The sequence below is a fragment of the Rana temporaria genome, chromosome 12 (assembly GCF_905171775.1).
Source record: "Rana temporaria chromosome 12, aRanTem1.1, whole genome shotgun sequence".
Taxonomy (NCBI): domain Eukaryota; kingdom Metazoa; phylum Chordata; class Amphibia; order Anura; family Ranidae; genus Rana; species Rana temporaria.
In genome coordinates, this window is record NC_053500.1 from 118326639 (window position 1) to 118470817 (window position 144179).

The window sequence follows — 144179 nt, forward strand, 5'->3', positions numbered from 1 at the left end:
TATTCTGAGATAGAATGCTGATTGCTGACACACAAATTCCTTTGGGCAGAGAAGATACAAAAGCGGCATTACCAGGGGCGGACTGACAACTCATGGGGCCCCCGGGCAATAGAAGACTATAGGGCCCCTGAGCTTACAGATGGCCACCACGCCAGGAGGCAGTGCAGAGGCGGGGCAGCTAAAATCTCGGGATTTTCACATCAGAAGCATGTTGGTTTCAGACATAATGGGGACAGATGTAAAAAAAAATAGATTTTTACATACTGTCCCTGGTTTTACTGAGCCTGGCAACACTGATGGGGCCCCCTAGTGACATGGGGCCCTCGGGCAGTGCCCGAGTGACTCAATGGTCAGTCCGCCCCTGGGCATTACTGAGCATTAATGAGATCATTACTGTACCCATTGAGCATAAGTTCAGGGGTCATGTTCACAATGATAGCGCACATCCATGAACTCAAGTGACCCCACAATACAAGGACACCATTGCGTCACCCATAGTTTTGGTTATTTCTCTTTAGTAAAGCAGGTCCGTGCATACAAGACCTAAAATTAAAGTCAACTATGATAGCGCCAATATTACTATCCTCATAAGTAGGGATGAGCCGGAAAAAAACCCCGGTTCGGTTTGCAGCAGAACACGCGAACAGGAAAAAAAAATGTGTTTGAACATATAGTCCCATATAGTCTATGGGACACGAACATGAAAAATCAGTGCACATTTTAAAGGTTAGTATGCAAGTTATTGTCAGAAAAAGTGTTTGGGGAACCGAATCCTGCCCCAGGAGACATGTATCAATGCAAAAAAAAAGTTTTAAAAATGTATGTTTTTTCAAGAGCAGTGATTTTAATAATGCTTAAAGTGAAACAATAAACGTGAAATATTCCTTTAAATTTCGTACCTGGGGGGTGTCTATAGTTTGCCTGTAAAGTAGCGCATGTTTCCCGTGTTTATAACAGTCTCTGGCAGGCTGCAGGAAAAGAGGGGGTGGGGCCACCCGTGACATGTGACCCTCTCCCCTCTGACGCATCACAGGAAACCCCCGTCAGAGGGATGGGGTCACCCGTCCACGTCACGGGTGGCCCCACCCTCGGTTATAAAAGAGCTGTCAAACAGCTGGCGTGTCATTTGGCCGGGTGGCTCCAGTCGGGGCAGGATTGTGCGTCGTTCCTGGCTGGGGAGTACGGTTCAGGAGGGGGGCCGCTCTCTCAACCCACCCTCTTTTCCTGCGGCCTGCCAGGTTGCGTGCTCGGATAAGGGTATGGTATGGATTTTTGGGGGGAACCATTTTAATTATGGCTCTGGTAATGGACGTGAAGGGCCTGGTAATGGACTTTAGGGGGACCCCCACGCATTTTTTTACAGACTTTGATCTGTATTGCCGGGACCTGACAATTTTTTTTGGAGGCTTCGGTAGGAGTGGGACTTCCTGTCCCACTTCCTACTTCCACCCAGGGACCACCTAGGCGACTCCTCCTCTCGCCTTAGGCGGCCCCTCCTCTCACCTTAGGCGGCCCCTCCTTTTAGGCGATCTCTTGGGACACGTGACAGGTCCCAGGAGATCGCCTGTCCACTCATAGAGTGCAGCGTGTTTCGCGCTGTGAGTGCCTGGCCGCGAAGCCAAAAGCTGTCACGGCCGGGTGCCCACACTATGATTGGAGGCGTCGCATCACTGGACCGTGGAGCAGGTAAGTGTCTGTTTATTAAAAGTCAGCAGCTACACTTTTTGTAGCTGCTGACTTTTAATAAACAGTAAAAGGCTGGAACTCCGCTATAAGGATTTTATAATTTTTAGGATTAATTTCCCAAATCTCAAATCAATTTCATACCTCAGATATCTTTTTTTGAATGTTTTATATATATTTTTTTATTGAATCTGAAAACACCTGTATTTAAATCCTAAAGGTCCTTTTTTGGAAAGGGATGAGTTAAAGCGGTCATCATTTCAGACGGTGCCCTGGCTATTGATGATAATGTGATACTAATTACCGGTCAGACGAGGTCAAACTCAGCACAATCAGACTTTAAAGTGATTGATTAGGGCTCATTCTGCCAACGCCAGGATTTTGTGTCTATAGGGAGTGGAAAGCCTTGAACCAGCAGATCCCTGATTTACTTCATCATCTCATTGTGAGAGATGGTCAATTAGGTAAGCAGGATTCGGCTTTATCACTGCCTAAACCAAGGGCACTTTCTGGGGTGCTATTTGGGGGGGATACCCACTGATAATCTGTCTACACAAAACAAAGCATACCCGATACCTGTTTATAGAAATAACAATATCCCTTAGCAGCAGGGCCGCCATCAGGAATTATGGGGCCCCTTACACAGCTTCAGGCATGGGCCCTCTAGAGAATTAAAAAATTAAAACATTTTTAACATTACATTCAGCCGAGTTATCAGAATGACATTGGGCTGTTTTTTTTTTATTTCATTGCTGTACATACCGTATTTTCACAGCCGCTTCCAGGTATGTAATTTGCGGGACTGGGCGTTCCTAATTGATTGACATCATTCCGACCGGCGCATACAGCGCGTCACGAGTTGCCGAAAGAAGCCGAACGTCGGTGCGCAGGCGCCGTATAGAGCCGACTCGCAGTCGGAAGGATGTCAATCAATTAGGAACGCCCAGTCCCGCAGAAGACATACCCGGAAGCGGTGGTGAAAATACGGTATGTACGGCAATGAAATTAAAAAAAAAACAGCCTAATGTCATTCTGACAACTCGGCTGAATGTAAGGTTAAAAAAAATGTTTTGGGTGAACCCCTCGCTTTAAGTGGTTAATCTGTTGATTCAGCCAGTCAGTCTGTTGTTTTTTAAAAGAACAAGCCCTCCAGCAAACTGTATCAGTCCACTAGGTGAAAACAGAGGAAAAAAACTCAAAAATAAAATGAATGCAGCCACCACATCTAATGATTGGTAAGTTGCAATATATTCCATTTTAGGTTCCATTTTAGGTTTTGGGTTTAAAACCATTTTAATGAATCATTAATTTATTAGGCTAGAGGAGGGGGTACTCCAAGTTCTGTTTGTGAACCTCAAAAAGTTGCTCATGGCAAATGTAGACACTGGGGCAGATTCAGGTAGCTTTTACGGCGGCGTATCTCCAGATACGCCGCCGTAATTTGAAATCTGCGCCGGCGTATCGTTACGCCGATTCTCAAAGGCAGATACGCTTAAAAAATAGGCTTCCTCCGCCGACGTAACTTGAATGCGGCGGCGTATAATTGTGTGCAATATTACGTTGACCGCTAGGGGCGCTTCCGCTGTTTTCGGCATAGAATATGCAAATTACCTAGTTACGTCGATTCACGAACGTACGTGCGCCCGGCGGTAGTTTTTTACATCGTTTGCGTAAGGCTTTTTCGGCGTAACGTTGCTCCTGCTATTAGGAGGCGCAACCAATGTTAAGTATGGACGTCGTTCCCGCTTCGAAATTTGAATTTTTTACGTCGTTTGCGTAAGTCGTTCGCGAATAGGGCTGGACGTAATTTACGTTCACGTCAAAACCAATACATTGTTGCGGCGTACTTGAGAGCAATGCACACTGGAATATGTACACGGACGGCGCATGCGCCGTTCGTAAAACACGTCAATCACGTCAGGTCATCACACATTAGCATAAAACACGCCCCCCCCATCCACATTTATTTAAATTACGCGGGCTTACGCCGGCCCCATTTACGCTACGCTGCCGCAACTTACGGAGCAAGTGCTTTGTGAATACTGCACTTGCTCCTGTAAGTTGCGTCGGCGTAGCGTAAATACAATACGCTGCGCCGCCGTAACTAGGCGCGCAGGTACCTGAATCTGCCCCACTATTGAAATGGTGAAAAAAAAACAACATATGTTGTTCCACTTATGCTGAAATTCTCTTTCTTATGTGAAGACACAAAAACTTGCACATTTTAGACATGTCTGTGTGAAAAAAATTGGCAGTGATTTATGAATTTCCCGGAATCGCATGGCCTAGTTTGTCTAGCGGCCATCTTAGGATACACATGTCTTCCTAATTGCAGAATGAACTGTGAGGGAGCACCACAAGGCAAGGCCCAGAGAAAGCACAGAGAGATAATTATATATTAGTCTAGGACTGGAGACCTACAGGCCTCATTTATCATCCACACCTCTCAGGTGCAGTCTTGCATTTCCCAATACCGCAGAGAGAAAGCGGCCATATGGACTCCTAAAAGCCAAGACAAACAGAGGATTCGGTGTGCTCTTGTGATTTTGTTTTTTCATAGACATCACTGGAGAAATAAGAGAACTTTTACATCCTATGGATCAATTTTCCATGCTGAGGTCTCAGTACTGTCAGGCCATGTTCGTACAGCCTTCAGCTTGTTAATGCTAGTCTAAAGAACAAGATCTTCCAAAGCAGTGCTGGGACAAGGCCATTTAGTGCCCAGGGCGAAGATGGGAAACCCCCCCCCCCCCCCGTTTTTAAGAACGAATCTGGCGGCAATTGATGGGGCAAACTGGCAACAATTGATGGTTACAGTGGCTGTGTGTGTTGGCACAGTGGCTGCGTTTGATAGGCACAGTGGCTGCGTGTGATGGGCACAGTGGTGACAATTGATTGCACAGTGGCTGCGTTTTATGGGCACAGTGGCGACAATTGATGGCACAGTGGCTGTGTGTGTTGGCACAGTGGCTGTGTTTGATAGGCACAGTGGCTGCGTGTGATGGGCACAGTGGTGACAATTGATTGCACAGTGGCTGCGTTTTATGGGCACAGTGGCGACAATTGATGGCACAGTGGCTGCGTTTTATGGGCACAGTGGCGACAATTGATGGCACAGTGGCTGTGTTTGATGGCACAGTGGCTGTGTGTGATGGGCACAGTGGCTGCGCGTGATGGGCACAGTGGCGACAATTGATGGCACAGTGGCTGCGTGTGTTGGCACAGTGGCTGCATGTGATGGCACAGTGGCTGCGTTTGATGTGTACAGTGGCTGCGTGTGATGGGCACAGTGGCTGTATTTGATGGGCACAGTGGCTGCATTTGATGGGCACAGTGGCGACAATTGATGGCAGTGGCTGCGTGTGTTGGCACAGTGGCTGCATGTGATGGCACACAATTTGTACAGTGCCACTGCCGCTGCCTGTTCTGACTAGTCTATGATGACACACAGACACAAGTGTACTGCGGCTGCCTGTGTGTCAGAACTGCGCCCCCTCCTATACAAAATGGTAGCGCCCAGGGCACTCGCCCTCTCCGCCCCTGACTTGTACCGGCCCTGTTCCAAAGCATTAGGCCAGCTTCGAGCTCCAGTTTAGCACACACATAAAATAAATCTAAGCCTTAGTCCAAATTCCAAGTGGCAAGTGCTTGGGGGTATTCCTATGAATTATAGTACTTAGTCTAAAAGCTCCAGACTATATCACTGTGACACCAATGGTCTTGTAAAAAATACGTTTATTGTAAAAAAAAAAAACCTGAACAATCTCCATGTCATAGGTCATATAACATAGCTCCCAACTGTCCCTGATTTTGAGGGACTGTCCCTGATTTGCAACAAAGTCCCTCTTTCCTCTTCATTTGTCCCTTATTTTAGTCGTCTATAGTTGTATATAAAATGCACTATCAATCTTTTAAAAAGTGTTTGCCAGTGCTAAACATTTCATCAATTTCTAAATTGCTGCTGTAGCACCCTCTAGCTACTAGTGTACTAGATCTAAATAGGATTTTTAGTGTAGATAAATTGGTCTGGCTGAGAGCCAGGCCTGGGCTGAATCTGGGTCAAGGTTGATTGACTCAGGGAGGCTGGATGGCTCAGCAAGAGGCATCTCTGGTGCCTGCCGCTGTTTCTGGGACCTTGGAGAAGCTTCAAGGTGTCGTAGGCGGAGGCTAGGAGGAGCTGCTTGGCATATTTATGAGGGCCTCAGCCAATCCCCAGGAAATGGGCTGGCAGGGGACAGGCACCTCATAAATAGGCGTGAGTCATGCCAGCAGGGGCAGTCGGGTGAAAGATGGAGATGGAGTGCTGAGGAGGCTGTCGTGGCCCTTTAGGGTGCCCCTAGTCTGGCATGGGGGAACCTCTGGTCTGGGGCTCAGGTGCTGGAAGGATCCCCCACAACACACAGAGGAACCCCTTTCTGGAGGCATGGGAGCAAGGAGAGGACAGCAGAAGCAGAACCGCACGTCTGGGAGATCCCCTGAGAAGTCAGCCGGGTGGGCTGGTGAGTGTTCAGTCTGGGAGGACTGTGGAGAAAGTGAGCTAGAGGAAGGGGCATCTGCGGCCAGGCAGGTTGGCAGTGCCTGAAGAAGTGTGGCTGGGATCAGTAGCCAAAGGGATGAAGACTCGACACTGACTTTTTCTACTTACCTAAAGGGTTCTTTGGTTCCTGTTTATAACAGGTCGTCAATTTTGTTTGGGTGCAATGTTGCACGACCGCGCAATTGTCAGTTAAAGCGACACAGTGCCAAATCGCAAAAAAATGGCCCGGTCATTGGGCAGCCAAATCCTCCGAGAGTGAAGTGGTTAGACAGTTGTCCCCATTGGAATATATCCCCTCAATTCTGTTCTGATAACAACTTTAAATTTTGGACTTCTGCTCCCTTTCAGTCCCAGTGATAGAGGTCAACAGGCAACAAATAGGGAGGGTGGATCCCCTCAGCGAGGACAGAGACAGCAACAAAAATAGAGGAAAGAGATACTAATACATAATTTGTATATAAAAAAAACATAAAGTAACCAATTCATGATACTTTATTTCATCACCATATTTAGGAACAATCCACACATATACAGTGGGGTATGAAAAAAAAAACACCCCCTTAAAAATAATCACATTTTGTTGTTTTGCAGCCTGAAATTGAGACAGACACAAATTTTGTTTTATCCAGCTGTATTTATAAGTGCAACTTATAATATCCAAGTGAAAGATATAACACCAACATGTCAGAAAAACAAATGTAAAAACAGAATCACTGAGTTGAAAAAGGATCACCCCCTTGTGCCAGTATTTTGTTGGACCACCTTTTGCTTTAATTACAACCTTTAGTCTGTTGGGATATGTCTCTACTAACTTTGCACATCTAGACTTTTCAATATCTGCCCACACTTCTTTGCAGAACTGTTCAAGTTCAGTTAAATTTTATGGTGACCATTTGTGGACTGCAGTTTTCAAGTATTTCCACAGATTTTCAATGGGGTTTAAGTCTGGGCTCTGACTAGGCCATGGAAGGACATTCACCTTTTTCTCCTTCAACCATTGTATGATAATTTTTTCTGTGTGCTTTGGGTCATTGTCATGTTGGAAAGTAAACCTTCTTCCAATTGACAACTTTCTGGCAAAGGGTAGCAGATTTTCTTCAAGAATTTGATGGTATTTTGCCCCATCCATGTTTCCTTCTATCCTGAAAAGTGCTCCAGTCCTTGTGGAAGAGAAACACCCCATAACAGGATATTACCACCTCCATGCTTTACTGTAGGAATTGTGTTATTTGGAGGTTGAGCTGTATTGGATTTCCGACACACATATCATTTGATGTTGAGGCCAAATAATTGAATTTTAATCTCATCTGACCATAACACCTTTTTCCATGTGACCTCAGAACCAGAAGGTGTGTTTTACGTGGTCAGATGAGAGAGAGAGAGAGAGACTTGTAAAGCGCAACACATGCGAACTGAATCGCCTCTGGGCGCTGTATCCATTTCATGGGTAAAGAACCCCTTGACCTCAGAAGAGATGGGTTTTAATCTTTCTCCTGAAGGCCAAGTGGTCCGACTCCAGTCGGATGGTGGTTGGTAGTGCATTCCACAGGCGAGGTCCCTGGACTGCAAATCTTCGATCTCCTTTGGACTTGTATCTGGCTTTGGGTATCTGGAGGAGGTTTTGATTGGTGGATCGCAGAATGCGATTGGGGTTATGGGCTTTTATTTTTTCGCATAGATATTGGGGGCGTTGCCTTGAATACACTTATGTATTAGGCAGAGTGCCTTGAAAATGATTCTGTCTTTTACTGGCAACCAATGAAGGGATCTCAGTGAAGGTGAGATTGATTCCCATGGTTTTTTCCCAGTCACTAGTCGAGCGGCCGTATTTTGAACTACTTGCAGACGAGTGATTTGGTATTTGGGGAGTCCTAGATAGAGGGCATTTGCGTAGTCGAGTCTGGAATTGATGATTGTTCCCACCACGACTGCAATGTCCTCTTTCGGGATAAAGAGTCTACGTAGTAGGCGCAGCAGATGGTGCGATCCGCTGACTACAGACCCTATTTGTGCATCCATTGTCATGTAGGTATCGAAAATGACTCCGAGACTTTTGACTTTGGTGCTAGGGGTGATAGTTTTACCCAGAATGGGCGGGGGAGTCCATGTTGACGCAGGGTGATTTTTCCGGTTAGCATGAAACAGGAGAAGTTCTGTTTTCGAACCATTGAGTTTAAGATAACTGTTTGTCATCCAGTTATCTATTAGAGTGAGGCATTTCTCTAGTCCAAGAGAATTTTTGTTGCAGATGCGGAAATACAGTTGTGTGTCGTCTGCATAGGAGTGGTAAAGTAACTTCTGGTTACTGATGAGACTATAATTGAATTATTTGGCCTCAACACCAAACGATATGTCTGGTGGAAATCCAATATAGCTCAACCTCCAGAAACATCATTCCTAAAGTAAAGCATGGGGGTGGTAATATCCTGTTATGGGGTGTTTCTTTGCAGCAGAGACTGGCGCACTTGTCAGGATAGAAGCAACCACGTATAGAAAATATTCTGTTTTATTGATCACAAAAAATTCTAATTAACATATTAAAAACAACAGCCATAATGCTCAAGTATACTGTATATATTGTACTTGTTGTCATACAAAGTGGATTAATCATGGTAGATATACTATTTCACCAACTGCAGATTGTGTTCAATGTGTAGATAAATTCACTTCATCAGAACCATTTTTCAATGAGTGGAGAAGGGCAGATGATTAAAAGGTCCATCTCCTCTATTCATAGAGCACTTTTCAAATGAATAGAGGAGGGGGGCAGAAAGGGTGGGCATGGTTGGCATTTTTGAAGAGTGCCTGTGACAGGTTCAACAGCTCATATTACCCCCCCCCCCCCCCAGCAAGAGAAGATCACAGCTATGGGAATTTCCGCCCCAAGGCCGAGTCCTTCAATGCCTCCCCAAGGCTGGGTCCTTCAATGCCGCCCCCCCGCCAAAAAAATCCTGAAAATCCACCAACCCATGCCCATCATTGCCGCCTCACCGTGCCCATCATTGCCGCCTCACCATCATTGCAGCCTTACCGTGCCCTCATTGCAGCCTCACCATCACTGCCGCCTTACTGTTCCCTCATTGCAGCCTCCCTCACCATCATTTCTGCCTTACTGTGTCCTCATTACAGCCCCCCTCGCCATCATTACAGCCCCCCTCACCATCATTGAAGCCTTACTGTGCCAAACAATGTAGCCTCACCAGTCAGTGTGTGCATTACGCACATCGGGCATCTTCTGCTCCTGCTGTGTCACGGAGTTCACTGTAAAAAGTTTGAGCGTGCTGTGATAAAAGTCCCGCCCTCCTCCTAGACTAGCTTGTGTGATAGACAGAACGCTGCCTCTATCACACAAGCTGGTCTAGGAGGAGGGCGGGACTTTTATCACAGCAAACCCAAACTTTTCACAGTGAGCTCTGTGACACAGCAGTCTCCCGCTGTGTGTTACAACCGGCGCCGCCCCTGCACCCACTGCCGCCCCGAGGCCTGGCCTTGGTGGCCTTGTCAGGAATCCGGCACTGGGTGGGAGGACAGGAAATCTCACAGAACAAAGCAGCCACCAGCACTTCTCATTCAATGTAAGTACTGTTCCTTGTTGTAAGTTTTAATAGCCAGTCTGTACTCCCCACTGCAGGTGGCACTTGACCGAGGTGGCTATGCAGAAGTAGAATGAATTTGTGAGGAGTTTGGTTCCTCATGACTTCCTGTGGTCACAAAGGGACAGCAGTCCAATTGGATGGTGGTGCCCCATGTGACGTCAGGTGCCATCTTGGATCAGGCAGAGTCTATTTAAGTCTCTTTGGCACACTTTATTCAAGTGGCTAGTGTAGAGACAGGTTGGCACTGGCACTGGCAGGGGCAGTGCTTAGAGGCAGGGAAAGATTCAAGAAGATTATGGACAGTGCAAGGACTATGTCCACCTCTCTTGGGTATCGACTGGCCAGGCTTGCATTCAGCTCCTTGTTGCAGACGCTGTTGGCATTCTCAAGTCTTGACACCGCTATCACTATTCACAAGTGGCTACGGATGGGTGAGCCTACCCCCCTGGACCTGAATAAGTTGTGTTGAACGTTTCTATGATATAACTTTATTTCCTAACTCAAACTGTTTGTTCACTGCCCGGCACACCACGCTACACCTTGCTCACAATTCTTCAAGAAAGATGTAAGGCTAAAATGAGAATATACAAACATTTACCTGATTTGGGCAACCAATGCCCTATCAATGTCACATGAACCATGACAACGACATGCTATTGGTTGTGTGGTCTTTGAAGGAGTGACTAAAACCCTTTTACGCTGGCGCCTGTATACCAGTGATTATAGAAGTCAGTTTATTCTTTCAACACTTTCAACCACATAGACCTATTAATGCAAAAATGTATTGTCTTTATGGTATATATCCACTGTAATAGCTCACTAACTGAAGCTAATAAGCGTTTTATCCATACTTCAATCTTATACTTTCACAAACAACAATGAAAAAATCAATCACAGCAATGTGATACTTGAAAAGTCTCAGTTTATATCACCAGTGGTGAAGGCCACCATTTGTAGGCCACCACGAGAAGAGTAATGGAAAACCCTCAAGTACCAATTTCTCTCTGAAGATCCAAGGCTAGCAACAATCTATACTTTAAGGGCCAAATCCTCAGCCAGGCGGCGTAACTTAACTTGCAGCAGTTAAGTTACACTGACTTAAAGTTTTTACCTAAGTGCCTGATCCACAAAGCACTTACGTAAAAATTTCAAGCCGTGTAAGTTAAGTGCCGCCGTCGTAAGGCGTTCCTCCTCTCCGGGGGGCGTTTACAATTAAAATGAGGCGCGCTCCCGCGCCGGCCGTACTGCGCATGCGTGTGACGTCATTTTCCCGACGTGCATCGCGCGAACGTAATTGGCGGCTTTGTGGATTGCGACGGGACACTAAAGTTGCGACGGGTGAAAAAAAGACGCGCCGGGAAAACAAATAATTAAAAAAAAAAATGACAGCGTCGCTCAGCATGCATTCCTGAGAGGGAGAACTCCATGCCAATTTTCAAAGAAAAAAACGGCATGGGTTCCCCCCCCAGGAGCATACCAGGCCCTTAGGTCTGTTATGGGTTGTAAGGAGACCCCCCCTCCGCCGAAAAATCGACGTAGGGGGTCCCCCTACAATCCATACCAGACCCGTATCCAAAGCACGCTACCCGGCCGGACAGGAATGGGAGTGGGGACGAGCGAGCGTCCCCCCCCCTCCTGAGCCGTGCCAGGCCGCATGCCCTCAACATGGGGGGGTTGGGTGCTCTGGGGCAGGGGGGCGCACTGCGGGCCCCCCCACCCCAGAGCACCCTGTCCCCATGTTGATGAGGACAGGACCTCTTCCCGACAACCCTTGCCGTTGGTTGTCGGGGTATGCGGGCGGGGGCTTATCGGAATCTGGGAGTCCCCTTTAATAAGGGGGCCCCCAGATACCGGCCCCCCACCCTAAGTGAATGGATATGGGGTACATCGTACCCCTATCCATTCACCTGTAGGCAAAAAGTAAAAGTTAATAAACACACCACACAAGGCTTTTTAAAATAATTTATTATTCTGCTCCGGAGGCCCCCCCTGTCTTCGTTATTAGCTCAATTACCAGGGGGGGCTTCTTCTTCCGCTCTCCGGGGGGGGTTTCTTCTTCCGCTCTCCGGGGGGGGGCTTCTCCGGACTCCGGGGGTCTTCTTCCATCTTCTCCCCTCTTCCGCTGTTGACTCGGCGAACCCCGGTTCTTGTGCAGCTCTCCGGTGCCTTCTTCTTCAGCGCTGGCTGCCTGCTATGTTTGTGTGTTAGCTCGATTAGTAACAGGCAGCCGGCGCGGTCTTCTGTGACGTCATCTTCTCTTCTGTTCTTCTCCCCTCTTCCGATGTTGCCTCGTCGCCTGTTGTCGCTGTAATGATGGAAGCGCGCCTTGCATCACATTTATATAGGCATCACCGTCCCATCATGCTCCGGTAGGTACCCACGTGGTGGGTGCACGTGGGTAGGCACCCACCACGTGGGTACCTGCCGGAGCATGATGGGACGGTGATGCCTATATAAATGTGATGCAAGGCGCGCTTCCATCATTACAGCGACAACAGGCGACGAGGCAACATCGGAAGAGGGGAGAAGAACAGAAGAGAAGATGACGTCACAGAAGACCGCGCCGGCTGCCTGTTACTAATCGAGCTAACACACAAACATAGCAGGCAGCCAGCGCTGAAGAAGAAGGCACCGGAGAGCTGCACAAGAACCGGGGTTCGCCGAGTCAACAGCGGAAGAGGGGAGAAGATGGAAGAAGACCCCCGGAGTCCGGAGAAGCCCCCCCCCCCCGGAGAGCGGAAGAAGAAACCCCCCCCGGAGAGCGGAGAAGACCCCCGGAGAGCGGAAGAAGAAGCCCCCCCTGGTAATTGAGCTAATAACGAAGACAGGGGGGGCCTCCGGAGCAGAATAATAAATTATTTTAAAAAGCCTTGTGTGGTGTGTTTATTAACTTTTACTTTTTGCCTACAGGTGAATGGATAGGGGTACGATGTACCCCATATCCATTCACTTAGGGTGGGGGGCCGGTATCTGGGGGCCCCCTTATTAAAGGGGACTCCCAGATTCCGATAAGCCCCCGCCCGCATACCCCGACAACCAACGGCAAGGGTTGTCGGGAAGAGGTCCTGTCCTCATCAACATGGGGACAGGGTGCTCTGGGGTGGGGGGGCCCGCAGTGCGCCCCCCTGCCCCAGAGCACCCAACCCCCCCATGTTGAGGGCATGCGGCCTGGCACGGCTCAGGAGGGGGGGGGACGCTCGCTCGTCCCCACTCCCATTCCTGTCCGGCCGGGTAGCGTGCTTTGGATACGGGTCTGGTATGGATTGTAGGGGGACCCCCTACGTCGATTTTTCGGCGGAGGGGGGGTCTCCTTACAACCCATAACAGACCTAAGGGCCTGGTATGCTCCTGGGGGGGAACCCATGCCGGTTTGGAATTTACAAATTGCCGTGGAGTTCTCCCTCGGGAATGCATACCAAATGCCGTCGCTTGAATGGGCCTTTACAAGGTGTGACTAACTTTACACTTTGTAAAAGCAGCCCTAGTTTTACACCAGGCAAACTAACACTTACGGCGAAAAAACTAGGCACAAAAGCTTTGAGGATCGCCCTAAGTGCTAATTTGCATACTAGAAGAGGCATTTCGACTCGAAATGCCCCCAGTGGCGGATGCGGTACTGCATCTTAAGATCCGGCAGTGTAAGTCCCTTACAGATGCCGGATCTTCTGCCTAACTTAGGAAAACTGCTTCTGAGGATCAGTTCCAAAGTTAGAACCAGAGATACGACGGCTTACGCCGGAGTATCTCTTTTGTGGATTTGCCCCTAAGAGTTTATATGAAGATCCTTGACAATAGAGAATTCTAAATGCGGCCATTGTCTTTTCCTAGATGGGAAAGAGACGAATGCAAAGAAGTCACAGGCAAGGAAAACTCATCATAACAAGTGGATCCTGAGGATAATGGAATTGTTTCAGGTACACACTAAAGTCTTGGAACATGTTTCCTTTCCAATATTCTCTGTCTTATCTGCGGAATTGTAATAAACTTTGCCCAGGAGCTCACCAATCCCCACGAGACCTTGTAGCATCACGGTGTAATGGCATTTGTGTTCTGCTATATGATTTCCAATGGTTCTGCTCATTTGTCTTGTGTATGGAGAGCTTTCTATTGACTCTTTCTCAGCATGGGTCAGCATATAGGTCTGCAACACTACGCAACACCTAATTAAACAAGCATCTGAAAGAATAACTCCAATAACAGTGGTAAAGTTGGTGCAAAGTGCACTTTCAAACAAAGTATACATCCCTACGATGTCCAGAAATAAGGAAAAAAAAACATACTTTTGAGACTAGTGATTGAAGTGAAACACGTCAATGCCTTCTCTTTTACCCACTTACTGACTGACCCATAGCAGATTTACAGGGCGGCTCTCCTGTGCAGAATCGCTGGATTGACTCCATTTGGAAAGAGTGTGTAGTGGAACTGATAACATGTCTATATTATGTCTCCCTCTTATTGTGATATATATATATATATATATATATATATATATATATATATATATATATATATATATATATATATATATATATATATATATGTAGCGCCTGTGTACTTTCAATCCAGGTGCTATCTTAAATTCATGTAAATTAGACCTCTACTCTAGCTGGGCTGTACTGCCAGTTCATTCTGTGTTCCAGAGATACCTTTCCATCTCTGGGCGACAGGTGGCAGCAGTGGAGTTCAGTCTGAAGCGCCTCTTGCCAGCAGCTAATCAGAGGGGTTTCTCCCTCGCGGGGGATGCTGGGGGAGGCTAGTTCTAGAGCGGACGCCATTTTGTGGGGTTCGTCTTCTGCTGGTTCCGGGTGCGGCACCCACCTTCAGGGCAGTGCCGGCCCAAGACATTGTGCTGCCTGGGACCAAGAATGAAATGCTGCCCCCCCCCCCCCCCAGAAAAAAAATCACGCCAACCAAAAGGCCCCCACATTCATTATTTTATATCATGATAACTAAAGGGGACCTGCCATTGCTCTATAAATGTATCCAGGAGTATAAAGGGACCTGTAAATTGCCGGCGGCCACAATGTCTTTTGCGCAAACTAATCAATGTACGCTAATTGTGTGTTTTTTTTGGTACCAAAAATATGTAGAAGAATACATATTGGCCTAAACTGAAGAAAATAGTTTATTTTTCTAAATTTTGGGGATATTTATTATAGCAACAAGTTAAAATATATATATATTTATAGCACAAAAGATAAAAACGGCAGAGGTGATCAAATATCACCAAAAGAAAGCTCTATTTGTGGGAAAAAAAGGACATCAATTTTATTTGGGTGGTGGAACCGGCTGGCGGACATCAGTATGCTGCCCCCCTAAAATTGCTGCCTGGTACCCATGGTACCACCCGGTCCCATCATAGGGCCGGCCCTGCTTCAGGGTGTGCGCACATCACGGGCCCCGGCGATATGGCCTACCAGGCCGGGGCGCACGTGCTACGCGGTGTCCTTGGTTCCGGGACCATGATGGCCCGAAGCAACTGAAGCTGTGGCGGGGCCCCAGTCATATACTGGGTCCCCAAAATTCTAAAGAAGATCCCAAGCGAGTTGTGCTGTTCGATGGGGAGTCAGTCTGAGGTGAGCCCGGAGGCAGGCGATCCAACAGGGCCTAGACAATCCATCGGGGATCGAGGTGACCAGACATTGACAGTTTTTTTTTATGGCAACCTGTCAGTCGGTGACCATTTGAGAGACTACCTGAGGGAGATTCAGGCACTAATCTACCAAAGAGGATTTACCTCACTACCTATGTTCTGGAGAAAGGACCTGTGGCAGAGGTCCCGTTCTGACTCGTCAGTTCTATTGAGTTTGTGCAGCGTTGCTCCCAAACAAAATTAGCGTCTTTTTTCCCCCACAAATAGAGCTTTCTTTTGGTGGTATTTCATCACCTCTGCGGTTTTTATTTTTTGCGCTATAAACAAAAATAGAGCGACAATTTTGAAAAAAATTCAATACTTTTTTACTTTTTGCTATAATAAATATCCCCCAAAAATATATAAAAAAAAAAGGTTTTCTTCAGTTTAGGCCGATACGTATTCTTCTACATATTTTTGGTAAAAAAAATCGCAATAAACGTTTATCGATTGGTTTGCGCAAAATAGGGGATAGTTTTATGGCATTTTTATTAATATTTTTTTTTTTTTACTACTAATGGCGGCGATCAGCGATTTTTTTCATGACTGCGACATTATGGCGGACACATCGGACAATTTTTACACATTTTTGGGACCATTGTCATTTTCACAGCAAAAAATGCTATAAAAATGCATTGTTTACTGTGAAAATGATAATTGCAGTTTGGGAGTTAACCACTAGGGGGCGCTAAAGGGGTTAAGTGTGACCTCATATGTGTTTTTAACTGTAGGGGGGCGGGGTTGGACGTGTGACGTCATTGATCGCCTTTCCTTATATCAGGGAACAGACGATCAATGACAGCGCCACTGTGAAGAACGGGGAAGGTGTGTTTACACCTCTCCCTGTTCTTCAGCTCCAGGGACCGATCGCGGGACTCCGGCAGCGATCAGGTCCCGCGGCCACGGTCACGGAGCTTCGGAGCCGGTACAGCAGCACTGTGGGCTGGATCTGAAGTGCCCACAGCGCTGATCTGTGCCCATCCCTGACTCATCCATCCCTGGCTCATTCATGCTTTATGCCTGGCTCATCCATCCTCATTCATGCTCCATCCATGGCTCCTCTATCCGTCCATCCCTGACTCATCCATCCACATTCATGCTCATCCATGCTCCACCCCCGGCTCATCCATCCTCATTCATGCTCCATCCCTAGCTCAATCATGCTCCATCCCTGGCTCATCCATTCTCATTCATGCTCCATCCTTGGCTCATCCATTCACATTCATGCTCACCCAGGCTTCATCTCTGGCTCACCCATCCACATTAATGCTCATACATGCTCCATCCCTGGATCATCCATCATCATCATCCATGGCTCATCCATGCTCATACATGGATCATCTGTGCCACATCAGTGATCATCCGTGCCACATCAATGCTCATCCCTGCCACATCAGTGCTCATCCCTGCCAAATCAGTGATCATCCGTGCCACATCAAAGCCAAATCAGTGTTCATCCGTGCCACATCCATGCCACATCAGTACTCATCCGTACCACATCAGTGATCATCTGTTCCACATCCATGCCACATCAGAGCTCATCCATGCCACATCAGTGCTCATCCATGCCACATCAGTGCTCATCCATGCCACATCAGTACTCATCCATGCCACATTAGTTCTCATCCGTACCACATCCATGCCACATCAGTGCTCATCCACGCCACATCAGTCCTCATTAGTGCCACATCCATGTCACATCAGTTCTCATCCATGCCATATCAGTGCTCATCCATGCCACATCAGTTATCATTCATGACATATCCATGCCACATCAGTACTCATCTGTGCCACATCCATGGCACATCAGTGCTCATCCATGCCACATCCATGTCACATCACTTCTCATTCATGCCATATCAATGCTCATCCATGCCACCTCAATTCTTATCAGTGCCACATACATGACACATCCGTCTTCATGCATGCCACATCAGTTCTCATCAGTGCCACTACAGTGCCCATCAGTGCCTCACAAAAGTGTAATAGGTAGTCACATTAGATTTGAAATTATATGTCCCTAGAATACCTGATGGTGCTCCCTGCATGTTGGGCCTCTGTGTGTGGCCAGGCGGTGTAAAAGTCTCACACATGTGGTATCGCCATACTCAGGAGGAGTAGTAGAACGTATTTTGGGGTGTAATTTGTGGCATGCATATGCTGTGTGTGAGAAATAACTTGTAATTATGAAAATTTTGTGAAAAAAAGAAAAGAAAAAAAATCTTAATTTTGCAAAGAATTGTGGGGAAAAATTTGACTTGCCTCTTACTAAATACCTTGGACTGTCTACTCTCCAAAAAGGGGTCATTTGGGGGGTATTTGTACTGCCCTGGCTTAGGGTCTCAAGAAATTAGAAAGGTACATCAGGTGGGATCAATTTTCAGTGATTGGCACCATAGCTTGTAGACTCTATGGCCCGGATTCACGTAGCACTTACGCCAACGTATCTCGAGATACGCTGCATAAGTGCACAGATGCGTCGTCGTATCTATGCGCCTGACTTTGAAAGCAATATACGCCTGTAAATAGGCTTCATCCGACCGACGTAAGTTTCCTATGCCGTCGTATCGTGGGCGCATATTTACGCTGGCCGCAAGGGGCGCTCCCATTGATTTACGATTCGAATATGCAAATGAGTGAGATACGCCGATTCACGAACGTAGTTACGCCCGACGCATAATATACGCGGTTTGCGTAAGACTTACGTCCGGCGTATAGTTATTCCCCATCTATGAGGCGCATCTCAAGCAAAGGTATAGACCAGGGAACAGCCGTCGTATTTTACGTAGTTTACGTAGTAGTACGTGAATAGGGCTGGACGCAGGTTACGTTCACGTAATTCGACGTATCTTAGGCAGTTGTTTCGAACTGATTCTGAGCATGCGCACTGGGATGCGGCCAAGGGACGGCGCATGCGCCATTCGTTCGTCCCATCATTTGCATGGGGTCACGGTTCATTTAAATGGATCACGCCCACTTCCACCTACTTTGAATTAGGCCGGCTTACGCCTACGAATTTACGTTACGCCGGCGCAACGTTGGGAGCAAGTGCTTTGTGAATACTGTGCTCGCCGCTCTGCGCTACGTCGGCGTAGCATATATTCAATACGCTACGCCGGCATAACTATGTGAATCCGGGCCTATAACTTTTACAAAGACCAAATAATATGCACTCATTTGGGTTCTTTTTTACCAAAGATATGTAGCAGTATACATTTTGGACAAAGTTTATGAAGAAAAATTAGTAATTTGCAAAACAGAAATGAAGAAAAATGCATCTTTTTTTTTTATACCAAATTTTCTGTCCTTTTTCATTCATAGCGCCAAAAAAACAAAAACCCAGCAGTGATTAAATACTACAAAAAGAAAGTTCTATTTGTGTGAAAAAAAGGACAAACATTTCATATGGGTAAAGTGTTGCATGACTGAGTAATTGCCATTCAAAATGTGAAAGCAGAAAATTGAAAAGCTGAAAGCTGAATATTGGTCTGGTTAGGAGGGGGGTTTAAGTGCTCAGTGAGCAAGTGGTTAAAACAAGTGTGAAGTGGTAAATTACCACATTATGGCCACTAGATGGCGCTAAGTATCAGAGTAGAAATATGTATACTCCTCAGCTCCACCTAGTGGCCATGATGAAGTATTTTTTATCTGTCACACTTTTTTTCAATGAAAAACATTCATTCTGCATTGAATATAGCCTGAGAACATTCATATTTGCCGGTTTGCACTGAATGAAGTTACATGCAGTTTCAAAAGACGAACAGCTATGCGATACACATATATATGCTAGAGCGTCCTGTCTCCTCTATCCCTTTCTGCATCACCGCATGTGAAATCCATTTCACACAAACCTACTCACAAAAACGACTGAACGACTTACCAGAACAAAATGACCTTTAATGTAACAAAAGTCTCAAGAGCTTTTGTATGTTGACAACGCACTCTATGTCCACCACTTATGCACACTTGCCTTCTCTGACAATGCAAACAAAAGCTCCAAATAGTCCAAGTGGTTCATTAGGGTTTTAAAACTTTATTTTTTTCTCTCCAAAAAAAAAAAATGCACCCACATTTGCTAATGGTACTAATGCTTTAGTGGATCTGGAGTGCATTGTCAACATACAAAAGCCGTTAAGACCTTTGGTACATTTAAAGGTCATTTTGATCTGGTGAGTTGTCCAGACCACGATTGTAGGGCTACATGTTTTTTTTTTTTTGTATACTGTTTTGTATTCTATTATTTCATTTTTATGTAATTATAGTACCACATATAGAACACACTTTGGGCCAGATTCATGTACAATTTCGGCGGCGTAATGTATCCTATTTACGTTACACCGCCGCAAGTTTTCAGCGCAAGTGCTTGATTCACAAAGCACTTGCCTGTAAACTTGTGGTGGCGTAGCGTAAATCCGTCCGGCGCAAGCCCGCCTAATTCAAATGGGGCGTGTATCATTTAAATTACGTACTGCGCATGCTCCATTTTGTAAATTCCCGCCGTGCTTTGCGCAAAATGACGTCGCACCGATGTAATTTTTTGAACGGCGATGTGCGTTACGTCTTTTCCTATTCCCGGACGACTTACGCAAAAAAAATAAAAATTCAAAATTCGACGCGGTAACGACGGCCATACTTTAACATGGCTAGTCTAAATATAAGCCATTGAAATAGCATCCGTAACTTTACGACGGGAAAAGCCGACGTAAGAGAATGCGACGAGCGCGCGTAGCTTTGTGGATCGCCGTAAACAGCTAATTAGCATACCCGGCTCGGAAAACGACGCGAACTCCACCCAGCGGGCGCCGAAGTATTGCATACTAAGATCCGAAGGCGTACGAAGCCGTATGCCTGTCGGATCTTACCCAAATGCCGTCTTATCTTGGTTTGAGGATTCAAACTAAAGATACGATGCGGGAAATTTGAAAATACGCTGGCAAATCAGTAGATACGCCGGCGTATTTCATCTGTGAATCTGGCCCTTTGTACTTAAAGTGTATGTAAACTCTAACAATAAATTTCTCTTGTTTGCTCAACAACCATAGTAGACCAAATGTAGACTGTATTGGTACCAGTTCACAATTTTTTTTATATAAAATTCACAAGTTAATTTGTTTTCCATAAAATAGTATCATGCTTTCAAATACACAGGCTGGTATAAGTGTGTTGATTATATAGTAGAAATACACCCATGGTTACTTTATTAGGTACACCTTGCTACCGTGTTTTCCCGATAATAAGACCTACCTACCCCAAAAATAAGACCTAGCGTTATTTTCCAGGAGGGCTGCAATAAAAGTCCTACCCCGAAAATAAGCCCTAGTTTAAAATGCTTGGAAAATCCTATAATCCACTCTATTACAGAAGAATATAATGTACAATGTGTGTGTTTCTGTAATTTAAATGCGGGGGAAGAGAGTTTTGGCAGGTCACAGAAGTTCAGAGCAGCGCTATAGCGAAGGCATCGTCACCGCGTATCGTGTCCGCGCGGATTTCTGTCTGATGGTGTGTACAACCATCAGACAGAAATCCGTCAGCGGACGCAGCGGACATGTCCGCTGAAAACGGTCCGGTGGACCGTTTTCAGCAGACAGTCCGTCCGTGTGTACGAGGCCTTAGGCCCCGTACTCACGACCAAACATGTCTGCTGAAACTGGTCCGCGGACCAGTTTCAGCTGACATGTTTGGCCGTGTGTAGGCCCGAGCGGACCATTTTCGGGCGGATCGGACAGGTTTCCAGCGGACAACTGTTTCCTGGACTTGCTTTAAAACAGTCCGCTGGAAACCTGTCCGCCCGGACATGTACGGTCGTCTGTACAGACCTACCGTACATGTCCTGCCACCCGCCATCCCTCGCATGCGTCGAATGACTTCGACGCATGCGTGGAAGCATTTTAAAGGCAGGCCGCCCACGTCGCCGCGTCATTGTCGCGGCGACACCGCGTCATCGACGCGGCGACACCGCGGACACGCCCCGCGTATTGTTTACGCGCGGACCTCTGTTCGATGGTGTGTACAGCCATCGAACAGAAGTCCCCGGGCAGTCCCCGGGCAGACATGTCCGATGAAAACGGTCCGCGGACCGGTTTCATCGGACATGTCTGCTCGTGAGTACTCGGCCTAACAGTTAGTCCCGGTTCACACTAGTCAGCGATTTCATGTACGGCTTGCTGAACTCTGTGCAACTTAATGCGCAGATGCCTATGCAAGTTACATATGGAATCGCCATAAATAGTGCCGGAAGCTTCTCAAAATTGGTGCAAGGCGGAGTCGCACCGTTTTGAACGGTTTCATAGGCAAAATAGGGCGCAACTTGTCAAGTGACAAGTGGAATTGGTGTGAACCAGGGCTAAGGGTCAAAGTTAGGGTATCGCTACGATCATCAAGAGCAGGATAATTAATTTTAGATTGTTTGGTGGTAGCAGTAGCGTACACACAGGGTGTGCCCAGGCACACCCTAATCTGGGGGTCAGCAACCCATGGATCATGATCTACCCAAGGATTGCAGGCAGGTGATGGGTAGACTGTTAAATCTGTCCTTGCTGACCCCAGGGACCTGGACAGGAGGGGCAGCAGGGGCATATTTTCCTGCTGCAGCAACTGAAAGTGGGCTTCTCCTCCCCTCCCTCCCGCTAGCATTCAGCTACCACAGGATGAAAATACAGGAGATCAGTTCCAGTATATACAGCCCCCACCACCCTTCCTGTCCCTGTCTCTCTACTTTCTGCTGCCTGGCCCCCCCTGTATGCTTCCCTGCCCCCCCCCCCCCCCACTGAAGAGATGCCAACCTCCCCTCCCCTCCTGTCCTTTCGGCTGCTGCGGGGGATCGTTTCATGATGGAGAGAGGGGAAGGGAATGGTAACTATGTCATTTACGGGCCACTTTCTTTTCTAAATGAACACAGTAAGTAATTGGTACCGTTCACTCATTGTGATTAGCAGGGATTCTTGTGACATCATTGGCCTAATATTTGTACATGGCCATGTAACAAATATCCCCGACCCGCAGGGCCCAGCCACAGCTTATTGGGCAAACACCGGCTTGTTCAGACCGACCCCAAGCTCACCCCTACTGGTGCTGCAATATATGATTTTTTTTTTTTTTTTTTTTTTTTTTTTTAGGTTAGGTACGCTTTAATTGTCTCCATTTTTACCAAACACACGTCTTTGAAATCACAAGATGTGACTCAAACAAGTGCTCATTAATTCCTTAAGTATATTAAAAATAATTCAGGTAACCTGGTAACATAGAAAGTATTTTTTCCTTCCAGCGGCATACTGTGCAGTCATTACCCGATCAGTTTTGTGGTACCTATAAACAATAAAAAAAAAAGGGGGAGAGAATGAATAATTGGCCAATCATTAGCTAATGTACCTCTTTCCACTTTAGCACAAAACAAAAATTGTCAAAAATCTTCCCATTTACCATTAGTAATTGCACTTCATTTGCTCTTTCTCCTTGGGGTAAGCTGAATAGAATGTGTGAGTTGTATAACTAATTTGAACTGTCTTTTACTTTTTCTTTTAAATTAAACCATTTTCTGCATAAAAGATATAAATGGGTCCAATAGAATAAATTAAAGGAGACCTGTGTGGAATATAAGAGTTGCCATTGCTGATTTGATTCTTAACCCCTTCCCACCCAGCCACAGGCAACCCCTCTAAGTGGGTCTATATCCCCTTGGGGGTGGGATGGACTTCCTGATCACGTGATCACTGTGACTGGCTGTCCCAGTGGCCACATGATCGGGAGACGGCCCCACCAACTTAAGCGGGGGTTCACCCTAAAAAAAAAATGTTTTCTACCATGCCATCCAGCATACTAGCGCGAGCTACAGTATGCCTTTATTTTATTTTTTGCGCCGTACTCACAGTTTAATCCCGTAGTTAAGTTTCAGACTCCCCGCGGGGAGTAGGCGTTCCTATGCAGAGGGGAACATGATTGACGGCCAGCTATGGCGCGTCACGCTTCCCGAAAATAGCCGAAATAGGACTTGGCTCTTCACGGCGCCTGCACAGTCAGCTCCTAGTCTGTGTGCAGGCGCTGTATAGCGCCGTGAAGAGCCGAGTCCTACTCCGGCTATTTTCGGGAAGCGTGACGCGCCATAGCCGGCCATCAATCATGTTCCCCTCTGCATAGGAACGCCTACTCCCCGCGGGGAGTCTGAAACTTAACTACGGGATTAAACTGTGAGTACGGCGCAAAAAAATAAAATAAAGGCATACTGTAGCTCACGCTAGTATGCTGGATTTCATGGTAGAAACTTGTTTTTTAGGGTGAACCACCGCTTTAAGACCATATTTGAGAGACTAAAAGCTCACTACGACAGCTCGATCACTGTGCCATGTGTCTACATGTGACCCTCCAAAAGTAATGCTAAAACTCTACCATTGAAAATGCCCTTGTGTGTTCCTTCAACAATAGGACTACAACAAAATGGCACTAAGGCCCCATACTCACGAGCAAACATGTCTGCTGAAACTGGCCCGCAGGCCAGTTTCAGCAGACATGTTTGGTCGTGTGTGGGCGCGAGCGGGCCGAATTCCAGCAAACATTTGCCCGCCGGGCCTTTTCCCAGCAGACAAATATTCCTGGACTTGTTTTAAAACAGCCCGCTGGAATTCTGCCCGCTCGGACATGTACGGTCGTCAGTACAGACCTACCGTACATGTCCAGGCGCCCGCCGTCCCTCGCATGCGTCGAATGACTTCGACGCATGCGTGGAAGCATTTTAAAGGCGGGCCGCCCACGTCGCCGCGTCATTGTCGCGGCGACACCGCGTCATCGACGCGGCGACACCGCGGACACGCCCCGCGTATTGTTTACGCGCGGACTTCTGTACGATGGTGTGTACAACCATCGTACAGAAGCCCTCTGGCAGACATGTATGGTGAAAACGGTCCGACGGACCGCTTTCACCATACATGTTTGGTCGTGAGTACCCGGCCTAAGGCACACTGAATATCTGCCTAGTCTCCAGCCATGGGAGAACCTCCCCGTAATGTGTTTCACCTAATTTAGGGCTTAATCGTAGAAGCTTGGCCATCCATAGACGCATAGTTGCGGCGTGTGGGCGTTAAAGCCCACCCCCTTGCCAGCTGCATATATGTATTACTTGTGTGGCAAGAAATTAAAGAAGGACTGGAAGAAAAGGTGACAATCCTACTCCCAGCAGCTGATCTTTTCCCCATTAGTGACTTACCATACCTTGTCGTGTACTGTGTCTCTGTACCGCGGCTGCCATTTTGGTAGAGGGCAAGGCTTTTCTTCTTTATGTCAAAACCTCCTGTATGAAAATCAGTGAGAGTGGCTCCTTAGACACAAAGGCCCAGATTCACAGAGTGTGGGCGCACATTACGCCACCGTAGCGCAAACGCCGTACGCCACGCCAACATAGCGCAGAGAGGCAAGCATTGCATTCAGCAAGCTATTGCTCCCAACACTGTGCCAGCGTGGCGTGGGATTCGAAGGCGTACGCTGGCGTAGGTGGAAGTGGGCATGACCCCATGCAAATGATGGGCCGAGCGCCAGACAGATACGTATCACGAACTGCGCATGCGCCGTGACGTGGACGCATCACCCTGCGCCTGCTCACAACCACGTCGGAACAACTGCCTAAACTACGCCGGATCGCTGCGTACGACGTGAACGTAACCTACGCCCAGCCAGACACACGTCCAACGTAAAATACTCCGGCTTGTGTTCCCTGGTGCAGACCTTTGCATGTCTGCTGCTGGGTTGCACCTCCTTTATGGGGAATAACTTTACGCCGTACGTACAACTTACGCACACCTCGCGTAGCCTGTGTCGGGCTCAGGTTCGTGAATTGCCGTATTTCCCTCATTTGCATGTTTGAATGGCTAATCAATGGGAGCGGCACCATGCACCCAGCCTAAATGTGCGCCCACCCTACGCCGGCGTAAGCAAGCTACGTCGGGGGGGTGTAGCCTGGTTTTAGGCGCATATCTGTTTGTGGGTCTGGCGCACAGATACGACGGCGCACATTTGCACTTACGTCGGCGTAACTTGTTATACGTCGGCGTAAGTGCTTTGTGAATCTGGGCCATTTAGCTTGGGAGCGAGCTTGCATGTGTGCCCCCATAGCAAGCTGCACATGGAGAAGAGCAGGAACGCGTGGGACCCCGGACTAGGGGGGATCGGGCCACTCTGTTCAACACCTTTACACAGAGCAAGTGAGTATAACATGTTTATTATTTTAATAATAAAAAAAAGCCTTTTAATTATGTATCAGTGAATACAGAGTGACATGGATTTGTACAGCTTTAAGAAGCCAGTTTGACCCTGCCTCAAAGAAAAGCGTCACTGTAAGGGTTAACAAGCGTTAAATGATGGGGTTATACACTTGTAAAGCTTTCACCAGTGTAAAGTGAGCAGTTTAATCTAGGAAGCATCTTGGGAGAGCTGGGAAGCTTTTAGCTTTTCACTTCGGTGGATGAGTCCCTGGCCGACCTCCGATGTTTGTATTTAGTGTCTCATCTGGTCGCATTCCTCCTGTAATGTGAATTGATTTGTGTAGCAGCTAATGCAGTAACAGGGCCTGGCGCGGCTCCTCGCTCGCTCTCAGACAACCCCTGTGAGCGCTGTATAAATTGGCTCCAACGCTGAGGTAGACAGCTGTGCGCAGGATTTACTAACGCAGCCAGCTGGCACTTCCTGTCCTGAGAAGTCCATGGGTGCTTCGCCCCGCGGCTCAGCGACATATTTTATATTCCAGGAGGCGACACACAGCCTGCGGATGAAGAGCAAATCTTTTCCATGGTTTTTGAAGCTTATATAAACGAAAGGGAAGCCCAGCTTTATGTCTTAGCAGCCATACTTAAAGATGCACCTAGGGAAATGTCAGGTCGCCCGTGGCCAGATGACAAGTGCACCCCGTTGGGGTCAGGGATGCACCACAGGGAAGTGAACCCTATAGCCGACTACTGCTAGCAGAGAGGAAGCGTAACCCAAGATCACCCAGGGCGCGGAGTCTAAGACCCAGTTTTGTATTCACCAGAGCCTCTGATGGTGAGGATGGACTTGGCCGCAACTGGATCCAGGTCGCAACCCCCGAGATTCCCAAGGTCACACTCCGCAGGGAGAGAGGGGAAGCAGCCAGCAGGACAAACAGTGGTGATGGGTAGGCCGAGGTCAGGGCAACAGACAGACAAGGATAACCGTGGGACAGGCAAATGGTCAGGGGCACAGGCAAACAGCAGAAGTCAGGAACAAGCCAAAAACGGTACACGGAAAGATGATCGTAGCACACTGCAAACAGGAACTTAGCAAACTACACTGTTGAACAGCACTGCAGACCTGTAGAGCAACGGTTAATATAGACTTCCTGGGATGGCCTCGATGGTGTCATACAGGAAGAGGAAGTGATAAAAAGGGAACCAGAACAGGGTCAGGCCTCTAATGAGCAGATGGAAACACAGGTAAGCTGCCAGGCTGTTGCATATCCATGACAGGAAACTATTACAATTTACATCTATGCATTGTGAGAACGCATATAAGAACGCTCTAGGAAAGCAGATGACATCACATTACATCCAACTTTATTTGACCCGGACATGGCACAATGCAGCCCAGCCTAAAGGCCCGTACACACGATCAGATATTCCGACAACAATTGTGTGATGGACGTGTTTTGTCGGATAATCTGACCATCTGTATGCTCCATCGGACAAATGTTGGATGGTCATGCTCTCAAATTGTTTGCTTCTGACGCGTTTCGCACTGGAATTAATGCTTAGTCACAGCTATGACTAAGCACTAATTCCAGTGCGAAACGCGGCCATTTTTTGCTGTGACTTGTAGTGCTGTCCTTCTTTTAATAAAGGCTACAATTTGTTCAGAGTGCGGCTGTCCAGAGACATTTTTTGTTCCTGCCTTGCCGAGTGCATTGCCTGCACCTGAGTTATCTGCTATGGTGGATCTTCATTTGGGTTCCCACCTGGAGCGGCTACTCCCTCTATCAAATGTGTTCCGTCGGATTATTTGATCGTGTGTACACAAAGTACAAACACGCATGCTCCAAACCAATGCTAACCACAAGACATTAGCAGAAGTTGCCCAAAGGGTGGCGCTAAAGAGCAGAAAATTCACGTAGTTTTGCGAATGTTGGCTGAAAAAGTTCTGTCGTCTGTATGCAGAACAAGTTCAAGGCCAACGCCCTTCGGACAAAAATCCAGATGGAAATCCGATCGTGTGTATGAGGCTTAAGATTGCCCTTCTCTTGAGTACGGCCTTGATCACATTACATACGTTGACGCATTGTGGTGCCTTTTTATTTTGCAACCCAATGTACTATGGCAATGTGCACATGCTTTGTTTTGTTTTTTGACACGTACAATTTTTGGGATGTTTTGGTGCTTCAGAAGCTCTATGATTTCAATAGGATGCCTTAACCACGTGACCTCTGGAAGTTTTACCCCCCTTCATGACCAGGCCATTTTTTGAAAAACGGCACTGCATTATTTTAAAGGGATAGTTCGCCTTTACCACAAAACTGCCTACGCAGCTAAGGGGCATTTATAGATATAAACAAACTGTGCAGCGCTGACTAAAGTTGAATAAAGCCCTTGCTATTGTTGTAGGCCATTTACATACCTTGAAACCTGACTGGAATACTCCCGGAACGTTACTTAGTAAGGCCTAATCATAGAAATTGTGGCAAAATCACGGTAAAAGCGCGCAACTTTAAAACACTCAGGTGTGAATGCAGCCTTACCTATCTAATATATTTAGAAAGTGCTGAAATGCATATGTGCAAAAAAAAAAAAAAAACCCTGTACCAAAAAACAATATAAGTCCAAACTATCCATGTCATTTTATGGTTACTAATAAAAACAAAATTGTCCCTTTAAGGCCGTTAGGGGGAAGTGACATCAGACGTCGCTCCGATCCTTCAAGGGCATAGTGGGGTCCATCTTACCTTCACTCGACTTCCTGCCCTTCGCTCCACAAGCTTCCAAGCAGAAGCGAACGCATACGTAAGCCACACATGTGGCGTGAGCCAAACGTGAGGTATTGCCGCGATCGTTAGAGCAATAATTCTAGCACTAGACCTCAGTTACTAGGGATGAGCCGAACACCCCCCAGTTTGGTTTGCACCAGAAAATGCGAACAGACAAAAAATTGGTGCGAACGTGCGAACACCGCATGGGGACACAAACGTGAAAAAATCTAAAGTGTTAATTTTAAAGGCTTATATGCATATTATCGCCATAAAAAGTGTTTGGGGTTGCGGGTACTGCCCCGGGGTACATGTATCAATGCACATTTTTTTTTTTAAAGGGCCTGTTTTTTTAGGAGCAGTGATTTTAATAATGCTTAAAGTGAAACAATAAAAATATTCCTTTAAATATCGTACCTGTGGGGGTCCCCTTAGTCTGCCTATAAAGTAGCGCATCTTTTCAATGTTTATTACAGTACTGCAGCAAAATTACATTTCTAAAGGAAAAAATATACTTTAAAATTGCAATTATATAGTGTGGGGTGTGGACTTGGTCCCCCTGAGCCATGTTTGGCCAAAGGCATTTTACCTTTGGCCAATTATGGCTCTCTCAGCACAGCACGCTGTAATTGGCCAAAGCATGCAGGTCAGGTGCATGCTTTGGCCAATCGTCATACAGCAATGCACTGCGATCTCGCAGTGCATTGCAGTGCTCAAATTTCCCGGCACAGAGTCCCTTCGTTGTGGTCATAGCTGAATTGGCTGCTAAATATAAAATAAGGAAGATCCGTGCACATTTTTACACCCCTTAGCGGTCCTGCCTAGGTTAATTCATTCAGAAAGCCTCATAAACGTCCACAATCCCAAGACATTTATCATCATCCTTCTGGTACAAAACAGGCGCAGATAAATCAGACTCTCTGCTTATTAACGCTGACTTCCTCTAAGGCACGTGGCATGGCGATAGGTGGGTTCGATGGTTTGATGGAATGAGGAGGACACCCTATTCATCTTTGGGCACAACTGCTTCAGTGGATAAAAAGGACCCTGGGGGGCAATCCATTACCTTATCAGAGAACAATTAGGATCACGCTCTCCCTGAAAAATCAATCTCTTTGCAGACAGCAGTGGATCATTGCTCAGCTGTGCAATATAAAGCAGTGGTACCGTGCAATGGCAGGATATTGAAGTGTGTGCAGTTTGAAAAACGCAGAACACATTTAATTATTGAAGTTCTTGACCACTTAAATTTGCAGCTACCATAAAAGTCAGCAGTGATGAGTTTAAAGCCTGACTCCAGCCAAAATGTCTCTCTCTCTCACTTTTGGAGGGGGAAGGGGAAAATGAAATCTAAACTTTGAGCAGATATAAAAGGGACAAATCTGTGCAGCTCTGATTTCCTTGGTCCCCACCCCACTCGCCCCCACGTGCAATTTCGCTCTTCACCTGCTCTGAGACAAATAGCAGCTAGACTTAAAATCCGTTTGCTGCAGTAGATCAGGCAGCGATTGCAATTGGTTGCCAGAGGTTACAGCATATCATTAACGCCCACTGACTGGTTGCTATAGGTTACAGTACATCATTACTACTCACTGATTGGTTGTTAGAGGTTAATGAACAACTTTATCACTCACCGATTGTTTGCTAGAGGTTACTGGCAGGTCCCCCCCTTTCCTGACCTGCCAGCTAGGCTGCATGCTCGGGAAAGGGTATGGTATGGATCTTAGGGGGGGACCCCCACCCGTTTTTTTTTCCTAATTTTTTTTTTTTTTTTTTTGCATTTTTCTATTGCCGGGCAATTGCCGGAATTCTTGTCTTTACATTCATTCATTCATTCATTCGTGATGACTCATGGTTGTTAGGGTCGCAGGTGGCTGGCTTCCCGGTCTGCTGCCTAAAAACAGCTATTTCTTCACACAGAATTTGAATCGGTCGATCGTTTTTTGACCAATCCGAATTCTGACCTTTCTGAAAAATTGGAATTCGTTAAAAAACGAAATTTTAAAGGGTTTCAATGAAATTTGTTACTATTCATTACTATTTCATTTGGAGATTCAGATAGATTCGAATCTCTAAATAACCAAAGATTTGTATAACCAAAAATTTGTATTCGGACCAAAACTAATTGCACATGTCTAATCTTTAGCACTCACTAATTGGTTACTAGAAGTTACTGCACATCCTTACCGCTAACTGATCGGAGGTCCTGTGTGTCACTCCGATCGTAGTATGAAGCCTCTGACAGAGGCTTCTTACCACATGATCAGCTGTGGCCAATCACAGCTGACCATCGCATGAACCAGAAAGTTCCAGTAAATGTCTCTCCTCGGTTCACGCTGACAGGGAGAGCTGATCGGTGACTCTCTCTGTCAGAGGGGAGGGGCTGTGCTGATAATTAAAACATTGATTATCAGCACAGCCCTCATCAAAAGCTGCCCATCGGCTGCCAATCAGTGCCCCACACCTGCCAGCCTAAATGGATGCCAGTACTGATCAGTGCCCACAACCATGCCCACAACAGTGCCAATCAGTGCCATCAGTGCCGCCTACCAGTGTCGCCAGTGCTGCCTATCAGTGCCGCCTATCAGTGCCCATCAGTTTTTTTTTAAATCGTCTGTCGTTTATAGCACATCAATACCACTAAAAGAAAGCTCTATTTGTGGGAAGAAAATTATAAAAATTTAGTTTGGGTACAGTGTAGCATGACCGCGCAATTGTCATTCAAAGTGTGACAGCGCTGAAAGCTAAAAATTGTCCTGGGCAGGAAGGGGGGAAAGTGCCCGGTATTGAAGTAGTTAAATGCCACAAAGAAAAATAATAATTTAAAACAAATGTGACATTGACTAGCCTGTAAATTCTATGAAGGATCACGGATGTAGTAATACAGTGTGTAGCTTAGAATTTGCTTCCTCTCTGGTGTAGATCGCCATTTGGTCATTCGCTTGTGACACAGATAATTACTGTAAGCTAACAGTGGAACAACTTGTCGGTAGTGGAGTAATAATAAATCACCCTATGTGGTGTTCACAGGTGATCTACCAACTCGAGATGTCAGAACCCCCGGATGCAATGGTATTCACAGCCAGCCATTGCAATTTGTAATCCCCATAGTAATATGATGCAATGTTCATTACGATCTCAGCAGTGGAGAAAGTATAATGAGCGTACCAGGTAACAGATAGAATTCAAGGTAATGAGAAGTAACAACTCAAAAATTGCTTATAGAAATACAGATACAGCAGTTGTTGTTTCAGATTAGCTGGAATTGTATCTATTACCGGTTACACTCATTATATTGTCTCCACCGCTGATAACGTAATGAACACACTATATATATATTATATTACTATATGAATTGCAAATTGCAATGACTGGCTGTGATTACCATTGTATAGATTAGGGGTCTCCAAGATTTTCAGTACTGGGGTCACATCTTATAGTTTTTCAAATATTTGCATTACAAAGAAAAATCCATTTTATAAATGAACAAATCAAATTAAAATTAATGAATATGTTTTACTTGGATTTTTTGGTAATTAGCATGATATGATTGAGAACAACAGGAAAAACCTTCAGTAAAACAACACAAAAAAATTCCAAATAAGCGTGAGCCCATCAGAATCCCTTCTTACATCAGAGTTCCCATCAAAGCCCCCTTACATCAGAGTTTCCATCAAAGCCCCCTTACATCAGAGTTCCTATCAAAGCCCCCTTACATCAGAGTTCCCACCAAAGCCCCCTTACATCAGAGTCCCCATCAAAGCTGCATTACATCAGAGTCCCCATCAAAGCTGCATTACATCAGAGTCCCCATCAGAGCCCCCTTACATCAGAGTCCCCGTCAAAGCACCCCTACATGAAAGCCCCCTTACATCAGAGTTCCCATCAATGCCCCCTTACATCAGAGTCCCCATCAGAGCCACTTACATACGATTTCCCATCAAAGCCCCCTTACATCAGAGTCCCCATCAGAGCCCCCTTACATCAGAGTTCCCATCAAAGCCTGTTTACTTTAGAGTTCCCATCAGAGTCCCCTTACATCAGAGTCCCCATCAAAGCCCCCTTACATCAGAGTCTGATCTGTATTTTTTAGATCAGAGAAAAAATACAAACACTTACCTTTCCCGGAAACACCCTTTCCAAGAATGTGATGGAATCTGAAGCCATCCAATGTCATTGGGGCGATCTCTAAATAGTCAGATTCTGATGGAGCCTCAGTGTGACTGTAGAGCCTTGATACATTCCATAGGCTAATGTGAAATTTCTTAATGTGAAGAGTCTTTGTCCCTTCATCATCGTCACTTTCAGGAGGAAGCGCAAAGAGAACATGATGTTTTGGTGGAGTCTGACTGTGAACGTCACATTTTGGCAGAGTATCAATGTGGAGGTCACATTCTGGTGGAGTCTTCATGTGAAAGTCCCTCTCTGGTGGGGTCTCAATGTGAATGTCACACTCTGGTGGAGTCTCCATGTGAAGGTCACACTCTGGTGTAGTTATTTTTTTTTATAAATTCTTTATTTTCTTAACTGCATTAGTGTTATACAGCAACACACATGTGTACATTAACAATTCCCATCTACCTATACAATAGAATCTCCTTTCAGCATTTATCAGACAATGCCTTCTTACCTCGGCTCCATTACATTATTCTAACATAGCATATTTTCTGTTCATCCTACTCTTTTATTTTCCTCATATTCTAGTACACTTATGTTAATATTTCTTAACACCAATGCAATATATTTTCCTTACCTAGGGTAATACCCCAGTACCCTCCGCACCAAGTCTACATAAATAAATTAACCAACCAAAATATAACAAACTCGAAAAGAAAGAAAAAAAAAACACATTTTGAACACTGGGCTCCCCCCTACCCACCCAGTCCCCAACATATCCGCCTACGCGCTTTGTTCCCTATATTTAATACATGGTGCCCATACTTCGCAATATTTTTCTTCTTGCTCTCTCAATATCATCGTTAAACTTTCCATTTGCTGGATCTCCGCTATTCTCCCAATCCATTGTATTTTAGTTGGCGCTATCGTACTTTTCCAAAGGGCCGGGATACATGCTTTTGCTGCCGTAATCAAGTGCCTTACCAAGGAATTTTTATATTTTTCAGAAAGAGGGATATCGTGAAGCAAAAAAGCTGATGGATTTTCTCCCAGAGATACATCTGTGATTTCTAGAACCGTTTCTGACACCATTGTCCAAAATTCTTTTAATCTGGGACATTCCCAAAAAATATGAAATAAAGTGCCCTCTGCGTTCTGACAGCGCCAGCATTGATTGGATACTTGCGGATATATCCTATTCAATACTACCGGAGTTCTGTACCACCTAGTCAAAATTTTATACCCTCCTTCCTGATACTTAGTTGCCATAGATGCTTTATGTGCAAATAGCAATATCTTCTTTTTCTGTGTCTCTGTGAAGATAATACCCAGATCTCTTTCCCAAGCTTGCAAAAAGGCCAATTCTGGAGGGGCTTCTAAGTCTATCAGCAAAGCATACTGTATATAACTGAAAGTGAGTGTCTAAGTGGCTCTCTTTTTAAGCATATCTGCTCAAACCCAGAAGGTATACATATTCCTTCAATGCGTTGCCTAAGTGACTGTAAAAAAGCATTGAGCTGTATTCTCCTAAACGGATCTAGGGCCTCCGAAAATGCTCTTTCTATCTCTTCCCTAGTCATTACCCGGTTTTCTCTAGAAAAATGCGTTAGCCTACTAATTCCCTGCCGCCTTAATTCTCTAAAGTTCTGATCTATCAACCCCGGCTCAAAACTTGGATTCCCCAGGATTGGGATCATGGGACTTGAATGTGTCGATATCTTTGTTTTCTTAAATATTTTTTTTGTCGTCTGGATAGTAGCCCCAATCGTGGGGTGTCTCTTCACCTCCTGTGGTATCTCAGCTGGTGTAGTCTTAATGTCAATGTCACACTCTGGTGATGCCGCCATGTGAAATTCACACTCTGACAGTGTCTCAATGTCAATGTCACACTCTAGTCGAGTCTCCATGTGAAGGTCACACTCTGGTGGAGTCTCAATATGAAGGTAACACTCTGCTTGAGCATCACACTCTGGTGGAGCCTGCTTGTGAAATTTACACTCTGGTAGCATCTCCATGTACAGGTCACATTTTGATGGAGTCTTAATATGAATGTCATATTCTAGTGGACTCTCAATGTGAATGTCACATTCTGACGGTGTCTCCATGTGAACATCATATTCTGGTGGAGTCTCAATGCGAGCATCACATTCTGGTAGAGTCTCAATGTGAACATCACATTCTGGTGAAGTCTCAGGCCCCGTACACACGAGAGGATCCATCCGCTGAAAAATCTCAGCGGATCGGTTTCAGCGGATAGATCCCCTGGTGTGTACGTTCCAGCGGATATTTATCGGCGGATATTTCCGATTTCCAGCAGATAAAAATTTGTTAGCATGCTAACAAATCTATCCGCTGGAATCGGCTCCAGCGGATCGATCCGGTGGTCTGTACAGACTCACCGGATCGATCCGTCCGAACCCGTCCCTCGCATGCGTCGTAATGATTCGACGCATGCATGGATTTCCTTATATGACAGCGTCGCGCACCTCGCCGCGTCATCATCGCGGCGACGGCGCGACACGTCACCGCGGTTGAATTCAGCGCAGATTTGGATCCGATGGTGAGTACATGCCAACGGATCCAAATCCGCCAGAGGATTTATCCGCGGATACGGTCCGGCGGACCGTATCCGCGGATCAATCCTATCGTGTGTACCAAGCCTAGGGGTGTAACGGATCGTCACCGATACGTGATCCGAACGGGCCACCCCGTTCGGATCGGCACACCCCACGATCCGCGGAGCGCTCCGGAGCCTAGGCCTAGGAAAGTCCCCGGCTTCGGCCTAGCTCCGGAGCGGCGGCCAGTCTGCTTGCCAGAGCCCAGCGTGACACGCCTCCCCGCCTCCCCGGGGAGGCGTGTCACGCTGTGCACTGGGCTCTAGCAAGCTGAATGGGAATGTTAGCAGTGAAGCACTGGTGTGAGAGGAGGGGGGGGAAAGGGGGGAAAAAAGAGCACAATAGCAATTCACAGGGGTGGATTAAAGAGGAAGCAGGTGAGGCTGTTTGGGACTTAAAGTACAATCTTGATGTTTTTACAGCAAAAAATATATATATATATATATATATATATATATATATATATATATATTTTGCTGTAAAAACATCAAGATTGTACTTTAAGTCCCAAACAGCCTCACCTGCTTCCTCTTTAATCCACCCCCCTGTGAATTGCTATTGTGCTCTTTTTTCGGATCAGCAAAAAAAAAAAAAAAAAAAAGTTCCTTTTTTTAATTGGTCCAAAAAAAAAATATATTTTATATATATATTTTTTTTTTTGGACCAATGAAAAAACGGACCCTTTTTTTTTTTTGCTGATCCGAAAATGATCCGATCCGTGACTCCTGATCCGAGGATCGATCCGATCCGTGAGTTTTTTGATCCGTTGCACCCCTAACCAAGCCTCAAAGTTATTGTCACATTCTGGTGAAGTCTCAATGTGAACGTCACATTCCGACTTGCTCACTGGAGAAGGCCTGCCGTGTGAGCTGTGTCTGTGGTAAGGACTTCGTAAATCTGCAATAAAAAAAGAGAAATTGGATTTAGCACCTTCACCTACATTTCAGACAGAAAAGTTAAAAACTCCATTGCCAAGGACAATAAATAAACCCAACATGACAGGGACGTTGTGTTGTTTTTGCATAAAAATACTGGTTGCCTGGCACTCATTCCGAAACACTGGGCATGACACTTTCTACTCTTTGGTTTCAACCAGAACTTGCGAACACCCGAACACTGTTAAAGTCTATGGGACACGAACAAGAAAAATCAAAAGTGCTAATTTTAAAGACAAGTTATTCCCATAAAAAGTGTTTGGGGACCTGGGTCCTGCCCCAGTGGACATGTATCAATGGAAAAAACTGACGTTTTTTTCAGGTGCAGTGATTTTAATAATGCTTAAAGTGAAACAATAAAAATGTAATGAAACAAGTAAAAGGTGTCTGCGCTGTGAAACACAATATAAAATTTAAATATAGGTATGTGGAGAATAAAAATGTAATATTCCTTTAACCACCTTAGGACCGGACCTATTTTTCAAACAAGTTTAAATAATTTTTTTTGCTAGAAAATTACTTAGAAAAATATATATAATGTTTGGGGGTTCTAACACCCTAGAGAATAAAATGGCAGCCGTAGCAATACTTTTCGTCACACCGTATTTGCGCAGCTGTCTTAAAAGTACACTTTTTTTGTATTTGTGAAAGATGATGTTTCGCTGAGTAAATTGATACCTAACATGTCACACTTAAAACATCCCTTGTAAGAGAAAAAAGACCTCAGATCTCATATTTACACTAAAATGCAATAACAAAAAAAATTAAATGTCATTTGAAAAAAAAAAAGTCTCTTTAACCGCTCAAAGACCGTGCACGCAGATATACGTCTGCAGAATGGAACGGCTGGGCACAAGGGCGTACATGTACATCCCCTTTAAGAGCCCAGTCATGGGTCGCGCAGCGCAGCGGCGTGCTCGCGATCTGGTCCTAAGCTCTGTTACCGTCCCCGCGGGAACCGCTGACCCGATCCCCGTCATAGGGAACAACGATCAGTGACGTCACACGCTGCTGAACCGTTGGCATGGTTATATCTTCTTAGTTCTCTCCATAAAATTATCGGAAATTTGTGCTTAAAGTAGAACAGAAAGAGAGAGAAAATCTATGCAAAGTAAGGGATTCCATTGATCCCCTGGGATCCCCAGAATTTCTGATGGCTGCCTTGCCACCAAAAGAAAGCTTTATTTGTGTGAAAAAAATTATATTCATTTAATTTACGTACAGTGTTGCATGACCGAGCAATTGGCAGTTAAAGTGGCGCAGTGTTGTGTAGCAAAACATGTCCTGGTCATGAAGGGGGTAAAACCTTCCAGAGGTCAAGTAGTTAAACATTATTTGTTAACATTTTTATTGTAGATGTCTATGAATGGCTAATGAACTCCCCATTCCCCTTTCCTTATTGACTCCAATGTATTTAGTCAAATATGGCAAAATCTGGGTAAAATCTTAAAATTTTCCCCATTATCTTAGGGAAATAAGGTGCAATACATTGGAGTAGAATATCCAAACATGTACAGAGAAAATGCTGTTATGAGCAGAGATGAGCAGACTCCTTTCAATGTATACCCATGACCTAGTCCTAGAAGAAATATTTTATCAGCAATTTAATGTTTTACAAAATACAAGAAAATAAAATCTAGCACAATGAGGTTGTGTAATAGGAATAGATCTCTTAAAGCTCTGTGCAGTTATGTTTGCACAATAGGTGGCTTTATTATAGGTAGTAAAACCCTGACATGTGAATGCTTTATATCTGATCGTTTGCTTGGAAATCAATTGCCTTGATAAAGGCTGAAACCCCATTTAATTCAGCATTGCAGAAGGGAGACCTCGGCCTCAGTGATATACATTGCTGCTACTAATTACAAAGAATTAACGGCATCCCAACACCAAACAGAAGGGCAAATCCCAAATCTAACATAAAAAAAACAGGAGGCCTTACATATTAAGCAGCTTCTTCACATGTGAGTGTTTACTGTTAGCCGTTATTTTCTTTAATGGGTTGTCACAACATGGCAGTTTGTTTCTTTAGAAACATTAAAGCCCAACTCCAAATTTTCCTCAACAGGGTTTAAAATAGTAAAGCAGCTATGACAACAATACTCACTTAGACTATTGCCCTGTATGCTAAAGAAATTCCTTTCTGCCTCTTTATGTACTCAATCACCCTGGTTGATGTCCAGCATCATATAACTCAGAAGATTGAGGACATACTGTGAGTGCGGGGTATCACTGGCCTGCCACAGCGGGAGTCGCCTTGGTGCCTTGTATTGACAGTGCATTGACAGTGCTGGCATCAGCATCACTCTGCATCACTCAGCAGCCTTTCTCAACAGGGGTGCTAAGGCATCCTGGCATGCTGCCTGAGGTCTTCACGGCATCCTGGTTGAAAAAGGTTGTTAGATCATCCGAAATCCCTGCTCTGCTGAACATCAGCACAGCAGGAGCTTGGTCGGCACTGTGCAGTGAAGAGCTGTGGCAGGGGGAGCCGCTTTCTGAATCCTGAGGTCTCCGTCTACCCCTACAGGACAATACCCAGCCAGCACCTCCTACAGCTACGGTATGTGGATTGTAATGCAAGAACAATCCTGCCCTGAAGCTCTGGTGAGAGCAAAGCAGGGCACAGCGGGGATCAAAAGGGAGGGTGGGAGTTGGCATGCAGAGGTTATTAGAAAGAGTGGGGTACATAGGTGTGTCAACAGGTAGTTTTGGGGTACAGGGGTTAGCTGAAAGGGGGGTTGGGATACAGAAGTAAGCAGAGGGGGGTTTGGGGTACTGAAGTGAGCAGAGAGGGGGGCTTAGGATACACAAGGGAGCAGAGATGGAGTGCGGAGGTGAGCAGAAGGGTTCTGGGGTGCAGGGATTAGCAGGGAGATTGGAGTCCAAAGGTGAAGCAGAGTGTAATTGGGGTTCAGAAGTTAGCAGAGAGGGGAACTTGCAATTTGATTTTGCTTCCTATTCATTTGAAGGCATGCCCTTCCTGCACCACATTCTGGTGTTCGTTTGTATGGGTGTCAGGAACGCATGCCATTTTGTGGGCATTCAGCAAACCCAAAGTAAGGTGAACCACATATTAACTGGGGTGCCTCGAAACTGAAAATAATTTTCCTTGACTTAAATAAGATTGAGAAACACTGCACTAAGGACAGTCCACCACTAGGAGAAGATCCCAAAAGGAGGAGAACCCTGTAAGTCACAAGACCAGCCTAAAGAGAACTAAGTAAGTGTAAAAAGAAAACAGTAAAATATTGTACCTACTGGGCATAAACCCCTTTCCTCTGATTAGATAACATGTTGCCTTAAGTTTCTGTCAGACTGTCCAAATCTTCTGCACCTGCTTAGGGTCCTTTCACACAGGCGGATCCTGTGATGATTGATCCGTTCCTTTAACTTGCTCAGCGGGGATCGCTCTGTTGATCCCCGCTGAGCTGGCAGATGACAGGGCGGTCCCTGCACACTGTGCAGGGCCCGCCCTGTCAGATCTCCGCTCTCCTCTATGGGGGGATCGGATGAACACGGACTGTCTGTCCGCGTTCATCCGATCCGCAGACGGATGGAAAAATAGGATTTTCCTCCGTCTGCAGAAACAGAGCATAGCGGACACTGATGAGATTGGGTGTTAGCTGACACCCGCTATCCCATAGGAATACATGTACAGTATGTCCGAAAACCGATGGATGAAAAACGGACATACGGTTCGCATGTGTGAAAGGGCCCTAAAGCCCCATACACACGATCGGAATTTCCGATGGAAAAAGTCGGACGGACTTTTTCCATCGGAAATTCCGACCGTGTGTATGCCCCATCATTGTATTTCCATTGGAAATTCCGATGAATTACATTGGAGTTTAGATAGAGAACATGTTCTATTTTACTCCAATGGAATTCCTTTTTGGAGACACCTAAGCTATAGGAGTAGGATGTCTGGATCATTATTTCCCTGTCATCTGCCTGACCCTAAGGAGAAGGTAAACTCCAAAGCCTAATCTAAATGGGAGATTATATGCCTATTAGGTATCAAAAAGACCATATTGATGTGGTGGTTTTTGCCATGTCCCGGAAATTACTGATGACATGAAGACAATTTTATCCAAATTAATGCTTATAGACAAACAAAACACTACAAATCAGACAGACATACTAAATAGTACATAACATAAAACAACATACAACCGTAATTTTTTGCAAAGTGGTCCAAATATTTAGTGCCAGAACCAAAGAGAAGCCAATAGAAATCATAAATCGACCACCTTTAATCACGTTTGTGGTACAATACAGAATAATTGCCAGCAGTCTTCGTAAATTAGATGTACGTCAGGTTTACATGCTTTAATTTTGACCCATATTCATTTTCATGGGATTAGAACAGACTACCTAATTTAAAGGGTTGTGATGCTGGTTGTTGATTGGTAGTGATAGATTACAACATCTGGTTTAAGTGTAGCACTCACCGCTAACAAAGGGTCTGCTGATTTGTCCCAGGTTCTTTTCCTTAATTTAGTGCAATTGCAGCCAGGCACACAGCAACAGTCACTCCTCTGGCTCAATAAACAATCTAGGAATTGCCCTTTTGAAATTTATTGCTAAATATCCAGACCGGATGTGGTGTCGGTTGTTGATTGAGGGAGATAGATTACAACGTCTGTTTAGGTATAGCACTCAACCCCAACAGGGCCCACTGATTTGTCCCAGGTTCCTTTCCCAATCTAGTGCAATTGAAGCCGGTCGCACAGCAACAGGCACACTTATGGCCCAATAAACAGTCTGGTGATTGCCTTCTTAAAGCGGGAGTTAGCCCGAAAAACAATTTTTAATATTAGATTGAGGCTCATTTTGTGAAGGGGAATCGGGTGTTTTTTTTTTTAAATCGAAGCAGTACTTACCGTTTAAGAGATAGATCTTCTCCACCGCTTCCGGGTATGGTCTTCGGGACTGGGCGTTCCTATTTGATTGACAGGCTTCCGACGGTCGCATACATCGCGTCATGAGTAGCCGAAAGAAGCCGAACGTCAGTGCGGCTCCATACGGCGCCTGCGTACCGACGTTCGGCTACTTTCGGAAAATCGTGACACGCTGTATGCGACCGTCGGAAGCCTGTCGGAAGCCTGTCAATCAAATAGGAATGCCCAGTCCCACAGCCCATACCCGGAAGCGGCGGAGAAGAAAACGGTAAGTACTGCTTCGATTTAAAAAAAAAACCACCCAATTCCCCTTCACAAAATGAGCATCAATCTAATGAACCTCCACTTTAAAAATGTATTTCTGAATGTCTGGATCCTCTGTAAAATCCCTCACTTAGCTTCAGAGAATTTAGCCCCCAACTATTTATGCACTCTCCAGCCACCTAGTGCGCACCCTCCCCCGGGATTGGCTGAGACAACATTCATATTCACACTGCTAAATTGCCTCCTCCCACCCACTATATTATGGAATCTTCTAGAAGCCAGGGGAAAGCAATCAAACCTGCAGCCCAAAGCAATCAGAAACTGCTCTAATGGTTACAATAAAGCCAACTAGGAGGTGCTACATCATGTTAACCAGGGGTCAAGTCCTGGGGAAAAAAGTGTGGGAACTCCCACCCAAGATCCACTCCCCCACCAAGAAAAAAATAAATGATACGCTCATATGCATAATTACTAAATTACATGTTTTTTTTTTTGATCCACTGTACCTTAGTAATCCTTTATGTTACTGGCCACTTCCTGTATATGGATTCATCGGGTAGTGTGTGGGTATTCCGTCACTTCCTCGATGCCGCAATGTCTCCTGGGAGCTTTTGTCATTGTTCCCAGGAGACATTGCGGAGATCTGCCACGAGTTATCACGGGAAGCGAGTTCTTTCTAAAGCCTGCAATAACTCGCGGCAGACCTCCGCAATGTCTCCTGGGAACAATGACAAAAGCTCCCAGGAGACATTGCGGCATCGAGGAAGTGACGGAATACCCACACACTACCCGATGAATCCATATACAGGAAGTGGCCTGTAACATAAAGGATTACTAAGGTTCGCCTGCCCCTGACAGTGACTCGAGCTGGGCATCGCCGCTTAGTGAAGGATTGGTTCGGGCGGCTCAGTGCAGGAACTCCGTTCCCACGCGTTCCCGCAGGACTTGAGCCCTGATGTTACCTTGATACTGTTATATCTTTCTGCTGTGATGCACTATGACAGCTGGCTGCATAAATGCAAAGGGAAACATATGATCAGATGCACCTATCCACCAGCTGTCAAGGCTCAGCACATATATGTTAGCGTTGTATAGTAATCCTTAAAGCGGAGCTCCACCCTAAAGTGGAACTCCCGCTGATCGGAACCCTCCCCCCCTCCGGTGACACATTTGACACCTTTCAGGGGGAGGGGAGTGCAGATACCTGTCTAAAGACAGGTATTTGCACCCACTTCCGGCCACACAGTCTCGGGCAGACTGCGGGCATGACTTCACCTCCCGTCCGCCCCCCGTTGTGTTCTGGGAACACTCAGCTCCCAGTACACAGCGGGAGCCAGTCAGACGGCGTACCGCGACTCACGCATGCGCTGTAGGGAACCGGGCAGTGAAGCCAGAGCGCTTCACTTCCTGGTTCCCTCACCGAGGATGGCGGGGGGGCAGCAGAGTGATGAGCGATCGCTCGTCCTCTGCCGTGGATGGCGCTGGACTCCAGGACAGGTAAGTGTCCTAATATTAAAAGTCAGCAGCTGCAGTATTTGTAGCTGCTGGCTTTTAATATTTTTTTTTCAGTGGAGCTCCGCTTTAAAGAGATTGTAAAGTCTTGTGTTTTTTTTTTTAAATAACAAACATGTTATACTTACCTGCTCTGTGCAGTGGTTTTGCATAGAGCAGCCTGGATCCTCCTCTTCTCGGGTCCCTCTTTGGCGTTCCTGACCCATCTCTCCTGTCAAGTGCCCCCACAGAAAGCAGCTTGCTATGGGGGCACACAAGCCATGCTGCAGCTCTGTGTGTCCATTCGGACATGGGGCTGCCGTTCGACCTCGCCCCTCTCTCTCTCCTGATTGGCTAACTTACTGGCCAATGGTGCCGCTGCTGTGTCTCAGCCAATCAGGAGGAAGAATCCCTGGATGGCCCAGGGACTTGTGGACATCTCTGAATAGAGTTAAGGCTCAGGTAAGTATAAGGGGGGCTGAGGGGGCTGCTACACACTTTTTATCTGAATGCATAGAATGCATTAAAGTGGAGTTCCACTCAATTTTGTGTTTATTAAAGGTTAGCAGTTACAAAAAGTGTAGCTCTTGACTTTTAATAAACAGACACTCACCTGTCCCACAGCCCAGTGATGTGGCCATCCGAACCCTTGCTTCTCTGCCTCGGTTCTCTTAGATTCCGGCATCACAAGTGTGGGCACCCGGCTGTGACAGCTTGCGGCTTTACAGCCGGGTGCGCACTGCGCACGCGCCAGTCGCGCTGCGCTTCTTTAAAGGCCTGCAATCTTCTGGGACCTGTGACATGTCCCAGAAAATTTTAGGGAGGTAGGGGGAGAGGAGAACTTCCGCTCAAGTCGCCTAAGCAGCCGGTGAGGGAGTGGAAGCTGGGTACCCACTCCCCGCCAAAAATCGATCAGTGATTTGTATCGTGACTGCGACATTATGGCGGACACATCGGACACTTTTGACACCATTTTGGGACCATTGTAATTTTTACAGCGATCAGTGCTATAAAAATGCAATGATAACTGTGAAAATGACACTGGCAGTGAAGAATTTAACCAGGAGGGGGTGCAGGAGGGGTTAAGTGTGACCTAAGGGAGTGATTCTTATCATCTTACATCCTATGACAGGGAACAGACGATCAGTGACACTCTCACTAGGAAGAATGGGGGAAGGTTTGTTTACACTTACCTCTCCCTGTTCTTCAGCTCTGTGACCCGATCACGGGTCCCGCAAGCACTGTCACAGAGCTCACGACCGGGTCGCAAGCTCGCTGACGCCGGCGGCGCACACGACCCACGGCTGGTCTCTTAAAGGCGACGTGCATGTACGTGCTTATGCCCAACCGTGCCGCTCTGCCGATATATATATCGGCATTAGGCGGCCCTTAAGTGGTCAAAGCATAAGTTCCACTTTTGGGTGGAACTATGTTTTAAGATAAAAAAAAACTTCTGCCTTTACAACTCTTTTAACCACTTGGAGCCACGGCCATTGTACAATGATGGCCACAAGGTGGCTCTACAATGCCAGGACGACATCTATTGACGTCCTCGGCTCCTCTGGCCACTGGGGGGCGCGTGCCTGCCGCATCACTAATGTGCCGATGCGCGTGCCTGGCGGCCGCGATGTCCACCATGTAAGCGCGATCGCCCGTTACACAGACAAGGACGTAGATCTGTGTGTGTAAACACACAGATCTATGTCCTGTCAGGGAGAGGGGACCGATGCTGTGTCCCTTGTACATAGGGACACAGATCGGTCACCTCCCCCAGTCAGTCCCCTCCCCCCCCAGTTAGAATCGCTAGTAGGGAACACATTTAACCCCTTCCTCGCCCCCTAGTGTAAACCCCTTCCCTGCCAGTCACATTTATACAGTAATCAGTGCATATTTATAGCACTGATCGCTGTATATATGTGAATGGTCCCAAAAATGTGTCAAAAGTGTCCGATGTGTCCACCATAATGTCTCAGTCTCATTAAAAATCGCAGATCGCCACCATTACTAGTAAAAAAATAAATAAAAAATCGGAATTCTGTCCCCTATTTTGTAGGCGCTATAACTTTTGCGCAAACCAATCACTATACGCTTATTGCATTTTTTTAACCAAAAATATGTAGAAGAATATGTATTGGCCTAAACTGAGAAAAAAATATATATATTTTTTAAAAAAAAATTGGAATATTTATTATAGCAAAAAGTAAAAAATATTGGGGCAGATCCACAAAAGAATTACGCCAGCGTATCTCTTGATATGCCGCGTAATTTCAAATTTTGCGCGTCATATCTTTGTTTTGTATCTACAAAACAAGATATGACGGCATCTCGGATCTATCCGACAGGCGTGCGTCTTAGTATGCCGTCGGATCTTAGATGCAATTTTTCGGCAGCCGCTAGGTTGCGTTTCCATCGAATTCCGCGTCGAGTATGCAGATTAGCTAGTTACGGCGATCCACGAACGTATGTCCAGCCAGCGCATTTTTTTACGTCGTTTGCGTTTGGCTTTTTCCGACGTATAGTTAAACCTGCTATTATGAGGCGTACTCAATGTTAAGTATGGCCGTCTTTCCCGCCTCGCATTTTTTATTTTTTACGTCGTTTGCGTAAGTCGTTTGCGAATAGGGATTTGCGTAGAATGACGTCACCGTCTTAAACATTGGCTTGTTCTGGTTTCATTTCAAGCATGCGCACTGGGATACCCCCACGGACGGCGCATGCGCAGTTAAAAAAAAACGTTGTTTACGTCGGGTCACGACGTATTTACATAAAACACGCCCCCATCACAGAGATTTGAATGCCACGCTATTACGCCGCCAAAGATACACTACGCCGCCGTAACTTACGTCGCAAATTCTATGTGGATTTGAAAAAAAATTAAAAAGTTACGACGGCGTAGTGTATCTTAGATACGCTGCGCCCGGCGGAGAGAAGCGCCGAGGTACGTGGATCTGCCCCATTGTGTATTTTTCTAAATTTACCGCTCTTTTTTTGTTTATAGCGCAAAAAATAAAAACTACAGAGGTGATCAAATACCACTAAAAGAAAGCTCTATTTGTGGGGAAAAAAGGACGTCAATTTTGTTTGGGAGCCACGTCGCACGGCCGTGCAATTGTCAGTTAAAATGAAGCAGTGCCGAAAGCTGAAATTTCGCCTGGGCAGGAAGGGGGTATATGTGCCCAGTAAGCAAGTGGTTAAGAAAGTTAAGAAAAAACATAGCAGCATTGAACTATGTATGACATTATGCATAAGAATGTACTCATGGACACTGCAGGTTTTTCTCATATGCTTTATTTATTGCTGAAAATTCCATTTATGTGAGCTATAATAGAATGGGGAATATAACTTCAAAGCTGGATAAAAGAAATAAATAAATACACTTAAAAGGAAGTGTCAATGGGTACAAAGATCTGAGTCACCACTGAGATCAATTGTCTGAATTGTAGACTTTCACACATTGTTGGGAGCATTAAATGTTGAAGAGTTCAGATGACCCCAGGCACAGTGTCATAGAATTGTGACTACGTACCTTTACTTATGTTGTTTGCTATGATGGAAAAAAAAAAATCAATAAAACGCAGTGCATTTTCAGAAATATGAAAGGAAACATATAATTTGTTTTCAGCACACACATATTTGAGTTATAATTGTAGAATTTATTTCTTTATTTTTATTTATTCATGTATTTTATATTATCTTAACTACTTAAGACCCGGACCATTATGCAGGTAAAGGACCTTGCCCCTTTTTGCGATTCGGCACTGCGACGCTTTAACTGACAATTGCGCGGTCGTGGGACGTGGCTCCCAAACAAAATTGACGTCCTTTTTTCCCCACAAATAGAGCTTTATTTTGGTGGTATTTGATCACCTTTGCGGTTTTAATTTTTTGCGCTATAAATAAAAATAGAGCGCCAATTTTGAAAAAAATTCAATATTTTTAACTTTTTGCTATATTAAATATACCCCCAAAATATATAAAAAAAGTTTTTTTCCCTCAGTTTAGGCCGATACGTATTCTTCTACCTATTTTTGGTAAATAAAATTGCAACAAGCGTTAATCGATTGGTTTGCGATTTTTTTTAGCGTTTACAAAATAGGGGATAGTTTTATTGCATTTTTATTAATATATATTTTTTTACTACTAATGGCGGCGATCAGCGTTTTTTTTCGTGACTGCGACATTATGGCGGACACATCGGACAATTTTGACACATTTATGGGACCATTGTCATTTTCACAGCAAAAAGTGCTATAAAAATGCATTGTTTTCTGTGAAAATGACAATGGCAGTTTAGGAGTTAACCACTAGGGGGCACTGTAGGGGTTAAGTGTGACCTCATATGTGTTTCCAACTGTAGGGGGCGGGGCTGGACGTGTGACGTCATTGATCATCTTTCCCTATTTTAGGGAACAGACGATCAATGACACTGCCACAACGAAGAACAGGGAAGCTGTGTTTGCACACACCACTCCCGTTCTTCAGCTCCGGTGACCGATCGCGGGACACCGGCGGCGATCCGGGCCGCGGGTCCTGCATGCGCGGTCACGGAGCTTCGGAGCAGGTCGCGATCGTGCCGCCGGCCGCACGCTCGCGACCCCACGGCTGGGCTCAAGGAATCACGTAAGGGTACGTGATTGTGCCCAGCCGTGCCATTCTGCCGACGTATATCGGCGTGAAGGGGTCCTTAAGTGGTTAAAGCAGTATTAACCACTTCAGCTCCTGAAGATTTATCACCCGCCCCCCCCCCTCCTGACCAGGCCATTTTTTGCAATAGGACACTGCAATGCATTAACTGATGGTCGTGAAACGCTGTACCCTAATAAAATTGATGTCCTTTTTTTCCCCACAAATAGAGCTTTCTTTTGGTGGTATTTGATCTCTGCGGTTTTTATTTTTTGTGCTAGAAACAAAGAACGACCGTCAATTCTGAAAACGATAAAAGATTTAGGCCCAGATTCTGAAAGGACTTACGACGGCGCAACGCAATGTACGCCGTCGTAAGTCCTAATCTGGGCCGTCGTATCTATGCGACTGATTCTTAGAATCAGTTACGCATAGATATCCATTAGATCCGACAGGCGTAAGGCTCTTACGCTGTCGGATCTTAAATGCATTTTTTTTTCGCCGCTAGGTGTCGCCTCCGTCGTTTTCCCCGTCGAGTATGCAAATTAGCAAAATATGCGAATTCCCGAACGTACGCGTGGTCGACGCAGTGAAGTTACGACGTTTACGTTAGATTTGCGACGCGTAAAGTTGCCCCTGCTATATGAGGGGCAACCAATGTTAAGTATGGCCGTCGTTCCCGCGTTGAAATTTAAAAATTTACGTTGTTTGCGTAAGTCGTCCGTGAATGGGGCTGGACGCCATTTACGTTCACGTCGAAACCAATGACGTCCTTGCGACGTCATTTAGCGCAATGCACGTCGGGAAATTTTAGGGACGGCGCATGCGCAGTATGCCCCCTACCCGGCTCATTTGAATTAGGCGGGCTTGCGCCGGGGAATTTACTCTACAATGTAGAGTATAAGATTTCCTATCATCTGTGCCCAGTCTTGCCACACAGAGTTAATCCAGCTCTGAGCAATCCTCTTTTATTGTTCAGTGAAAATTAACAGACTTCCAGATAAAAACATGTCTAAATAAAAAGTCCTATCCATCCCCTTGCTTTGAGTGACATACATTACCTCTCACAATGAACTATGGATCACCCCCCATATTATGATAAACATCCAGGAATGTGCATGTGTCCAAGCTAGTGCACAAGATATGTAAAAACCCTGTCACTCGAAGCAAGGGGACGGAAAGGACTTTTTATTTAGACAGGTTTTTATCTGGAAGTCTGTTAATTTTCATTGAACAAGAAAAGTGGATTGCTCAGAGTTGGATTAACTCTGTGTGGCAAGACTGGGCACAGATGATAGGAAATCTTATTCTCTACATTGTGACATCAAAAAAAGAAAAAGAAAATTGGGTTTACATCCACTTTAAGTCAGTAAAGATGTCCTTTGAATAAAAAAAAACAGGCTGGCACCAATCATTGAGAAGTACCACTTCCTAAGGCTGCAACTGCCAGACATCATCAATCCACAGAGCGAGGAGGAGAGGAGGTCTGTCCTGCAGCCAGGGGCTCTGATGGCAGTCTGTCCCTTACGATTGCTCAGTGATGACAGGTCACATCTGCACGCATCAGATCAGGCTAGAGACTCGTGGGTGGAGGGGCTGGTCTGAGATTTAATGCAAAGTGACCAAGGACGAGAGAGAGATGCAGAGAGAATGTGGCAGGGCAGGAACTGGCCTTTTCTTCTAGACACAGGGAAAGAGAAGAAGAGCGGAATACACAACATAGGCTATTCATGTGAACAACAGCATGTGACAAGCCTGACTCGAATATATACTACTATGAATCACAAGACCTTACTTGTCATTGTATTCTGGAGATCTCGGCTTTTTGTTCATGTTCATTTCCTATTTTTAAAATAAAATATATTCATCGTCTATCATTTCCTATATTCAGAGATCTGATTCCAGGGAGCACACAACCAAATTGCAGAGGAAGGTTTAAAGGAAACAATTGGGAGGCTACCATTGCAGAATTTTCTATCTCAAGTACTGCCATGTGGATCCAATGGTTTTAATACTTTATGCCTCACAGACCCAAATATGTAGTTTAGAAGTTCTGACTTTACTCTGACTCTCTGGAGGTAATTATTAAAACACACTTTAAAGCGGTGGTTCCCCCTTAAAACAAATGTCTAACAATACATTTGGAAGACTGCTTACACTGCGGGTAGGCTGGCTTTTTTTTTTTTTTTCGTACATACCTCGATATCGCCGTTTCATCCCTCGACTTCCGGGTATGAGTCTTGTGGCGGTGGGCATTCCTAGTTGATTGACGTTCCTCCGACCGACGCATACTTGACGTCACGACTTTCCGAAAGAAGCCGAACGTCGCTGCGCAGGCGCCGCATAGAGCCGACTCTATACGGCGCCTGCGCAATGACGTTCGGCTTCTGTCGGAAAGTCGTGACGCGCAGTATGCGCCGGTCGGAGGAACGTCAATCAACTAGGTCCAGCAAGACTCATACCCGGAAGCCGAGGGATGAAACGGCGATATGCGATATGATCGAGGTATGTACGAAAAAAAAAGCCAGCCTATACCCCGCAGTATAAGCAGTCTTCCGAATGTATTGTTAGAATTTTTTTTAGGGGGAACCACCCCTTTAAAGGATAAGTGTCACGGTTGGGTTCAGGCTCAGAGACCAGTAGCTATAGCAGTAGGGGGACTCCTGCTGACCAGCAGGATAGATATACAAGCAGGTCACCCTGGCAAATAACGCAGGCTATTCTGAGGTACAGAGTCCAAGTACTAACCTGTGTTCACCAGAGCTCCTGATGGTGGAGATGGGTTTAGCTGTGTGTTACTACCAGGTCGTGGTCCTCAGGATTGCCCCACCAGAAGGTGAGCAAGCTGGGGTGCAGTAGTGGATATAGCAGATTAGGGTCAAACAGAAGCGTAGTCAGTAAACAAGCAAAAGGTCAGTAACAAGTAGTTGCAGGTTGGGATCAAGCGGAAGCGTAGTCAAGGAAAAAGCCAATAGGTCAGTAACGAGTGGTAGCAAAGATATGGAAATCAGCATGAAAGACAAAAGTGAAATACTGGCTGGAGTGGAGAGAGCACAATAATCTGGCAAACAGGAAGTGCGAAGGCATGGCTTAAATCAGGAAGTTCATATGAAGAGCAAAGTGTTCAAGGTTCAAGACAAATGAGGTTCAAGGAATTGAAGGAATTGTCCAGTGAGATGTCCAGCATTCCAGGTGGCTCAGCAAGAAGAAGAGACATTGCTTCACACAGTGGAGGGTCTGGGTTCAAATCCAGGCCCTGACAGTAGGATTACTTTTGTATTAAGTGCCCACCCTGCCTAGCCCTCTCAAAGATGGCACTACAATAATCTAAGAGGGCTCATTAAACAGGTGTGACCAGTGGTAAGGAAGTTTCAGCTGGATGATGTAAGTATTACAGTAGGCTCAGGTAAGTAAGCAACTTGGGGCCCAGGAAGGTTAGATCCAAAGGGCTAGGAGAGGTGGGTAAGTTTCCTTTAAAGTACACTTGCCCTTTAAGGTATAAATGTTATGCCTTGTACACACGGTCGGAATTTCCGATGGAAACAGTCTGATTGACTTTTTCTATCGGAAATTCCGAACGCGTGTATCTGACTTTTTTCATCGGAAATTTAGAGGAATTCCGTCGGAGTTTACTCTGATGGAATTCCGTCAGAAGGTCAAAGGTCCGACCGTGTGTACGGGGCATTACAGTTATAAAAGCAGGAGCGGGGAAAGTATAGCAACCTGGTGGACAAGCACATATTTGCAACAGCGGTGGCATCCTGCTAATATGCTTATAATGCCCGATCAGGGTTCCAGAGCAGGGGAGGCAGCAGATATGAGGCTCTATAAGCCCATAAATAGGAATGGGGAAGCAGTGCAACATTTTGACATTTTGGAAGCTGGGCATCTTCTGCCTTCTAGGGCTTCTTAGGCCATGACCTATGTGGCCCAGGAAGAAAACCAGCCCTGGCTATTAGTCAAAGCTGTGAACCTGACTTTCGCTTGACATCGTTGGCGTCTGATGGGGCCATGCCAGTACAGAAAATGCAAATGGGGCAGCTTTCCTGTGCCTGCTACAATCCTTGTCAATGTCAATTGAACTGATAGAATGCTAAAGCTGCTACCTAGCCCTGGGCCCTATCTGCCCTTCACTCAATCTGTCTTTGGGTCATGCACATATGGGGATATTTGAAATCCCAGGAAAGTTAGTTGCATTTTTAGGAAAGCAGTTGTTTTGCTTACTGTACTATTTTAGGTTAAAAAAAAATGGCAATGGCACAAGAAATTTTGAAATAAGCAAATTTTTCAAACTTTAATTCAACAATCACCTAGATTATAAGGCTTAGTGAATTAACCCATTGATGCTTTATAAGTGCATTTCTCATTTATTTCAGATCTTGTACAAGATGCTCTGCTATAAATATATTATGTATAGTGCACCTTGTAGCTTTTCTTTCTGATGTCCATGCTTGGCCTTTCTTATAACCACCTCATATGCTTCACTAAATATTAGATGGGTTTTCACCGACATATCAGTATAATCTACCCAACATTATATACAAAGAAAACACTTCTTTATTAACCTCCCTGGCGGTATGATTCTTTCAGAAAAAACATGCTGAAAGCGGTACCATTATTTGCAAGGAAATTTGGCGTTTTATATTGTAGGTCTGTAATTTTTAGAAATAACTCACTTAAATCTGACCAAACAAGATTCTAATAGGCATCCCGGGTATGACATTTTTTTAAAAACAAAATTATAAATTATAATATAATAAATAATTATAAATAATTATAACAAATAATAATATAATTATAATAAAAATTATTCAATAATGTAATCAAATTAAAATCACTGAAATTTGCTCAGTTGCAGAATTGTTGCTGTCATTATTTTTTTTTTTATGACGAATTTCCCCACAAATCGCTATCGCACATTTCTGCAAGTGATTATAATTTATTATCGCTGTTTTTTAGCTGATCTAAAACTATTTTTGACATAAAGGGACACTTTTGGTTGCTATGGACAATCTACAGTTTGCAGGCAGAAAGAAACGTTTTTATTATATAAAATGATATGCAGGACACTGGACAGACCACTAGGGACAAGGGGGGTGTGTTTTTTTTACATACAGTACTGTAATCTATAAGATTACAGTATACTGTATGTATAGTGTTTGTTTACTTTTTTTAATTTGGCGCCGTTCTCCGTCCCCGTGCGTCGTAACGTCGCAGGGAACGGAGATCGGCGGCACACGGAGGCACTGTGTGAATCGAGCGAGGTCCCGCTCGCTCACACAGCGCGGTGGCATCGCTGGATCCAGGGACAAGGTAAGTAAAAAGTGCCTGTGGATCTAGCGAGGCAAGCCCGAGTCTGACTCGGGGTTACCGATCGCAGCAGGAAAATCTAACCCCGAGTCAGACTCGGGAACACCGCCAGGCAGGTTAACACCTTTCCACCTGGTTTATAGCAGAATGATGGCCAGGTGCTGGCTTTCCAATCCTGGCTGGACTTCATATGACGTCCTCTCAGAAAGCGACGATGACCCCCCCTCTAGTTTGCATGCGGGGACTCATAGCTTGCTTTTTTTTTTTTTAAGCCACATGATTGGAGCCTGAGGCTCTAATTGGCTTGAAGCCGAGCCCAACCCACTTAATATTGCTCTGGTCACTGTGTTACAAAAAATATTTTTTCAAACAATTTTTTTTTTTTATAAAAAAATAAAATAATAATAATAATAATAAAAAAAAGATACTGCTCTGGTAAAAAGAAATTGTGAATTTTTAATTTTCCAAAAAATTATGACAAAAAATTACAACTTCAAAAAACCCTCAATGCCTCTTACTATGGCCCAGATTCACTAAAGAGATACGACGGCGTATATCCTGATACGCCGTCGTATCTCTGTTTTAGGGTCTTCTTAACTATGCGACTGATTCATAGAATCAGTTACGCATAGTTAGCCCTAAGATCCGACAGGTGTAATTGAATTACACTGTCGGATCTTAGGATGCAGTACCGTGGCCGCCGCTGGGGGGAGTTTGCGTTGTAAACCAGCATCGGGTATGCAAATTAGGAGTTACGGCGATCCACGGCGGTTTTTCGCGTTCGCTACGTCGCTGCTAGTCTAGTTTTCCGTCAGCAAAGTTAGTCGTTGTTTTAGGTGCCCTAACTTTACACAGCACACGTATGTGCTGTATAAAGTATGGCCGTCGTTCCCACGTCGAAATTTAAAAATGTTTCCTTCTTGCGTAAGACGTCCGGGAATACGGAAGTACGCTATGCACGTCGCCGTTCGAAAAAATGACGTCACTTTGCGCAAAGCACGGCGGGAAATTCAAAAGGGAGCATGCGCAGTAGGTCCGGCGCGGGAGCGCGCCCAATTTAAATGGCACACGCCCCTTTGAATTACGCGGGCTAACGCCGGAGGCCGCCGGCGGAAGTTTTCACGCAAGTGCTTGGTGAATCAGGCACTTGCGCTGAAAACTTGCGGTGGTGTAACGTATCTACGATACGTTACGCCGCCGTGATTCTACGTGAATCTGGCACTATATACCTTGGACTGTCTACTTTAAAAAAAGGGGTCATTTGGGGAATGTTTGTACTGTCCTGGCATTTTAGGGTCTCAGGAAATAAGATAGGCCGTCAGTACATCAGGATTGATACATTTTCAGAAATATACCATAGTTTGTGGTATAACTTTCCTACAGTGCTCAAAATATAAAAGATATGCGCTGCCTCATCTAAATCAATAGAGAGGAGTATTATGAACAAACACAAAAATTACCACCATGTGATTAAACAAACATAATAACATAATATGAAATCAAATTCATCAGAAAATTATTCATCAAAGAAATATTCATTAAAAAAAAAAATAGCTTTTCATTCCTGCACACTCCAGCCTGGACTCACTTGATGCTCTCCACTCAGTGTATGTGTGGGGTTTAAACATAGGGAAGACTCATCGCATAATGCATTTACAAAAAGGTTTATTAAATCTAAAATAATGTACAGAGAGGGTAATCCAACCAAGAGATCATCAACAAGTATGGATCATCACATCACAGCTCCCATCTCCTTCCAACATGTTTCCCCTTAATAGACTACTTCTGGGAATTAACCTTTCTGTAAACGCATTATGCGATGAGTTTTCCCTATGTTTAAACCCCACACATACACCGAGTGGAGAGCATCAAGTGAGTCCAGGCTGGAGTGTGCAGGGCTGGGAAGATAATTAGAAGGCTGCTGGATTGATCTATCGAGGAGGTAAGATTACATACAGGAGGAATCCACATATCTGTTCACCTCATGCGATATATGATCTCTTATAACTTGGAGATCATTGGGAACTGGTAAGCGGTACATTGAGCCCTGGTTCACACTGGGTACGATTTGGAACGATTTGAGATGCGATTTGACATGTCAAATCGCATCTCAAATCGGCGGCAATTGTCAGCAATGGCACTGTCCTAATCAGTGCGACGCCGCATCTGCGATTTCAAAAAGTAGTTCCTGTACTACTTTTTGCGATTTCGGGCTGCGATTTACATTAAATTGCGGCCGAAATCACGGCAAAATCGCAGCCGCGAAATCGCAGCCGCGAAATCGCGGTAAAATCGCGCATTTTACCGCGATTTTGAATTCGCAGCAGTGTGAACCTAGGCTAAGCCCTGGTTCACACTGGGTACGATTTGGAACGATTTGAGATGCGATTTGACATGTCAAATCGCATCTCAAATCGGCGGCATTTGCCGGCAATTGTCGGCAATGGCACTGTCCTAATCAGTGCGACGCCGCATCTGCGATTTCAAAAAGTAGTTCCTGTACTACTTTTTGCGATTTCGGGCCGCGATTTACATTAAATTGCGGCCGAAATCGCGGCAAAATCGCGGCAAAATCGCGCATTTTACCGCGATTTTGAATTCGCAGCAGTGTGAACCTAGGCTGAATCATATTTGGAAAACGGATTAAAAATATTTTTTCACTGGTTCACTTGATTTTATAGAAAACAAATGAAAATGGATTGAAATGAAAACACCAGGACACTTTGGGCCAGATCCACAAAGCGTTTACGCTGGCGTATCTATTGATACGCCGCGTAACTTCTAGTTTGCTCCGGCGTATCTTTGTTTTGTATCCAAAAAAAAAAGATACTGTACGCCTGAAGCTAGGCTAGATCCGACTGGCGTACGTCTTAGTACGCCGTCGGATCTAAGGTGCATTTTTCCGCTGGCCGCTAGGTGGCGTTTTCGTCGAAATCCGCGTCGAGTATGCAAATTAGCTAGATACGGCGATCCACGAATGTACGTCCGGCCGGCGCATTTTTTTACGTCGTTTGCGTTCGGCTTTTTCCGGCGTATAGTTACCCCTGCTATATGAGGTGCAGCCAATGTTAAGTATGGCCGTCGTTCCCGCGTAAAATTTTAAAAATGTTACGTCGTTTGCGTAAGTCGCTCGCGAATAGGGCTTTGCGTAGAATGACGTCACCGTCGTAAACATTGGCTTGTTCCGGTTTAATTTGGAGCATGCGCACTGGGATACCCCCACGGACGGCGCATGCACAGTTGAAAAAAAACGTAATTTACGTCGGGTCAAGACGTATTTACATAAAACACGACCCCATCACATCCATTTGAATGGCGTGTCCTTACACCGCCAAAGATACACTACGCCGCCGTAACTTACGGCACGCATTCTTTGAGGATTCAAAAAAAAAAAGTAAGTTACGGCGGCGTAGTGTATCTTAGATACGCTATGCCCGACGCAATTATGCGCTAATGTACGTGGATCTGCCCCTTTATATGTATATTGTTTTCATGAAAAAATTATAATTTTACAAAAATAAATTTTTATGATTTTTTTTATTTATTTTTTTATAAATAGTTCCTTGATGAATAATTATATGATGAATTTGGTTTCATATTATGTTATTATGTTTGTTTAATCACATGGTGGTAATTTTTGTGTTGGTTCACAATATTATTATTATTATACTCGATTTATATAGCGCCAACAGTTTGTGCAGCGCTTTACAACATGGGAGCAGACAGTACACTTACAATACAAATCAATACAGGAGGGATCAGAGGACCCTGCTCATTAGAGCTTACAATCTAGAAGGGAGGGTCAAGTGCAACAAAAGGTAATAACTGTGGGGGATGAGCTGGTGGAGAGAATGAAAATACAGTTGTTAGGTGTGCTTCTCTGAAGAGGAGGGTTTTCTGGGAACGTCTATAAGTTAATAGAGTAGGAGATAATCGGACAGATTAGGGTAAGGCATTCCATAGATTGGAGAGGCTCTGGAGGTGAGCATGGGAGGAGGTGATGAGGGAGCTAGAGAGCAGGAGGTCTTGAGAGGAACAAAGTGAACGAGTAGGTTGGTTTTTAGAGGCTAGGCTAGTGATGTAGCTGGGGATGGCTTTGTAAGTAGTTGTTAGTATTTTGAATTTAATTTGTTGGGTGAGCGGAAGCCAGTGGAGGGATTGACAGAGAGGAGTAGCAGACACAGAGGGCTAGATTCCGGTAGCTGTTACGGCGGTGTATCTCCAGATAAGCCGCCGTATTTTCAAATCTGCTCCGGCGTATTGTTACGCCGATTCTCAAAGGCAGATATGCTAAAAAAATAGGCTTCCTCCGCCGACGTAACTTGAATGCGGCGGCGTATAATTGTGTGCAATATTACGCTGGCCGCTAGGGGCGCTTCCGTTGTTTTCGGCGTAGATGCAAATTACCTAGATGCGCCGATTCACAAACGTACGTACGGCCGGCGCAATTTATTTACGTTGTTTACGTTAGGCTTTTTCGGCGTAAGGTTGCTCCTGCTATTAGGTGGCGCAGCCAATGTTAAGTATGGACGTCGTTCCCGCTTCGAAATTTGAATTTATTACGTCGTTTGCGTAAGTCGTTCGCGAATAGGGCTGGACGTAATTTAGGTTCACGTCGAAAGCAATGACGATTTGCGTCGGAATTTCGAGCATGCGCACTGGGATTCTTTCACGAAAGGCGCATGCGCCGTTCGTAAAAAAATTAAAATACCCGGGGTCAACCAAATTTGAATAAAACACGCCACCTCAACATCATTTGAATGACGCGCGCTTACGCCGGCCCCATTTACGCTACGCCGCCGTAAGTTAGGAGGCAAGTGCTTTGTGAATACAGCACTTGCCTCTAAAACTTACGGCGGCGCAGGTACCTGATCTAGCCCAGAGTGATTGGTAAGGTGGATGAGTGTGGCAGCAGCATTTGTGATGGATTGAAGGGGGGATAGACTATGTAAAGGCAATCCAGTGAGAAGGAAGTTGCAGTAGTCAAGGCGAGAGATGACCAGGGAGTGAAGCTTTGTTGTGTCATTGGTTTGAAAGGGGTGTATTTTGAAGATGTTGTGGAGGTTAAGGTGGCAAGATTTGGACAGTGATTGGACGTGGGGCTTAGAGGAGAGTTCAGAGTCCAGGACTACACCTAGAACCTTGACATGCGGGGATGGGTTTATAGTTGTGCCATCAATTTTGCCAAAGAGATCAGGGGAAGGGGCACATGGGGGAGGAAGTATTATATGTTCGGTTTTGGATAGATTAAGTTTGAGGAAGTGGTGTGACATCCAGACTGATATATCTGATAGTAAATTAGTGATACGTGAGGAGACGGAGGGAGTGAGCTAAGGGGTAGAGAAATAGATGTGGGTGTCATCAGCGTAAAGGTGGTATTGGAAGCCACGGGAGGCTATCTGCTGACCCAGGGAGGAGGTGTAGATTGAAAATAGGAGAGGTCCAAGAACCGAACCTTGGGGGACCCCAACAGAGAATGGAAGAGGAGAGGAGGAAGTAGAGTTGTAAGAAACACTAAAGGTGCGGTTTGATAAGTAGGAAGAGAACCAGAGAAGAGTACAGTCACAGAGACCAAAGGTATGGAGCTTTTTGATGAGGAGGGGGTGGCCAACTGTATCAAAGGCAGCAGAAAGGTCCAGGAGTAGAAGTACAGAATAGTGTCCATTGGTTTTGACCGTTAGTAGATCGTTTGTTAGTTTCTGTGGGGACACTCATTGTTTAGTGTTAGGACTCCAGGTTGCCTTGACGTGGCTCTGTGGCTCACGCATGTGTTTGCAAATGCGTGTGGAAAAAAAACCTGTTTTTAACGCATACTGTTAGACAGGTTAGACAGGTTATTTGGTCGGTAAGTAGGCTTGGTTCTTTCCTGGGCATTCCCCATGCCTTTGTTGATATCAGTTTCTGTGGAGTGTTGAGGATGAAATCCAGACTGAAGGGGATCAAGAAGGCCATGATCAGCAAGGTGGACACTTAGTTGGTTGTAGACCAGGCGGTCAAGGAGTTTGGATAAAAAGGGGAGCAAAGAGATGGGACATAGGTTGTTAATATTGGATGGGTCCAGTGAGGGCTTTTTTTATTAAGTATAGGGCTGACAAGTGCATGTTTTAGAGAGTTGGGGAAGATGCCAGATGAGAGGGAGAGATTGAAGATGTGGGTTAAAGAGTGTAGAATAGAGCCAGAGGGTGAACGTAGCATTTGTTTCACTCTATTCACATGAGACAGCGCATAGCTTTTATATTTTGAGCACCATCTCTTCACCTCCTCATATTCAAGGAGTAGTAAAAGTGCAGTAGTCTTACCTAAATTTAGCGCAAGGTTTTTCTATACTACTATAACTTTCCTACAGACTAAATAATATACACTGATTTGGGTTTTTTCACCAAAGAAATGTGGTAGAATATATTTTGGGCTAACGATATGAAGAACAATTATTTAATTGCAAAACATTTTTACAAAAACTAAAGGCCCGTACACACGGTCTGACTTTTTGCCAACAAACTTCAAAATTAGCAAGTTTTCAAAATAGCCCGACCGTGTTTACGCTCCATCGGACAAACTTTTTCGGGTTTCATCGGACAAAAAGTTTGGTCTGCAAACGGAAAAACTTTACGTCAACAAGAGTCCGATGGTGCCTAGTCCAACCGTGTGTACAGCAAGCAATCGGACTTTAGTACAAAGTACAAACGAGCATGCTCAGAAGCAAAGACCAGCCGGAAGCGTTCTGTCTGGTAGAACTAGCGTTCGTATTTGAAAGAGCACATTCGTGACGCGGCAAGTTCTGAAATCAAGAAAAGCAGCGAACATTCTCTTCTTCTTTATAATGTCATAATACTAAAAGCTGCTTTGCTAGTGATACTGACGGAGTAAAAACAATGGCCGGGATTCAGATACATCGCCGCATCTTTCTGCCGGCGTAGCGCATCTCATATGCGCTACGCCGACGTAACATTGAGAGGCAAGCTGAGTATTCACAAAGCACTCGCTCCCATATTTCTGGCAGCGTAACGTAAATTGGCCGGCGTAAGCCCGCCTAATTCAAAGTAGGAATGTAGTGGGCGTGCTACATGTAAATTACCCGTGACCCCATGCAAATGAAGGGCCTAACGAACGGCGCATGCGCGCGCATGCTCAGAATCACGTCGCATATACTCCCTAAGATACACCGGCTCAATGCCTACGACGTGAACGTAACCTACGCCCAGCCCCATTCACGTACGACTTACATAAACAACGTCAAATACGACGGCTGTTCCGACTGTTCCGACGTCCATACCTTAACATGACTTACCCCAGCTTTATGAGGGGTAAACTTACGCCTGACGTACGCCTTACGTAAACGGCGTAGATTACTGCGACGGGCGTAAGTACGTTCGTAAATCGGCGTATCTTGCTCATTTACATATTCGATGCGGAAAAAATTAATGGAAGCGCCCCTTGCGGCCAGCGTAAATATGCGCTCAAGATACGACGGTGTAGGAGACTTACGTTGGTCGTATCAAGCCAAAATTCAGGCGTATCTTGTTTCCTGAATCAGGCGCATAGATACGACGGCGCATCCTAGAACTTACGCCGCGTATCAGAAGATACGTTGACGTAAGTCGTACGTGAATCTGGGCCATAGTCTTTACTTTGGATTAGTGTATTTTGGTTATATGAATCAAACATATTTGTATATTTTTTTGTGGGTCACGTTAGCACAACCCCATTGCGCAACATGTCTGCTTGACGGACGGACGTTCAGAAACGAACAAAATTGCACGAAACTGAAAATCGCGAATGCACACAGATGAAACCTCTACTAACTCTCGATTAGCAGAAGGAGCCCAAAGGGTGACGCCGGAGAATTGAACTTCCTCTTTTAAACTCTCGTCAGTACGTTGAAACGTCACTACGTTCGTGTTTGTTGCCGAAAAAGTCAGAGCGTGTGCATGCTATGGGTGTGACCGGACAACTCCCTTCGGACAAAAATCCAAGGGAAAGTTTGTTTGATGTCCTATCGTGTGTACGAGGCTTTAGAAAAACAGTATTTTTTGTTCTTTATGTAGCGAAAAATAAAAAAAACCCAATGGTGATTAAATGCCACCAAAAGAAAACTCTAGTTGTGTGAACAAAATGATAAAAAATTCATATGGTACAGTGTTGCATGACCGCGCAATTGTTATTCAAAGTGCGACAGCGCTGAAAGTTGAAAACTGTCATGGGCAGGAAAGGGTTAAAAGTGCCCGGTATTAAAGTGGTTAAACATCTTTCTTGGCATTTAACAGTCACCTTTCCCTTTGTCTTAATTTTCTTCTATTCACCTCATGCACATTCTCAGCCGGTGTTATTGTCTGTGAGATGTTTTATTGTACAAATCCGACAGCTTTCACAAAACCAACCAACTAGGTCTGCCAACATCCTGGGGCATCACTAAATTATTTTGGATTCAAACACATCCAGTCCTTGGCATGGTAACTCTTCTCCTGCCTAAGACAGTGAAACCTCTGGAGTGTCTCGGCCATACACAGTTGGAGAGCAAACTGAATGGATTACAAATAGCTTGGCAGCCAGTTAAAGCCAGATGACTAAAACTTTTTTTTATTTTTATTTGCCTTGCTTAGATAGGGGAAGGAAGATCATCTGTCAGGTTTTAAATGCTGTCTATGTCTCATGGAGGGGTTTCCCCCCTACTTCCTGTCCAGGTGACACCAAGAGAGCAGGTTGTTCCGGGCCCAGACAGCAATAGAACCTTATAAAAAGTTCTAAAGCCCTGCACACACGATCGGATATCCGATGGAATCTAATCCGATGGATTTTTTCGTCGGATATCCGAGGAAGCTGACTTTCATCAGTCTTGCTTACACACCATCGGTTAAAAATCCGATTGTGTCCAACGTCGTGACGTAAAACACAACGAAGTGCTGAGAAAATTGAAGTTCAGTGCTTCCGAGCATGCGTCGACTTGATTCTGAGCATGCTTGGATTTTTGACCGATAGATTTCCCCACAGACAAAAATTTAAAACAGGTTCTATTTTTTTTCACTGATGGAAAAAAAAAAATGATGGGGCCCACACACGATCGGTTCGTCCGCTGAAAACGGTCCATCGGTCTGTTTTCATCAGACAAACCGATCGCGTGTACAGGGCTTAACTCTTGCACACTTTGCTGCTTTCTTTATTCCAATTGGAAAGATTATCCTTTACAATATTATATCTCTAACCCCAGCCCAATAATAGAGAATCAGAAGAAATCTCCCAGAGGGGGACACAGGCAGCAATAAAAAATATGGCAGAGGCCTGAACGGCTTGCAGTCGATGAGTGGGTCACTTGATACTCTTTATTTTTTTTTACTCCTGATATAACAAACTTAGTTGGTATCATAGGAATATAAAGACCATTTGCACCTGACCTAGGCAAGAATGCACCAGAATTGTGTCTCATGGTGGCTGTTCTTTATTTTTATTTTATTTGTACGTTGGATCTACTGTTTCATTTTGTATTTCAATTTATTTTTATTCAATAAAAAAGAACATAACAACAATACACGACAAACAAAGACCCAGGTAATATTCCTAAAATCATCAAAGAATGCACCACAATATTTTTTGAATTTTTATATATACATATATACAGTGCCTTGCAAAAGTATTCGCCCCCCTTGAACTTTTCCACCTTTTGCCACATTTCAGGCTTTAAACATAAAGATATAAAACTGTAATTTTGTTTGAAGAATCAACAACAAGTGGGACACAATCATGAAGTGGAACGAAATTTATTGTATATTTTAAACGTTTTTAACAAATAAAAAAATGACAAATTGGGCGTGCAAAATTATTCAGCCCCTTTACTTTCAGTGCAGCAAACTCTCTCCAGATGTTCAGTGAGGATCTCTGAGTGATCCAATGTTGACCTAAATGACTAATGATGACAAATAGAATCCACCTGTGTGTAATCAAGTCTCCGTATAAATGCACCTGCACTGTGATAGTCTCAGAGGTCCGTTTAAGAGAGATACTGTTGTGGAGAAGTTTAAAGCTGGATTTGGATATAAAAAGATTTCCCAAGCTTTAAACATCCCAAGGAGCACTGTGCAAACGATACTATTGAATTGGAAGGAGTATCAGACCACTGCAAATCTACGAAGACCTGGCCGTCCCTCTAAACTTTCAGCTCATACAAGGAGAAGACTGATCAGAGATGCAGCCAAGAGGCCCATGATCACTCTGGATGAACTGCAGAGATCTACAGCTGAGGTGGGAGATTCTGTCCATAGCACAGGTGCTGCCCCCCATCCATGTTATGCTATACATGGGGGTGTTTTTTCTTAAGCACGTGATTAGAGCCAGAGGCTCTAATAGGTTTAAAAAAAGGGTGGTCTCGGGGGACAGAGGACTGCGCTCTGAGCCCACCAAGTTGTGTGATAATAGCGAGTATTCATAGAAAATACTCGCTATTTTCACACTAAATCTCCTCCACGCCAATCAGGAAGCGGGTTGTGAGACCCGTTTCCCAGTTGTCAAAAACATCAGGTGATCCTATTGGATGCCTAGGAGGAGGAGGAGAGAGGAGAGCACGGCCGGAGGAGAAGACCAACCAACCAGTCGCCAGTGTGACATGGATGCCATCCAGCACTCCCAAGCTCGGACAGGGGAGGGAGGAGAAGGGGAGATCGGAGTGATCCCAGGCAGGTAAGAAGGCAGTCCATCTCGCGAGGGGAGGAGGTGTTCACTGCATCCATTTTCCTGCATTAATTTCCCCCTCGGGGAGTGTGGAACGGCCTTGTCTCCCATCAAGGGGGGGTGGCTTGGTTTGCCGCACCAGCTGCCACTGGTCCCTGTGACAAACCCAACTGGGACATGGGTTTCTGGAGGGGACTAGGGATTTCCCTCTACCCAATGAATATGGCCCAGGGAGGAGACTGGGGATTTTGTCTGCTCCTCCTCATCAGAGCATGGAAAAAAACTAAATTCAGCCTCTGATCCAATGGTGAGAGCAGATCATTCTCTAGAGCGAGGCTTGGATTAATTATCTGAAAAAAGACAATAAAGCTTCCCCTCTGGAGTGGATGGAAATGTGTAATATAAATCTTATACGGGTTAATGGTCAGAGGAATTATGGTGGCCCTCCTGCAGACTGGGTTGGAAAAGCTCCTCCACTTGGAACATAAATATTTATCAACAATCTCTCTTAAGAAATCTATGAAGATAAATTAATTCCACTTTTTCAGGCCACTGGAGCATTGTATGAGTTTTGTCTTATGTTGACTTGTCTAGTGGACAGATTACACAGCTGGTAAATGAGGTTTGGAAAGCCCTGGGTCTTCTTTCTGGGGAACTGGTGCCAAACTGTCTGGGTGGACACTGACCTGAGTCCCCTAGGCTTGTCTAGGTGACTAGTTGTTAATTCGATTACTGTACATTAGATGTACTGATGATATTACTGTTTAAAATTTGCATTGTTTAGGATAATGTGATCAAGCTCTTATCAGATTTTGTGTGGTGTACATTTTGGGGGAATTTACAATAAAGTTAGCTTCAGTTTGTACCTAAACTAGTGTTGTCTAGTTTTTGGGTGCAATTCTCAGATATACTACCTGGTTCCTAGTTCCAGCGTGGAGAAAGCTGTATCTGAGGCCTTATACACATGAGGAGACATGTCCAATGAAAACGGTCCGCGGACAGAGAACAGAGAAAAATCCCCGCGGACAGAGAACGCGGTGACGTAGAAGACACCGACGTTATCTAACACGGAAGTTCAATGCTTCCACACATGCGTCGAATCAATTTGACACATGCGCGGGATTTCAGGCCGCTGGTTATACGTCATAACCAGCGGACATGTCCGATGAGTCGTACTAACCATCGGACATGTCCGACGGACAGGTTTCCAGCAGACAAGTTTCTTAGCATGCTAAGAAACTTTTGTCCACTGGAAACCTGTCCGCTAGGCCAGGAAACCTGTCCGCTAGGCCGTACACACGACCGAACATGTCCGATGAAACTGGTCCACGGACCAGTTTCAGCGGACATGTTCGGTCGTGTGTACGGGGCCTTAGAGAAAGCACCCAGGCATGGTGCCAGGCAGTCCGTCACAGTCCCTATGTGTGTATTTCAACTGTGTATTTATCTTCTTCCTTGGGGTTCAGCTTTGAAAATGACTTCAAAACATTAAAGTGGTTGTAAACCCTTTACAACCACTGTAACCTACAGGTAAGCCTAGATTAAGGCTTACCTGTAGGTGCAAGAAATATCTCCCAAACCTAAAAGGTTTAGGAGATATTTGCAAAAAATAGCGGCACCAATGTCTACGGCGCATGCGCCGTAGACATCGGGCGCAGGCGCACTGAGCGTGCCGCTACTAACGACATCATACCGTTAGTGCCGGCTCCCATGCGCATGCGCAGGAGTGACGTCATCGCTGCTGTGGCCAGTCACAGTGCTGGAGTAGCGATACCCGGAAGTCAATCCGGTTATCATGGAAGCGTCGGAGGAGTCGAACGAGGGCCGCTGCAGGGGCTTCGATCTCGGGTAAGTAATTTATAATGAGCTAGTATGCTATACATACTATCTCATTATGCCTTTGTTTTGCAGGTTGTCTTTTTTATTTATTTTTGGACGAGAGGGTTTACTTCCTCTTTAAATGTATACTCATTTATTATACATAATACTTTCCTTTTAATGGGCGGAAATGTGACAAAATTCACCATATTTATTGTACACTCTAAAGAATAAGGTGTTGATGTGAACATTTAATTCATCTACCTTGAAAACAAAGCACACACTGTGACTAATAACTACAACAAAAAAAGGTCACCTATACTCTGGATAAAAGAAGCTTAACAAAATACATAAACATGGCACAAATGTTCATAAAATATTGTATTTGCTTACTATTATTGCTATTTTTTTTTATTTTTTTTAATCTACGCTTCCTTTCATACCCATCTTTCCCACACTAAAAGGGATCTACAAAGAACATGGTCAGTAGCAGAAAACAAGTTATTATTAGGATGCAATCGCCATGGCAACCTTTTATGATGCTACGACCTTCAGAATTTTGCCGATTAATCCTAACCTACGCTTTCTACATAAATTCAGACAAAATACTTTTGCTACATTCTGATGATTGTCCAGCGTTTTAATTGAACCTTCACTTTCGATCGAAGAAAAGCAATCCCTTCCAAGTCACTCACATTTGTGTTGTATAATTTTTAAAGGGTTGTTCCACTCACATGTAATATTTTAGTTTTAGGTGATACATGGTGGTGCATGGGTGGAGTAAGCCCCTGGCTTTTACTACAGCCTAGTACACACTATCAAAAAATCGTACCGCTTTCGAAGCGATCGTGCAATAATCTGATCGTTAGTACGCAGCTTTCGAGGGATGATTACCACAGTTCATCTGAAATTATCCAACGAGACAAACACAAAAATACTAGATCGTACAATTCTCAACAACATAAATGCAATACAATACATTACATCACTTCCGAAGTTGTATTCCGTCATACAAGAATTTTTATAAATTGAGTAACCGCTTCATTTTCGATATGGATTAGCATGCAAAAAAAAAAAAGGGATGATCATTCATCCGATACTCTCATTGTGTGTGTGCGACCATTAAGGCCCCATGCACACGAGACGCTAGTAAACTCGAGTTCAGAGGCTTTTAGGCATTTTTTTCAACTGCCCCTGAACACATTTAATGTTATCCTATGTGTCCATGCACACATTCACGTTTTTTTGCGTTTTAAAGCAGTTGGGTTTAGGCTCGTTTTTTCAGACGCAACATTTTGGGTTCAGACGCAAACGTTTTTGTGTTTCAAAGCTTTGGGAGGGTCTACAATGTCTTTGTTATGAACGCTGATAGCCGCAAACGCGGTTAAACGCGGCAAAACGTCGTGAAATTCGCTGCAAAAACGGGTGTTTTAAACGCCGGTTTTTGCCTTTGAAAACTTGAGTTTACATGTGTTTGCATTTGCTTCTCGTGTGCATGGGGCCTTAGTCTTGGGTATTCTGAAGCTGGCTATAGAAAGTTAACTGAAAAATGTTTGCACTAATGGAAGGAGTGCCAGACCAAAGAGTCCAAATTTATTTATTAGTTTATACCAGTGATTCTCAACCTTTTTTCTAGGAACCTCTGGCAAAAAGTCTGAGATCTCAGGGAACCCCTTAAATAATTGTCATATCTACAGCTCACAGGACATTGATATGGAAGGGGATTACCGCTCCAGATAGGTATATAGAAATACAACTCTCCTCATGGTTGAAGCAACAGGAGCAGGCTATGCATATAGAAATTTGGGGCCAGATTCACAAAGGGGATACGACGGCGTATCTCCTGATACGCCGTTGTATCTCTGTTTCTATCTATGCGGATGATTCATAGAATCAGTTACGCATAGATATCCCTAAGATCCGACAGGTGTAATTGTTTTACACTGTCGGATCTTAGGATGCAGTACCGCGTCCGCCGCTGGGGGGGAGTTTGCGTCGTAAACCAGCGTCGGGTATGCAAATTAGGAGTTACGGCAGATACACGACGTATACCGCGCACCCCTAAAGTTGCCCCCAAAAATCCTGTAAAAAAAATGATTTTATTACTTACAGTTTTGGTGTCTTCCCAGCGTCCATTGTCCGGTCCGGCGTCCGTCTGCGTCCTCGATGGTGTCCTCCCGGCTTCTCCAGCGCGCGCCTCAAGTCGAGTCCCTGCTTCCCGCGCTCAGTTCGAACACCTTTGCCGACATATACAGAGTGCAGTACACTCGGGTACATTCGGCAAGGCTCGGCGTCGCTCACGCTCACGCTCTGTGACGTTTATGCGTGAGCACGAGCGAAGCAGAGCCTGGCCGAATGTACCCGAGTGTACTGCACTCGGTATATGTCGGCGCAGGATTTCAAACTGAGCGCGGGAAGCGGCTATCGGCGTATATCGCGCACCCACGATTTTCCCCTTATTTTAAGGGGAAAATAGTGCGCGATATATGCCGATAAATATGGTATGCATTGTCATTCTTTGACTAGCTGACCCAGTTTGAGTTGGTCTGCTTTTAGTTTGGTGGTATTTTGGTTTGGTAGGCAAGTTTTATGTTCCACTCCTACTTTTCTTTTCATTTCCAGTGCTCTCTTTTGCTAGACCAACTTTAGGTAGGGGCGGGTTTAGGTTACCACCTGCCCCCGATCTATTGATTAGCACACCTGTGCTCCTTTTCAGGAGACCTTAAAATTCATTGGTAGGACCTGCAGCTTTACAGAGTGCCTTGTCGCTGGCCTGCTGCTTCCCAGGTATCTGCAGATACGTGCAACTAAACCTCTGTTTTTATTTACATACATTTAGACAGATTAATTTGGTTTAGTGCTTTTTTGGTTTACAACTTTGAGCCTGGCTAATATGGAAACATTTTTTATATTCCATATATATATCTAATTGCATACTGCTAAAAACGCATCTCATATAAAGTCCCAACCCTTTTTTGTATCCATTCATCACGCTGTAACAGACAGAAAAGCGCAAATCGTCTTTTACTAACACAAAATCAGCTAAAGCAGCCCAAAGGGTGGCGTCATCCAAATGGAACTTCCCATTTATAGTGCCGTTGTACGTGTTGTATGTCACCGCGTTTTGCTAGAGCATTTTTTTCACGATCCTGTGTAGGCAAGGCCGTTTTAATGACCGGGTTGAAAAAAAAATATTTTTTTCTAGACCCTTAAAAACTTCATTTTTTAGAACCCGAAAAACGGTTGTGTGTATGCAGCATAACAGTCCTGCAGACAGCAATTATAAGCACATGTGGCTCTAGTGTTCCCCATTATTATTAAGGGTTCTTTTTATTGCAATCACTTCCCATCTTGGAGATTTCCCCTTACTTATGCCAGGTTCACATTTGTGCGGCCGCGGGTTCGTACCTGGGGTACGGCGCGTGTACGTTCACCAATTTAGGTACAAACGTTTGCCTGAATTCGCACCTGAACTGGACCCAAACACGCACAGGACCCTTTTGCAATCTGCTCCAGCCCCGGATATGTGTGAACTGCCTCCTTTGAGAGTTGGTCACACTCGCCTGTCATGTGAATTGATTGAGGGGAAACCCACATCCAATTCGCACATATGTGAACCCGAAATTACTGTTCTAGTGACAGAGTAAATAATAGTTTAATAACAAGACATTTCCTCATCATTCTTTCCAAACAAACAGTAATACATAAGAGTAAGACATTCACATTGGCATACAATCACAAAACAGTTACAGCTGTTGGAGAAATAAATTGTTCATGAGTACACTCAATGAGCCGTTCTGTAGGCTCCAAAGATTGTGGTTCTATGCAGTCAGGGTGGCTAATTGTTAGAACGGGGAACTCTGTAGAAAGGATAAATAAAAAGACAGGCCCAGATTCTCATAGATGGGCGTAAAACTGCGGCGGCGTAACGTATGTCATTTATGTTACGCCGCCGCAAGTTTTACAGGCAAGTGCTTTATTCACAAAGAACTTGCCTGTAAAGTTGCGGCGGCGTAGCGTAAATCCCCCGGCGTGGAGAATTTAAATTAGGCGCGTTCCCGCGCCGAACGTACTGCGCATGCGCCGTCCCTAAAATTTCCCGACGTGCATTGCGCTAAATGACGTCGCAAGGACGTCATTGGTTTCGACGTGAACGTAAATGGCGTCAACCTGAAGGTATAAAATCAATTCAGTTACACATTTCTAATGTCTATTGTAAAGGACAGTAAGTTCCTCCGTCCTCATTATTTTATATAATTCTGCAAACCATTCACTGAGTAACGGTGAAATCTTAGACCTCCAGTATCAGGGGATTAGTGCCTGAGCACCTAATAAGTAGAAACATAAAATGGGCAATGATCAAAGAGCCCAATATTCTAGTTAGGAGAACTCTCTCTGGGGTCACCAATAAGGACAAACCTGTTGCTTGATTGTAAATTTAGAAGACAAAAGAAACAACAATAGAAATACAATTCTAGTGCCTTTACAAAGTTAAATTTGTACTCAACTCTAATAAATTTTTTTACCCTAAAATCTGTAAACCCTAGGTTAACCTTCACCTAGCTGTTTTTTTTTTTTTTTTGTATATAAATGTTTTAAATTTGTGTTATTTTTGTGCATTTTTTATCTCAACACATTAATCACAATAACATAAATATCCCCTAGTAAACTGTTTGTTAAACTTCTAGCCCCAGCACTTGCAGTTTACAACTTTTGGCCCTAGTTCACACTGATGCAATGCCGGAAACTAACAAGATTTGCTGCGTTTTCCAGCATCGTACTGCAAAGCAATCGCATGGTATCCATGCAGTCTGCTGCGGGTGTCACTGTTAGATTATTGACACCCCAAAACAAATCACAAAATGCAGTGCGATTGTGAGAATTCTCCTCCGGACTGTGAGCACCGTGATGTCAGTATGCCCCTCCCCTACGTGTTATGCCACTGGGTCAGAAAATCTTTATTATTATTTGTATTTTTTATTAACTTTTTGCATAAATAGCTAGGATGCTAGAGGTCAAAGTTTATATTGTCATTAAATTTATAAAAAGAAAATGTTTTTTTTTTTTTTTACTTGAAATGATTTGTATATTTATTTATAATATAATTGATCTGTGATATGTTATATATGTGATGCACATGTAATTGAAGTATGTTTCTTTGTATAAAAATGTTTAAAATAAAATATAGAATAAAAAATAAATAAAAAATCTCCCGGAAGAAGCCATGTGACCCTGTGGCGTAACGCGCAGAGAAGGGGCATATCGACATCACAACGCTCGCAGTTCGGAGGACAGTAATAAACTTATATCGCTGAGCTGGTACAGTATCTAGGATATCAGCGTTTTTATGCATATGCTGGTGAAAGTGTGGTGCGCTGTAAGCACCTATTATATATGAGTAGGTTTTAATGAGTGCAAATACAAGTTTTGTGTACTAAACATTATGCCCAGATTCACGTAGATCGGCGCATCTCTGCGGCGGCGTAACGTATCCGATTTACGTTACGTCGCCGCAAGTGTTTTACTCACAAAGCACTTGCCTGTAAAGTTGCGGCGGCGTAGCGTAAATCACCTGGCGGAATTCAAATTTGGCGGGTAGGGGTCGTGTATCATTTAAATGAAGCGTGTCCCCGCGCCGAACGAACTGCACATGCGCCGTCCGTAAAATATCCCAGTGTGCATTGCTCCAAATGACGTCGCAAGGACGTCATTGGTTTCGACGTGAACGTAAATGACGTCCAGCCCCATTCACGGACGAGTTACGCAAACTACATAAAATTTTCAAATTTCGACGCAGGAACGACGGCCATACTTAACATTGGCTACACCACCTAGGGGGCATGTTTATCTTTACGCGGCGTATCTCTTACGGAAACGGCATATCTTTACTGCGACGGGCCAGCGTACGTTCGTGAATCGGCGTATCTACTCATTTGCATATTCTACGCCGAACTCAATTGAAGCGCCACCTAGCGGCCAGTGGAAATATTGCACCCTAAGATACGACAACGCAGGCCGTTGTATCTTAGGTAGGTTTAAGTGTATCTCAGTTTGAGCATACGCTTAAACATACGACGGGCTTAGATTCCGAGTTACGTCGGTGTATCTACTGATACGCCGGCGTAACTCTTTGTGAATCTGGCCCTATAAGCACTATTGTTGGTGATTTTTTTTCCCTATGGCCATGGCTATTACTGACATGTAATGAGGGAACTGCATTTTTGCCTGAATTCGCACCTGACCAAGACCCAAAAACGCACAGGACCCTTTTGGAAACCGCACCGAGGCCGCCTCGACATGCGTGAACTGGCTCCATTGAGAGCCTGTCACATTCATGTCATGCTAATTGGATGCAGTGAAAACCGCATCCAGTTCACACATATGTGAACCTGGCCTGAGAGGTTTAGTATTATAGTCCTTGAAGGACTAAAAGGATTTTTTGACCTTACTTGTAAGGTCACATGCTATCAGGTGAGAGCACATCTGATGGTGGGGGCATGTTAATTTGAATGGGGAATCTATATAATGCTATGCATTTCCCAGCACAGGAAATCACGCTGCGATTTTTAGCGTGTAGAGGTGCCATTAAGTATTTATGGCACCCACACAAGTGTGCTAACAGCAGTGCGTTTTTTTTGCTGAGGCTTGGGGAACGCGTGTGATTTACACACAGTCACACACGTGCATAGATGTGAAGATTAGAATAGAGACTTTGCTACATTGTATTTGGTATTTGTATCCCATATTTAACTACTTCCCACCCGGCAACTGCACATATACGGCCGGGTGGGCGATTCCTCCTTCTGATTGGACGTTCATGAATGTCCCTCAGAAGGAGGGGGATCGCGTGCCAGCGCAGCGGCGCGATCCAGATGTGCTTGTGTCCCCCAGACACGGCGCATCTCCGATCGGCAGGAGGGCTCTGTGATTGGCCAATCACAGCCATCATGTGATTTAAATAGAGAGCCAATTGCTAGGAGAGCAGATCGCTGCAGACGGCCGGTGATCAGTGAGTATGAGCTGTTTTTTACAGTTTTTTACACACTGATCACCAGCCCAGTGTCCCCACACATGTCCCCACACAATGTTAACACACAAGTCCCCAAAATAGTGTCCACAAAACACATGTCCCCACACAGTAAAAACACCTGTCCCCCACATATGTAACAGTAAAATCACACGTCCCAATGATCATCTGAACACATATGTCCGTGATCACCTGCACACATCTGTTCATGATCATCTGCGTACATCTGTCCGTGATCACACAAACCAATTATTATACACTTAACAGGATTTTTTTTACCAAAAACATGTAGCAGAATAATTGTGGCTTAATTTGATGACACAATTTGATTTTGTTGGATTTCTTTTAAAAATAGAAAGAAGAACATAATTTTTTTTCCCAAATTTCCTCTTTTTTCGCTTACCGTATTTATCGGCGTATAACACGCGCCGGCATATAGCACGCACCCCAAGTTTAGGAGGAAAGTTTTAGGGCCCTTTCACACGGAGCGGATCAGTAATGATCCGCTCCGTGTGTCCGCAAAGCTCAGCGGGGATCCTCTGTAAAATCCCCGCTGAGCTGGCAGCTGACAGGACGGTCCCCGCACACTGTGCAGGGACCGCCCTGTGTTTCCTCTGCTCTCCCCTATGGGGGATCGGACGAACATGGACCCTATGTCCGTCTTCATCCGATCCGGCAGACGGAAGAAAAATAGGATTTCTTCCGTCCGCAAGTGCTGATCTTTGCGGAGGCGGACAAATTACGGGTGTCAGCGGATGTTCATCCGCTGACACCCGTAAGCACATAGGGACCCATGTAGGTCCCGTTTTCATCCGCAAACGGACGGATGAAAATGCGGACATACCTGTCCGTACGTGTGAAAGGGCCCTAAGGAAAAAATGTTTAGGAGGGAAGTTTAAGGAAACAAAAACGTACATTTTAAAAGCCCCTTATCAGTGTCCATCTGCAGCCTTGCATAGCGTCCATCTGCAGCCTTATAAGTGTCCATCTGTACCTTGCCCAAAATTGTAGCACGATGTCTTTTTAAATTTAGCGCCGCCGAGATACACAGAGCCGGATGTACTGTGTATTCGGCTCCTCTCGGCTCGTCTCGCAGTCCTGCCCAGTCCCGCCCCTTGGCCCAGCTCCTATGATGGACACAACAACGGTCCAATGGCGGGACGTAAAGGCTAGAAGGCGGGACTGGGCGTGACTGCGAGTGGAGCCGAGCACACAGTGCACTCGGCTCAGCTCGATCTATGTCCTCTTCCCCTTAGAGACAGCAGGGATCAGCGTATAACACGCACAGTATAACTTTGGGCACTCTGACTCCTTTTGTTACCCTCTCCATGACATTCATAAATGTAAAAATCCAATGGGCAGAGCATTAGCCCCTCATAATAGCCATAGCAAGCGTGCAGCACTAGGAGTTTAGTCCAGATATCTTTCTGAAAGAGTCTAAGGCCTCGTACACACGACCGAGGAACTCGTCGTAAATGAAACATTTTCCTCGACAAGTTCCTTGTTAGGCTTGTGGAGAAACTTGACAAGCTTTCTTTGCGTACACACTGTCAAGACCAAATCTCCTCGTTCTCAAACGCGGTGACGTACAACACATACAACGGCAGGGGAATTTCGATTCCACTGGCACAACCCTGGGGGCTGCTTTTGCTAATCTCATGTTACTGCGTGTTAAGTAAAAGTTTGGTAAGAGACAATTTGCACTTTTCAGACTGTTACAGAGTGACAAATGTGCTATCTCCATTACAAACGCTACTTTTACCGAAGGTGCCCTCCCGTCTCATACTTTATTCTGAGCATGTGCGGGTCTCTTAGCATACACATGAACGTGTTTCTCGACGTAAACCAGCCCGACGAGGAACACGACGAGGAAATTGAGACTCCCGTTGAGGAAAAAGAGAACTTGTTCTCTTTTTTTCTCGTCGAGTTCCTCGACAGTTTCCTCGATGAAAAACATACACACAACCGTTTTCCTCTGCAAAAAAGCTCTGCCACCAAGTTTCTTGATGGATTCTGTCAAGGAAAACGGTCGTGTGTACGAGGCCTAAGAGATATAAGAGACTGTCAGGTGGTTTAAAGCTCCAGCATTTATTACACAATGGAAAAGGTTTTGGGTGGAATGACTCTTTAAAGGGAGGTTCCCAAAACCTACTAGATTTTCCAACTTCTGCTTAAACTTTGATAAGAAATTTACTTTAATTTATAACTCAATAGATTTTCTTGGGTATCTAACTAGCACCCAGTAAATTTATATTATATTCCAGAATAAGTGCTGTTGTTAGAGGTGGCCAGCTGCACAAGCAATATGTGAGCCTATGAATCTGATATGCCAGAGATGCAGAAATTAGTGTTCGGAATAATCCATGTAAATCATGCACATCCTCTGAAATAAAGTCCTTACTTTGTGCTTCGCTTGATTCATTGAAGGCAACGGGTCTTCTGGAAGAGTCCTAGGCCTCCGTTTATTCCTCTAATGGAGGAATACATCACGATTAACCGACTAAGAGAAGGCAGGCTAATGCTGAAATGGGGAAATTCCTTACATAATGCAAGAGTAATGCGGAAACGTTTATAATCTGCAGCAGATATATTTTACTCTGAATATATAGCACACATAATATTCTGGATGGAATGTAAAACAGTTCAGTCCACTGCAAGGATGTTATAACTTAAAGCCATACTCTTTTATTTTGGATAGATTGGGAAAGCCAGGTACTGGGAAGATTTCCCTTACAACCTGTCTTGTTGACCATGCTGTCACCGGAAGAGGGAGTTGAAGAGGAGTGGGGTGTCTTTTGGTTGGGGGCGCTAGTTTAATAAATTGCATTCAATTATATAGGTTGCATACATCAACAAATAAAGTGCATTAGTGCTGAGTAATGCTGCATACACACGATCGGAATTTCCAATGAAAAAATTCTGATGGACTTTTTTCATCGGAAATTCTGATCATGTGTGGGCCCCATCGGACTTTTTTTCGTCTGTGTTTAGAAAAAACTATAGAAAATTCCTATCGTCTGTGTGCATTGAACTTCATTTTTCTCGGCTCGTCGTAGTGTTTTACGCCACCGCGTTTTGGACGGTCGGAATTTGGTCTGACAGTGTGTATACAAGACAGCTTGAACGGAATTCCTACAACAAATTACATCAGATTTTAGGCCATCGAAAATTCTGATTGCGTGTACGGGGCATAAGTGTTAATAATGCTACAAGAACATCGCAGTGTTTAAAGATAATTAATCAATAAACAAAGTGCAAAATAACAATCGACAACTTATACACATTTAGAAACAAAATGTGATCGGTTTGAGAGAGTCCATAAAGTCTTGTGATGAAACTACTCAGGACTTACACCAGGGGTGCCCAACCAGTGGCCCGGGGGCCACATGTGGCCCGCGACCTCCTGCTCTGGGATGGAATAGAATGAAATACTGTTATTAAAAGTCAGTTTATTACTAAAATCACAGTGTATATATGGGCATATCTTTTCTGCAAAGGTTACTTGGCTGCTTTCAAACTAATCCACAGATGCAAAGCAGTGCACCTGCTGGTTACCTGCACTGAGCCATAGACTTCTGTTATTACCTGCGAGTTTGGTGAGCTTTCTGAAAGTGCACCAAACCTGCAGAATAAAATAGAAGTCTATTACAAAGTGCAGAGAAACCAAAGGTACACGGCGTTGCACCCGCAGTGCAGGTAAACCTCAGCGCATCAGTGTGAAAACGCGCTTCAAAAGGTTGGACACCCCTGGCTTACACCATCACCATTGCCAACAGCCAACAAGAAGTCACCCGGTGAATAAGGTATAAATTCCTACTCATCAGACCACCATGACCCCTTTAGCTAAAAAGGAAGGTCAGGTGGAGCTTTAAAGGTTATGGATCTGCTTCTGTTTTCTAGTGCACACCAAAAAAAATCATGGGATCTGGTTGTTATTCCACCACAATGTAGTTCATAAATCAAATAAAAAAAGCAGGGCCATAGCATAATACCGTTTATTAAAACAAGTGCTTAAAACATAAGAAAAATGGCTGCTTACTTTAAAATGTGTCTAGCCTCGGCACTAGAGGAATACTGCGTCTGTTACCAACTCGAGATAAGAAGCAGCTGTCCCGCTCGTGCTGTATTGGACTAGCGTTCTTTCCACCGCTGTGGTATCCAGAAACCGGAAGTGGCCGGAAGAGGAAACGTGACGCCTCAACGTACGTTTCGTCGTAATGACGTCATCAGGAAGTGTGAAGAGGAAGCTTCCCCAAAATAGACACCTCAGCAATAATAAAATGTTCTCATTAGAATGGGGGAAGGCTATTATCTGTATCTAAAAATAAAATGAGACAAATTCAAAGAATCAAATAAATATAATGTCCAGTTCACCATCCATAAAAACTAAAAAGTCCCACTGATGTGCTTGAATAATGAAATAACCCATGTGATGCTCTACTCCAAATAAGCGATTCAATGGTGCTCCAGACAGAGAAAGTGAGAGAGATCCTCAGCAAACCCCTTTGGAAAGCACAAACCCACCAGAGCATAGATGTATTGCTCTTAATCACCTAAATAGAATTCCTCCACTCCTCTCTCTGGACCCAAGCTCCACAGAACATGGTTGTAATATACTCAGTTGCAGGTATTCATCCTCCAATACACTGAACACACCAGTCCACACTTATAGGATGAAGGAGAAACATAGAAAGAAAGTGACGCCGCCACGCCGCTCTTAGAGGAAGGGCTTCTGTTTTTTCCAGCCGGCTAATTTATATGCTTTTAAAACTTTGTGTTATTGTAAGTACAATACTTTTACTTTTATTAAACTAGTCTTGACCTTATTACCCTATGGTCCCTCTCCTTCCTTTTACGTTGGTCCAAATGCATTACGCAGCCAAGGAGTTTATGATACGCTAGGGAAGTGTCCTGGGGGTCTTGTCAGTGTTCTGTTATCCCTATCCTGCAAGCAAGTTAAAGGCCGCGGCTGGGTTATAGCCAAATGCGTGTGTTTGCTTGCTTCTGGTAAGCAGCCATTTGATTTACGGTGGTGGTCACTCCTGCATCAAGCACATTGGTGTCACTATGTAAGGCATATGGACTATTCTGGAACCCATGGTCGTTTTGACACATTGATTTTTACTAGTGTATGAGACACAACACATGTGTATGTCATACAAAGACTGTTATGTACCAATATTTGATATCATCCTAAGGACTGATGTGACTTTTTTAATGTATTGGCGCAGCTTTTTCGCTTTTATAGAAAGGAATTAATTGCTTACAATTGCCCAAAAAATTATTAAAAATTAAAACATAAGAAACACACTCACATGATTTGGTGCCTTGATTCTGTCGGTACTAACATACCGGGCTTAATAATGTAGAGGAATCACGGCCGCTCTGTTTGTCATCTGAGACTGCCTGCATTCCAAAGTGCACTCACAAGATCCAAAACACCCGAAAATTAAAGGGGTTGTAAAGGTTTGTTTTTTATTTTCTAAATAGGTTCCTTTAAGCTAGTGCATTGTTGGCTCACTTACCTTTTCCTTCAATTTCCCTTCTAAATGTTTTTTTTTTCTTTGTTTTCTTTGTCTGAATTTCTCACTTCCTGTTCCTCCTCAGTAAGCTGTTCTGGCTGACTAACCCCCAGCCAGAACGTCTCGGATGATGGGGGCAAGCTTACTGAGGATAAATGGGAAGTGAGAAATTCAGACAAAGAAAAAAAACATTTAGAAGGGAAATCGAAGGAAAAGGTAAGTGAACCAACAATGCTCTAGCTTAAAGGAACCTATTTAGAAAATAAAAAACAAACCTTTACAACCCCTGTAACTCACAGCCGGTTGGATTCACCCCAATGCATTTCGCCCAGTTGGCTTCCTCAGGAGGGCTCATATGTTATTTTTAGATTCACTTAATTGATGTTAGTGATACTTACTTTTTTATTGGTGATTTTACCGTTGCCTTGGTATGTATTTTCCTAATTTTACACATACGTTTTGTGGTTAAGCTAGCAGATGAAAATGTGTTTACCTAACAACTTTACCTCACAATTTTTGTTGGGGTTTAGCACTGCCTGTTTTATAAAAACTACAATTTCTGTCTGACTTTTATTATTGTAATGTCCCTGAAAAGGACGTGGTAAGAAATCTCACCAATGAGGGCACAAACAGCAAACAAGGTTTGTCTAGAGGTACACTTTTGGGGTGCAAATTCTGTTTTTTGATTGGGCTAAGGAATTAGAGGGCTGTACGCAGGGAAGGGAAGAGAAGGGCTGAGGGGCTATAGATGACACCCCCAGCCTTTCCATGTTTAGTGATAGTTTTGGTTTCACTCTCGCTGCGTAAGGGGTGCTGTTAGAAAGTCAGGAGGAGGGAGCTCCCTCTTTGTATCCTGAGGCTATCTGAAAAAGAGGGGGAAGGGGGCCTTATAGTGAGTGAGTGAGTGAGTGAGTGAGGGAAAAACTTATTTAGCGCTGCATGAACTGAATTGCCTCTGGGCGCACGTTTGTCCATTTCTCCTTTGAACTCAAAAGAGATGGGTTTTGATATTTCTCCTAAAGGCCAAGTGATTCTCCTCCAACCGAATGCTGGTTGGTAGAGCGTTCCATAGTCTAGGGCCTTGGACCGCAAATCTTCTTTCTCCTTTGGACTTGTAACTGGCTTTGGGTATCTGGAGGAGATTTTGGTTGGTGGATCGCAGAACGCGATTGGGGTTGTAGGCTTTTATTTTTTCGCATAGATATTGGGGGGCATTTCCCAGAATGCCTCAACCTCCCTCTGCCGATGATAACGTTTGCCCTGGAATGTATACCCTAATTTTTCTTTCTTTTCCTTACCCTCTAACCCCCACCCCTTTTTTTCCTCTCTCTCTTCTTTTTTTTTTTGGTTAAGTTTGAGGTTACTTTTAAAAAGAAAAAAAAAAGAAAGTCAGGAGGCTTTGAGATCGGAATTTCTTTTCATCTTCAAGAAATACCAAGAACATACTTCCCTAGTAAAGCCTGAAAGAAACTACTACTACATTGGGGTCCACTTCTGAGTACAAGCGAAGTTGGAGAGTTTTCACTGCTTGTGGTTTTTGTTAAAGAAAAACTCCATCTTTCCATACCCTTTACATCAGGGGTGCCCAACCAGTGGCCCGGGGGCCACATGTGGCCCGCAGAGCCCTCTGATGTGGCCCACGACCTCCTGCTCTGGGATGGCTGGTTGGCAAGCCCAGATTGCAGGTTGCTGACCTGCCATCCAAGAGCATCAGTGTTGTAAATGAAGCCAAAGATAGAGGAAGCAAACGGCTTTTCAGAAAGTGCACCACACCTGCAGGATATAATAGACGTCTATGGCAAAGTGCAGCTAACTGGTGGGAAAACCACAGGTACACTGTGCCGCAATAGAATGCAGACCATCAGTGTAAAAGCAGCCTTTGGCCTTTTTCACATGATCGGTCTGACCCAATCGCACCCTGCATTTACCTCTATGGAGCAGCAGATGTAAACAGACTTTTGTCCATTTACAATTGCCTACCACCAATCCGATCTGCTAAAAAAAAACAGAAGTGGATCTGCCCCCTTCTATATGATTGGATCGGAGGGCCCATAGAGTAGATTGGGCTGTGTCTGTTTCTGCTTTGCATATGCAGACTTAACACAGACCTGTCATCTGCCCACTCCGCTCATTGTGGCCCGTGACTGGTTACTAAGTCGCTTAAGTGGCCCTCGGCCTTCAAAAGGTTGGACACCCCTGCTTTACATAGTTTGTTTGTTCACTATGTCCCTCACTAACCATTCTATCAATGAATACAAAGCTTCATCTGATTGGCTGAGTCAGAGGTTGTGACATAATCAGCACACCTCTCTGACTCAGCCAGAAGAAGTTTTGTATTCATTGAGAGAGTACATGGCCTGCACTGAGTGGCTGAGCCACACTGCGGTGGACACTTCTGTGCCCAGGGTATGAGACAGGAAGTCTTGGCTCGCACCCAGAACACAGTGTGGTATGCCGCATGTAGCCCCAGCTACATACAGTTTATACCGCACATCCAACGGCCTCACAGGTTACTGCGGGACACAGTTCGTCTGGGCCAGTTTGATAAAGTGTGTCGAAAGATCAAGGTTTTCTTTTAAGCAGCAAGTTGCTATGCTACTCATGCAAACTGGGTCTCAGGAAATATGTCTTTTGCACTTTTGGATAGAATGAAAGACAGATTGGCATATGCTGGATTCTGGACATTGTATCACAGCCTCTTGCAGGACCAACTTCCTTTGTGGCTCTTAGATATCACGTGACTGAAATCCAAGAGCCAGAAAACATGAAGGATGCATCCCAATAAATCTTGTCCTTTAGGAACACCCATCTTTCATCATGCACAGTATAATTTTCATGGTACACTTCTTCTTTTCCCACAAAAATCCCATGAAATGGCTAGTTCGTTCGGCTTCTTTCGGCTACTCGTGACGCGATAGATGCAACCATCGGAAGCCTGTCGGAAGACTGTCAATCAAATAGGAACGCCCAATCCCGAAGACCATACCCGGAAGCGGCGGAGAAGAACGCTCTCTAAAACGGTAAGTACTGCTTCGATTTTAAAAAAAATACCCGATTCCCCTTGACAAAATGAGCATCAATCTAATCTTAATTTTTTTTTCGGGTGAACTCCCGCTTTAATGTTGATTGGACCCTGGGCAAACAATTTCTTGGGGCCATCCAGGCAATTTTGCTCTCAACCTACTTGGAGACATACAATAAAAATCAGCTAGACTTAAAATCAGTTTACTGTATCAGATCAGGTAGTGTTTGCGATTGGTTGCCAGAGGTTTCAGCATATCATTACCACTTACTGACTGGTTGCTAGAGGTTACAGCACACATTATTTAAATAGAGAGAAAGAAATGTATCATCACGCAGAGTGGTATTGCGGATACATTGAGATAATAATTGTGCCGCATCCTAATATAAATGTTAAAGAGGAAGAATGCATACTTAATGAAGGCTGTTGAAGAAGCGTGATGACGCGCGAAACATGTCAAGTCTACCAAGTTTTTCGCACCAACGTTCCATTAAGTATAGTGGTTAACTAACCCTTCAAAATTACCTGTACACATAAACAGACTTTATGTTCGTTCTGAAAGGGTTTTGTTATATAATTTATTCCACTACCTTCATGTTTTCTGTTTGGTGTTGAAATGCTGTTTTAAGTATGACGATATAATTAGTTCGTGGGGAACTGTTTTTCTATGCTAATTGTATCAAATAAAACTTTTTATATTTTTTGACAATATTTTGTCTTATTACTGTGCCCATAAAGTCCATGAATAGCCCTTTGCATTCTTCCTCTTTAACACAGCACACATTATGGCTCACTGATTAGGTGCTAGAGGTTACAGCACATGATTTCTTCTTGTTGATTGGTTGCTAGAGATTACAGTACAGTAATACTGCTCACTAATTGTTTGCACATCATCTCTTCACTGCAGAGGGGCATGATATACATATGAATGGCACCTCTATTTACATATGAATGCCACCGTTATTTACATATCAATTCCGCCGGCCTCAGCTATTTACATATAAATGCAGTTGCTATTTACATATAAATGCTCCCATTATTTAAATATGAATGACGGTTATGTACATGTAAACACAGGGTCTGCAGGTGAGTCATCTGTACACGACAATAGGGCAGAGCTGGGCAGCGTTAGTAGCAGCACTTCACACTGAGATATCAGGACACAGCACAGGATTAAAACTTCAAGGCACAAGGCAATTTAAACTGGGATAGTTGGCAAGTATGAGGCAGCTGCAACAATGACAGGGCCCAGGGCAGCTGCCCTTTTTGCCCTGCCTTAAAGATGGCTCTGAACATCTAGCTAACATGCAATGAACGGATGGGAGCTGATTTGCAAGTCACAGGAGTGATGGTCCACTAGAGGATCAAAATGTATCCCACTCTCCAACAAATAAATAAAAGTTGCTCTTTGAGGATGGCGATCACGCTGGACTGACTCCATCAGTCAGGCTGGGTTCACACCTATGCAAATTGGATGTGGGTTTTCTCTGCATCCAATTTGCATGCCAGGAGATTTTGACCGACTCGTTATGGAGCTGGTTCACATATCTCCATAGCGGCTGTAGAGCGGCTTGCACAGGAATGCTGTGTGTCTTTGGCTCAATTTCAGAGCCGAATTCAGGCAAAAAATTTCGGCCCTGATTCGTCCCTCAAACAGAGAACAGGGGCGCACCAAACCCCTGCTGTGAATCGCATCCATCGGAGGTATAAACCCAGCCTTACTGTGTGTAAGTAGGTGAAAATGTTGTTGGGTAGGGAGGACTACTTTCTCAAGACTTGAAAGGAGGTGGTGGTGGGCCGTATTGGTGCCCGGGTTGCTGCCTCAGGATACGGCCTTATTGCTGACTCTGCATGCAATCTAGGAGATTGGATGTAAAAGAGCGCCCAGTATCCAGTAAATGTGGGTTTGAAAAGACACTGGGGTAGATCCACGTACAACGGCGCATTATTGTGCCGGGCGTAGCATATCTAAGATACACTACGCCGCTGTAACTTACTTTTTGTTGCTTCGAATCCTCAACAAATTTGCGCCGTAAGTTACGGCGGCGTAGTGTATCTCTTGCGGAGTAAGGGCGCGGAATTCAAATGGATGTAATGGGGGCGTGTTTTATGTAAATACGTTGTGACCCGACGTAAACAACGTTTTTTTAACTGCGCATGCGCCGTCCCTGGGGGTATCCCAGTGCGCATGCTCGAAATTTGACCGGAAGAAGCCAATGCTTACGACGGTGACGTCATTCTACGCAAATTCCTATTCGCGAACGACTTACGCAAACGATGTAAAAAATTCAAAATTGTACGCGGGAACGACGTCCATACTTAACATTGAGTACGCCTCAGAACAGCAGCTTTAACTATATGCCGGATAAAGCCGAACGAAAACTACGTAAAAAATGCACGGGCCGACGTACGTTCATGGATCGCCGTAACTAGCTAATTTGCATACTCAACACGTATTTCTACGGGAACGCCACCTAGCGGCCGCCGAAAAATTGCAGCTTAGATCCGACGGCGTACTAAGACGTACGCCTGTCGGATCGATCCCAGATGCCATCGTATCTTGTTTTGTGGATACAAAACAAAGATACGACACGGGAAATTTCAAATTACGCCGGCGTATCAGTAGATACGCCGGCGTAATCCTTTTGTGGATCTGCCCCACTATATTTAGGGTAGCAATAAATTAAATCAAGCTGTGTTTCGGGGGAACAGAGACTCCTATTTCTTCAGGGCTGTTCAAAAAATACAAATAAATAAAAATCTGCTTTGGAATTAATCGATTTTTGCTATATGCTAGTATAGTAAAATAAAATATGTAGAGAGTCTGATATTTCAGTTGCAAGAGCTTGGAATCTTGATTTTCAAGCACATGTCAACCACAATTACATATTAACAACAACAAAAAAGGGAACAAAAAAAGTACTAGGCGTTCTGCCAAGAGGTCCAGTGCTGCAAAATCTTCATTTTAACAATATATAATCAAGGCTTTAAAATGGCCATTTATGTTTCTTTTTTTTGCAACCACCTTCACTGCAGTGAAAACAGCCGGGGAGAGCTGCTTTAAATGCCATAATTATAGTCAGCCAAGTGGTACATGTACTAAAGTATATTACTTTTCATTTTGTTGTGCACAAAGAACCCAATAAGGGTCCTTTCACATGGGCTGTGTCTGGTTTGTTCGGCAGGGGAAAACAGGTCCCCGGCTGAATTGGAGCATACCGAAGGAATGTCACTTTTGTGACATTCATGCTTTTCGTTTCCATTTCACATTTGGCAGTGGGTCTTTCTGGATCTTTGTGCAATCGATGGGTGGCTGGACGAAAAAGGACTTTATATCAGAGCTCTCATGCTTAGGTCCATAAAAATGGAAAAGGAGGCAGCCTTATGGGAACCCGCATGTAAATGATCTACTGCCAATTCATCTTGATTAAGTCTGAAAAAATTAAAAAAGAATGCAGTCAACTTCAGTTTTTTTTTCAGGACCTGAACAAACTTGGAGGTAAGTGGATGTAAATGGATGCATGGCAGCTAAGATCTGCCTGCTCATATACTTACATGGAGCTTATTATCAGGTCTGATAGAGTAACCAGTATCCATCATATTGCAGCTGTAACTACGATTGGAAAGTTCTCCAAGTTCACTCTAGGGCCTATTTGCACTGTGCATTGCATTAATGTACGCATGCTATCACCATATTTGCATAGGCTGACGATTTGTGGGAGGGGGGATTCGGGGAGAAAAGAGAATTTTTACTAGAAGTAAGATTTGTGGGGAAGATTTGTGCTGGGGGGAGGATATGGGGGGGGGTCAAGGATTTGTCCTAGAAATAGGGAGATGATTTGTGCTGGCTAGTGTTGAGCGGAATACGCCATATTCGATTTCGCGATATATCACGAATATATAGCCGAATATTCGTGAAATATTCGCTAAAATCGAATATTCGTGATATTTTATCAAAAAAAAATTTTGAGAAATTTCGCTAATGCGAATGCGAAACTGATTGCGAAATTTCGCTAATGCAAATGCGAAATTGATTGCGAAATTTTGAAACATTAAATTTCACCTGCCCTTTGGAAAAAGTGTGGTTTTACGTAATGGACCCTGCAACTAACAAGGTATTAATAAAATAAATACATTATTATATAGATTTGAGGGTTTACTTTGACCAATTTGTATATTGATTAGTTTAATAAATATTGAATAACCATAGATTTGGAAAATACAAGTAAACCGTTTACGTTGACATCTCTTAAATGTCTTTATGTTAAACAGTTATTATTCTCATTAAAGAGGTGAAATGCAAATGATGACACGGGACAAAAGATGGAAAATTCTTTGAAGATGTGATACACTGGAAAAACGCACAGAAACACTCCACTCTCTCCTATGACAACTGTGGTAGGAGAACTCTGATTGGCTCTGATGCAAAAGAAGGGCGGAGAAAGTATTCGCGAATATTCGGAAATCTAATATTCGCGATTGCGAATATTCGGCAACATAAAAGGATCGCCTCAGCTTAGCTACTCGGCCCAGGGTCTCTAATCATACCAGCAATGCTTTTAGACGTCGATGGAGATCACTAGGATGTGATCTGTTTTAAAAATAAAATTGAAAAAATACGAATATTCGGAATAGCGAATATTGGCCACGAAATTCGAGTTATTCGCGAATATTCGAATATGCCATATTCGTAACGAATATTCGCAATGCGAATATTCGTGAGCAACACTAGTGCTGGCAGGGGGCATATGGGCCAGGAATTGTACTAGAAGGTGGATTTGGGAGGGGGGATTTATGATAAAAGGGGAAAATAATTTTTGCTGGGAGAAGGAATCTGAAAGGGAAGATTTGTGCTAAGGGAGAAAGGAGTATTGGTTTTGGAGGATTTGTAGGGGGAAATTCAAGGGAGAAGATGTGTACTGGGATAGCAAAGGGGAGGGGTGTGGTCCTGGGAAGGGGAATTAGAGGGGGGTGGAGGGGGATTTGTACTGGGAGGAGGAAAGTATTTGTGCTGTGAGGTGGTTTTGGGGGAAGGATTGTATTAGAAGGGATGGATTTGTGCCAAGAGAGAGGAGGTAATTTGTGTCGGCAGGAGGAATTTGGGAAGGTAGAGGATTTGTGCTGAGAAGGAGGACTTAGGGGGAATAAGGTTTGTTCTGGGAGTGGGGATGAGGAAAAGGAGGATTTGTGCTGGTGGGGGAGGGGTGGAGGATTTGTGCTGGGAGGGGTGCAGCATATTAGTGCTGGATTTTTTTGGGGGGGTGGGGGCTGAGGGGATTTTTTCTATAAGGATGGGGGAGAACATTGCTTGCAGACGGAAATGTTGCACTCTCCTGAGCCCTACACATTACGCTAACCCCCCCCCCCTTCTGACTTCTATACTCTTTTTGTTTTATACTGCTGACCCCCTCTATGCATTACACACTCCGGCCTCCTTCATTCTGTGCATTACATACTCCAGATGACGACTTGTTAGTCTAAACATGTCGGGTGGACCTTTCTACTAGCATCGCTCATGTACTTGCATTTATATCTGATAAGCCTACTTACGATCATCCAAATGTGAGTGTATATTTTAATCTTTTATTAAATATTACTCTAAAACAGTATCATGCTATGCAAGTTTTTTTATTACATTTTGCATGTTACATGAATAACGAGCCTCTGTTCTCTACATGAAATTGTGTTATATACCTTCTGCATTCCACTGATGTCCAAGTCTAATGATGTTTATTAACCAGTTTGGATCCAGGACCAGCTGTACCCATTGGGTCTACTGACCAATAAGCCTTTTATGACTTGGGTGGTATACGCCTCTCTAAGTCAGCGGCATTTGGTAAGCCTCTCCCTATCATCGGTGGTGGTGTCTTCAGCTGTCTTTCCATCTTGAGGGTCACGTACACCTGTGGTTGGATACTTTTGTTCAGATTTGTACAGATACACTTTTACACTTATACACTTTCCATATCCACATATTGCTGTTTTTTACATTCTCCTGACCCTTAAGCTCTGTGCATTGCACACCCCTGACCCACTGTTTACCACTACGTGGTGCGCATGCTGCAACACTACTCTCCCTGGGGTACCAAAAAGGTGCCTACATTTTCTTACAATCCAAGCAACACCCCTGGCGCTGAGAAAAATTATAATTTAACCACACCCACTTTTCACTGGTGACTCCCTAAAGCAGGGATATGCAATTAGCGGACCTCCAGCTGTTGCCAAACTACAAGTCCCATGAGGCATAGCCAGACTCTGACAGCATCAAGCATGACACCCAGAGGCAGAGGCATGATGGGACTTGTAGTTTGGCAACAGCTGGAGGTCCGCTAATTGCTTATCCCTGCCCTAAAGTATCCCTTTTTCTCAAGTTGGGAGTGATTGTTAAACATATATAAAATACATGAGGTGATTTTAACATCTGCAATGGGTGTTTAGTAATCGTATGTGACCCAGGTCTGATAAATTGTATTAATAGTCAGCTTCTCAGTAACAAATCCTCCCCCACCCACTGCGCTGAAGGCCCTCTTTGACATGACACATTGCAGGCTGGTACCTTGAATGCCTATTGAGTAACCAGAATGTTGATCCAGTGTTTGGTGGGTCCTTGGACCACGTATCTGTGGTCATGTGTACCCTGCCACTGAAAAATGGTCCAACAACACAGACACTTTACATTTTACATGCTGGGGGAGAGGAGGAATGGCCACCTGGGTAAAATAATGACAACAAGGTACCTGTCACTGTGGTATAGCACCAGTCATAGGCTTTTGGAATGGGTGGATTCCATGAGCTAGATTGGAAGCAGTTTTGCCAAGCTACCATTAAGGTGTTAAAGTGGAGGTTCACCCAAAATATAAATTTTTAACATTAGATTTAGGCTAATTAAGGGGAGCAGAAATGGGTATTTTTTTTTAAATCAATGCCGTACTTACCGTTGTAGAGATAGATGTTCTCCCGCCGCTTCCGGGTATGGGCTGCGGGACTGGGTGTTCCTATTTGATTGACAGCCTTCCAAACCGTCGCATACAGCGCGTCACCAGTTTCCGAAAGTAGCCGAACTTCAGTGCGCAGGCGCCGTATAGAGCCACACCGACGTTCGGCTTCTTTCGGCAACTGGTGACGCGCTGTATGCGACCGTCGGAAGGCTGTCAATCAAATAGGAATGCCCAGTCCCGAAGATCATACCCGGAAGCGGCGGGAGAACATCTATCTCTAAAATGGTAAGTACGGCATTGATTTTAAAAAAAATACCCGTTTCTGCTCTCCTTAATTAGCCTCAATCTAATGTTAGAACATTTTTTTCGGGTGAACTCCCGCTTTAAAGCGGAGGTTCACCCTATTAGGTCACTTTGTTTGATATAACAGTCCCCCCGGTGTGCCTGACGATTTGGCGGTTCCAAAAAAATATAAAAATCTACATACCCCCTTTTCAGCATCTCGAGCAGGCACATCCGGGTTGTAGGGGTTCGGGAATGGGCGTGTCGGCTAGCTCCGCAAAGGATTTTGGGAGCTAACACGTGTGTCTCTGGACGGTGACGAGACACAGCAGCTAGAGAAGCAATCTCGCGATCTTTCGAACGTCACCTGACTGCACGCGGTCAGGTGACGGTCATGTGACCGGGGGCGGATACAATTCTCCCATAGTAAACATAAATTTATATGCTAGGCACAGCGGGGAGTGTCCTTTTCAGGACGCTGCCGGCCGTTGTCCTAGCAACTCAGCAGTGTTGACGGCGCGCCTCGCCGTCACACTGCGCATGCGCGGGATAGAGCGGTGAATGCTGGGACAGCATTCACCGCATCCCGGAAGATCCTGCAGGACGGCTTCAGAGTGCCAGTAGTAAAGATGGCAATGTCCATCAGAAAATTTTATAAAATATCTTTCTGGGCGATATCGTAGTGCTAGCGGCAGCGAGGATGAGACTGGTGAGTACTATTTTCTATGTACCACCAGCGTGACAAAAAGCTCTTTAAAAAAAACTGTTTTCCCGCGGAACTCCCGCTTTGAGCAGTGAGATTTAATGGGAACATAAATCCTAATGCAGCTGCAGAAGAGGCATCTGCATTGGATAGGGTACTGATGGAGATGGTTGGGTGGGTGTAGGAGAATGCCTTTGCTTGATTCCCTAAACATGGCCCTATGACGCTCTTTCCCACTTAACATGGCATATCCTAAACTTCTCAAATCCCTTGTGAGCCTTTTCTCCCTCCCTTATTGGAGGCCGCTGGTGCAACAGGAGAATGGTGTGTGTGTGGGTCGGGTGGGTGATTATGCAAAGTGAGGATTGGGGTGGAGGGATGCAAGTCTTTTTGCTGTCGACTTGTCTCAGAGGTGCTCCTCTGTAGTGCAGAGTTGTCTTTCCTCGTGCCTTTAGTACCCAACTCCTTGACGCCAGTTTGTGGTGCTATTCCGAAATTATCAGAAGAGGAGGAGGAGGAAGACGAGGATGCTTTAGTATCAATTGCAGACAACTGTCTGGTCAGTGGCTGGGAGAAGGAAGAAGGAAAGGGCTTTGTCAGCCACTCAGCTACAGTACCTCGTTCCTGTACTGCGGCTGTATAGCATGACTGCTCAGAGACAGAAAAGGCAGCCCTTGCTCTGCCTCATGATCAGCCTTTCTCAGGCTTTCATTAGAGGTTGCTTAGGGATTCCTCGAGCAATGAGCAATTTCTGCCCTTCAGATAATTAACCACTGTGGAAAATGTACTTTTTATCTATTGGTAATGAGGAAATGTTTCCAGTAACCACAAATTTAGGGACTATTCTTCCAAGTGACCATCACACTAATGTCCGATGAGCTGTAGATAAAGTATTTATTAGCAGGGGTTCCTTGAGACCAGCTATTTCAAGGGTTCCTCCACCTTAAAGTGGTTATAAAGTCTTGAGCCTCGTACACACGATCAGTCAATCCGATGAGAACGGTCTGATGGACCGTTGTCGTCGGTTAACCGATGAAGCTGACTGATGGTCCGTCGTGCCCACACACCATAGGTTAAATAACCGATCGTGTCAGAACGCGGTGACGTAAAACACAACGACGTGCTGAAAAAAACGAAGTTCAATGCTTCGACTTGATTCTGAGCATGCGTGGATTTTTGACCGATGGTCGTGCCTACTAACGATCGTTTTTTTTTCCTATCGGTTAGGTATTCATTGGTTAAATTTAAAACAAGATTGCTTTTTTTTAACCTATGGATAAATAACCGATGGGGCCCACACACGATCGGTTTGGTCCGATGAAAACGGTCCATCAGACCATTGTCCTCTGGTTAACCTATCGTGTGTACGAGGCCTAAAGGTGTTTTTTTTTTTTTGTTACCTTAATGCATTTTCTGCATTAAAGTGGATGTAAACCAGATTTTTTTTTTGATGTCACAATGTACAGAATAAGATTTCCTATCATCTGTGCCCAGTATTGCCACACAGAGTTAATCCAGCTCTGAGCCATCCTATTTTATTGTTCAGTGAAATAAAACGGGCTTACAGAGAAAAACCTTAATCAGTTCTGCCCCCTAGCTATGAGTGACAAGTTATTTACATATCTCATGCACTAGCCTGGAGACAGGCATTATTTTTTAATTCCCACCCTCACTCCTTTTCTGAAGTCATGTGGTTACTTTTCTGGATTTTGACTGGATGTTAGTGATCATAGCAGCGTTTAGTGCAAGGAATACATAGGAGGTGGACGGGGAGTCTATTGACATCACGACTCCACCCACAGAGCTCCAGACAACAGACCCACCCACAGAATCTGCAGTTTTTCAGTTCTTATAACAGACAGAGGGGAAGCATTTGACAGGTAAGGATACATGCAGGAGGCATCTATATCCTTATAGATCAGCACTATGGCAGTAGTTTAGAAAGAATGAGAGTGGGTTTACATCCACTTTAAGATAAAAAAAACTTCCACTGTGTGTTCCACCCTCCCTAAATTCCTAACTCCTGTATTGATTCAGCTCTATTTCCGGATTCAGGTCTTCTCTCCCTCTTCTTGGTCTCATAGGCTTTTCAGAGAACAGCGGGAGCCATTGACTCCTTCTGCTTTCAGTAAAAGCCAATGAGAAGGGAGTGGAGGTGTGTTGCCATGCAGCACTTTGTGTCTATGGTCCAGCTCGGGAAGGACGCAGGCTGGAGGGTAAGTAGAGCTTGGAATTTTTCCTTGGCCTTTTTTTAACATACATTGCCCTCCAATGCTTCTTACTGCAAAGGTCAGTTATAAGTGGCTAACTTTTTGTATGGTAGATATATTGGTCAGGAAACACACTGATACCTTTGCAGCCATAGTGCTATGTGCTGGGTGTTCAGTATGCCCCTTTACCTTTAAGGAGGGGTGGGCTCCCTCCAGTCCATCTGCCCTCTATCTATCCATCAGAATGCATGTGCTTCCACTGTGGAGCCTCTTAATAGTTAGAGGTAGGAACTACAGGTAACAGGATGCCTTGCCAGGGGCTTGTAGCTTACGCATGTACCATATTTATCGGCGTATACCGCGCACTATTTTGCTCAAAATCGTGGGTGCGCGGTATACGCTGATACCCGCTTTCCCGCGCTGAATTTGAATACTGCGCCGGCATATACCGAGCGCAGTACACTCATGTATCTTTTGGCAGTTTCGGCGCCTCTCGCTCTGACGTCCTGGACGTACAGGACGTCAGCGCGAGAGTAGCCGAGCCTGCCCGACGATACACGAGTGTACTGCGCTCGGGGAGGACGCCGCAGAAGGACGCCGGACCCGACGAAAAGGGCACCCGAAGCCGCAGACGGACGCCGGACCCGACGAGGCCGCCGATGGCCCTCGCGGAAGACACCAAAACTGTAAGCACAAAAAATCTTTTTTTCACAGGAATTCGGGGCAAGTTTAGGGGTGCGCGCTATACCCCGATAAATACGGTATTTGAAAATGTGTGCAGACTAAAACCCTGTTTTTAATGCATATTGTTACATAGGGTTTATAATTTGGTATGTCGCAGGCTGATCGACAAGTAGAGCTTGGAATTTTCTTTGGATTTTTCCTTGGCCTTTTTTGACATATGTTGCGCTCCAATGCTCCTTGCTGCAAATGCCAGTTATAGGTAGGGGCAGTGGCATTTTTTTGTACCATCTGCCGCAATAATAAGTTGATTGCTATGAGGACAGACACAGGAGAGGCATAGCGGAGAGTGCCAGTGGGTTGCCCCAGAAGAAGAGGTAAGAAGCAGCTCTGTGCGATACCATTGCATAGAGAAGATAAGTATAAACATGTTTATTATTTCTGATTCCGGGAGGTGGGGGTGGGGTTTCTGATCAGGTGACAACTGTGATTGGCTATCACAGTGGCCACATGATCAGAAAGCTCCGATCGTAAGTAGAGATCAGGAGCTTTCCGTTAGCTGCTGGTAACTGTTGGAAGCCGCAGGGCACACTTTCTCGGCACAGCTGTGTTTGGATTCTGGCATCGTGAAGGGATTACAGTATTCTCCCCAGAACATAATTTCAAAGATTGGTGTTTTACTGTTGTGACGAGACCCTTTGCTCGCTCGGTTCTGCTCTCCCGACACTCCTCTGCTACTATTGAGTCAGCTTGCAGATGCAACGTCTGATGGTTCGGTCATCCAAGGCTCCGGGATCCGAACTACAGCTATGTGCCTTTCGGGATCCATAAGAACAAAACACCAGGCAGGCTGTATGTAAGTTTAAACAGGACTCTTTTTATTTTCAAGTACACAGCACACTTTTATACAGAATTTGGAACATCCCACCCCCAACAACCGCTTTCCTATTGGTCAATTGTAAAGTATATGCAGTCCTCACTCAGGTCCTCCTTAACCATGCAAATGAGGACTTGGAATAGTCAACAGGGATTGGTCCAATAGCTTGGATAGAAAGACTGTTATGTGTATTGAGACAGAAGCCCCAGGGGGTAATCAATGTACACAATAGCCCCGTCTATTTAACATGACTTAATTACTACCTCTGAGAGGTTACATTCCTTTAGATAATAACATGCAAATTCAATACTCCTGACAGGAGACTTCTGACCTTTAGAACAATACAAAGTATTTTAGCGTAAACACATACATCTTCAAACACACATAATAGATTCAATTAGCCTTCAATCCACAATTTTAGACAGACGGACTGTCTCTGACAGAAGATATTTACACCTGATAATCAAAAGGCTTTAAAACAGGGTTATCACATAATGGACAATGAAATGTCTCAGTATATCCTGTAATACATGAATTAGGATTTCAAGTAGAAACACTCCAGTACTCCAACGTCCATGACAACTGTCTCCCTCAAAATTGCATTCAAAGGACCCTCTCCCTGCTGTACTGCACATTGTTTTTTTTTAATACTGCCACAAGAGTATAGTGTAATACTGCCACAATTTCATTTTGTTTGTCAAATGTCCTCAATGGCAATACCCACCTCCTCACCTTTTCTTTTTTTTTTTTTCGCAGTGGCTTGCTAACTTTGGATTTGCCAAATTTCAAGTAGGATTCAACCACAGACGAATCAAGCCTGGGCAGATTCAATCATCCCTATTCAATAATCAATATAAAAAAAAACATCCCGAGCAACGCTTGTAGACTGCATAGAGACTTCAGAAGATCAGCAGCACTGAGATGCAAAAAAAATTGCAATAAGGATACACAATGCTTTAGCAAACTAAATGTAATTCTAGTTTACATCACTTTAAAATCTATTTCACAATGTTGATTCAAAATATAGTATATACTTGTCCTTTAATAAATCAGAAAATGCATTGTATTTTTATTGACTTTTTCCATCACTTGGAAACGTGCAATCAACTTAATCGAAGGTGCATAGTCACAATCTTCTGACACTCTGCCTGGGGTCATCTAAACTCTTCAGTATTTAATGCTCCCTATAACAATGTATGAGAGTCTACAATCCAGACAACTGATCTCTGTGGGGACTCAGATTTCTGTACTCATTGATACTTTTTGTTTTGCTTTGATTGTTTCCCTTTAGTCTATTGCATAGGCTTGCTTGTCAGTACACTTGAAAATTACATGTGATCAGCATGATAGATTTTCTTTGTAAAGATGTTTTCATGCTTTTACAAGTCCTGGTTTCTTTATGACAGCTTCTCCGTAAAGTCACTTCCTCACATCCAGTCACATGTGCTTCTGGTGAAAACTATAAGCCAGTGCCCAATTTATAAGGGGGCAAAAGAAGCAATTGCCCCAGGCCCATTGGGACTTATTGAAGGGCTATCTGCAAGGTCTTCTTATCTCCCAGATCTCTAAAATTAAACAACGTTCAAAAAAATGGGAAAGGTTACTAGCTGATAAGGTGTTACAGGCTGAACGCCACTATGGGCCAGATTCAGTAAGAGTTATCAATAGATACGCCGACCTAACTCGGAATTTGCGCTGTCCTAAGTTTAAGTGTATTCTCAAACAGAGATACACTTAAACCTATTTAAGATACGATGGCTTGCGCCGTCCTATCTTAGGGTGCAATATTTAGGCTGACCGCTAGGTGGCGCTTCCATTGCGGTCGGCGTAGAATATGTAAATCACTAGATACGCCTATTCACGAACGTACGTCTGCCCGTCGTAGTAAAGATACGCCGTTTCCGTAAGAGATAGGCCGCCTAAAGATAAACATGCCCCCTAGGTGGCGTAGCCAATGTTAAGTATGGCCGTCGTTCCCACGTCGAAATTTGAAAATTTTACGTCGTTTGCGTAAGTCGTCCGTGAATAGGGATTTACGTCCACATCGAAACCAATAGGCCTGTGCGGCTAACTTTGCCGCAATGCACACTGGGATATGTAGGCGGACGGCACATGCGCTGTTTCCAAAAAAACGTCAATCACGTCAGGTCAACACAAATTAACATAGAACATGCCCCCTCAGCCTATTTTGAATAAGGCGCCCTTACGCCCGCTCGCTTTAGGCTACGCCGCCGTAACTTAGCAGGCAAGTACTTTGTGAATCATGTACTTGCTTCGCTAACTTACGGCGGCGTAGTGTAAACACGATACACTACGCCACCGCAAAGTTAGGGCGGGCTATGTGAATCTAGCCCTATGTTACTAATACTGAAATTCAATTAAATTCAAAGCCAACAAAGGTATGCCTCTGTGGACTTGCTAAAAAGCAGAGCAAAAATGATTTTTTCTTCAACAATCATATTTTGAGGAAGGGGAAGGTACAGGGCACCTTCTAGCTACTATAGCGAAGGCTCAGAGACCATCAACTTTTGTATTAGAGATGCCACTCTCCTCGAATGAAAAAGCAACCATTACTCCAGATTAGGGATGAGCCGAACACCCCCCGGTTTGGTTCGCAGCAGAACATACAAACAGGCAAAAAATTTGTTCTAACACGCGCACACCGTTAAAGTCTATGAGACACAAACATAAAAAATCAAAAGTGCTCATTTTAAAGATTAATATGCAAGTTATTGTCATAAAAAGTGTTTGGGCACTGTATTAATGCAAAACAAGTTTTAAAAAAGTTTTTTTCGAGAGCAGGAATTTTAATAATGCTTAAAGCGGAGCTCCACCCTAAAGTGGAACTCACGCTGATCGAAACCCTCCCCCCCTCCGGTGTCACATTTGACACCTTTCAGGGGGAGGGGGGTGCAGATACCTGTCTAGAGACAGGTATTTGCACCCACTTTCGGACACACAGTTTCAGGTTTTTTTGCGGGCAGAACGTCACCTCCCGTTGTGCTCTGGGAACACTTGGCTCCCGGAGCACAGCGGGAGCCAATCGGCGGCGCAGCACAACTCGCGCATGCGCCGTAGGGAACCGGGTAGTGAAGCCAGGGCGCTTCACTTCCTGGTTCCCTCACTGAGGATGGCGGGGGGAGCAGCAGAGTGACGAGCGATCGCTCGTCCTCTGCTGCAGACGGCGCTGGACTCCAGGACAGGTAAGTGTCCTAATATTAAAAGTCAGCAGCTGCAGTATTTGTAGCTGCTGGCTTTTAATTTAGTGACACATCCGCTTTAAAGTGAAACAAAAAAAGTGAAGTATTCCTCAAAATTTCGTACCTGTTTTTTTTATAGTATGCCTGTAAAGTAGCGCATGTTTCCCGTGTTTATAACAGTCTCTGCACAAAATTACATTTCTAAACTACTCTATAATGAATTGTCTGTCCCGCAATACAGATAAAAGTCATTGAAAAAAAAAAAAAACGACATGGGTTCCCCCCAGTCCATTTACCAGGCCCTTTGGGTCTGGTATGAATATTAAGGGGAACCCCGAACCAAGATTAAAAAAAAATGCATGGGGGTCCCCCCCAAATTCTATTTTAGGCCCTTCGGGTCTGGTATGGATATTAAGGGGAACCCTCACAAAGCTAAGTGCATTTTCTCTTTGTAAAGAGAGTTTTTAGCTTGGTCAAATTAGGTGCCTTCAATCATTTAATCATTCAATCATGTGCACGCGAAAAATCCTGTTTTTCACATTCTTTTGTACTTAACTAGGTATTCACATTTGCGCTTTGTTTTATCTAATTCACCAAGATAAACTGAAATGAACTTTGAAAGTATACAAGCTCAGGTCTTTTAATAAATTTGAGTCTGCTTTTCTAAAAAATAGAAAATTGCATTTTGAACTGTGGTGCTACAGGAGGATCTTGAAAATCAGCTGGATAGAGAGGATGCAAAAAGTTAGTGACGCAAAACCATGTCTGTTGGAAGAAATATTGAAGAGAAAATTTAAATTTTTTGACCAAAGTGCAAGAAACTTGGCTGGGAAGGAGCTATGCAAGTTTGTGGAAGAGAGTAGAGTAATGCTGCGTACACACGATCGGTTAAACGGATGAGAATGGTCTGATGGACCGTTTTCATCGGTCAAAACCGATCGTGTGTGGGTGCCATCGGTTATTTATCCATAGGTTAAAAAAAGCCAACTTGTTTTAAATTTAACCGATGGATTCCTAACCGATAGAAAAAAAACAATCGTTAGTAGGCACGACCATCGGTTAAAACTCCACGAATCAAGTCGACGCATGCTTGGAAGAATTGAACTTCGATTTTTTTAGCACGTCGTTGTGTTTTACGTCACCGCGTTCTGACACGATCGGTTATTTAACCGATGGTGTGTAGGCGCAACGGACCATCAGTCAGCTTCATCGGTTAACCGATGAAAACGGTCCATCGGTCCGTTCTCATCGGATGGACTGATCATGTGTACACGACATAAGAAAAGGAAAGGAAGAAGAATAACACGTTGTTAGATTTTAAATGTATTGATATTATGTTATAAAGGTCTCTGAATCAATGCTTAAACATGGTAGCATTTGAAGGTTTGTTAAAGACAAACGAAGGTCAATGTAGGTTAGGCCATATCTATTCTTGAAACATACGTCAAGAAGGAGGTTGGAGATGTTACTTAAAAATACCTAAGTGGGTGTGAACGATCATCGTAACCTTGTTTGGAAACGAGCCAATTGTGCTTAGTTAGCTGTTAAACCTGTATAAATGTACACGTGGTAAGCATAGTAAGTTAGGATTTCCTGGGTCTCCCGGCCCGACAGGAGAGATGGGGGGAGGGAGGACCCTCTCCCAAGCAAGAGAGATCAAATCATCTTAACATCTATTTCCTCCTTCTGTAACTTTGTGATGCCTACCTGCCATGATGTCTGCAACAACGTAACAATGTAAGCATAAGCTGTCTGTTTGCTGTCATAATCGTTGGAAGAATAAACCATCATATAATGAAGTTATGTCTGAATATTTTGGAAGCAACGCCTGGATAGGAAGAGGTTTTTGACAACACATCGCATGACACCTGTTAGAGGCATATGTCCACTATGTCCTCTGTTCTATCTCTGTCCCCTCTTCCCCGTGCCCCCCGGCATTTTACATTTGGCGATTGCCAGCCAGACTGGTCATTTTTTTTCCTAAAGCCTTGACAAGGGGGAAATGAAGAAATGAAGTCAAAAATGTTCTTTCAAGCCTTGAAGAAAAATACGACCACAGAACCTAGCAAAACAGGCGTTTGTTTTCCAACAGAAGATGAGAAGGCTCTAAAACACAGGGTGAGTTTTTATTTGTTTTCTCACCTGTCAGTATGCTTGTAGCTTACGAGCAGAAGAAAAAAAAAAAAAAAAACTTACACGAGGCTAACAAGCTATTTTGGACAGAAGGTTTCAAGATATCATGGAAAATCCATTGAGGACTTTCAGGTTATGGAGAAAAATCGTAGACGTTTACGTACGTGGAGACTGCCAAGAAGATTTTAAGAAATAGAATCTAAAACTTCACGTTATATTTAAGGCCACCATTGTAGTCACACAGGCAGATGTACACTTTGAGTGAGCTATTGAAAGTCGGGATTTTGATGTTTGAACGGTCCAAGAATACACTATACATTATACATTCCTTTCGCATACACAAAAAGGAGAAAGACATTATTTTTACGCACGCATCTTTACATTTGTTTACTTGAGGCTACTTTACAGCTTAAATAAACATTTACACTAACACGTGAGCCAAAAGGAACGGAAAAAGAACAAAAATAAAAAGAAGGCGGGCCAGAGGAAAAAGACAAGAACTGTTAGAAAATGAATTCTTCAAAGAAAATAAGGACATTATTCTTCCAAGAAAAGCAACGTATGAAGATACAGCAACATGAAAATGCAACAAGAAAAATCACCAAAGATAGACAATGTAACAAACAAACGAAAGAAACTAAAGTTAAGAAGACAAAGTTAAAGGACATTGCATCTCTTGTTTTTTTAAGTGTACACAGGAAAATCATTCTAAACAAGGGGTAAATATGTTTTTTATATAAGTGGGTTAACATGGGATGGTTAAAAATCTCAAGGTTCACAAGTATATCTCAGTAATATTCGGGAATTTATATATTCTATATATATATATATGTGCAGGCATGTAAACAGTAGTGGGGTAATTAATTAATTAATACCAGAGTGTAAGAAGTTCTTTAATAAGGAAATTAAGTTTAATGCTGCATATATATGTTTAGGAATATTTTAGCCTAAAAACAACAGAAATGTGTTATTGCATGTCATCAAAGCACAAACAGAGGCAGAAGTTTAAGGAAAAACTATTAATTAAGATTATGTAAGAACTGTATAAAATTCAGTTAATGGAAAACAACAAGGTATTTAGTATTTAGCAAAAATAGAAGAAAAAACTATTGTTAAAAGTTTTTATAATTGACTATTTCAGATGAGAATGAGAATTTTGTTTGGAGGAATTTTCTCAGGAAAATGGCCAATTCACAGTTCATTAGGCTGGAACTAATCTGTGAAGTTTCATGAGATTTTCTCCTAAACAATGTTTTGTCATTACTAGAATCAAAGTCATTTTATATTGTTATGTACATAATTTTTAGCAGATGTACAAACCTAATATGATTTAAAATTTTGAAAAAAGGTTAAAAATTGTAAAAACGATAAAAAGAGATTGGCTGACAATTGTATAGTGAATGGTAGCTAAGACTGACGGTGACAGATCTTTCTCTGAGAGTGTGTCATTAACAGAGAAATGGAGGTCGAGTTACTAAGCAGATGGTCAGTCATGACAAGGGTTTTTTCCCCTATGGATCTGAACACGTTAGTGTTTAAACTTTTTTCAGAAATCTGAAATAAAGTTTCATGGATGGAAAAAATATTTAATAAGGTATTACTAAGTACTAACTAAAGTAATTGTTTTAAAAAAACACGTGGATTTTACACCATTTGTTAAAGGTGTTATTTTTAAACATGAGGTGTCAACACAAGACTTTGATTAAGCTTTTGTCTGAGTGACAACTGGATGTTAAAAAGTAAGGTCAGTTGAAGCTAAAATTATGCAGTGTAATAAGCCACAATTATGCAAGTAAATCATGCAAAGGTTACTTTATCAATTTTTCAGTGGATATTTATTGAGAGGGTTTTTGTGCTTTTATTAAATGGATCCAGGAGGCACAGATGAAACTTTCTGAGTATCTGTCTACACTGAAAAAGTGATCTTAAGACTTGTTTGTTTAGCAGTCAGAGTGACAGGGCATGTGGTTACAATTAACCATACTGTATAAGTTGGTTAAAAAGGAAAAATACTTAAACATGATTTAAGTTTCTTTCTGAAAAAAAAAGATATTTAGGATACCCAACCTAAATGTTCTTTTGCAAAATTAAAGCAATTATAAGTAAAGTAAAGTAAAGAAAAATACAATAATCTGATAAAAATATTACTTTTACAAAATAAAAATTAGTCACAGAATAAAAAGGGGGACGATGAAAATTTTTGTCTCAGTACAGACTGATAATGAAGATAAAATTCATTGTAAAAATAATTGATTTCCAACAATAATGGATAGAGTTATTTTTAAATGAAAATATTTATTTTTGCATATCCAGGTACCTGACAGATTGACTGACAAATTGATTAATTGATTTTTTTTGAGCTAATGAAAGAAATTTTGAACTACTCATTATTAGAGCATTTTTGTCATCAAACTTCTTGAATATTGTTTTATTATGTTTATAGAGCAATCCAAAAGGCAAAGAGTGATCTGATACTATAAAGTATTGAGAGATTTGCAATATATGTAGATTGAGTATATTAGATTTTTTTCACCTGCTGAAGGAGTATACAAGTATATTTTTAGTTAATTTTTGATAAAATTAATTGAGGTAATTCTAGGAAAAAAATTATATATTTTTAATGAAAGCTAAGTTATGAACTTTGTCACATTCCATTGGGGTTGTTTTCAAACCATGGAATCAGATAATGATTTTTTCATTTTTTTAGGACAGGTGATGAAGGACGTGTATGCAATTTTAGTATTTGATAAAGTTATTGTTTCTTATCATCTTTAGTACCCTGATATTATAGAACGCTACAATAGTATTTTAAAGTCTAAATAGGGTAAGATGATTCAAGAAAAGGTAAATACTAAGTGACTTATTTACCTGTTATATTTTTTGTTTAAAACCTTTTCTAAAGTAAGGGTTGGTTACATTTTTTTGAGTTAATGACAGGATGAAGAATGTCTGTTCTTCTATGTTTTTTTAAAATTAGCATATGTAGTTATTTGCAATCTGTTGAATAGGACAAAGTACAAGTATAGGAATTTCAGAAGTTTGTTCACAAAATATGGCTAGGCCTTTGCTAAATTTAAATAGAGATTATGTTTTGAATAAGATTTCTATTTTTTATGAGTATGTTTCATAATTTATTCCAGTAGCAAAAGTTATGGTTAGGAATTATAGATTTAAAGGTACCACGGATGTCAATAGGAATGCCAACTGAAATCTCAGATTTCAATTGGGAAGGTTATTTTATTTTTTGGATACTTCCATGACCATGAAACAAGCACAACTAAAAATTCTATTTTGGTTATTACTTCTAGTTTTTTCAAATTATTTTTTGATTATGTTATCAAGGATCAACATTTTTGGATGAACTTCAATGATTTATTCATATGGACTTACATCAAAAGTGACATATTGATCGATTGATCATTATGTAAGGGGGAGTTGGAATGTAATTCTAATATAGGAATTTTTTGAATTTTTTGAAATATGGAAAAATAGTTGTTATATTTTGGTTTCTAAATCTTTTATAAGAATACATATTGATACACATAAAATTATTATTTCACATAGAATAATTAATTTTTTATAAATTTTTATAGAACACATAACTTGGGAAAATTGGATGGATAGTTTGTTATTACAAGAATGTATAACAAAGTATACATTTGAAGTATTAATATAGTTAAAAAAACATACAGGCTTGTGTGGAAGAAAAAGATTTTAAAGTATCTAAACAGAATTATTGTCTAATTAAATAATATGGAACATTGAAAAATAAATAAAAGAGAGTTGCTTGCTGGTCATGGATAGATAAATAAATTATATGGATAGATAAATAAATAAATTAGATGGATAAATAAATAAATATAAATAGATTAAAAAGATAAAAATATAAATAGAAAGAAAGATAGAATATATAAAAATATGACAATCAAATAATGGGAAAGTTATGTTTTTATATATCCACAAATAAATAGATTACGTATTATGTTTATAATTGTTCAGTGTCTAGGATAATGTATAAAAAACTTATACTGAAGAAATTTGGTTATTGAAATTTCAAAAGAAATGAAAAAAATTGTATTTATTAATTATTAATTAATAATATAGAGTAATATAATTTGATACATCAAATATATTTATTTCTTCTTTATGATAAAATAGTTATATGATATGGTTGAAGTTATACGAAGTAAAATTTATGAAGGTAAAGGAAGAAAATTTTAATATTACTTAATTTAGATGAAGAATAAATTAAAATTAATTAATAATATAATAAATTATAATTTTTTAATGGAATCAAATATTTCACAAGAATATCTCTGAATTTTGGAAAAAGTTTATGTACAATATCTGAAATGTTAAATTGTATTTATATTGGAAAAAAAGTGAATCAGAAACCTTTTATTATTTAAGATGAATGCACTTATTTTGTTTGTTAATTACAGTGCATTAAGGGGGAATTGTTAGATTTTAAATGTATTGATATTATGTTATAAAGGTCTCTGAATCAATGCTTAAACATGGTAGCATTTGAAGGTTTGTTAAAGACAAACGAAGGTCAATGTAGGTTAGGCCATATCTATTCTTGAAACATACGTCAAGAAGGAGGTTGGAGATGTTACTTAAAAATACCTAAGTGGGTGTGAACGATCATCGTAACCTTGTTTGGAAACGAGCCAATTGTGCTTAGTTAGCTGTTAAACCTGTATAAATGTACACGTGGTAAGCATAGTAAGTTAGGATTTCCTGGGTCTCCCGGCCCGACAGGAGAGATGGGGGGAGGGAGGACCCTCTCCCAAGCAAGAGAGATCAAATCATCTTAACATCTATTTCCTCCTTCTGTAACTTTGTGATGCCTACCTGCCATGATGTCTGCAACAACGTAACAATGTAAGCATAAGCTGTCTGTTTGCTGTCATAATCGTTGGAAGAATAAACCATCATATAATGAAGTTATGTCTGAATATTTTGGAAGCAACGCCTGGATAGGAAGAGGTTTTTGACAACACATCGCATGACACCTGTTAGAGGCATATGTCCACTATGTCCTCTGTTCTATCTCTGTCCCCTCTTCCCCGTGCCCCCCGGCATTTAACACACGTTGAATAACACGTAGTCATGACATAAAGTAGAACTTTAACCTGACAAAAGACTGAGACAGATGTAAAGTGATGGTTGAAGCAAGGTTAAAGGTTTGAAATTCAAAAAATAAAAACCGCAGAGGTTATCAAATACCACCAAAAGAAAGCTCTGTTTGTGGGGAAAAAATACGTCAATTTTGTTTGGGAGCTACGTCGCACGACCGCGCAATTGTCAGTTAAAGCGACGCAGTGCCGAATCGCAAAAAGGGGCAAGGTCCTTAACCTGTATAATGGTCCGGGTCTTAAGTGGTTAAGGAACCTACTCATCAAGTGAAAAAAAAAAGAAAATGCAAGTCTACTTGAATACCATTGTCCCTAAACAGAAGGAAGAGGGGGTTCTCACAGACTTTGGACGACTGAGCAACAGACCAGGGCCCGGATTCAGATACAATGGTGTATCTATCGGCGGTAACGTAACTAAATTAGGGCGCAAGTTCCGTATTCAGAAAGAACTTGCGCCCTATGTTACGGCGGCGTAACGTATGTGGTCCGGCGTAAGCCCGCCTAATTCAAATGTGGATGATGTGGGCGTGTTTTATATAAATTTAGTGTGACCCCACGTATTTGACGTTTTTTACGAACGGCGCATGCACCGTTCGTGAAAGAATCCCAGTGCGCATGCTCGAAATTCCGCCGCAAATCGTCAATGCTTTAGACGTGAACGTAACTTACGTACAGCTCTATTCCCGAATGACTTACGCAAACGACGTAAAATTTTCAAAATTCGACGCGGGAACGACGTCCATACTTAACATAGGATACCCCTCATATAGAAGGGGTAACTTTACGCCGGAAAAAGCCTAACGTAAACGACATAAAAAAAATGTGCCAGGCATACGTACGTTTGTGAATCGGCGTATCTACATAATTTGCATATTCCTTGCGTAAATATACGGAAGCGCCACCTAGCGGCCAGCGTAAATATGCAGCCTAAGATACGACGGTGTAAGACACGTACGCCGGTCGGATCTTAGGGAAATCTATGCGTAACTGATTCTATGAATCAGTCGCATAGATACGACCCCGCAACTCAGGCCTCGTACTCACGACCAAACATGTCTGCTGAAACTGGTCCGCGGACCAGTTTCAGCGGACATGTTCGTTCGTGTGTAGGCAGTAACGTACAGAATTCCAGCAAACAATCGTCGGCCAGACCGTTTTCCAACGAACAACTGTTTCCTGGTCTTGCTTTAAAACAGTCTGCTGGAATCGTGTCCGTCAGACATGTTCGGTCGTCTGTACACAAAAGCAGCGTACAAAAACCCCGCGCATGCTCAGTCCAAATGAGGAGACGGGAGCGCTCGTTCAGGTAAAACTCGCGTTTGTTTGGGATATGGCACATTCGTCATTAGAAACCTTTTATTCTAGCAAGAGAACAATGTCTTAAAAAGGCGCACTAAACCACATTTTAAAGCCTCGTTTTATTAATTCTTCTCTTGCTAGAATAACCCCGTTCTCTTGCTGATGCAATTTCAATAGAGTTGTCCCATACTGAAATGTCACATTTCTTGCTTGTGATGTAATCCTTTAATAATGTTTTCTATGCCAGACGTGTGTTTTGGTTGGTGGTCCTCCATAATTTAGAGTAGTCATTTTTGTAAAGGAATGTGCATTTTTTTAATTTTTTTTTTTGTTTCTAGTTATGTCACCATTTAAACTATTTTTTTTTTACATGTTTTTTTAATTTTTTGTTTTTTTTTTGGTGTTTCATTAGAGAATATTAAACCATGTTGGCACACCAAATGTCCCCCCCCCCCCCAAGGAGTGTGTCCTTTGTAAATTACCCATTGTATATTTATTAAAGGTTTGCTGCCTAATAATCCCCACAGTATATCAAACAATAGACATGTTTTCAAATGAAAGCAAAAAGCCTTTTATTCAGGCAAATGTCAGCACAAAAAATAAAAAGAACGGCAGCACTAGAATAGATAGCAAACTATATGCAAACTTGCATTTCCAACATGGTGAAGGATAAACTTCCAAGCCTCAGGAGCCAAACACAAAAATATGAAGCAGCAGCACACAAACAAAGGAACCCAAACTGTGGTAGTACAAACAAGATGTCCTTTATGTGGAAGGAAATGGAAGGCAGAAAATCAACGTTTCCTCCTCTTTCCAGCCTTCCCTCCAGGCAGCCTTCCAGCGGATCGAACACGGGGTCTTGCAGGTGGGGTTGATGTGGCAGCAGGAGGATGGTGTTCCGCAAGCCGGGCCGGGTCACATAGCCCAGTGTCTGGGGTCAGCAGGCCCCTCTGCATCCACCAAAGGACCTGGTTCATCAGGGCCTTTGCCAGTCTTCTCTGGTCCTCCTCCCCTTCATTTAAATCATGGGCCAATGAGGCACTGAAGGCCTCTGTGGGGTTGAGGGGGGCCCTCATGATGGCGCTTGCCTCCTGGATCATGCGGAGGCTTGCCTCCTCCACAGGCCTCAACTGCCTCCTTCGGCCTGATGGCCTCACCTGGGGGGGAGAAGACTGGCTGGTGGTGGTTCTCCTGGCCGGGTGGACCTGCTGCAGGCCACTGGGCCCAGCCTCCTCCTGGCTGCCACTGACCCCGGCCTCCTCCTGGCTGCCACTGACCCCGGCCTCCTCCTGGCTGCCACTGACCCCGGCCTCCTCCTGGCTGCCACTGACCCCGGCCTCCTCCTGGCTGACAGACACCTGAGGATCTGCCACCTCCTGGCTGATCTCTTCTTCCTGTGTGGAAAAAAAAGGAATTTTTTTACAATTTCGCTAAATAAAACCACACTCATTTTCATGTTTTTCGTTTAGTATTTTCTGTTCATTATTACTTGAATACACTCTACTTCTGACCCCTGCAGTTGTCATCCCTGACACCTATTTGTCTGTACACCTTTTTGTTTGCTTTTTCCCAGCTTGGTTTTTTTTTTACAATATCTAATCATTAATCCACCAAGAATTATTTACGCCATAAATATAGAGGAAACTACTATACCTCCTCATCGAAGGGTGGCAGATCTGCATCTCTGTCAGCCAGGCCCTCTTCCTCCGACTCTGCAGGGCTGTGGTCATCTGGGGAATGTCCGCTGGAAGGTAGCATGGAGGAAAGGTTGGAAGAAAGACTGGACATCGTTTTCCTGCCTTCCATTTCGTCCCGCAAAAAAGCCATCTGTTTATAATACCACAGTTTGGGTTCCTTTGCTTGTCTTGCTGCTGCTCCCGATTTTTGGCTTTTATTAGCTTTGTATGCTCTCCTGTATGTGCTTCTGAGGTTGGCAAGTTTATCCTTCACCATGTTGGCAGTGCATCCTGGCACCCAAGTTTGCATATAATTTGCTAGCTCTTCTAGTGCTGCCGCTCGTACCTCTTTATTGCAATATAAAGAGTGCTTTGAATTCCACAGGATGGGCGTGTCCTGGTATTTTTGAAGTAAGGCCTCTATAGATTCCTTGCTTTGTAGGAGGTCCATTGTAATTTTTTCTAAATTATATTTCTTTTTGAGTCTAGATTACAAAAACATAAACCACAGAAAAATAAATATTCCAAAGGATCAGCGTTGACCTTGATCTAATATGTGTCTTCAAATTTATTACCTATATCTAATTCCAAACACAGTCTCTCTTGTTTAAACAATGATTGGCAGCTCGGCCGCATTGCTTGTACCAAACATTGATTTGCTAGATGCAGAGCCATTGTTCACATTGCAGTAAATATTTTAAATATATAAAATTAAACAATGCTTACAAATGACAGTTTTCATCTAGGCACTCTTTCATGTGTAAATCTCATGCCCCTGACAATGGATGACATAAAAGACACTTCCTAATGACCTCTGTACAACCAACACTTGAACAATACTTTGCCTGATCTGAATACACCATTCAAAAACTTGTCAATGAGGTACAGCATTGTTCACATCTCTATTTTGTGAGGTGTCCAAAAGCATTTGGATACCAAAATAACATTGTGGTACCCCATAGACAGAATAGCTTAAAAAGGGTGCAACCAACAGCCCAAACCCCCATCCCATGTGTCTACATTTTCAAGGCCTCTGCTGATCACATTTTTAATTTCCTTACCTTCCTGTCTCTCGCTCCTCGTTTCTCACGCTCGCCTAATTACCGCGTAAGATGCGTAATCACGGCGTAAACCTTTTAAACACTCCGCGTATTTATGAAACCCCGCCCTCGTCACCTTTGCGAGGCCCCTAATCAATGAGTTTAGGAAATATGGCGTTAACTGTGTATGTTCTGGATGCGCTCGAAGATTCTCCGCGTAACGGACGTAAACACGTTGTTTGCATTCTCTACACTCCGCGTATGTATTAAACGCCGCCCTCTTCTCCGCCCATGGCGTAAGAATTCATCTTTTCCACGCCCATAATCTCTGTGGGAAAGGAAAGATGGCGATGTCACACGAGCGGGCACGATGCTCTCATGCCACAAGTGAAGGGACAGAGGCAGGGACGTCCCGATCAAGGAAAAGAAGATATAAAGCCACTAATATGCGGTTCCAGGAAATGGTGGAGTTAGTTTACATCATGCGAAAGAAGGACTATGATGGTGAATTAGGGCCATACAAGACCCCTAACCGCCGAAAGGCACATATTATGGACAAGGTGGCGAGGAGAATGCAGAGGATGTTTGGGATCACCAGGTCCAAGGAACAGCTGAGGAAACGATGGTCAGACTTAAAATTGAGGGAGCCACATCAGATGAAGAAAATACTTAAAATTCTGCGTAAAAGTAAGTAAATATATATTGGGGTTGGGGGGGGGGGGGGGGTGATTGTCTGCAATAATGTGTTGCCATGTATATTTCACCATCTGCCTCCTTGGCCTGCTTGTAATTTTAAAGACATGTTGTCATTTATTTTTTAGGACATAAATAACTACATATTTACAAACAGTGTTCTTAGTAAACAACGTAACATCACATAGTTTATCAGAAAGGCTCGGTTATTCCAGGAACAACACACCTGGACATGGCTCACTGGCCAAAAACTTTGTTTGTAAACATTGTGTAAAAGCTAGTTCTAGAAAAAAAAAGTATGAGAATGGGAAAGGCATACAGGATTCATTCTAAAAACAGTGGTAATAAAGCAGATGTTTTCACATCTGCAATGCAGAGCACCTGTGTCTCCCCAAATCAAAAATGGGTTTTGGTAGGGTCTCCCAGAAATACAGTTTAGGGGGGACATCCATGTGTGTCACTTTGCTAAAAAGGGGCAGGATCAGAGCTTGCCATATAGAAGTAATTGCAAAATGTAGGTTTGGTGAAAGATAAAAGTAACTAAATGAAAGCATCTTCTAAGCAATGTGTGCGATTTATGCTCTCCAATATCTGTGTGCTGATGAGTCTACATTTTTTTTGGTTTATTTCAGGGGAAAGAAGTCGCCAGCATTTGGAGGAGGCAGAGAGGGCCAGACAAGGCCAAAATCTGCCATCTCAACATGTGGAGGAGGAGGAGGATGTGGAAGGAGAAGAGGATGTGGAAGGAGAGGAGGATGTGGAAGGAGAGGAGGATGTGGAAGGAGAGGAGGATGTGGAAGGAGAAGAGGATGTGGAAGGAGAGGAGGATGTGGAAGGAGAGGAGGAAGGAAGAAAGGAGGAAGGAAGAGAGGAGGAAGAAGTAATTTTGGACTTAGAAGTCATAGCAGATGAAGGGCAAGTGGCGGAAGAACAATTTGGCGAATTGAAAGAAGGTGGATTGATGGATGAAGGAGGAGTCCAAGATGATGGGGAAGTGGTGGAAGAAGGAGGAGTGATTGAAGATGATGGGGAGGTGGTGGAAGAAGGAGGAGTGATAGAAGATGTCGAAGAGGTGGAAAGGAGAAGCCCATCAGGTCAGTGTCACCCTAGCTTGATTCAAAAAAACATATGTAGATAGGCCTCATCGAAAAATAATGTTGTAAATGCCATTTTTTTTTTTTGTTTTAGGGGAGGAGGATGGTGTTCCAATATTTTCACGTGCAAGTGCTGCTATAATTATTCAGCAGGTAATGGAGTGCAGCACTGAAATGCACAATATGCGTGAAAGGATGTTTCTCATGGAACAGAATGTAACAAATGTCCTTTTGGAATGCAGCACGGAAATGGACAATATGCGGCAAAGAATGATGGTCATCGAATCTAATTTTAAGAACATTATTGACATGATGGGCCGTGTCAAAGACTGAAACACCCCCCGCCCATCCCCCGCCCCCACAAACATTTTTACAGTTTGAATAATGAATACGCCAAAATTTGAAGATACACACACAGTGTGCCAACATGTGCTATCTGCCATCACAGAATATCTAATGTCTGTGCTTTGTGGGTCCAACCCCCTCCTCCATCCTCAAGTAGTTGAGAGGAAGGGTTTGCTCCCACAAAACACAGACATTGATCACCCATGATGTCAGATAGCACATGTGGCCATTTGTCTGTTGAACCAATGACATTTGGCGAGTTTGCACTGAATGTGTGTATCTTCCAATTTTGGCGTGTTCCAGTGTGAAAGCACACCATGACTGACTGCTGTTGTGAGTTTTTATATTTTTGGAATTGGATTTTGTTACTTTTTGACCATGTTGAACATTTTGGGATACTATAAAGTTTAGACCATAAAGAATAAACAACGGCAAAAAATTTTAAAAATATATATATAGAATTATAAATCTCTCTAATCACTGAATTTAGTGAAGTAGAGATTTGACTCCAAATTCTCAACTAAAAATTTACTTTTAGAAAAACACACCAAAAACAAAAAAAATGGTAAAAAAATTATTGTTTTTTGTGCATAAAAAATATGCCCAAAAAAAAAATTAAGGCGGTAAACACCCCACCAAATATAATCTATATATATATATATGTAAACAATAAATCTAACTATATTTGAGAAAAAAAAAAGTGAACTTGTTAATAAATGTATAATCTGCATAATATTTTTGGTTGAATTACCTGAAAAAAAAAAAAAAGTAAAAAAAAATTTTGTAGACTCCTAAGTACAAAAGCAGGGAGTAATGAAAAAAATATAAAATTATTTTTGGGGTCATGAACAAGCAAAAATTAAAAAACTTGACCTCAACATTTACAAATGGAGTTGCTTCTTATTTCTAGACTCAATACCCTGTTTGTAGATGAGTGAATACTGTGCAAAATGTGGTTAGTTACTAAAAGTGGAGAAATCAATTATGCATTACAATTGAAGAAGTTAGTTAGAGAACCAGGAAGACAGAAAAAGAGAAAAAGCATTAATGACAAACAACTGTATAAAGTCCAATGGTCTAATTATTTATTATTTTTTAGAATATTCCTTTCTTTGGGGGCCGAATTAGAAAGAAATATGATCTGGCATAGCAATGGCCCCCCGACCCATGAAGTACTCAACATATTTGTCGCGTACCTCACGAGCTGATTGGGGGGCCAAGCCAGCGCGACCAGTGTCCAGCCCGGGAAGGGGATCTGAGGGTAGTCTTGCCTCAGAACCGATGTCGGGTAGGTACGTCTGGGAGTGCCTGCGTAAAAAGTTGTGCAAAATGCAGCAGGCAAATACAACGGTGTCCAATTTATATTCCGCCAGATGTATCGATGTCCTGAACAGGCGGAACCGGTTGGTGAGTATCCCAAAGGCATTCTCGACTACCCTCCGAGCCCTGGCCAACCGAAAATTAAACACACTCCTCTCTGAGGTGAGGGTCCTCTGGGGAAAAGGCCGCATGAGGTGAGGACCAAGCCCGAAAGCCTCGTCCGCTAGGAACACAAACGGAAGTCCTTCCACATTATCTTCATCTGGTGGCAATGCCAGACCACCAGCTTGGAGACGATCATAGAAATCAGTCCGTGCGAACACTCCCCCATCAGACATCCGGCCGTTCTTCCCCACGTCCACATATAGAAACTCATACTGTGCCGACACCACCGCCATCAACACAATACTATGATAACCCTTGTAATTATAATAGTACGACCCCGAGCGGGGTGGGGGCACAATGCGGACGTGTTTCCCATCTATTGCTCCACCGCAGTTTGGAAAATCACACCGCTGGGCAAATTGGGAAGCCACAGACTGCCATTCCTGTGGTGTGGAGGGTAGCTGTGGGGACAAACAAAATTAGAGATTTAGTACTTTGTAACAAATACATCCTACAAGCATCCTTGTGACAGTTCACAGTATTAAAATTGCATTAGAAAAATGTGCATGGAGAATTTGGGAAATTAAATATATAGGGCCACTTCATTAAGAGACTCCACAGCCCTCTGATGGGGACAATAAAAGTTTGAAGGGGGGGGACACAAAAACCAAAAAGTCCTGTTTGAAAAAATGGCAAGGTGGGTTTGTCCCTAGGATAGCATGCTGGACAGGTTAATATTGGGTAAGGGACAAATATGCAGGTAGGCCAAGAATAAAACATGTAAAGCTGATATCAACATGCATAGGGAGAAAAGGTAACGTTAGTTAAACACACAGCATATCTGGGAAAATAAAAATAAAGTTAGTTGGCCACATTATTAGAGCCAGGAAACTTACCTTAATATACTCCTCATGCATAACTTTGATGATGGCAGCACACGTGTCCGGTATGATGACCCCAAGCGCCTGCGGAGAGATGCCTGTCGAGAACTTGAGGTCCTGCAGGCTCCTCCCAGTCGCCAGGTACCGCAACGTGGCAATAAGCCTCTGCTCGGCCGTGATGGCTTGGCGCATCACAGTGTCCTGCCTCGTGATATAGGGGGACAGAAGATCCAGCAGACGGTTGAATACGGGGTCCGTCATGCGGAGAAAATTCCTAAAGTCATTAGGATTATTCTCCTGGAGTTCCCTAAGCAGAGGCATATGTGAGAACTGGTCACGCTGGCGCAACCAATTCTTGGTCCAGAAACGCCTCCGCCCCCTGTTTCTGGCCAAAGTACTGGACAAATGAACATATCCAGCAGCCATCCCATAAACAGCACCAACTCGCGAAAATTGACGCTGCTGCTCCATCATGGCTTCAAACCGGCCGGCTGGTCAGTCAAGAACACACTGAAACAGAAAGCACTCGCAAATCCAGCACTACCTGCGACAAACGCGTGACAAACAGATACGAGCGCACAGGATGCAACTGCTAAAGCAGAAACAACCTGCTTGCCTATAGCCGAATGACAACTACGTTACCGCAAGCACACGCACTGAACCCGTGAATACACGCTGTCAAAGCCTGGAGACCGAGAAGCGCGAATCAGCTCTAACCAAACCTTCACTAACACGAGCAAACCCGTAACTAGCAAAAGAGGAACAGAGGGCGGCGCCATTAACTTTGGTCTTCCCCTTTATAGTGACGTCGTACGTAGTTTACGTGCACGCGTTCCGGTACGACGGGAATTTGGTCCGCTGGTGTGTACACGCCAGCGGAACAAAACACAAATCAGCCTTGTACGCCGGAAACTGTCGGGCAGACAGTTTCCAGCGCACAGATCCGGTCGTGAGTACAAGGCCTCAGAGTTACCTTCGTAACTCCTTTCTGAATCCGGGCCCAGGTGTGTTTTTCTTTAGCCCAGTCAAGACGCCTCTGACGTTGTTTGTTGTTCAGGAGTGGCTTGACAAGAGGAATACGACATTTGAAGTCCATGTCCAGGATCCATCTGTGGCTCTTGATGCACTGACTCCAGCCTCAGTCCACTCCTTGTGAAAGTCCCCAACACTTTTGAATGGACTTTTCCTGACAATCCTCTCCAGGCTGTGGTCATCCATTCTGCCTGTGCACCTTTTTCTTCCACACTTTTCCCTTCCACATAACACATAGCTTTGATACAGCACTTTGGGAACATCCAACTTTTTTTGCAATTACCTTTTGAGGCTTTCCCTCCTTATGGAGGGTATCAATGATGGTTTTCTGCACAACTGTCAGTCCAGCAGTCTTTCCCATGATTGTGTTTCCTACTGAACCAGACTGAGAGACCATTTAAAGCTCTGGTCCTATAAACTTTTTAAACAGGGGGCCGGTTCACTGTCCCTCAGACCGTTAGAGGGCCGGACTATAAAAATTCATTTCAAGCCATCATTTCAAGCCCCCCCCTCACCATTGCAAGCCACTCACGATCATTGCAACCCTCCCCCTTCATCATTATAAGCCCCCCTCACAATCATTAATTGCAAACCGATCATGATCATTGTAAGCCCCCCCACCTCACCATTATCACCCCCTCATTGCAAGCCCCCCTCGCCATCATCATTGTAAGCCCCTCATTGCAACCCCCCCTCACAATCATTAATTGCAAGCCGATCAAGAACATTGCAATCATCATCATCATCATCATCATCCCTCATCATCATCATCCCTCATCATCATCATCCCTCATCATCATCATCATCCCTCATCATCATCATCATCCCTCATCATCATCATCCCTCATCATCCCTCATCATCATCATCATCATCATCCCTCAACCACCACCAGCTCCTCATTCATCAACCACCACCAGCTCCCCATCCCTCATCCATCAACCACCACCAGCTCCCCATCATCATCATCATCATCATCCCTCATCATCATCCCTCCTCATCATCAACCCTCATCATCATCATCATCCCTCATCATCATCATCATCCCTCATCATCATCATCCCTCATCATCATCATCCCTCATCATCATCATCATCATCATCATCCCTCAACCACCACCAGCTCCTCATTCATCAACCACCACCAGCTCCCCATCCCTCATCCATCAACCACCACCAGCTCCCCATCCCTCATCCATCATCCCTCAACCACCACCAGCTCCCCATCCATCATCCCTCAACCACCACCAGCTCCCCATCCCTCATCCCTCAACCACCACCAGCTCATTATCCATCATCACAAGCCAGCCCCCCCCCCCCATTGTAAGCCTCCTTACTGTGCTGTGTCACGGTCGGTCCGGCTGTATGCTCCCCCACTGTAACAGTTCTGGCGCGCTGATAAATGTCCCGCCCTCCTAGACAAGCTTGTGTGACAGACAGCACACTGGCTCTATCACACAAGCTAGTCTTCTAGGAGGAGGAGGGCGGGACATTTATCACAGCGCGCCCGAACTATTAACGGCGCTGTGTCACGGAGATCTCCGTGACACAGCGGGATTGCGGTGTAACCGGCCGGCATTGCTTGTCAGGGACGGGAGGGCCGGTTTAAAGTCCTCCGCGGGCCGCATGTGGCCCGCGGGCCGTAGTTTGAGGACCCCTGATTTAAAGGGTCAAGAACCCTTTGTAGGCATTTTGGCTTAAATTATTAGCTAGTTAGAGTGCGACACTTTGAGCCTAGAATATTGCACCTTTTCACAATATTCTAATTTTCTGAGATTGTGGATTTGGGGTTTTCATGAGCTGGAAGCCATAATCATCACAATTATGACAAATCACGGCTTGAACTATCTTGCTTTGCATGTAATGAGTCTATCTCATATATTAGTTTCACCTTTTAAGTTGCATTAGTGAAATAAATGAACTTTTGCACGATATTCTAATTTTTCGAGTTTCACCTGTAGTCTCTTTCTCATTAATAAGACTGGCAACAGGTCCTAATTGCTGTATAGGCTGGTAAAATAGCCAGGTGGCAACCAGAGCTCTACACCATGCAATACTTTATAAATAATCCCTAAACGTGGAGTGAATTCATAATATAGTTTCATGCTACTTAAAAACCTCCATATGCAAAAAGATAAAATTCTCTCAACTGTGCGGCTGGATAAATATAGTACCTGGCCCTAGAAGCCTCATGTTCATTTATGTGAGCGTGCCTTTTATATGTGCTTTGCATCTTAAACTAAAAGCTACGGTTAATGTGCTCACCGATGCTCAAAGTAAGATAAATACAAAGTTCTTTAGAAATGAGCAAGAGATATGTCGTTCCAGGAAAGCTTGCACATCCCTATTTAATCCTCTCATGTAGCGGTGATGATAATGTGATTGAGAGCACGTGAACTTGCCCCCTGCTCTGAGTGGGGTCACCAAGGTCCACCATGCTGTTTGTTCACTCTCTTTGTTCTTCTGTCACTTTCTTCTTTATTGCTTTTCACTACTAGAAGAAAGGTGAAAAGGTAGAGAGACTGAAAACATAAATGTAATGGATAAAAAGACAGAAAATTTCAGAGAAGTGAGAAATTCCCTAAAAAAAAATCTACAGGGAGAAGGGAAATGCCTTGGCAGGGCTTTGTGGAGTTACATATTAAAAAAAACAAAAACAACATAATACGTATTTATAAATAGTGATGTCACGAACCTAAAACTTTCCGTTCGCGAACGGCGAATGCGAACTTCCGCAAATGGTCGTGAACGGGCGAACCGGGCGAACCGCTATAGACTTCGATAGGCAGGCAAATTTTAAAACCCACAGGGACTCTTTCTGGCCACAATAGTGAGGGAAAAGTTGACTAACACCTGGACTGTGGCATGCCGGAGGGGGATCCATGGCAAAACTCCCATGGAAAATTACGTAGTTGTCGCAGAGTCGGGTTTTAATCCATAAAGGGCATAAATCACCTAACATTCCTAAATTGTTTGGAAAAACGTGCTTTAAAACATTAGGTATGATGTTGTATCGATCAGGTAGTGTAAGGGTTACGCCCGCTTCACAGTGACAGACCAAACTCCCCATTTAACGCACTGCAAACAACCGCAAACAGTCCATTTGCACAACCGCAAACTCCCCATTATGCGTGCAAGCTACTGTGACACCAGATATGAGTGGCACTGTGCACTGGCAGAAGTTGGCAGAGTAGACGCTGTAGGCCTGACACACACGCTTGCAGACAACTAACTGCTATTCTATTACAGTCAAAATTGTTGTGTTTTTTTAAATGTAATCTACTATGACACCAGATATGAGTGGCACTGGCGACACTGGCAGAGGTTGGCAGAGTACATGCTGTAGGCTTGCAGACAACTAACTGCTATTCTATTACAGTCAAATATTTGTTATTTATTTTTTTAAATGTAATCTATTGTGACACCAGATATGAGTGGTGGCACTGGGCAAGTGGGCACAGTATACGCTGTGAGCCTGACACACACGCTGGCAGGCAACTGCAATTAGATTACAGAGAAAAAAAAAAAGCAGACTGATTTACAAGCCCTAAAAAGGGCTTTTTGGGGTGCTGTCAGGACGCTGTCCTTACAGCAGAGATCAGATGAGTCTTTCAGGACTGCAGTTTACACTGAATACACTGGCCTAGCTATCGATTTCCCTATTAAATCAGCAGCAGCTACACTGTCCCTCCTCTCACTAAGACTGCAGCTTCCGAATGAATCTAAAATGGATGCTGTCCAGGAGGTGGGAGGGTCTGGGAGGGAGGGTATGCTGCTGATTGGCTGGAATGTGTCTGCTGACTGTGAGGTACAGGGTCAAAGTTTGATCAATGATGACAAATAGGGGGCGGACCGAACATCGCATATGTTCACCCGCCGCAGGGAACGCGAACAAGCTATGTTCGCCGGGAACTATTCACCGGCAAATATTTCTCGACATCTCTATTTATAAAGTGTAATGCCGCGTACACACGACCGTTTTTAATGTCATGGAAAAAAAACAAAGTTTTTCTCAACGTGATTCTTGTCAAGCCTGTCTTGCATACACACGATCGTGAAAAATGTTCGAGCAAAGCGCGGAGACGTACAACACGTACGATGGCCCTATAAAGGGGAAGTTCCATTCAGATGGCACCACCCTTTGGACTGCTTTTGCTGATTTCGTGTTAGTAAAAGTTTGGTGAGAGACGATTCGCGCTTTTCAATCTTTGTGCTTTTCAGTCTGTTACAGCGTGACGAATGTGCTATCTCCATTACAAACGCTAGTTTTACCAGAACGAGCGCTCCCGTATCAAAACTTGCTTCTGAGCATGCGCTTTTTTCCCATCGTTAAAGCCTACACATGACCGTTTTTCACGACGTGAAAAACAATGAGAAAAATTAGAGCATGTTCTAAATTTTTAATAGTCATTTTTCACGTCGAGAAAAATGCTCTGGAGCCTACACACAATCGTTTTTAATGACCAATTTAAAAAATGGAATTTTTCGTGTCATGAAAAACGGTCGTGTGTACGCGGCATACGTTTCTGAATCGGTTTTAAAATCAGCATCCCATAATTCTCTGTACAGCAGCATTTAGACTGGCATAAGGAGGGGCAGCACAAGCAGCCAATTAGGCACTACAACACGCAGAGGTATGGCCAAGGAACAGGTGGAGCAAGGGATGACCTCATCTGTCTGCTGCTACTCCTTCGATTCTCAATCCCTGCGAGTTTCCCCACATTCCAATTTGCATAGCAGGAGAATGTGACCGGCTCTCTATGGGGCCGGTTCACATATCACCGGGGCGGCTGCGGAGCGCACTGCACAGAAACGCTGTGCGTCTTTGGATCCGTTTCAGGGCTGGATTCAGGCAAAGATTCGCCCCTAATTCGTCCCTGAAACAGAGAACAGGGATGCACAGCGTTCCTGTGCGATACGTGGCCGGTTTAGGTGTGAACCGCGCCTAAAGCTGCACACCAGTGAGTATGCATATTCCATACCTGCGGGACCACTGGGGGAGATTTACAAAAACTGGAGCACTCAGAATTTGGTGCAGCTGCTTATGGTAGCCAATCAGCTTCTAACTTCTGCTTGTTCAAGTTTTGACCAAAAAACCTGGAAACTGATTGGTTTCTGGGCAGACAATGCTGCTGTTAGAAACCACTGGACACCATACAACCAACCTGACAGTCCCCACAATGAACACAGTGCGTGAGATTGGTACTGATCACATATTGTGTTTATTCAGGCAAGAAGGGACTGGTAAACACGGCATATTGACTGGACCCATCCCCTACTCCATGGATCTTCAAACTACGGCCCTCCAGTTGTTCAGAAACTACAATTCCCATCATGCCTAGTCATGTCTGTGAATGTCAGTGCATTACAATGCCTCATGGGATGTGTAGTTCTACAACAGCTGGAAGGCTGTAGTTTGAGGATCCATACCCTAATCCATATCCTGAAGGATCCTATAATGTGCGTGCAGCTGCTGGCGGGGAGGAGAGGAGAGAACACGGGGGGGGGGGGCCTGGGCAGCAGGGGGACACAAATGATGCACAGGATTGGTAATCAGTGCAGCAGGGGGCCAATTAATGGAACTGATCCCCTGTATGGCTCTCTCTGAAAGCCAGCATAATGGCACGTACACATGATCCGAATATTGTACGAAAAATGTCGACCGATCGTTAGTACAGGGCTGGACGAGCCGATCATTTTAGTTCATCCGATATTATTTTATCGGACATGCACGAAAATTTTCCCTGTACGATACCAGATCGTACAATTTTCGTTTGGTTAGTACAGTTGTCGTCCGAAAATACTACACAAATACATTACAACACATGACATCACTTTGGTGACTTTAGTAACCTATTAAATTTTCTGCTTGCGACTAGTAAACGAAAAAAGTCAGATGATCTGTCGTCCGATTTTGGATCGTGTGTACGTGGCATTAGGAAGAGGAAAAGATGCCAGCTTTTAGCTGTTGCAGAGAGAGATATACAGGGAATCAATTCCATTAATTGCCCCCCTGCCATGTCGATCACCCTCCCTGCCTACATCTGATTCACCCTGTTTCCTGGAACCCCCTGCTGGTCCAAACAGGGGGCCCAATTGTACCCCCTTATCCATGGCCAGGTGTCCAGAGCTGCTCCAGATTATGCACACTCCAGTTTTAGCAAACCACCCCCCCCCCCATAATGTATGTATGCAGAGAATCGTTGTACTAATAACCACTACTACAGTGATTGCTTTGGCCTTCCGGGTCCTGTGACCAGAATGGCCACCATTTAGAGAACACCTTGCATTTTTCTCCATGAATGCAAAGCATTTTCTGATTGCATGTAAGGAGAAGTAGGGTGTGACATTATGATCTCTGCCTCATCCAATCAGAAAATGCTTTGCATTAATCTCTGAATGGCAGCCATACAGAGCAAGTGACCCCCTGTGGTTACAATGCAACAGGGTGGCTGCTCAGCATGGGACCTGGAAGACTGCAGCAGTCACTATAGTAGCAGATACTATACTACCATACCTCCCAACTTTCTGAGATGGGAATGAGGGACACCTATCAGCAAAAGTATGCAGGCATAGGACACACCCCTTGCCACGCCCCCTTAGGCCCCGTACACACGACCAAACATGTATGCTGAAACTGGTCCGCGGACCAGTTTCAGCATACACGTTCGGTCGTGTGTAAGCGCGAGCGGGCCGAATTCCAGCAAACATTTGCCCGCCGGGCCTTTTCCCAGCAGACAAATATTCCTGGACGTGTTTTAAAACCGTCCGCTGGAATCCTGCCCGCTCGGACATGTACGGTCGTCAGTACAGACCTACCGTACATGTCCGAGCGCCCGCCGTCCCTCGCATGCGTCGAATGACTTTGACGCATGCGTGGAAGCCTTTAAATGGCAGGCCCGCCCACGTCGCCGCGTCGACGACGCAGACACGCCCCGCGTATTGTTTACGTGTGGACTTCTGTACGATGGTTAGTACAGCCATCGTACAGAAGCCCTCTGGCAGACATGTAAGGTGAAAACGGTCCGACGGACCGGTTTCATCGTACATGTTTGCTCGTTAGTACCCGGCCTTAAAGGAGAATTGTACAAAAAAATAAGATTGGTTAAACCCACAAGTGCTTTTTATACCACTATTATTTCTTTATATTGGCTTTTGGATTTTACAAATGCAGCAATTTAGAAATCAGATGAAAGGTTTAGCACTGGGAAACACTTTTTGATAGATAAAAAGTGCATTTTATATACAACTATATAGATGAGACCAAAATGAGGGACAAATGAGGAGAATAAGGGACAGAGGGACATTGCTCCAAATCAGGGACAGTCCCTCTAAATCATGAACAGTTGGGAGATATGTACTACTACAGTAAGTCTATGCTCCCACAATGGTCCCACAGGTATGGAAAATGCATACTTACATAGCTGCCCAATGTAACTATGGAATACACTTTAAAGCCCAACTTTAAAATGCATCTAAAGTCAAAAAGCTGTGGATAGTATAGGAAATGAGCAAAACCTCTGTGAGCTTTTTTTTCTTGCTTTGGGTAGAATGAATGTTGTAGAAACAATGTAGTCAATTACTGTTGACCTTGTTTAATTTGGGGCAACACAGTGCCCATTGGCAACTGGTTCTCATTAAGGGCACTTCAACCTGTCAAAACGTATTATCACCTTGAGCCAATCTGCATTATGTTCTTGGATACACGTGCTTGTCAGAGTCACTTTGGCATACGCTGCATATTAACTGTGCATTTGCATTAACTGTTTTCTCATAGTCTATCCGCAAAGTCATACAAAATACAAATATTTGCTCAGCCTTGCAGTGAAGTCTACCTAGTGCAGCTTCCTGTGATGGTGGCAATGATGCTGCACTGCTCCTGAAATCAAAGTAGAGTTCCCTCATTCATGTAGACTATGGCCCAGATTCTCAGTGGAGATACGACGGCGTATCTCCAGATACGCCGTCGTATCTCTGCGTTGTGCCGTCGTATCTATGCGCCTGATTCTTAGAATCAGTTACGCATAGATATCTGTTAGATCCGACAGGCGTAAGTCTCTTACGCCGTCGGATTGTAACTGCTTTTTTACGCTGACCGCTAGGGGCGTGTATGCTGATTTACGCGTCGAAATATGTAAATCAGCAAGATACGCGAATTCCCGAACGTACGCCCGGCCGACGCAGTACATTTACGCCGTTTACGTTAGGCTTTTCCCGGCGTATAGTTACCCCTGCTATATGGTGGTGTAAGTGCGGCGTACCAATGTTAAGTATGGCCGTCGTTCCCGCAACGAAATTTGAAAATTTTGCGTTGTTTGCGTAACTCGTCCATTAATGAGGCTGGACGTAATTTACGTCCACGTCAAAACCAATACGTCCTTTCGGCGTATTAGGAGCAATGCACACTGGGAGATTTCCACGGACGGCGCATCAATCACGTCGGGTCACAGAAGATTAACATAAAACACGCCCCCTGTCCCACATTTGAATTAGGCGGGCTTCCGCCGGCCGATTTACGCTACGCTGCCGCAACTTACGGAGCAAGTGCTTTGAGAATACAGCACTTGCCCGGCGTAAATCGGATATGTTACGCCGCCGCAAAGATACGCCGCTGGACGAGAATCTGGCCCTATGTCTGCTACACTGAGATGACTAAATGTCGCAGGGGTATCGCTATCAACATTATCACTGCTGCTTCACAAGCCTACAGCTTATCAATTAGCACCTGACCACATCTAGTACTGCCCACTGCTTTCTAGCTTGACATCACTGTCTCTGATGCTAAAACCCTTACACTGAAGGGACTGAAGACATAGAATTTATCAGTTCCTTTCTTTGCAAAGATGAATGAATTAGAAGCACTCTGAAGCTTCTTGCTCATTCACAAACTGATGCAATAGTAAACAGCTTAATATTGTTCAGTGATGAATGAACACAGGAGTGACTGGTACCAATCGCTAACTGTGATCATTCAGGAAAAGAAGGGGCCAATAAATTATATATTTATCTGCTCCTTCCCCTGCTCTCCATCCTAAAAAACACCCCTCTGTGTGCCCGCAGCAGCTGCCAACAGGAGAGGAGGGAAGCCACCAGCACTGCAGGGGAAAGGGGCACCGGGCAGCAGATGGAAGGGGCGCATGTGCTGGAACCACTCCCCTGCAGTGCAGCTGGAGGAAGAAGCTGGCAGCGTTGTAGGGGGAAGAGGATTGGTGTCTGCAATAAGACAGTACAGCTGGCCCTCCTGCTCAGCAGGTGACTGGGCCCCCCTTTTGAACTGATGGGGCCCAGGCCTAGTACAGGAGTGCTGGCTGTACTGCCTTATCAGCAGCCCTGACCATAGCAAACAAAACAAAATCACTACTATGTCACGTTATCATAGGCGTGTGCACAAGGTGGGCCGGGTGTACATGGGCACACCCTAATCACCCTGTAAGGCGCATATTACCCTTTAACCTACATACACTGATCTACCTGACCTACATACACTGATGGTAGTGACCTACATACACTGACCTACTTGACCTACATACACTGATGGTAGTGACCTACATACACTGACCTACATACACTGACCTGCCTGACCTACATACACTGACCTGCCTGACCTACATACACTGACCAGTGACCTGCCTGACCTACATACACTGACCAGTGACCTGCCTGACCTACACACACTGACCTACATACACTGACAATGACATACATACATACACTGACCTACCTGACCTACATACACTGACCTGCCTGACCTACATACACTGACCTGCCTGACCTACATACACTGACCTGCCTGACCTACATACACTGACCTGCCTGACCTACATACACTGACCAGTGACCTGCCTGACCTACATACACTGACCAGTGACCTGCCTGACCTACACACACACTGACCTACATACACTGACCTGCCTGACCTACATACACTGACCAGTGACCTGCCTGACCTACATACACTGACCAGTGACCTGCCTGACCTACACACACTGACCTACATACACTGACAATGACATACATACATACACTGACCTACCTGACCTACATACACTGACCTGCCTGACCTACATACACTGACCTGCCTGACCTACATACACTGACCAGTGACCTGCCTGACCTACATACACTGACCAGTGACCTGCCTGACCTACATACACTGACCAGTGATCTGCCTGACCTACATACATTGACCAGTGAACTGCCTGACCTACACACACTGACCTACATACACTGACAATGACATACATACATACACTGACCTACCTCAGCTAAGCTGTGGTGTGCGGTCACAGCATGCAATCAGTTAGTCACTCATCAGAGAGGAGCCGAGTCGAGGAGGAGAGCCGCCTGCCCGAGCGGAGAGTGGGGATGTGGAGCGACGCCGGCCGCATTGTAATTTTCACCTTCTGGAGCCTGCAGGCTATGATGGACGTCACGTCACATGTCCCACGGTCCTGGCATTTGCGCTGCAGGCTCCAGAAGGCAGGACCTGCTATGGCACTTGGCCGCACTCGGCCACTTTAGGACGCAGCCGCACTTGTCCACTTTCGGCCACTTTCAGACGCACTCATGATCAGATCGGTCCTGGCGCTCGGGGCTAACAATGGAATGTAGTATTCCATAGACTCTGGGCTTTTCGGGGGGCCCATTTGGGGCTCCAGCCCCCCAAGCCCTGCCCTCCCGACGCCCCTGGAGGAACCCTTGAACTAATTTTTAGAACTCAGGGAACCCCTAGTAATATTAGTCAATCTGGTTCATTGGGAAAATGCCTCTTACATTTGGTTGATGCCAATTGGGAAGAATGCTACCCTTAAGGCCTCGTACACATGACCAAGGAACTCGTCGTAAATGAAACATCGTTTTCCTTGACGAGTTCCTTGTTAGGCTTGTCGAGAAACTTGACAAGCTTGCTTTGCGTAGATACAGTGAAGACCAAATCTCCTCGTTCTCAAACGCGGTGACGTACAACACATACAACGGCAGGGGAAGTTCGATTCCACTGGCACAACCCTTGGGGCTGCTTTTGCTAATCTCATGTTACTGCGTGTTAAGTAAAAGTTTGGTAAGAGACAATTTGCACTTTTCAGACTGTTACAGCGTGACGAAAGTGCCATCTCCATTACAAACGCTACTTTTACTGAAGGTGCGCTCCCGTCTCATACTTTATTCTGAGCATGCGCGGGTTTCTTAGCATACACACGAACGTGTTTCTCGTCGAAAACCAGCCCGGCGAGGAAATTGAGACTCCCGTTGAGGAAAAAGAGAACTTGTTCTCTTTTTTTCTCGTCGAGTTCCTCGACAGTTTCCTCGATGAAAAACATACACACGACCGTTTTCCTCTGCAAAAAAGCTCTGCCACCAAGTTTCTTGATGAATTCTGTCGAGGAAAACGGTCGTGTGTACGAGGCCTCACAGTGGTGGCCAGAATGACACCCTTGCAATCATACCGCTGGCTCTGCCAAGGGGTGTTGGACCTGAACTTACGAAGGCACCTTCAGATGGTAGGTTAGTTCGTCACAGCTCAAGGAATCCTCTGGAGGAACCCTAGTTTGGAATGGCTGCCTGGTCTATTATGCCTTTGGGTACTGTAGCATAATTAATCATTGTCTTTGGGCGCTGTAGCAGTGCCCTTCCTTGGAAATACCTGAACTCAATAATTTGTAGGGGTGTCGACATATCCTTGGCCACATTTGGCCACCCGTTCCTTATCTACCTATATTTAGCTTCAAATTTGTGATCTTGGCACACTTGTAGGCATCTTTCAATGCTCTGTAATCATCCTGAATGTCAGAAAAAAATCCATTTACCTATGGGTTTGCCAGCTAGTATGGGGAGGGCTTAGCATCTAAGGATTGCCAAGATTGGTACTTTTCTGGACAAAATTTGAGAATAAATGTACAGAGAAATGTACACCAAAAATACCTAGGGCCAGATTCTCGTAGTTCGGCGTATTGTTGTGCGGGCGTAACGTATCCTATTTACGTTACGCCTCCGCAACTTAAACGGGCAAGTGCTGTATTCTCAAAGCACTTGCTCCGTAAGTTACGGCGGCGTAGCGTAAATAGGGCGGGCGTAAGCCCGCCTAATTCAAATTTGGAACAGGGGGGTGTGTTTTATGTAAATAACTTGTGACCCGACGTGATTGACGTTTTTCACGAACGGCGCATGCGCCGTCCGTGGAATATCCCAGTGTGCATTGCTCCAAAGTACGCCGCAAGGACGTATTGGTTTTGACGTGAATGTAAATGACGTCCAGCCCCATTCACGGACGACTTATGCACACGACGTAAAATATTCAAAATTCAACGCGGGAACAACGTCCATACTTAACATTGGTACGCCGCATGTATGCCACCATATAGCAGGGGTAACTTTACGGCGGGAAAAGCCTAACGTAAACGGCGTATCTGTACTGCGTCGGCCGGGCGTACGTTCGTGAATTTGCGTATCTAGCTGATTTACATATTTCTAGGCGTAAATCAGCGTACACGCCCCTAGCGGCCAGCGTAAATATGCAGTTAAGATCCGACGGCGTAACAGACTTACACCGGTCGGATCTAATAGAAATCTATGCGTAACTGATTCTAAGAATCAGGCGCATAGATACGACCGCCCAGACTCAGAGATACGACGGCGTATCTGGAGATACGCCGTCGTATCTCCTTTGAGAATCTGGGCCCTAACCATGATCCACAGATAAACAATTATTTGGAATTCTTCCACCCATCTCATATTTCCCAGACAGCATGGGGAACCCCCAGCACAGGCGGGCAGCAAACATCACTGATCCTGCCCGTTTAATATACAGAACACACAGTGTTAACTAACTGATGAATCCGCCTGCGTAGCTTTAATTGAGAGCCCGGGGGACTGGCGCCCAGCTGAGACCAATTAGTTCCACCATATCTCAGCCTCGCACATTTTCCCTTGAACCGATTTGCAAGGAAGAAAGGCGACAGGTACGTGACAGCAGCGGGGGAGGTTGCAACGGGCCTTTAGTTCAGTCTTACATATAAAATAATTTACTTTTATCCAAAAGACAAAAGATTTTCAACAGTTAACCTTTATTATTTCCTGCAATTCCATTATTAACTTACAACTTAAGCCATACATAAATATAATAAAACAACCTTTTCCCTTGTGTATTATTTCAACAGTCATGAAGTTGCTTTTAAACCACCTAGCGCAATCATGTGACATTGATCTGCAATCTGATTTGGAAGGCAGCTGAAGCTGAATTCAGGATTTCAGTGGTTGTGCGTGTTTTGTGAGCTGATACGCTAGGTGACAAAGGGAGGCACTTAGGGAATATTCAGGAGGGAGACCACTCAGAGGGTGTGTCAATGCAGGCTCTGAAAAGTGGTTTTAACCACTTAAGACCCGGAACAAAATGCAGGTAAAGGACCCGGACAGTTTTTGCGATTCGGCACGGCGTCGCTTTAACTGACAATTGCGCGGTCGTGTGACGTGGTTCCCAAACAAAATTGGCGTCCTTTTTTCCCCACAAATAGAGCTTTCTTTTGGTGGTATTTGATCACCTCTGCGGTTTTTATTTTTTGCGCTATAAACAAAAATATAGCGACAATTTTGAAAAAAATTCAATATTTTTTTCCTTTTTGCTATAATAAATATCCCCCAAAAATATATAAAAAAACATTTTTTTCCTCAGTTTAGGCCGATATGTATTCTTCTACTTATTTTTGGTAAAAAAAATTGCAATAAGCGTTTATCGATTGGTTTGCGCAAAATTTATAGGGGTAGATCCACAAAGAAAGTACGCCGGCGTATCTATTGATACGCCGGCGTAATTTCAAAATTCCCGCTTCGTATCTTTGTTTTGAATCCTCAAAACAAGATACAACGGCATCTGGGTTAGATCCGACAGGCGTACGCCTTCGGATCTTAGATGCAATTTTTCGATGTCCGCTAGGTGGCGTTCCCGTCGTAATCTGCGTCGAGTATGCAAATTAGCTATTTCCGACGATCCACGAACGTAGGAGCGGCCGTCGCATTTTTTTACATCGTTTCCGTTCGGCTTTTTCCGGCGTATAGTTAAAGCTGCTATCTGGTGGCGTACTCAATGTTAAGTATGGCCGTAGTTCCCGCGTATAATTTTGAAAATTTGACGTTGTCTGCGCAAGTCATCCGTGAATGGGGCTGGACGCCATTTACGTTCACGTCGAAAACAATGACGTCCTTGCGACGTCATTTGGAGCAATGCACCCTGGGAGTTTTGACGGACGGGGCATGCGCAGTTCGTTCGGCGTGGGGACGCGCTTCATTTAAATGAAACACGCCCCCTACCCGCCCAATTCGAATTCCGCACCCTTACGCCGCGAGAGATACACTACGCCGCCGTAACTTACGGCGCAAATTCTTTCAGGATTCAAAGAAAAGAAAAGTAAGTTACAGCGGCGTAGCGTATCTCACATACGCTGCGCCCACGCAGATGTATGTGGATCTGCCCCATAGTGTTTACAAAATAGGGGATAGTTTTATTGCATTTTTATTAATATTTTTTTTTTGTACTTCTAATGGCGGAGATCAGCGATTTTTTTCATAAACGCGACATTATGAAGGACACATTGGACAATTTTGATACATTTTTGGGACAATTGTCATTTTCACAGCAAAAAAAATGCTATAAAAATGCATTGTTTACTGTGAAAATGACAATTGCAGTTTGGGAGTTAACCACTAGGGGGCGCTGAAGGGGTTAAGTGTGACCTCATATGTTTTTCTAACTGTAGGGGGGCGGGGCTGGACGTGTGACGTCATTGATCGTGTTTCCCTATATCAGGGAACCCACGATCAATGACAGCGCCACAGTGAAGAACGGGGAAGCTGTGTCTACAGTTAGAAACACAGATGAGGTCACACTTAACCACTAGGGGGCGCTGAAGGGGCAATTGTCATTTTAACAGTAAACAATGCATTTTTAATGCATTTTTTGCTGTGAAAATGACAATGGTCCCAAAAATGTGTCAAAATTGTCTGATGTGTCCGCCATAATGTCGCAGTCATGACAAAAATCGCTGATCGCCGCCATTAGTAGTAAAACATTTTTTTTTTAATAAAAATGCAATAAAACTATCCCCTATTTTGTAAACGCTATAAATTTTGCGCAAACCAATCGATAAACGCTTATTGCGTTTTTTTTTTTTACCAAAAATAGGTAGAAGAATACGTATCGGCCTAAACTGAGGAAAAAAATAATGTTTTTATATATTTTTGGGGGATATTTATTATAGCAAAAAGTAAAAAATATTGATTTTTTTTCAAAAAATTTCGCTCTATTTTTGTTTATAGCGCAAAAAAACACAGAGGTGATCAAATACCACCAAAAGAAAGCTCTATTTGTGGGAAAAAAAGGACGCCAATTTTGTTTGGGAGCCACTTCGCACGACCACGCAATTGTCAGTTAAAGCGATGCAGTGCCGAATCGCAAAAACTGGCCAGGTCCTTTACCTAGAGAAAGTGGTATCTCGCGCCAATCAGGTGAAGTATATAGTGAATAAAGTAAATATATTAATATGACATATATATTAGTGAGTAAACGGCTCCCCTGAAATTGAGACAAAGGTCAAAAGGTCAAAAATTGCATATTGGTAGTGTGTAGGGGGCGCTATAAATAAGTTGTGTGATCAAAAATAATTCAATAATCAAGATAATCAAATAATCCGTCTGTGCTGACAAACTAGTGAACAGGAATAACAATCAATGCAATAAATGAATAATGCAATAAATTGAGATTAAAAAAATATATATAACTATAAGGAAAAAAATATATATATAAGTGACTAAATAAATAAGTCAATATATAAAGTCCATTCAAAAATGTTAGGTGAAATCCATTCAAATATGTCCTTAGCAGATAAACTGAGAGAACAATGTTGAAAATTCATATGAAAGGTATCGACCTCCACCAAGAAAAAGACCCCCCAATAGTGTACTGATGGATGGCTTCTTACCACAAGGCGTTGACCTGATTGTTTAGAAAAGGTCAATTACAGCAGTTGGTCACTAAACCAGTTGAAAGATTCAGCTGTGTAGCTTTATGTCTCCTAGACCCAGGTACTCTCATACAGGAAGGAAAAGGAAAATCGCCATAGTAAAGTATTGTTTATTAAAATATCAAAAAAATAACAGCGTAGCCAAATGGCCTCTTACTTCGATAGTGCCTTGGACCCGGCACTGAGGCTAGTCGGCATGGCAGATACACTGCGATAAAGGTTCCTCGCTGGGGAACTAGTGTGTGCGATAGGAGTTCCTCGCTGGGGATCCGGCGTGCGTATCAAGCACGAGAGCCAGCGGGACCGGAAGTGATAAACACGTCGTCAGGAAGCGTGACTAGGCGCCTCGACATATGTTTCGTGATAAACACGTCGTCAGGAAGCGTGACGCTTCCTGACGACGTGTTTATCACGAAACATATGTCGAGGCGCCTAGTTACGTACGAACGACGCACTTTCGGTCCCGCTGGCTCTCGTGCTTGATACGCACGCCGGATCCCCAGCGAGGAACTCCTATCGCACACACTAGTTCCCCAGCGAGGAACCTTTATCGCAGTGTATCTGCCATGCCGACTAGCCTCAGTGCCGGGTCCAAGGCACTATCAAAGTAAGAGGCCATTTGGCTACGCTGTTATTTTTTTGATATTTTAATAAACAATACTTTACTATGGCGATTTTCCTTTTCCTTCCTGTATGAGAGTACCTGGGTCTAGGAGACATAAAGCTACACAGCTGAATCTTTCAACTGGTTTAGTGACCAACTGCTGTAATTGACCTTTTCTAAACAATCAGGTCAACGCCTTGTGGTAAGAAGCCATCCATCAGTACACTATTGGGGGATCTTTTTCTTGGTGGAGGTCGATACCTTTCATATGAATTTTCAACATTGTTCTCTCAGTTTATCTGCTAAGGACATATTTGAATGGATTTCACCTAATATTTTTGAATGGACTTTATATATTGACTTATTTATTTAGTCACTTATATATATTTTGTTCCTTATATTTATATATATTTTTGAATGGACTTTATATATTGACTTATTTATTTAGTCACTTATATATTTTTCTTTTCCTTATAGTTATATATATATTTTTAATCTCAATTTATTGCATTATTCATTTATTGCATTGATTGTTATTCCTGTTCACTAGTTTGTCAGCACAGACGGATTATTTGATTATCTTGATTATTGAATTATTTTTGATCACACAACTTATTTATAGCGCCCCCTACACACTACCAGGTCCTTTACCTGCCTAAAGGTCCGGGTTTTAAGTGGTTAAGGACCTGAAGATTTGCCCCCTTAATGACCTGGACATTTTTTGCAGAAAGGCACTGCGTTGCTTTACCTGACAATTGCACAGTTGTGCAACGCTGTACACAAACAAAATTTAGGTCCTTTTTTCCCACAAATAGAGCTTTCTTTTGGTGGTATTTGATCATCTCTGCGGTTTTTATTTTTTGCGCTATAAACAAAAAAAAACTGACAAATAAAAAAAAAAAATATATATATATATATATATATATATATATATATATATATATATATATTTTTTTTTTACTTTTTGCTATAATAAATATCCCCAAAAAATAAAAAGAATTTCTTCATCAGGTTAGGCCGATATGTATTCTACATATTCTTGGTAAAAAAAAAAATCACAATAAGCGTGTATTGATAGGTTTGCGCAAAAGATTTTTTTTTCGTGCAAAAAATAAAATAATCAATTTTTATTTGGGAACAGCGTTGCACGCCCACGCAATTGTCAATAAAAGTAACGCAGTGCTGTATCGCAAAAAATTTCCTGGTCATGAAAGGAAATTATAAAGCTCTTTAGGTACAAGTATATAAAGGTATATATAGAGGGTTTCAAAAGAACCTTCTTCACATTAAGAGCCGTGAAAATGTGGAAAAAGACTCCCTCCGGAACTAGTTCTAGCCAGCTCAGTAGATTGTTTTAAAAAAGAGCTGGATGCAATCTTAAATGAACAAAATATAACTGGATATTAAAATGTATAGGTAATAACACGAGGGATTGTTGAGCCAGGCAATATCTGATAGATTTCAGGGGATCAGGAAGGAATGTATGTTCTACCCGACAGAGCAAATAGGATCATGCTTTAATGAGGACGTTCCCTCTGGCCTTCCTCTGGATCAACTGTGGGTATTGGATTCCCTACATGGAGGTTTTCTATTTATTCTATTTATTTATTTACTTTTCTGTAGGTTGAATTAGAGGGACTTGTGTCTTTTTTTCAACCTGGCAAATTTCGTAAGTAAGGTTTATGCATTCGATTCAAATGAGGGTCAATTGTGGACATACAATTTCAGAAGCAAGGACAGGAAAGAAGGGATAAAGCAATTTCCTTCCAAAGAAGGGACACTTGGGAGCTATGCTTGCACTGTTCAGCCATGCCATATATTACCACAGGGGTGGTTGGATTGGTTGGATGATGGTAGAATGTGCTTTAAAAGGCAGTAAATGTGTTTAAAAGCACAGTTAGGATGAGTAATGGGGGTTGAGTGTAGGAGGCTTTTCGAAAGACACTGTCATGTCCTCTTGTTCAGTTGTACATTTATTTATAGAGGTCTATACATTAGATCAATGATGATAAAAAAAGGACAGAAGCAAGGAAAGAAAAGAGGACAATTTGCTTCTAAAAGATAGGCAGTTGGGAGCACTGTATATCAGGGTGACCAGACATCCCCGGTTTCCCGGGACAGTCCCCGGATTGAGGACACTGTGCCCAGACCATGTCTGTCCCCAGGTTTTGTCCCCGGATTGGACTTGAACAGGGGCTAGGACAGTTAGAGACAGTTAGTGCAGAATAATAAATAAATACAAATCTGAATTAAACCCCCCCCCCCACTCCTACTAGCTTAAGGGGGGTGTATTTTTTTTCATTATCTGTGCCCCTTTCTGATGATCATGTGCTGGTCAGAGCGGAGGGAATATTTCTTCCGTTCCATTCCGCTCCGCTCGCATGTTCTTCTGCCTTGGTTGAAGTCCCGGTCAGCTGCCTGCCTGCTTATCTCTTTGCCTTCCCTGACAAAGTGATCTTCCTCTGCTCCCCACCCAGTAGTAGCCGGGGCCCGGAGAGTATGACTTAAAGTGATTGTAAAGGATAGTTTTTTTAAAATAACAAACATATTATATTTACCTCCACTGTGTAGCTTGTTTTGCATAGAGTGGCCCCAAACACCGACTTCTGGCGTCCCTCGGCGGCTCTTGTGGCTCCTCTCCGCATCCCATAACCCCCCTAGGAGAAACGCTCTCCCGAGGAGGGGTAACCTGGTGGGCGTGCTCCGAGTCATTCATTCGACTTCCATAGCTGCCGAATGTATGATTGGCCCCGCCCCCTGGTGCCCGCATCATAGGTTTTGATTGACAGCAGCAGGAGCCAATGGCTGTGCTGCTATAAATCTAGCCAATCGAGAGCAGGGACCCCGTGGAGAGAGGGATGGCGCATTATATAATGTATAATGTGTGTGTTTCTGTAATATAATTGTGCCAAATTCCTTTGTTACAGTGCCGCTCAGAAACACACATATTGCACATTTTTTTACTACTGTAATAGAGTTCATTATAGAATTTTACAAGCATTTTAAACTAGGGCTTATTTTCAGGGTAGGGCTTATATTGCAGCCTTCCTTCAAAATAACGCTAGGTCTTATTTTCGGGGTAGGTCTTATTTTCGTAGAAACACAGTAGCTGCTACTAAGCCATAATCTTTCAAATTAAAAGAAAGAAATGCTTGAAATATATCACTCTGTGTGCATCTATATGAAACATATGAGTTTCACTTTTTGAATTGAATTACTTAAATAAATTTACTTTTTGCTGATATTCAAATTTTATGAGATGCACCTGTAGCTCCTTTAAATACAGGTGCACTTTACATTCTTCTAACCAAGGACTCACTGGGTGAAACATTGCTGTTTACAGAGGATGGTGTATATTTGTAAGCACTGTGTGCTTTATATATTGGCATCAGTACAGGGGCCATATTTTAGAATTCAAACCACATCTGGATGATACGTAAATTAGCTCTTTCCATCTGCTAATAAACACAGATCTGGATATAAATCACTGTTGTCCTTCAAGTACTAAAAGTATAACTGCGCTCTAAAATGAGAGCTGACTGCCAAATATGTACGTTTTACTTTACAATTGGGGCAGCTGGAGCGCTGATAAACTGCAAGGATAGCATAAACCTGAAGATGTGGAGTGGCTTCAACCGGTTAAAGCGGAGTTCCACTCATTTTTGCAAGTTGCTTTCATCCACATGCCCATCCGCAGTGCAGTCCTAAATGGATGTTCATTTTTTTTTTTTATTATTATTATTATGTATGTAACACCCTGCTCCTGATGACCAGGTGCTATGTTTAAATTTAGTAGTTAGCTCAGACTTTGGAATGATTGAAGCTAAAACAGCCTCTGTTCCAGGCTATGGCTGTGTTTGAAGGACTTCCCACTGTTGTCTGTAGGTGGCCTTACAACCCCAGGTCAATGTTGGAATACAAGCAGGCCAAAGTATATTGGGTGCTTTTTCCTGGGAACAACCCAGTGGGAGTGGTCTCCCCGCTGGGCATGCTGGGGAAAGGTACTTAAGGGGGCAGACACCATTTTTTGGGGCTTTTTGCCTCGTGACCCTCCGGGCTCGAGGTATGTGATCATTGATTTTCAGCCGCGGGACCACGTTGCCCCAAAGCTGCATCCCTGCCACGTAGGCCCAGTTGTCCTGACTGGGGCCTGCACTTTGGAGGTGGTCCTGCGCTGTCTGTCCTAAGGGAGGAAGCCACTCAATGGAGGAAACCAGGGGAGGACCTGTCCTGGAGAGGACCAAGTGGAAGGCTGGTATCTCTGGGAAGTCCTGGTGACTTTATTGGAGGATGCACCGTAGCCTATGTTACCTTACAGTGTGTCGGGTTGGGTTAAAGGCTCTGAACTGTAAGGCTGGGTATCGAAATACTAAATCCTGTGGCAGAGGATTATTGAACAGTTCATCGTTATCGAACTAAAGTCTGTGGCAGAGACTGTTATTCTTTCTTTTTGTCCGTGCATCATGGCGGCTGCTGGGCTGGTGAGAGGGGCCTATCCGGGTGAGCAATACCCACCACAATGGCCGCAGAAGGACACTGGACAGGACGAGGCCGCCGATGGACGCGATGGACGACGGGCAGGACGCAATGGACGACGGGCAAGACACCGACCAGGGGCATCCAATCTAAGTATTTTTTTTCCCCAGGAATTTTCCTCCAAGTTCGGGGGTGCGCGCTATATGCCGGGGCGCGTTATAGCATGATAAATACGGTACATCTAGCACAGGGGTCTCCATACTTTTCAAGCAAAGGGCCAGTTTACGGTCTTTCAGACTTCAGGGGGGCCGGATCGAGTAGAAAATGCCCCAGGGCCGAGCATCAGTGAGAATAAACATGGCCCCAGTGTAGGGGGGCAGTAGGAGGAGGAATAGGGCTCCATCATTGCTATTAGTCTAAGAGATAGTGTCCCATTGTTGGTGCCATTGGGAGGAATAATGCCTCATATCATTGGAAGCAATACTGCCCCAAGGGCCGGATGAAGGCTAGCAAAGGGCCACAACCGGCCCTCGGGCTGCAGTTTGGAGACCCCTGATCTAGCAGAAAGAATTTCACGTTTCTTTTCATACTTCTAATAGATTAAAGACCACTGGTTTGAACCACTGCGCCGGCATATACCGAGCGCAGTACACTCGGGTATAGTCGGCTCCTCTTGCGTAAAGGACGTACAGGACGCACAGGACGTGACCGCGAGAGGAGCCGAGCCTGCCCGACTATACCAGAGTGTACTCCGCCGGGTATATGCTGGCGCAGTGCTCCCACGATTTTGCCCTGATTTTCAGGGCAAAAAAGTGCGGGGTATATGCCGATAAATACGGTATGTAGAAGATATAATATGAAGTATTTAACATTATTTTGGTCCCAAAAATAATATAAAAACACTATACATTCCTTTTAAAATGAGAAAAGAAGGAACACGGGTTACAAGAATATTACCAAAACAATTACATTAAATATCCTAGTCAATAACAGACCAAAGCACCAGAAGACATTTATTATCCTCTTGAGGATTATTAATAGGACAACAGAGAAATGAGTCAGGGGGAAAAAAAAAACAGCTCATCTCCATATTTTAATTACAAGTCCAACTGCTCCACACTCATCATTCAATGCATCAAATGTCTTAAAAAAATCGATGGAGTTATCAAGACCCTGACTCTAGATAAGCATGGTTAGCACACCGAGAGAGTTCTGACTACCGGTATGCTTTAGGACACCCACATATTTTAGATAGCATTCTGTAGAAACTCATGAGTTGACAGTTAGGGTGTTTGTTCACTAAGGGAAAGTTAATTAAACAGGATCTATCATGTGCAAACATTCCCAGGAAAACAGATCTATAGAGTTGGACTTTTTTCTGTCAATTTCCACTGGACAAACAATCCTTTGGAAAGTCACCATATGTAATACTTGTATTCGTTTTCTGTACCAGCAAGCTGTGTTTCATTATATAACCCCATTACAGGTGTATTTTGCGAAGGTATGATTTTGAATTGGTATAGACACTGATTGAAAAAAAAAGATCCAATGGTTCCCTGCAAAGGGCGCAGTTCTTATATTCTGTCTCTAATGCGGCGTACACACGATCATTTTTCAGGTTGTAAAAAACTATGTTTTTTAAAAATGTAATTTAAAACGATCGTGTGCGGGCTTCAGAGCATTTTTCGGGTTCTGAAAAACGGGCAAATTTTTTTTCATACATGCTCTATTTTTTCGCGCCGTTTTAAACGTCGTTTTTTGGGTTGTAAAAAATTATCGTGTGTGGGCTTTAACGACCTGAAAAACCCGCGCATGCTCAGAAGAAAGTTATGAGACGGGAGCGATCGTTCTGGTAAAACTACAGTTCGTAATGGAGTAAGCACATTCATCACGCAGTAACAGACAGAAAAGCGTGAATCGTCTTTTACTAACAGGAAATCAGCTAAAGCTGCCCAAAGGGTGGCGTCATCCACATGGAACTTCCCTTTTATAGTGCTGTCGTATGTGTTGTACGTCACCGCGCTTTGCTAGAGCATTTTATTTTAATGATCGTGTGTAGGCAAGGCCGTTTTAATGATGAAGTTGAAAAAAACTTTGTTTTTTCTAGAGCCAGAAAAACATCGTTTTTTACAAAGCGAAAAATGATCGTGCCTTGAAAACAGGGCCGGCTTTTCCAAGAAAAAAAGTCAGACGGGCTTTTTTTCTAGGAAAGTTCGGCCGTGTGTAGCCTCCATGTGACTTTTTTTTCGGAAGTCAGACGGACCTTAGATAAATAACCTGTTCTCTTTCTTTCCGTCGGACTTCCGGCAGACTCACGGCAGACTTTGCACGGTCAAAAGTCTGACCGTGTGTACAAGGCATAAGCTCCACCTGAAGTCATTCCCAGAAGAGAGAGCATTATAAATAACGTTTTTTAAGACACTGTGTTGGTCTGAGACGTGTAGTGAAAGACCTTTTTGAAAACCTTGGTACAGTACTTTTATACAAGAGGGCCATATTGTTAAAAGACATCTGTCATGAAAGAAATACAGGGGGCTCTCTTGCTGACCTCCTTCCATAAAGCTAACCATACACATGGCAATTTTCACTCAATTTAAACCACAGGGGGCCACAAATAGGATCACAAGTAATCACTGGAAATGAAGCAATCAACCACCCATGAACTCTATTGTCCATCACAATTTGTGAAGTCAAGCTGTACTGTGCAAAAAATTTAGAGCTTCAATACAGTTTATTCAAAGATCAAAATAAAATGGAATCAAAGCAGGAAAAAATCAACTGCAATTTAGTAGAAACTCATAAGATTTTTCAATTGGCATTGACCAGGGCAATTTCAATCCCATCTCATTGTGGTCTGTAAATCACCTTTATATGTTTTTGATTACTTTGCTGGTTTGACAAAAAAAAAAACCTGAATCGAACATTTGATCCCTCCATCACATTTCCATGCGTATGGTCAGCTTAGGTGTTGAGGAAATTATAGGGCGTCTTTACAAAATTTTACTTTCAAAATTTTTATTCATTTCACAAGGAAAAAAGAAAAAACATACAAGAAGTGTACATTGTTCAAGTTGTCTACTGACAAATTCTGACAATCAGATATGCCAACGGATCTGAGGACAAACAAGTGCAAATAAACACAAAATGGTGCCCATAACTGCACAAATAATTCAGATAACTGTAAAAACAGATCTAGGAACCCTGTAAGAACGCCCTAGCACCCCTAACGGGGACTTACTGTGCCAGGACATCCACCACAAGGCCCTCTAAAAGTACTCAACAACTTGGGTTACTCCAAAACTGTAGCAACGCAAATGAACCGTGAGCAACAAAGTTTGTAATCCTCTAGAACAGTGGTTCTCAACCTGGGGGTCGGGACCCCCTCGGGGGTCAAATGACGATTTGCCAGGGGTCACCAAATCCTGGGCTGTTCCTGACGCCTGCACCACTCTCCTAACCTCTTTGCAGCCGCCCAGCAGGGCTGTCCCTGGAGCCTGCGGCCACCCACACAGCCTCTTCACAGCCACCCACTCAGTTCATGGCATGGCTGGGGGGCAGAGACTAGAGGTCAGCTGACTGGTAAAGAATGAAGTGGGAGGGGCTGGAGGAGACCCTATCTCCTAATTTCGGCATAGGTGTCACTGCTGCAAGACACCACAAAGTCGGAAACACAGTGAGTAACACTACCTGTGATTATAGTTGCCATTAAACAACAAGAAATATTGCTAGAGAGATGGGGGGGGGGGATTAGGATAGAGAGATGAAAGGGAAAGAAAGGAGAACAAAGAGAAATGGTGCTCCATCCTAAAATGTAGCATAATGGGATTTAATACTGTATGTGTGGAAGGAACTCGGGGAGCCTTAAATGTCCATGGGTTAGGGGCACAAATTCCTTGTCTTGCCTTGGGTGCCGACAACCCATGCTACAAAATAATTTTACTGTTAGGGGTCCCCACAACTTGTGAAATTTTATCAAGGGGTCACGGCACTAGAGGGTTGAGAACCACTGCTCTAGAAGGATCCCTTAGAATCAAACATCCCTGGGCTTCCAGATCATGGACTAGTAACTATTTAGAAAAATGGAGGTCTTGTTTCAAACCTGTGGCAAAAAGGATATAACAATAACCATAAAAAGGGAAATATAAAGAAGAAAAGAGAGGAAAAGGAGACAGAGTAGATCTTTACAAAATTTTAACTCATCAGTATTGCTTTAATGCCGGGGGGGTATCGATAGTTTCAAAAAACGATTAGATAAGAACCTGAACGACTGCAACATACAGGGACATACAATGTAATACTGACATATAATCAAACACATAGGTTGGACTTGATGGACTTTTCAACCTCGCCTACTATGTAACTATGTAATCTTCTTTACTTACACAACAATTTGTAGATGATTTCCACTTCTTTAAACCAGTTTTCAAACAATATCAAAACGATCAAATGGATGAATGCAACCTACCAGCAGTTTTTATCAACACCATGACATGATCTAAAGTGTTGGTGGCAGGTTGTTCTTGTCCATTTCGTTGTGATCGCCCAACTTTAAAGGGGTTGTGAAGGTATATAAATAACAAACATGTCATACTTACCTCCACTGTACAGTTCGTTTTGCACAGAGTGGCCCAGATCCTGGTCTTCTGGGGTCCCTCGGTTCCTCCCCAGTCCCCACAAGAGCTAACCCCCTTTTTGGGAAGCGTTCTCCCAAGGGGGATAGCTTGCGGGAGCGCTCCCATGATACAGCCGGTGGCTATAGTTGCCGACTGTATCACTCGGCACCGCCCCCCTGGAGCACCGCTTCATTGATTTGATTGACAGCAGCCAATGGCTGCACTGCTATCAATCTCCAATGACGAGCCACCTCAAGCTGGGGGAAACCATCGTGAGAACGAGCCCATGGAGTTTCGTGGCTTAGGTAAGTAAAACGGGGGGCTTGCAAGGTTTGCAAGGTGTTTTTTCACCTCAATGCATAGGATGCATTAGGTGAAAAAACACAAAGCTTTACAACCCCTTTAAGTATAATTACTCAACCATAAAAAATAACTCCTGTAGGTGTTGCTGATAGGTTCCTCTGTGCTTTAAAAAGAATACATTCTTGCAAAGTTGTGTGCAAACACTCCATAGGTCCTGGGAGCACTTCTCTGAGCATGCAGCCAATACTGCCTCATAAGTAGCTGTGAATCACTTGGGTTGTGGAGAGTACTCAAGCTTAAAGGGGTTGATTTACTAAAACTGGAGAGTGTAAAATCTGATGCAGCTGTGCATGTTAGCCAATAAGCTTCTAACTTCAGCTTGTTCAGTTAAAGTGGTTGGAAACCCACTTTTGCAAGTTATGCCTACAGGTAAGCCTAGATTAAGACTTACCTGTAGGTGTTAGCAATATCTCCTAAACCTGCACGGCTTAGGAGATATTTGCCGAATGACAGGACCGCTGTCTACAGCGCATGCACCGTAAACAACGGTGCGCAGGCGCACCAACAATAGCCGTGCTAAACTCAGCAATGCGTGGAGTGACATCGCAGCTCCTGCCAATCACAGTGACGGAGCAGCGATACCCGGAAGTAACCTCCGGAAGCGATGGATGCGGCCAGGGGACGGATTCGTGGGCTTCGGTCTAAGGTAAGTAATGCATAATGAGCTAGTATGCTAGTCATACTTGCTCATTATGGCTTTGTCTTGCAGGTTTTTTTTTTTTCAAGGGTTTACTTCCTCTTTAAGCTTTGACATAAAAATGTATTTATTTTCGTTGTGCACATTTCTACTGCTCACAACAACCCTAACCATAGGCCATATTATTTAGGAATAAATTAATGTTAACACAAGTAATGTATTTGCCACAGTTTACTTTAACTTCTTAAAGATAGCCATGACATCTAATATCACAAAACTGAAAGAATTCTTTGGTGCGGAATGCAATACAAAAGAACAGACATTCTGTAACTGTCATTTGGGCAAAGAACGCCAGTACACATCTTCCCTTGTCACCTCCTCTCCTTTGCAGCGCCACACTTCCCCAAGTATACTAAGTACACAGGGCCGGATTCAGATACATTAGTGTATCTCTCTGGCCGGCGTAACGTATCTCAGATACGTTACGCCGCCGTAATTTAGGGTGCAAGTTCCGTATTCAGAAAGAACTTGCGTCCTATGTTACGGCGGCGTAACGTACCTGGTCCGGCGTAAGCCCGCGTAATTCAAATGGGGATGTTGGGGGCGTGTTTTATTTAAATTGTACTTGACCCCGCGTTTTTTACGTTTTTTTTGAACGGCGCATGCGCCGCCCGTAAAATATCCCAGTGTGCATTGCGCCAAAGTACGCCGCAAGGATGTATTGGAATCGACGTGAACGTAAATGACGTCCAGCCCTATTCGCGAACGACTTACGCAAACGACGTAAAATTTTCTAAATTCAACGCGGGAACGACGGCCATACTTAACATAGGCTACGCCGCACATAACCCCTCATATAGCAGGAGTAACTTTACGCTGGAGAAAGCTGAACGCAAACGACGTAAAAAAAAAACGCCGGGCGGTCGTTCGTTTCTGAATCGGCGTAAATACTAATTTACATATTCCTCGCGTAAACATACGGAAGCGCCACCTAGCGGCCAGCCAGAAAATGCAGCCTAAGATACGACGGTGTAAGACACTTACACCTGTCGGATCTTAGGGATATCTATGCGTAACCTGATTCTCTGAATCAGGCACATAGATACGACCTCCCGCATTTAGACATACAACGGCGTATCAGGAGATACGCCGTCGTATCTTGTATCTGAATCTGGCCCACAGTATTTAGCTTCCATCACCAACTAGAAACAAGGCACTAACTCCACCCATTACATCACAAAAGTAGTATTTTCTCTAAAAGGGGCCTGACATCCAATTCCCCTTAGCCCACTAGAATGGGTGCATAACCACCTAGTGATCCCCTTTTGAACAAATTATTACAGGAGTTGATTCGACTATGCTTATGAAAGTTATGTCCTTCCCCTGATTCCTTTCGGAAACACCAGGTCAAGTGGGAGCCATGACTGACTAACAGACGTCTCATATCAGGTGGTTGTCGGTATCACTAATTATCACTAGGACCTTGTTCCTCTGCCACTTTCTGTTTCTATTTTCTGGCTCAGTTGGTATTTAACTTTTATGCCTCGTACACACAATCGGAATTTCCAATGGAAAAAGTCAGACAGAATTTTTTCATTGGATATCCTGACCGTGTGTATGCCCCATCAGAAAAAAATTCTATCGGAAATTCCAGTCGTCTGTATGGAACTACGACCATGCATGCTTGGAAACAATTCGACACATGCTCGGAAGCATTGAACTTCATTTTTCTAGGCTCGTCGTAGTGTTGTACGTCACCGTGTTTTTGACAATCGGAATTTGGTGTGTCCGTGTGTATGCAAGACAGCTTGAATGGAATTCCATCGGAAAAAATACCCTTCTGAGTTTATTCCAACAGAAACTCTGATCGTGTGTACAGGGCATTAGATTTTCTTTATTTTTTTTGCACGTTATCCTGGAAATCGGCTTGAATTTTTGCTGTGTTCCAGTGTTTTGTTACCGCCTTTCTGGATTTGCGGGTTGCGGTGACCTCACTAGCAGTGACACATATCCCTCTGTTTCATTGCTGCGGTAGGCAGGTTTTCTCCAACACGGATCACTTGGACCACATTGACATCCCAATCCCCGGTATATCCTGAGTGCCCTAGGGTTGCAGCTGGTCATCTTCTGGTAACCATCGCTATTGTTCAATGTGGGCTTTTAACCAATCGTGAAATAAAGCAAAGCAAAGTTTTTTGGAGATACTACTCTCTGGGCCAGATTCAGGTAGGGATACGACGGCGTATCTCCAGCTACGCCATCGTATCTCGGCGTCGTATCTATGCGCCTGATTCATAGAATCAGTTACGCATAGATTTCCCTAAGATCCGACTGGCGTAAGTGTCTTACACCATCGTATCTTAGGCTGCATATTTACGCTGGCCGCTAGGTGGCGCTTCTGTCGATTTACGCGAGGAATATGCTAATTAGGTAGATACGCCGATTCTCAAACGTACGTACGCCCGGCGCTATTTTTTTACGTCGTTTACGTTAGGCTTTTTTGGCGTAAGGTTGCTCCTGCTCTTATGAGGCGTACGCAATGTTAAGTATGGACCTCGTTCCCGCGTAAAATTTTGAAATGTTTACGTCGATTGCGTAAGTCGTTCGCGAATAGGGCTGTACGTAAGTTACGTTCACGTCTAAAGCATTGACGATTTGCGGCAGAATTTTTTCGAGCATGCGCACTGGGATTTTTTTTTACGAACGGCGCAAACGTAAACGAACGCAGGGTCACCATTAATTTAAATACAACACGCCCACATCATCCCCATTTGAATTAGGCGGGCTTACGCCGGCCCACATACGTTACGCCGCCGTAACTTAGGGCGCAAGTTCTTTCTGAATACGGAACTTGCGCCCTAATTTACGGCGGCGTAACGTATCTGAGATACGTTACGCCCGCAGAAAGATACGCGTATCTTTCTGAATCCAGCCCTCTGTGTTTTTGGGGCTCTTGGACTCCTTGCTAGCTAGCCCTTGGTTGCACTATGCACATAGACAGCATCCACATGTCACTCTAGGAGCACCTTGTCAGTGTTTTGTTTTTATGATCTTTTTCTTCGTACATCACTTTTTTAATAAAAGATTTTTGGAAACAAAATCTTAAAAAATATTTATCAAAAGTGAAAAGAATCAGAAGACCAAATGCCTCTATTTTTCTTATTTAAAGCTTTTAGTCTGCCCAATTGCTAATTACTTTGACTGTTTAATCCAGCTCAGATGCTCGTAAAATACATTTGGACCAGTATTTGGGCAAAAATACCAACAGGAATAAATCTTCTTGATGATGCCAAAGTACAAATATTTAAGCTATACAAAATGAAAATGACACCGTTAGTCTATGAACACCTGCAAGCGTGTGATCATTAAGAGAGTTTTCTAAAGCAAAAATCACAGTTTTAGCTTTTAATTTTATCTGATAGTGACAGAATAATGCCAAGGGTGAAAAAAAGAGCCCAACTAAAAACAATCATTTTGGGGTTGATTTACTAAGGGCAAAAAGATGGTGCAGTTGCCCCAGAGCTTAGAAAATGAGCAGAAGCTCTGCTGACTTCCATCATCCAGTCACTTGCAAGCAAAAATGCTGTTTGTTTTAAATGTTCCTTGCACGTGATTGAGTACTCTTTGCAAAGCGAATCTTTACCTCATTTACTAAGCTCAGTAGCAACTGCTACTGAGGGCAACTGCAAAGTGCACAGTCTATTTGCCTTTAGTAAATCAACCCCATAGTACTGTTCTTTCTATGTTGCATTTCACTGGTACCCTCAAGAGACACAACACAAGTTGGACGCAACCTGAAACGTAAGCTTTCTTCTCCTCCTCACATGCTACTGACTAGCCTCTGTGTCACTGACTCACAAAAAAGACTATAAAAAGCTAACCACAGACTCTCACAAGAGACTCTATGGGGAATTAGGTGTAACAGCACTGGTGAACGGAGTGAACCACAACTGCGGTTAGCAAGGATTTCAATGCGATTCTCTATGCGACAACTGAGTATTGGACCCCAGGCGTCACTTCCCGCAACAAAAGTTAGGGGTATCTATACATCATCTCTAGATTATGAAAGAATATATATACATATATATATATATATATATATATATATATATATATATATATATATATATATATATATATATATATATATATATATATATATATATGTATATGGCAGATGATGGACTTTGAAGGCGTATTAAGTTAAAAATTTAATATTTATTGAGAAAAACATATAAAAATCATTGAAAAATCATTGAAAAACATAAAATTCATAAATAAGGCCGTTCCTAAGAATGCCTAAGAATACAATAACGCTAGCATGACAAAACACCTATTACATATGGGTACAATACAAAGATATGAGTGGAGGACTAGCAACCACTTCCTAATAGTAGTTATAACACAACCGTTGTAGTTTGCAGGAGGTGAAATGTCATACGATGCTCAGCCCGACATGTTGCGCATTGAAAAAACGCTTCTTCAGGAGCTTAAATCAAATTATTTCAATTGTGGAAGATAGGAGAGCAATAGGGGCAGAGAACGTATCAATAATAATACTAAAAGCGGACAAGGACAAGGGATGTATAATCCTTTTCTTACTCCAGATAAATCCAGTTCCAGTAGTTTGATGTTAGGGAGGTACGTTCAGAAAAGATCCGTTTACTAGTGGGTACTGGAAGTTATCAGGTTCATGGAGTAGAAGCGAGCATTCCCATTAGTTGGAAAACTATAGGACATACTTCTCCAAGTTCAGCATTGTTAGTGATGTTAGAACCACACAGATCCTCCGCCTGTAATGACAGTCTCAGCGTGCATAAGAACTGTGCGTATACATCATCTCTGTGTCACATAAAGAAAGGTGTTGAGCTACTAAGCATAGACGCATTACGACATGCGACCAGAGCTTAGCGTTTAAAAAATATAGTTCAAGATCAATATTCCAATACACCTCTATATGCAGGTGATTATCAGTAAGGGACCCCAGGCGTCACTCCTCGCAACAGGAGTTTGGGGGTTCTCTACATCATATCACCATAAGCATATAGGGATGTATTAGGCCACTAAAGGAGATGCTATGAAATAGCATCAACCCCTAGCATAGAAAAGTTAGAGCGAACATG

General features: G+C 43.8%; 1 long non-coding RNA gene across 1 annotated transcript; it reads left to right on the forward strand.

The window, feature by feature from the left end:
• The first annotated feature begins 2013 nt into the window (after positions 1 to 2013).
• On the forward strand, positions 2014 to 93398 carry LOC120918670. Its single transcript, XR_005744463.1, has 3 exons — positions 2014 to 2147; positions 86168 to 86268; positions 93154 to 93398. It is a non-coding gene; the product is annotated as an uncharacterized LOC120918670 (long non-coding RNA).
• The last annotated feature ends 50781 nt before the right edge of the window (positions 93399 to 144179 follow it).